Below are 144179 nucleotides of genomic sequence, written 5' to 3' on the forward strand. Positions count from 1 at the left end.
TTCCTCAAAGCCAAAAAAGGTCATATGATTAAAAAAGAATCCAAGGATCGATTTTCAGAGGTGCATCTCTCATTTATCCAAGTGACCACTAATGAGATTGTGAAGATCTTAAGGAAGCATAAGGTTCCTTCAACCTTTACACCTCTAAATACCATCCACAGTTCCCTAAGATTTGTGAAAGACTCAGTGGGCCCTAAAAATATGAAAGGTGTTTACGTTATCCCTTGCTCCTGTGGGACTCCCTACGTAGGTGAGACCGGTCGCTCAATTAATCAAAGGATTCATGAGCATGCCGTTGACATCAAGCATGGCAGGACCCACTCCTCTGCTTTGGTTGAACATGCAGAAAAATCTAAGCATCACATCTGCATTGAGGAGGCCCAAGCCATTGCCAGGATAAGTCATTTCCATCATCGAAATTTCAGGGAAGCCCTAGAAATCAAAAGAAGACCCAATAATCTAAATAGAGATGATGGTTGGAAAATCAGCAGAAGTTGGGTCCCTATCCTATCTTCTTCATTTAATTTTATTAGATTTATATTCCTTTTAGTTTCCTTTTTTTTCTCTTATTGCATTATTTTGAGATATATATTATAGTTTATCCTATTTTATTTTTTTATTTTAGTAGTAGTATTTTTATCTACTTTATATCTTTTGTTTTTTACTAGTTTTTCAAAGATTTTTACTAATAAATTTTTAATAATAATTTTTTTACTAGTTTTTCATAAAAAATAAATATTATTTTCATTATTCTTGGCTCCTTTAATTAGTTGTAGGGTCTTGCTCCTTGTTATGTTTGACTTGGATTTTTTTATTGATTTTTCTTGGAGTTGTAGGGTCTTGCTCCTTGTTATGTTTGACTCAGATTTTTTTTATTGATTTTTCTTGGCTCCTTTATTTATTTATAGGACCTTAGCTCTTTGTTTTATGTTTGACCTTGCATTTTTAAGTTTTTTTGTTTCTTTTAGTTTTGATTTTATTTACATTATTGGAAGATTTTATTTATGTTATTGTTTTTTTAATAATATTATTAATTGTTTCTAGGATCTTTACTCCATTACTTATTGTTAAGACTTTGCTCCTTGTTTATGTTTGATTTTGAATTTTTTAATTATTTTTAGTCTAATTATTCAACTAAGTATTGAATCGTAACTTATTATTAGATTTTATTTAATATAATTTGATTTTAATAAATGATGTTACATATTAAAATATTATTTTTCAAAAACTAGCCGTTAGACTAAGTGTCTCTACATTGCTCTCTATTTAAGCCGGTGGCATGATCTATCTCTTAATCTTGTCCTGACAATGAACCACACTGGATGGTTCAAAACGAGTAGACAAAACTTTTTCCTATGTGATTACTACTAACAAAATTAAGTAATATTGTTTTTTGTAAGGTTGGTAAGGCTACATCTTCATCATGTCCAATATATCACCTTGATCAGTGTAGGGAATTGAACCAATGACTTCACACCAAGAAGTGTCTTAAAAGAACACCCTATCACCACGATTTATCCAAAACTCTCTAGACCAAAATTAAATTTAGTAATATTAAAACATATTGACAAGCTATTAAAAAAAAAAATTAACAACTTTTGTAAATAACTTTGATATTAGTATTTGTCAATATTTTTATATTACTTAATCATTTATGTGTTTTTATGATTTTAATTTTCAAGATTTACCACTGATTTTGAAGTCACAAATTTATTCTGATTTATTCTACACAGCCCCGCCATGTGTATGAGAAATCAAAATACATTTGTAACACAAATTATTAATATAAAAAATCATTCACAAATACTTAAAAATATATATATTGAAATTTATTGAAAAACATTATTAAAAAAATGGAAGTTTTTTATTTGAAAGCCACCACCATCTTTATTCATTAAAAGTTGAAAATATTAAAAAAATATATATATATCTATATATATATATTAAAAATTATTTATTAATCAATTTAAAACTACTAATAAAATCATATTAATCCAAAAATCATGGAAAAGACTTATCAAAATTAGGGAAAAAATTATCTCATCGTTCAGTCTGTGAATGATGGGGGCGTGAGATTCGATTGGGCCTTGCCTCTTTCCTCACTGAATCACTTCTGGGTATGAGTCAGATTAAGACTTAAATCATTAATCAAGCTTGCTTGCTCAGTATACTTATTGGCTAAGCTTAAGTCATCATCCTAGTCACAAAAGTGACAACTTGTAAGCATGCACATAGTCACTTGTAAGCATGCACATAATTTTAAACATAAATGACAATTTGTTTATACTTCACAATATCATAATTTAAATTTGATTTATTTTCGAAAGTATACTAAATGATAATGATGGACCATTCATTCAATTCTTATTAACAAAAAGGTATACAAAATGATAAGAATTAAAAAATCATGCAACAAATAACTCCAATAAAAGGTAACCTTGGTTTGATTTGTACATCTACATTGTGTTGATACAATTCCAAACTTCAATCATCTGCTTGTTTCATCTCCTTGTACGATCTGAGATGAAGTATCTCATGTAGAAGTGACTCTGATTCTAACTACTAATTACATCTACATTGTGTTGGTACAGTTCCAAAACTTCAATCATTTGCTCGGTTCATCTCCTTGTAGGGTCTAAGATGAAGCATCTCATGTAGAAGTGACGCTCTTATGTTAAATAAATTATATAAAAGTCATGAGTATAGATAAACTCACTCTCACTATGCAGATAATCAAAATCATCTATTTTGTAAGTAATAAATATATTCAAATTATTACTTGAAAATTTATTTATGTGGCAAAAGTTCCATAGTGTGTATTAAACACATACAATGGGGCAAGTGTCGTTGACTACGTGATGTGTTCACAAAGCTCAATAAAAAAGACAGATAAAGTTGGTATTGGGGAGCATATTTGGGACTTAAAATCAGACCATAACCCAATTTTTATAAAGTTATCATGGTTAGAAGAAAGGCAGCATAGGAAGAAAACCCAATGCTCTCGACAATCACTATCAAGGGGCAAAATTCTTCTAACACAAGAAAATGGTACTATCTTCAAGACAATGTTAGAGAGATTAATTTAGAAGGAGAAAACTGGTTTCAAACGCTTCAGCAGCCATGAGTTAACAAATATAATCCAAAGTGCACTTGAGAAGTGCAAAAGAGCAAAAAATAGGAAATCGAAATCAAATTGTTTTCCTATAAATGCTTGGTTTGATGAGGAATGCAAAATGGCAAGGAGAACCTTGAAAAAGGTAGGAAAAGAGAAGATTAATGTAAAGTTATATAAGCAGATACTAAAAAGGAAAAAGGATGAGTTCATGCAAACAAGGAGAGAAGAGTTAATATATTTAAGCAAAAATAATCCAAAGCTTTTCTGGCAAGAACTGCAACCAAGGAAAAAGCAAATTGAAATTAATATTACAAACAATCAATGGTTTGAATATGCAAGGCAACTCTATGAGAAAGAATCTAAGGCAGAGTCCCCCCTTAGGATCAACACAAATTCAGAGCTCTTAACATTACAGGAGGTGGAGAATGGAATTAAGAAGCTGAAAACAGGAAAGGCAAAGGACTTTGTTGAACTTCAAGCAGAGTATCTAAAATGGGAAATGAACGCTCTTGCACCGCACATCATGAAAATATTCAACAAAATCATTCAGCGAGGATTCCCAACAAACTAGACAACTAGCCTAGCAATACCCCTTTTTAAAAGTGGAGACATTAATAATCCATCCAACTATAGAACAATTATGATCAATCCTTTGTTTGCAAAGCTTTTCGGCAAATGGTAGAAGACAGAATTAGCAAGTGGGCAGAAGTAAAAGAAAAGAAGGCAAGAGGACAAGCGGGTTTTAGGCCGAAACATTCTACGGTGGATCCTGGCATCACATTGAGACACATTGTTGAAAAGGTTTGGGAGGACATAGAAAAAGTATTTTGCTGTTTTGTTGACTTCAAAAAAGCATTTGACACAGTCCCTAGGGATAAGTTGTGGCGTAGAATGGAAGAACTTGAAATTCCCGTGCATTATAGAGCCGTTGTCCATAGACTTTATGAAGAAGTGAAAGTCAAAATTAGAACCTCAACAAATATTTCAGAAAGCTTTAGAAGTGACATTGGAGTCAACCAAGGTTGCCCTCTATCCCCCACTCTTTTTGGTCTATATATTGATAAATTGGAAGAGTGGCTAAATCTGAAAGGTGGAGATGGTGTTTGGTTGGGGGAGTTTGTGATATAGCTTCTTTTATATGTTGATGATATTGTATTGATTTCTAAATTGGCCCATGGATTGCAAATGCACTTATATGCCCTTCAGCATTTTTGTAAAGCAATGGAGATGCAAGTCAATACTAGCAAGACCAAAATAATGATTTTTTCTAATAAAAGGAAGCAGAGCCAGCATACTTTCTTCTTTGAAGACAACATTCTTGAAGAAGTAAATGAGTACAAGTACCTTGGAATTGATTTCAACAACAAACTCAATTGGGAGGACTGCAGAAAGAAGAGAATTTTAGGAGGGTGGAAAGCATTATATGCTCTTCAAAACAAATGTAGAAAGGCAGAGTTATGGGATTGGAAAACGATTAAAGTGCTTTTTGGACTCCTAGTTTGTCCAGTGATGCTATATGTGTGTGAATTGTGGACTAGTAGCATTCCCGTCCCAAAATGGAAACAAATTGAGAAAATCCAAAAACACTTGATCATGAGCACCTTATGAGATAATGTTGAGTGAAACAAGAGCAACTTCCATTGAAGCAATTGCTATGGTGCGGCTCATAAGATACCTAAAAAGAATTGAACAAATGAGAGTAGGTAGATGGCCTAATGTTATCTTCAATGAAGGCATCAGTGAAAGAAAGAAAACATGGATGAAACAAAACTACACATGGATGCAAAAATGGAATATCTACCTCAATGTTTGTCCCACAAATAGCAAGAGCTAAATGATTTTGTTACGGAGAAGTTTCGTAAAAAGGTATGGGGAAGAGAGTTGGGTAGAAAGAAAAAATATTATATTGAGGAATTCAACCCTATGTGTGATTCACAACAAAAAGAGTTCATTGAAGCTAGCATTTCATGGAGGGCAAAGGTTCTTATTGCTCAATTAAGGACCAACTCACATCAACTTCGGTGTGAAACGGGACGGTGAAAAAGGCCTAAAGAAGCTTGGGAAGAACGGGTGTGTACATTTTGCACGTTTGGAGCTGTGGAATCAGAAAAACATTTCATTTTGGAATAATAATAGAAATTAAGCATAATAGAGCATTGGAATAGAGAAAAAAAGTTAAGCATAAGGAAAAAACATCACAGTAAATAATTACATGAAAATATAATATCTGCAATAATTTCAAAAACGATATTGATTAGTCATCACATATTATATATCATAGTGCAAAAAAAATGGTATAAAAATATAATACAAATATTTAATAATTTCAAAACAATATTGACCAGAAATTACACTGCAGTGATGGTATAAAAATATAATATAAATATTTAATCATTTCAAAACAATATTTATCAGAAATTACATACTGCAGTGCAAAATATTTGGCCAAATAGTTGGCCCAAAAAAATTATGATTTACTCAATTTGCATGAATTGTAAATATGAATTTCTCCCCCAAAAAATTAGTTATCATTCTCCTATTCTACCGGTAATATTCATTGATTTTACTTCCTCAGAAGCTGAAATAAAGAAAATATCAGATTAGCTTTGTCTTCACAAAGCGGTATTTTCATGCTAGAATTGCATATCAACCATCAGCAAAGCGATTCTTAAAAGTTGTAACATCCATGCTACTGACAATCAATGTCAATATACCAACGTCTTCACAGATAAAGTGGGGAAGACCTCAAAAACCTTTCTGGAAAAAGTAGAACACTAGCCATTTCAAAGATGTCCCATATTTATCCAATAGGTCAGTACTCTAAATTTTTGCTGGTTCTGGATTTCTGTCGTTACTTTATGGGTTACTGCCACACCATGACTATCCGGTAATCAATTGCCACCTTTTGCCAGGTACCAATTCCCTGATGGCCACCATGTGAAAAAAAAAAGAAAATTTGAACGCAACAAAAGTGTTTGTGTGAATGCATCCATGTTTAAGATGACTGATCATTCTCAAGAACAAAATTCTTAAATTTCAGTAGCAACTGCAAAGCCTGCTGGAATTGATCATCATCAAGCGCCATTGCAAAGCGACAATAACCTGGTATCCCTGTCCATGAACTACTGTTGATGCATAGCCCAGTTGTTCTCATAATAGCTTCCCTAATGTTTCTTTCATCCAACTTGACCTCATGTGTAGCATTGCTGAGTGGCTGCCTTAAATGGATTGTTTTACCCTCATAAGCTGTTGGGCGTGCCACCATTGAAACTCCTCCAGCACAATCAATTACGTCCCACCCACAGTCCAAAAGAGTCTTGATATGCAGCGAAAAAGCAAATGGAAGAGGAATGTGAATATAAAGAAACTACATAAACAAAATGCAAAGTAAATATAGAGGAATATAGCATACCTTCTTCATCTGCTCAAATCTTTTCTTCAAAATTTGTTGATGTTGGCAAATGGCTTCTGATAAAACATTGGATTTTTTACCATGCATAGCTAACAGTTTTTTAATAGTGTACTTTATAGTTCCATGTGGTCGGCTCAGGCTGGGAAATTCTTTGAATGCTTCAATCAGTGGCACGTGATTTAAGATAAGGAAACCAAATTCAAGACCAGCAGTCAGCATCTCAAATGATGAACCTCCAAGAATAGAGAGGGAAAATGATGGGCTTGATGATTTGGTAAATGCTGATTCCAAACTCCACATTGTAGATTGTTCTGATGTAAATTCGAGACCACAGAAAGAAGTATCGAGAATTACTCGTGCGCCATATTTCTCACACACAGCAAGAATGGAGCATATTTCTTCATTAGTGTAAATCAAACCTGTTGGATTGATCGTAGGACCAGAAATATAAAGCCATGGTCTTTTTACAGACCTGAAGTGCTGTTCAACTATCTGATCTGTCAGTTTGAATTTAGCGTTAAAACTTGTTGGAATACTAACAATATTTGCTTTCAGGAATTCAGCCGCATTAACATAATTTCCATTGCAACCAGTAGGAAAGCATAATGTTCCACCCTCTTGAATACAGACTAGTACTAACTTGGTGAACAAAGCCAGGGGGCTATCACCAAGGAAAATTTCCTTACATTGCTCTGGTGGAAATCCATATTTGGTTTTAACTAAATCCTTAATACCTAGTCCAAGATCAGTCTCAGCATCTGTAATATTCTGTCTTGAAAAACTTTCAAATACTGCTTCTTTCACAGAAGAGGGAATTGTAAGAGCACTTTGATCTAGGTCCATATGAATTACATCCACGTCCTTCAGGTCGGGGTTTGAAAGTTCTGCTTTATTGAGAACCCTAATAGCAGAATCTGCTACCCCAATCATGTTAGCTGACTTTTCCTCTGTACATAACCTCTGGCAGAAAACAAGACAACAAACTAATGAAATTCAAGTACTCAGAAACACACCAAGGGGAAAGAAGCAAACAGCACTACAGAGGATAAAGTGGGTAAAACCTTTGCAGTTTGATGGCGATCTGGAAGCTGAAAAGTTAGAAGCTCATGGAAAAGACAACCATAATAATACTGGCTAAATAGAGCAGTTCGACTCTGTAACAACTCCATAGTCTTTGCTAAGGCAGTAAGGACCTCTTCACTTTCAGAGATTATGAAGGCAACCTCTAGATCTGAGTAGACCTGAAAAAGATATTGACTTCAACAATTCAGTTATTGAATAAAGAAGCATTGATAGCCCAGTAAAATCCAAGAAATTAAGCGATAAATTTTGTTATAAGCATTTCACATTAACCTGATTCTTGACGAGCCCACAAAAGATTGCTGCATGTGAGGGTAGTCTATTTGTTGCCAGATATTTCAGTATCCCATTTTTACCAGGTAAACTAGACAATTCAAGATGATTGGACATATCCAGGAAAAGGCGACAACCGATTTGTCGGGTTTCATCAAGAATTTGTTCAAAAGATGTGGAAGTTTTTGCCTCAAAATCTGCCATACCTGTTACTACAATCTGTGGCTTCAGCTTCCTTATCAATTCAATCATCAGATCAGATCGATGCGGTGCTTCTATTACAGTCACCACTTCAGAAGAACACTCTGCATTTGCTTGTTTCTGATAGAAGAAGATCCAAGAACAAAGGAATGTTTTTATAAAGATTTATTGTAAATACCTACATCAAGGACTATGACAACGGTGAAATATGCAAAAAATCTCAACACATACCTCAATTGCCAAAGAAGTAAGCCACCTCTTGGGCAAGTTTCTTGTAAGATTTTCATCGACCAATGCAAGTTTTGGTGAAAACAGTCGCAAAGCATTTTCAATTGCCACAGACCTCGATGGAAATATGACGATGTTCTTTGGGAAAAAATACAGGAAGAAAATTACCATTAGAAAATTGTCATACAATGTTAATAAGTGACACCAAATTCCAGTATGATAACCATCTACAAATAATTTTCCTTGAATATCGACTCCCTAATTAAAACTTCTAAAATCAAATTGATTTCCATTATTATTTGAAGTTGAAACACACTAATTCTCTAGGATAAAAGCTAAAACCTGACACCTAGAATAAATTCCTGGATTTTTTTCTGTGAACCACATGTAGATAGAGTCAATTTTAGGAGGTAACGAATTTCCCTGGAAATAGCTATGTTGCACTGGTTTTTGGGATGGGGAGAATGGCAGGGTCAGGGTATACATCCCAGGGATGGCTAGAGCACACCCCAAAATCTTTCAGGGGACAGCGGGTTGGAAACAGTAATAAAATATATGTATATATCAGAAAATATTAAAAATCGAGAATTTACCATAAGCTTTTGTAGTTGCTTGTAAGCATAATAGGCTATATACTATATCATATTATGCACAGCCTTTACTTTTGCCAATTCTCAAAAATCTTGGGCTATTTACAATTTACAATGAGGTCCATGAGACAAAGAACTGTCCCTAAAGCAGTGTTTCTTCCTCATATTTCTTGTTAATGATGATTATATTAAACTTAAAAGACATTCCCTTCTCCAGAGGTCTTGCAAATTTTTACAACTGTGTTGGAAATCACTACAAAACACTTTGGTTCTATAAAGAGATTAGGTTAATATTTTAGATGGAGGAGGAGATTGAATAGGAATTTATTCAAACATTTAGTACCCAATCTAAGTCACTACTATCTGATTGTTTTCACAATGCTTGAGGTTGGGATGGTGGAAGAACTGGACTTAAGTCTCCTAAAAACATATTTACATTATGTAAAAGCTAAGATAACCCCAAGGGCCAAAATTTGAGAAGATCAAGAGCAATAACCATAAGGATCAGCCCCTTGAAATGTTGCATTCCTGGTTTTTTGACATGGAGGCTTTGCTTGCTGTAATGTTGTTGCTGAAAAGACAAAAATCAAATCACCAGAAACCCGAACCGAAACTGATCATACAAAAACCCATGTTTTAATCTGAAACTTGTACAGTAGATTTAGATTCAGAATAAACAAAAAATATGGATGGAAAGAATTATCATATCGTCCAATCATCAATCTCCATTTGAAGCATGAAAACTCAGAAATGTCAAAACTAAAGATGCACATCCAGAATATCCTCAAAATCTGCCAAGAGCATCCCTGAAATATGCCCCAGAACATCCCCAAAATCTGTCTGGAACATCCTTGAAACTTGATCAGAACATCTTCTGGACAGCCAGCAAGTCCCCGAGTCCCTGATGAAGTTCCCAGCAGATTGGGGACATTTGCTAAGATTCCTTGAGTCCCTTAAACACTAAAGCGCTGGGTACAGGGGTACAGAATTCGGGAATGGCAAGGTCATGGAAACATGTCACCCCCTCTCCCCCGCAAGAAACAGGTACACTGGGGATAAGAGGTGTATATATACATATACGCACAAAAGAAGAGAGAGAGAGAGAGAGAGAGAGAGATTTTAAATAACACATTATCTTGAAAGACAATACGATTGATACGCACAAATGGCATTTTTAAAGGAAACTCATGTCTATATCCACTCCCACAGATGATTACATTATGCAGAAAGTAGAAGCCGCCATAGATGAGGACTATACAACAAAAACCAGCCTTCATATATATGAGGCTGTATGTGCCAAAATATAACATGACCTAGATCGTGAATTGGAAGAAGAGGTTCCACTTTCACCGTCATCACCATCAATGTGAAGAGGAAACCCTTGTTGTGAAGACAGCGTGATGAATGAGTGAAAGGAGGAGGTTGCTTATAGAAAAAGAAACGATGTTAGAGTTTCCAGAGATTTTCTTCTTTTTTTTCAAATGAAAGTAAAAATAAAATAACTAGCTTTAGAATTAATTAGAGAATAATTGTCTTTTATTTTTCCATATATTATCGGTTTCTAGGCTTTCCATGGGTCCCACAATCCTCATGGGCACTTGGGTGGGCCCAGAAAACTTCATTAACGTGCCAAAATGCAAGGTCTCAAACTGAAACACTCAACTTGTTTCGGGATACGTTTCCAAATCATGAAAGGTGCCCAGAATGTTTCAGGCACATTTCCAACCCATTTCATAGTTTCTGACTGTTTTGGTATGAATGGGGTCTGTTCCTTGTAAGAAAGATAGGTACTTTAAAAAAAAAAAAATCTATACAGCAACAATGCAAGCAATTCTTTATTTTTATTACGTGGTAAAGGTATCCATTTCAAGGAAGTCATCCAAACTAATTTAAGAGAGGCTTGCGAAAGAAAAAAATAATAATAATTATACAGAAGTAAGATCTTTAAGACTTTCCAAAATTAAATACAAAAGTCTCTCATCCAACAACAATGTTGTATTCTCATTCTGAAGAAAGGTCGTATCTTCAGACAAGTAGTGATCTTGAGGAATTATCCAAGCCCAAGCTATATAAAGCTAAATTCGCATGGAGCTTCAAGAGACCATGTCTTGCAGTGTATGGATGCATTCTTCTTAAGAATGAAGAGGTAAGGGCCTTCTGTTTATTTTTGGCTTTGTAGACTAGTGTAGAAGAGGCAGATTTGGATTGTGATAAAGGTCTTAAAGGACTAGAAGTAGAGGGAGGCTCAAAAATAATTATCTCCCTATTAAAAAAGCAATTTGGAGAAACAACATCTACTTATATATAAAAGCCAAACTTAAATGAATCAAACATATTTCAATTTTTTTGACAGCTTTATTCATCAAGTGAATCATGGTTGCAATAAAAGTGGCAGAAAATATCCCTTAATGAAGCTATTGATAGCTATGTTATCAAAAACCTGACCAGGAGACCAATTTGTTGCTCTGATCTTGTGCCCACTCTCATTCTCATTCCAATCTTCACATTACATTAATATATTACTAATCAATTTTATATGCATAATATATGCAGGGAGGGAGGGTGACTTCACATATTTTAGCCCTCAAAACCCTCTAGGCCCATTTCTCATCTCCTTCCCATTTGGCATTCAGTTTCACATTTTCATATTTTGGTAACATAGATTATAGCAATGTTGTGAACATCGGCATCGGGATCAAATCGGCAAGGGTTCGGAAAATAAAATAAAAAATCGGGAAAATCGGGAAAATATCGGTTAAAAATTGGCAAACATCTGGAAAATTAAGATACCATAAAAATATCTTTAAAAATCGGCAAACATCGGATAGGCCTAAAAGTTGTGATTTCAAGATAAAATCGGGATGTTATAGAGATGTTCGTAACACTGGATTATAGAATCCTACCAGTCTATAACAGTGAGTTGGCAGGTACACACATCAATAACGACAATATTAGACCTTTGTTCAATATCTTGTAAATGAAAATCTAAGTATGGCTAGCCACACCCTAATTGTTTTCCCCTGATCATGACTAAGTATGGGTTGTTTCATGTAGAATACGAGTTCTGCTTGAATGAGCAATCTCTTCCAATGTTGCAAGAAACGAGAAGTGGGAGCATCAAGAGCAATCTTCACAAAATATCCTAGAAGCAAAGAATTCCACCTAGGAGCAAAGAACTCCACACACACACACACACGCACACACATATATAGAGAGAGAGAGAGAGAGATTCCAAAAAACATGTGCAGAATGCCAAATTAGTTGCAGAAAATATGAAAAGAGAGATTTGAGTCCCACTTGTAGACAAATAGCACATCATTAAGAAGCAGGAAATGTTATACATGGTAGATTAGAAAAGTAACGATTTGGTACACAGAAAACACTGTATGGGAACTAAACAAACTTCTAATGGAAGTGATCTTTTAATATGGTCTCCCTGTTTGGCCCATAGGTAGCTTGTGTCAAACATCCTCATGAGTTCCAAGTGATGGAGCTAGTTAACAGTTAAAAACATTTATTAATATTCCAGTTAGACCATTTGATTAATAAGCAAAGTGACTGGATCCTAGATCAAAGGTGTTGAAAAATGTAGCTTCGGTCGGTACTCTCATTGGAAATTATAAAAGACAAATTAATTTTTATCCTGCACAGATCGGCTCACTAATAGGCAGGTTGGCTCCACTTGAAGAGGTGGCTTTTCAAAGTTCATAAGCCCACCCTTTGAAGTTTGACCACTATATATTGGCCACATTGGAGCTCATTTTGGAAACATACACTCATCAATTCAACCTATGAACTACAGAAGACAATTGGCACATGCTAAGGAGACAGAACTAAAGTTTGACCAGCGTTGATTCATCTATCTGACTTTTGACTAGCATTGACTGCAGCTTTTCTGCTCTGTTTGACTGCTTTGACTGGAAGCACAAATATTTTGTGATTCTGTGGAATCTCAGCCTGCTGACCTTTTCGGACCTGTTGACCAGTCTGTGATCTTTGGACCTGTTGACTTCTGCATTGACCATAATTTGACTCCTGCGTTGACCAAGCTGCTGAAGTACAGAAAGTTGATTGTTGACCAGAATTTTGATTGGGTACATTCTTGAAGATAGTTTTTCTCTGCTGACTTATATTGACTTGGATTATTTGTTGGTCAAAGGGTTGACTTTGACTGGTTTCATATTGGACAAATTTGGATTCTCTCTCATAAGGAAAGGTCGCTGGGTTTTTCCCGTTTTCCCAGGATAAATACTGTTGTTCATTGTCTTGTTTCTCTATTGTGATCTCTACTGATCTCTATTTGATGATTATCTGCTCTAATTGTTAAATTTGAATGCTCTAAAGTTTAATACATCATTAGAAGTAGTTACCAAAGTTGAAAATTTTACCTAGGCCTAATTGACCTAGAAAATTCAACAAAAGGTGCATCTAAAAATTAAAATGCATATCCCCAATGTCACGCAGAAATCACCTATCAGTGGAGTCAAAAGGTATTGGTTTCTACAATGAATTTAGAATGAAATTGGTTTGTAGCCCATCAGTGGTTAGGTTTGAACTTTATATCTTTGCTCTTTTATGGCCACATATCTGTGAAAAACCCTACTTCAAATCTATCCTCTATTCCTAAAAACTAAAATAACTGCTTCAGTAAAATCCAACTCACCTCACATTTCTTCCTCAACTAATGTTTCCTGTAACCTTGATAAAATGTTCCGAGAAGGGAAGCTTAACCCCTTCTTTACATTTATACAAGTCATATTTCACAAACTATATACTTAGCCCCCACCACTATGCAATGTTGAATGTATGAGAGCAGGACGATCATCACTATAGTGTTAGGTTAGTTAAATATACCTAGTGACAAGGCTTGTGGTCGAGTGAAAATGGTTCCAGATCTTTCATTTAGGCTCATAGAACCAATGTTGCATTAATCGTTATCGGGATAATATCGGCGCGAGGAAAAAATCAGAAAAAATCGTAATTATTGGGAAATAATCGTTCGGTACAAAAATATTCATTTTTTTTCATTTTTCAGTTTTTTTAATATCTAAATCATCCACAACATAAAATAAATACATTGACACATAAATATGATAAAATAACTAATATATAAGATGTTTAAGATCATTTCTAGTGCTAAAATCACACATAACATTGAATCATGTCCTGAATAGTAAGCCCAGACTCCTGAGTCCCAACTCAACCTCAAAATATCAACAAAAAATATAATAATGTATCTCATCATGTCATAATGTCATATACAATAAAATGAAGAAAATAACTAAAGTCTAATCCTATTGATTTCCTCTGCCCCTCTTGTAAGAAAATGCCACAGCTTTCCCTTTCCCTCTAGATGTAGATGCTGGTGCCCGTGCTGGTGGAGATGGCAGTGGAATCTAATGTGCTCTAGAAGCTGAAGAACTAGAAGTAGGAGCTATAGGAGGTATTCCACGTCCTCTACTAGTGGCAGGGGTAGCCTGGGCAGGTGGTGTCACCTCCTCCTCCTGTTCCTCCTGCTCCTGCTCCTCCTCCCCCTCCACTACATCCTACACTAACCAATCATCAGCAAACTCCATGATCGGCCTCTCAACCTCAACCCTCCATGCAGCAGTGGTGTCATCCAATGAGATGGCATCCACATCAGGTGTCATCTCAAGTTGTCTCACCCACAATCGAAGATTGTAATAAACGTAGACCATGTCATTGAGTCGTTGGGACTCCAACCTATACAAAGATCATGAAATAATAATTAATAATTATAAAAAAATATCGTTTAATGAATTCAAAAATTTATTTGGAAATTTGCAATATTTTAAATGTTTAAGTGTTAACCTGTTGCGCTTCTTGTTGTGTATTTTTTCAAATACACTCCAGTTGTGCTCACATCATGAGGAGCTACATGTTTGGCTGAGGATGCGAATGGCAAGCTTTTGCAAAAGGGGTACCCTACCACCATGCATCTACAACAAAATTACAAATAAAATTTTAAATAAACATAAGAAAAAAATGGAATTTGAAGAGACAATGAAATTTGAAACAAAGTTACAAACTAAAAAATACCTGGCATTTTAATCGTCCTATCATTGGCAGCCATCTCAAAGCCAAATGTGCCACTTACCATCCTATATGTCTCAATTTGTTTAGAGATCTCTATACGTTGTTCTGGAGATCGCACCATCTTCTGGACACAGGATAAGAATCCATCCATGATCTCAGCATCAAAATCAAACCCACATGCGTAAGAAAATGCAGGGTTCAGGAAAAGCCCAGCAGCATGAATGGGATGATGGAGTGTGTTGTTCCATCGCTCATCAATCACTCCCCATAGGAGGAGTTGTCTCTGAAACCCATCATCTCCCTTACCATCATAGTAGGCCCGAATAGCTTCTTTGGCCCTGTCCATGGCCTCATACAAATAGCCCATTGCGGGCTTCTCACCATCAACCAACCGAAGAACCTTTACCAAAGATTCAGTAACGGCGTACACCTCATGCACTCCCGCCCAGAAGTCTTCCTGGTATGAAACTAGTTTGCATACGGCCTCTCCCTCTGGTTTGTGGATCATTAGCAAAGCACACCACTCCTCTGAAAGAAACATTCTCTTCACATCCCACATAGAATTCAAGAGGGATTGAAGAGATATGAAACTGGTGGCAAACCGTGTAATGGCGGGGCACACCAACTCTTTGTTGTCGGTGAATCTTCTCATCAAGCTAAGCACAGATGTATGGTTATATATAAATTTTGTAATGCTTTTGGTTGAATCAACAATATCTTTGACAAAGGGAATTTTCCGTATGTCCTCCAACATCAAATCAATACAGTGTGTAGCACAAGGTGTCCAAAATAAAGTAGGATGCCTGTCCATAAGCATCCTGCCAGCAGCAACATAATTTGCAGCATTGTCCGTTATGACTTGGATAACATTTTCTGCACCCACCTCCAAAATAAACACATCTAGAAAATCATACAAAGTTCTTGCATCTTTGATTTGTGCAGATGCATCAACAAATTTGATAAACATAGTCCCCTTGCGACAACTAATCAAGAAGTTTATAAGGGTTCTCCCCTTTTGGTCAGTCCAACCATCTGACATAACAGTGCATCCTGTTTGTGCCCATGATGCCCTAAAATCCTCCAATCTTTGGTGTAGTCACACTTTTCATTTTGAAGAATCCGGCCTCTGAAATCATGATAAGAAGGGATTTTGTACCCTCAACTACAATCTTCGATTGTGGGTGAGGCAACTTGAGAGGACACCTGATGTGGATGCCATTTCATTGGATGGGATTGACATCACTGTTGCATGGAGGGTTGAGGCCGAGAGGCCTCTCATGGAGTCTGCTGATGATTGGTTAGTGCAGGATGTAGTGGAGGGGGAGCAGGAGGAGAAGCAGGAGGAACAAGAGGAGGAGGTGACACCACCTGCCCAAGCTACCCTTGCCACCAGTAGAGGACGTGGTCTACCTACTATAGCTCCTACTTCTAGTTCTTCAGCTTCTAGAGCACATCAAACTCCACTGCCATCTCCACCAGCACGGGCACCAGCATCTACATCTAGAGGGAAAAGGAAAGTTGTGGCATTTTCTCGCAAGAGGGGCAGAGGAAATCAATAGGATTAGACTTTAGTTATTTTCTTCATTTAATTGTATATGACATTATTACATGATGAGATACATTATTATATTTTTTGTTGATATTTTGAGGCTGAGTTGGGACTCAGGAGTCAGGACTTACTATTCAAGACATGATTCAATGTTATTTGTGATTTTAGCACTAGAAATGATCTTAAACATCTTATATATTAGTTCTTTTATCATATTTATGTGTCAATGTATTTATTTTATGTTGTAGATGGTTTAGATATTAAAAAATTTGAAAAAAATGAAAAAAAAATGAATATTTTTGTACCGAACGATTATTTCCCGATAATTACGATTTTTCCGATTTTTTCCTCGCGCCGATATTATCCCGATAACAATTAATGCAACATTGCTAGAAACAAAATATTAGTAACCAATGGCCTCTGCAATGGAGATTACAATGTAGTCAAATAAAATTTTATGCATAAAGAATGATGGACGAACATTTTCATTTAGTACAAACTTCAAAGCAGCCAAAACACAACGAGAAGCAAACAAAAAGTGATTGGATAGGGTCCAAGGAATCGGAAACTATTTTTAGTGGCAAGTTATTTACAATTTATTGGAAAAACTCTGTTGTGGCGCAATTATTTCCTTATTAAACCTGATTTTGGCACTCATTTTGCATACTTAATCTTGCTTATTGTGCTTCTGGCATTGAAATTCTTTCCAGTGTGCTATTAGAGGGAAAACTTGGTGTTTATCCCATGTTAATGAATTGTTTGTGAATTGGGCAATAAAGACACAGGCACACCACATTCTCACATATGCCATCTCATATTACATATGTATGGCAACTTTAGGAAGTTATGGCAGTTTAACAACGTGGCACTTGTCACTAACTAGTGTTCCTTATTGGTCACATATGATAACAACTAACATTATATGACACAACCACTAAAATGGTTACATAATGCCAATGCTAGCATGTTTGGTCCAACAAATATTTGGCTAGTAAATTGACTGAATTTCTTATGGTCAGATCTAGGTTAGTCTGGTGTGAAACATCCATGTATTGGGCACATATACCTTGATCATGTAGACAATAGCATATTAAGCTTTTGAAATGAGACCTAAAGCATCCCATTTCTTCACTAATAACCGCCATCATCATGTGATTCAACATTCTGTTTTTGTTCCTATATATTTTACCTTTTGTGTATATTAAGGTGACCTATATTACATATGGACCTATATTACAAATTCATTGTTTTTAACCCGCAAAAGTCATATTCTTGGGATTCGAATCCCACAATCGGGATTTGATGTGCCCGTACGGGATTCGTATGGGATTCGTACGAATCCTGTACGGACACGTCGAATCCTGTTCTGGGATTTGAATTCCTGTTGAATCGTATTCGATTCTCAGATTCGGATTCGACAGGGGGTTTGGACGAATCCGGTTACATAGGTTACAACAATCCCTATGGTAGGTTGCAAGGCTTGCCTAACTAAAATATGGATAGTGTGGAGGCTTCTTGGGCTGAAAATTACCCAGAACAGTGACACAAATGGAGGAGACCCTCCCTTAACAAGGCCACAGTTTTTGAGGGATGTTTTAGGTGACTGTTTGAGAGTTGTTATAGCACATGGGTGCCCTAACCAGTCACAGTAAGGAACAATAGCAAACACAGTCTTCTACACCTCCTATCTGTTGTAAGAAAGAGACATTGTTGTGTTTTAGGTGCACCTCTTGTCCATTGTCCTAAAGACCAGTCAAATTAAAGAGAGAGGTCTCTTAAGATGAGGAGATCCTATGTGTTGTCACAAAAGGTTCTTATCAGCAATCTAGATAAAGGAACTACTACCCATACCTAGCTCCTATAACACACAGATAAGCATTGTGTGTTTCTTAGGACTGTGGAGCACAGATAAGCATTGTGTGTTTCCTAGGACTGTGGAGCTATCAGGGTGTGCAGCACAAGTGTATCAAGGTGCAGCATGGTGTATCAAGATGCAGCACAAGGGGATGCAGCATGATGGGCACATTAAGGTATAGTTTTAAGATGCAGCACAAGGAGGTGCAGCATGATGATACGATGCAGCAGCATGATGATGAAGAGCAGCAAGATGGGTACAACATGATGAGGTACAGCTCAGCAATGACGCAGCATGGTGCCGCTCTATGATGATGGACATGGTATGATGGTGCAGCATGGTGCAACACTCTAATAAGGTGATGGAATCACATGAGTCCATACCAGTTAAATCACGAGACATCTTCTTAGAGAAGATCTATGTTCTTATCCTGTCGAGTCAAAGTGTTGACTTTTGTTGTAAATGTACTATCTCTCTCTCTCTGTTGAACTATTGAAGAACATAATAGAATAATTGATCAAGGGTTTCCCCACATTGGGGTTTGTCCCTGGCTAGCGCCACATCTTGTGTCCTCTTGTCTTGGCTTGTCTTTTGCGATTTATGTTTATGATCTATCTGCAGTTTACTTAATGTTGATGTGATTGCTAATCTAGAAAATATATTGAGCTAACTGTGAAAATTGAAATAAATTGCTCTAAGCATAGAATATACCTAAACTTAACAAGGTATCGAGCTGAGGTGAAGACAAAGCCCAAGCAAGAGTGAAAGAACAATCACCAAAGACAACTGGGAAAGGACAAAAGGATCAATGGATTCCTCATCCCTCTTCTAATTCACCAAGGATGAAGTCTAAGCAGTGAATATTATCAAAATGGCATAGCGGAAGTTTCTAATGGCCTACCTGAAGATCACTTCTATGGGAAGTCTGGATCTAAGGGAAGGGACACATCACTTGATGATGATAACAATCATTCCAAGGACATCTACAATGATCAGAGGAATGACAATGCAAGTCATCAAGGAAATGGCCGACTCTTCAAAGAAAGCAAGGAACCCCAGGTATGAAGAATCAAATGTTGTTTTTGATAAGATAAAGAAGTGTTATCTTGTATTCGCCCTCTCCTTCAGATTCTTTGGGAATCTGGCTTATTGATTGTAGTGCTTCAAGGCACTCCATCGGATAGAAGGGTGCTCTCTCTCTAATTTGTTAGTGATGGAAACATTCATGGGATCATACTTGGAGCCGATGCCACCTATCTCAGAAAGGGTGTTACCCCTCGATTGAATGAGGGTAACTCGATTCATTTACATAATCTCTTTTATGTACCTGATCACAAGAAGAACCTGGTGTCCATTTCGGCAATGGAAGTCAATGGTTTCAGGGTGGGCATTCATCGATGGAAAGGTACGTGTTTGAAAATGAAATTTTCAAAGATGCTTTTACTCATGGGTTCAGGGTTGGCAATTTGTGTCAAATTGCAGGAAGTCCATTGGGGACCATGTCAATTGACACACAGCACCGGAGGTCTATGAGTCAGTTGATGACAGAGATGCCTGAATTCAAAAGGAGCATGAACGTACATGTCTGAGATGTACCGAAGGAAAATCTTACAAGGGAACCATTCCTCTCATATCGCAGGTCCACAGGTTTGGAATAACCCGAGGAGGTTTGAGATTCATGATCGGGAATCTCATATGTGCAGGTGAAAGAAAGCACTCTATGGCTTGAAGCAAATCACCCCGGGTTTGATATGAGAGGATTTATAGCTCTCAGATGAAGCTGAGATTCACTAAGAGTGAAGCTGATCCAAGCCATTGTTTGAAGGTTGTGGATGATAAACCTCTCATACCGGCACCTTCTGAGAACGAACTATTTCTGACAAGTGTAGGACCTCTCACTTGCAGAAGTAAGAGGGAGTTGGATTCTGAATATGGAATGGTAAACTACAAGCTCGAGACTATCTTGAGGATCTTAACTTTCAGAAGTTATATGATGGTGATGCCAGACCAAATTTGGGAAATGCCTCTGAGTTTCATAAACTCATTTGCATTCATGTTCTTGGTGAACTTCCATCCGGATATATGTTTTGCAGCTAGCATGGTGAGCTCATATTTGGTTGAGCCTCACTGAATTGGTGCCAAGAATCTTCTGAGATATCTTCGGGGCACAATCTGTCATGAATTAAGATACACTCTCGGAAATATAAAGGTGCATGATTATTCGAACTTTGACTGGGTTGACAGTATCGACAATCACTAGAGCACTCCTTAGTGTTGGTTCTTTTGGGTTCTGCTTTGATATCATGGATGAGCAGGAAGCAAAAATTGGTTGCTAGAAGCATCGCCGAGACCGAATACATAGCCACGAGTATGACCTCGTATGAAGTTGCCTGGTTGTGGAAGCTTTTCAGTGAGTTGTTTGTACACATGATGAATACCACCGTGATCCTTTATGACAACCGAGGAATTCGATTGTTGAGGAATCCCGTATTCAATGATTGCTCCAGCAGATAGACATCAGATACTACCTTATCTGGGATATGGTACGTCGATGAGCAAGGAGGCTCCATCGCATTAAGACTGATGTACAGGTCGCAGGCATTTTGTCAAAGCCCCGGGGAAAGGTCAAATCTGTGACTTTCCTAAACGACTTGGAGTCGTTGAGAGACCTTCATATAAGGGTCCTGCATGTTGCATGCATTGAGCTCGGGGAGCTCTAGGGGGCTTGGGGTACTTACTGGACCGACATACGACCACAGGGCGACTCACCCTCCCCTGGTGGTGCAATATGTACAGGGTGACAGGTTCAACCTTTCCCTGTGATACATCGTGGTGACTATGGAACAGGATGATTAGTTCTCCTGTGGGTTGGGATGATTAGTTCTCCCGTGGCAACTGTGGAACAGGATGATTAGTTCTCCTGTGGACCGGGATGATTAGTTCTCCTGTGGCCATTATGGGACAGGATGATTCGTTCTCCTGTGGACAGGATGATTAGTTCTCTTGTCGAGGCATCCTACCCATGCAGTCTGGGACTCATGGGAAGAACATCCTACCCATGCAGTCTAGGACTGATGGGAAGTACCTCTCATCTGATCAATGAGCAGGGAAATGGGGTTAGGTACCATAGTAGTACTATTGATGGACGCATCGTTGTATCTACCGTACTCCCTATGCTAGGATGACCTCCATTGATCTAGGATCAATGAAACTGATCTTGGATCAGTATGAGTGGTTTGAGACACTCTCTTGTGATATTGATCTGAGATCAATGTAACTGACTTCGGGTTAGTAAGAGTGGTATGACACACTCTCCTCATATAAAACTGACTTCGAGTCAGTAGAGAATGGTATGAGACATTCTCGACCAATTATTTTTCTTCATGGTTCAACAGAGCAAAGCAGTGCAGGGCACTAATGGCAAAGATAGTACAGTCGAACAGATGGATCAGCGGATGGAGTTCTCCCTAGTTGAGAGGGAGTGTTAAAATTGGAAACTAGCGCCAAACTCCATGTGGGTCATCTTATTTATGGCAGCTGATATTTTTCTTGGATCCCTCTCATTGAGAGGTGTAGGATTGATCTAAGATCATCTGATTCCGATAAGTATTCATGGAGTTATGAATTTATTTGTGTTATAGGAAAATTTGTCAAGGTCGGCCAGCAACCAATTAAACCCCACATGTGCTCAATGTTTTAGTATAAAAAGAGGTGACTTGATTGTCATTTGTACACACTTCACTCTTGATTTCTCTCCACTTCTTTTGGGTTTTAGTGCAAGAGAAGTCTAAGAGGAGGAAGCCCTAAACGCAGGTCTAGAAGGAGACCCTATTCGTTGTAAAAGAAGGATGCCCTAGCCGCAGGTCTTGTGAAGGTTTGGCCGCAGTTCAAAGGGAGATCTAGCACGGTTAAGGAGGCCTAACAGCTGACCCTAAACGCAGTCTTATCATACCTTAGATGCCCTAATGTATACATTGTTTGAGACAGCCCTTAGATGCTAGAAAAGAGGTAGTAAACTCGCTGCCCTGACCAGCAAAGAAGGTAGGGACAGTGTGGGTGGTTTAGGGTTGTTAGAACCTCTTGGTGACTGCATGGAGGGATGTTCCATGCCACAAAGAGGCCGAGTTAGGTAAGGAGAATTGTGGACTGTTTGTGGGCAGCTTTAAGGTAAGGGTGACACTATTTGGTTGGCTAATAGGTGACAGCAATCCCTGTGGTAGGTTGCAGGGCTTGCCTAACTAAAATAGGGATAGCGTGGAGGCTTCTTGGGCTGAAAAGTACCCAAAACAGTGACACAAATGGAGGAGACCCTCCCTTGACAAGGCCGCAGTTTTTGAGGGATGTTTTAGGTGACTGTTTGAGGGTTGTTGTAGCACATGGGTGCCCTAACCAGTCACAGTAAGGAACAACAGCAAACACAGTCTTCTACACCTCCTATCTGTTGTAAGAAATAGACATTGTTGTGTTTTAGGTGCACATCTTGTCTGTTGTCCTAAATACCAATCAAATTAAAGAGAGAGGTCTCTTCAGATGATGAGATCCTATGTGTTGTCACAAAAGGTTCTTATCAGCAGTCTAGATAAAGGAACTGGTACATATACCTAGCTCCTATAACACACAGATAAGCATTGTGTGTTTCCTAGGATTGTGGGATCATAGTCTATCTAGCTACTAAGACAGTGTGGCAGCTGCTAAGGCTGTGTGGCAGCATGACTAAGGCAGTATGGAAGCATGACAGAAGTTATGGTGCAACATATGTGTATCAAGGTGTGCAGCACAAGTGTATCAAGGTGCAGCATGGTGTATCAAGGTGCAGCATAAGTGTATCAAGATGTAGCACAAGGGGATGCAACATGATGGGCACAGTAAGGTACAATTTGAAGATGCAGCACATGGAGGTGCAGCATGATGATACGGTGCAGCAGCATGATGTGTGCAGAATGATGATGAAGAGCAACAAGATGGGTAGAACATGATGAGGTACAGCTCAGCAGTGATCTAGCATGGTGCAGCTCTGTGATGATGGACATGGTATGATGGTGCAGCTTGGTGCAGCACTCTGATAGGGTGATGGAATCACATGAGTCCATATCAAATACCTCACGAGACATCTTTTTAGAGAAGATCTATGTTCTTATCTTGTCAAGTCAAAGTGTTGACTTCTGTTGTAAATGTACTATCTCTCTCTCTCTCTCTGCTAAATTATTGAAGAAAATACAAGAAGAATTGATCAAGGGTTTCCCCACATTAGGGTTTGTCCCTGGCTAGTGCCACATCTTGTGTCCTCTTGTCTTGGCTTGTCTTTTGCGATTTATGTTTATGTTCTATCTGCAGTTTACTTTAATGCTGAAGTGATTGCTAAACTAGAAAAGATATTGAGCTAACTGTGAAAATTGAAATAAATTGCTCTAAGCATAGAACATTCCTAAACTTAACATCCTTCTACAGTACATCAACTTGGAGTTCATTCCAGAACGCAGTCATCCATGGATGGATCAGCCTCGGCATGTATACACTATCTCAGTGATGAACTTTGTCTCGGCAATAAGTTCTGTTTCGATAATAATAGTAACTACTACAATCTCGGTGAATGAAGAGATACATTCTAGACATACAATCTTGATCTGTCTCCTTGTGATCTCGATGATTTCTCAACAGCGTTGCTATAGTCTTGCCATACTGAAGAAGATCCAAACGATTTCTCTGTAGTGATCTCGATATAATAAGGAGACCCAATGAACGTAACAAGAGTTACAACACAGTGAGATGAAGTGAAAAGAATTATTGTCTCAACATAATAAGAAAAGAGTGACAAGGATCATCACAGTTTTGAAATACACTCTTGACATGATCACAATCAGTGTGATGATGAGCTCAACTAGAGTACAGTAATGGAGCTATGATGAATCAGTCATCATGGTGATTGTCACAGTAAAGACCTCAACAGACCTCGTTGACATAATGAAGAAGCAATAGTAAAGATCTTGCTTCAAGAAAGTCATACCACCTGAATGAAATCATGATCTCGGTCTCAACATTGATTATGAGAAGATCTTGGTACCGCTGTAATAAATATATATATATATATATAGATATAGATATATATATATCGAGATCTCAATGTTATAGTTATGGTTTCAGCAAAAGCGCAGAGATTAACTCAGTAAAAGAATAGTAAAGTTCTCAGTGAAGATGTGACAATAGAATAGCAGTCATGATCTTATTCTGTTATGAAGACAAGGTCATGGGCATGATCTTGGCTATGATGAAGGCAAGGTCTTGATCCCTATCTTGGTGTAGCTATCATAAAGACCTCGTTGTTATGATGATCTCGGTGAAGAAGCAACAAGGATGATTGCAATCATGGTGCAACAATGACCTAATTGAAATACTAGAAGACGTACTCTCTAAAATGCAGTAAGGAAGGTCATCTTCATGAGATCTCAATTGGGAGATCTGAAAGAAAAAAATAATGATAAGAAGACAATCATCTATTTTCTTAATAAACAAGACGTCAAGTGTCCTTGGGACAAGGAAGCTTCCTCATCTAACAACTTATGGTACTTGTGCAAAATGGAAAAAGGATAAGTTGTGGACAAAAGTGCTGAAGGTTAAAAGACTAAAGCATGAGAAGGGAAGTTTGGTCCTCAAACAAGACAATTTAGTATAGCTAAGATTCAGTGCTATGGGAAGATTATGAAGAAGAATTCATATCATCTGAAGGATAGAGGAAGCTAAAGGAAAGAGGGAGTAATAAATCTCTAGTATGAATGAGATGGTATCCCTCTCAATAGGATCCTATCAGAAGTCCTTGCAGATATGATCATGGTAAGAAGATGCATCATAGCATCATGGAAACAAGAGCTCGTATGGGAATCATGAAGAACATAGCTCTTGGGAATCTCATTGAATATCAAAGAAAAGGAAGAAGTAATCTAGGTCAAAGGGAACACTTGCCAAATAGGGATATACTAGATCCTGAAGAGTCTCTGATAGAAACCTCAACGAAGGATCCCCTAGTCTGGGAAGGCAGCAAGAGTTTCATCAAAAATTCCAACTTATGGAAATCATGAGATGAAGGATTGATGACATGATTAAGTAGATCAAGGGACTGAGGATCCGTTCAATTAAAAAAGCTACTGAAAGAAACCTGAAGGAATAATGAGGTATGTATGCTTGTATTTGTTTAATATTATGTCATATGGTTGCAGGTAACATGGATCAAGCATGATCAAAAGGGAAAAGATCTCATCCTCTCTAAGGATGCTAGAAGACTTAAGTCACACTAGATGAAATCAACATAATATGTCCTCATATAAAGTATGAGGTAGTTGATTACAATTGAAGAACTCTGATTGAAAGCTCCTGGGAATGAAAGATGTGAGGATGGAAGAGATCGTGAATTATGCAACCATAATGAAGGCAATCAACATCCAGAGGATCAAGAAGACTTGACCAGGAAATCTCCCGGAATGATGTGAAGACTCTGATGGAAGTCTGAAAAGATGAAGACCCTTGACAACAGATATCGTTGGGAGATGTGTCAACATGTATGCAGGATGTTGATACCTACAAGGAGATGTCACTGGAAAAAGGCCATCACCAAAAGGTAACATGTGATTTGTTTTTGGTGTCTGGCCTCTTGGAAAATTTTGGGTATGTGTGCAGGGCCAAGGTAAGGAGAGTTGTGAAGGATGTCACAACTATGTACCTTGTGAATCACCGTTGAAGAAAAAGGTGAATATAGATGGCTCTATGAAGGAAGTCCCAGACGTAAAACCAAGGAGGATACTTTCCGGGATAACATGACAGAGGAAAGCAATGGATGGTTGAACCCTACATGTGGAAAAAATTGATGGAATCAAAGTCTTGGATCATCAGTGAACTAGAAGACCCTATAAAGCATTGATGATAGAGTCCCTGGGTAAGAGGGAGCGTTGGAAGGTTCCTATGAGTAAAGGAACACAAGCAAGTTTCTGAGTGAAGAGAAACTTGGAACTCGTCCCTGATGAAGAGGGAGAGTTAGACACGACATTCTTGTCTTCAGTGTGGAAGAAAGAATGGAGGATTGTGTAATCATCTGGCATTCGACACTCTTAAAGGATGTGGTAGGGCATCCAAGACAAGAGTGGGCAAGAGGACCGATACTCTTGAGGGCTGGGAACCCAAGATAAGAATAGTCCTAGTAGGGCATACTCGGAGAACACCTGGGTGTGTATGACCGTAAGAGAGACAATGACAAGTGTGACAATGACAATGACGAGGGTGTCTCGCCAACATTCTGCTCTGATCTATTTGAGAGATCGAGCGGTTAATCAAGGCCTTGCTATATGGAAACAATGTTGGTTGAAATGATGCTAGAACAGATGGATAACTAATCCGACTCTTTGCTTATGAGAACTCTTGTATTGAGAATGTCCATGTACCATGTATGAATACCTCTCTAGTTAAGAGGGAGTATTGAAAATAGTGTAACTAGGTTCAGTCTTCATCATGTAAAATATTGTAACGATGTAATTTTGTATCAAGAAAATTCTTTTATATTTTTTATTTAGTTGTGGCTCCAATTGAAGAGCCTTAGGATGAGTCATGTAAAAGAAATACAAACATGTATTGTTACACGTGTAAATGGAATTATTGCATGTCAAAAATCCTTCTAGATCATCAATGAAATACTCAAACATGTACCCAAGGAATTGATGCAAAGAAACCGCTTGAAGAAATTCTGGAAGCCTCTTGTTATCACGTCGGCCCAATCAAGGAACACGTCAGCCTAATTGAAGGATCTCGTCGGCTTAGAGATGAGGAGGCAAACCTATTTAAAGGCTGCCTTGACACCTCCTCAAGACACACATTCATCATCATTCGTTCTTAAAGAAAAGCGATGTGAAAGGGTTAACGAAAGAAGGTAGCCACAGATGTTGAGGAGGTCCGTTCCCTCATGCGAAGTCATCATCATGTCTGTGGCAATCTGATCTGGTCTAGGGCTTCATGTTTTATGAGTATATCACTGGGTTGAAGGTCCATTCTAGACGCAGTTGGAAGGTAGAAGCCATTGCCAAAGAGATCAAGGAAACAAAGAGATAGAAGAGCCCTAACATGTGCCTACATTCTGAAACAGAAGACTCTGTTCTCACTGCACTAGAACAGTCACACCTTTGGCACTACGAAATCTCAGATCCAGCTCTAATCAACAGTTTGTCAGAGGTATGAAACGTCTACATGAAGTGCAAGGTTAAGAGAAGGCTAGATGAGCCTGTCCTAGACCATATTCGCTGACTGTCATATTTATGTTCCAGACCTAGCATACTGTCCAGAACTGCAAAAAGAGACAAACTGTTTGGGTGCATGTTTGAGGTATTGTCATTTGATGTTGAAGACATTTCTGAGTCAATGTTTGGGTCATGTAATTTCTCAATAAAGATTCTATAAGAAAGAGTTCAAAGGGTTTTCCCTCTCAAGTTTAGGAGAATTTTTTGCCCTGGCTTGGTGCCAATATATTCTGATCTTCTTGTTTAGGTAGCTGGTGGATGATAATAATTCGTGTAATCAATAAGAAGCAGAATCTAAAGAAACAATATCACAAGCAGTTATCACAGTTAAGAGAAATCGAATATTTAAATTGCCATTAATTTCTCCCATATACTTTGGAAAACCTAGACATTGCTTGAGTGCATGTGTCGTGGGGATGCAGCATAGAAAACCTTAGAGCCAAAGAACTTCTTGATTTAATTCACGAAGATATATGTGGATCAATGAAGATGGTATCATTTTCTGAAGGTAATTTTTGCTATTTGTAAATGACTTTTCAAGACAAATGTGGTTGTATTTCCTAAGTAAAAGATTATATGCCGCAGTCGTTGAGGAAGTCTGTTCCCTCATGCGAAGTCATCATCATGTCTGTGGCAATCTGATCTGGTCTAGGGCTTCATGTTCGGCTTAGAGATGAGGAGGCAAACCTATTTAAAGGCTGCCTTGACACCTCCTCAAGACACACATTCATCATCATTCGTTCTTAAAGAAAAGTGAAGTGAAAGGGTTAACGAAAGAAGGTAGCCGCAGTCGTTGAGGAGGTCTGTTCCCTCATGCGAGTCATCATCATGTCTGTGGCAATCTGATCTGGTCTAGGGCTTCATGTTTTATGAGTATATCGCTGGGTTGAAGGTCCATTCTAGCCGCAGTTGGAAGGTAGAAGCCATTGCCAAAGAGATCGAAGGAAACAAAGGGATAGAAGAGCCCTAACATGTGCCTACATTCTGAAACAGAAGACTATGTTCTTGCTGCACTAGAACAGTCACACCTTTGGCATTACGAAATCTCAGATCCAGCTCTAATCAACAGTTTGTCAGATGTATGAAGGGTCTACATGAAGTGCGAGGATAAGAGAAGGCTAGATGAGCCTGTCCTAGACCATATTTGTTGACTGTCATATTTATGTTCCAGACCTAGCATACTGTCCAGAACTGCAGAAAGAGACAAACTGTTTGGGTACATGTTTGAGGTATTGTCATTTGATGTTGAAGGCATTTCTGAGTCAATGTTTGGGTCATGTAATTTCTCAATAAAGATTCTATAAGAAAGAGTTCAAAGGGTTTTTCCTCTCAAGTTTAGGAGAGGTTTTTGCCCTGGCTTGGTGCCAATATCTTGTGTACTTGTGCATTTTGATCTTCTTGTTTTGGTAGCTGGTTGATGATAATAATTTGTGTAATCAATAAGAAGCAGAATCTAAAGAAATAATATCACAAGTAGTTATCACAGTTAAGAGAAATCGAATATTTAAATTGCCCTTAATTTCTCAATAACAAGTGCTATGTTGGTAATAAACTTAACAAGAATTTAGTTTGTAAGGGTGCTATATATATTAAGGCAACTATATAAACACTCACCAAGTGAAATATCCCATGCTCTTCAACAGTGGATAAGACATGTTTAATTTCACATTAGAGGCATGGCCATCTCAATTTCCATTATCTTCTTTTCTTTTTCTTTTTTACTAATAAGAAATGGCGGATGGTCTCCCATATACTTTGGATTCTGGAAAACCTAGACATTGTTTGAGTGCATGTGTCGTGTGGATGCAGCATAGAAAACCTTAGAGCCAAAGAACTTGAATTAATTCACGAAGATATATGTGGATCAATGAAGATGGTATCATTTTCTGAAGGTAATTTTTGCTATTTGTAAATGACTTTTCAAGACAAATGTGGTTGTATTTCCTAAGTAAAAGATTATATGCCATTTCCAACCTCCAAGAATTTAAAGCTATGGTTGAGAAGTAATAAAGGAAAAACATTAGATTTTTCACACAAGTAATGGTGCTAAGTTCTGTCCTCATAACTTCAACAACTTTTGTAGTTGAGAAGGAATACAAAGACAACATATCACACCCTATACTCCACAGAAAAATGGAGTTGTAGAGAGAAGGAATCAAACTATTATGGAGATCACCAGGGATACGTTAGAAAAAAAACGCATTCCTCACAAATATTGGGTAGAGGCATCTCACAACACTATACCACACCCTATACTCCACAGCAAAATGGAGTTGTAGAGAGAAGGAATCAAACTATTATGGAGATGGCCAGGGCTATGTTAGAAAACAAATGTAGAAAATTGTGTAAGCCAAACCCAGTTTCATGTTTGAGTAAAATCACATTAAAGTTTAATGCCCAACCCAACCTGTTTTATGCTGCTGTCATAAACATGAATATTTTACAAAACAAGAAAGACAAGAACCACCTCTGCCCTTCCACTTTTGCTGAGAATAACACAAGAAGTCATTTCCTCGATTTCTGTGCTGCAAAAGCAGCTCTGACAGACAGCATTAAATGCCTGTCATACCCCTTGAAAACTGTGCCTGACACCCTCAAAATGCATGCTGTTTCTGACAGCAATAGATGATTGTCACTGCCTTGAATTTTGGCACAGACAGCTCCTCGATTTTTGGCCCAGGCAGCCTCAAAAATCACACTGGTGCTCAGGCAAACTACTAGGAAGATGCCTAGAAATTCATGCCTCCTCTCCTTGGAATTTGTGCTGAGTTCCTTGTAGATGTACTTTCTGTACTCTCCTTGCTCCTGCCATACTTTTGCATTGGCTTTCTACTCTTCTCTAAACATCATGAAGAAATGAAAGCTAATGGTGCCTTTTCCCCTTTCTTTTTCCTTTTTGTTCTCTCATTATGAGGAGAGACCTAACCCTAAGACCTAATGGCTGAGATTAGATCTTAGCCATTTAGAACAAAGGTGGAAATTTAATTCCTCATTGACCCATGAGTCACTTTATGCCCTACGTCCCCTTTCATTAATTAACTCAAAAAGTACTTTATGACTTGGTGTCTTATCACCTTATGACTTTATCTCTCCTAAAGTCACATTATGACTTTATGTCTTAATATACAGTTGCCTTAATATACAGTTGCCTATGTATTACTCAGACTCAAAAGCGTGAAGCTTCTTCCAATTGGTAATCATACGCGTGGACATGGGCTTGTAGTCCTCCATATGAAATCTCATCAAAATGTTTGTCGCATACTTACCTTGTCCCAGAAAGATATGACTCTCCTCCTACTACACCTTTAATCCCAAGAAATAATGCATCAGCCCAATGCATGTCATCTCAAACTCTGAAGCAAGGTCTTACTTGCAGTAGTCTATGAGTCTCTCTACCCATGTAATAAACAAATCATCCTCATATAGTACAAGAAACCTATTTGTTGCAACTTGCAAGTAAGTGTCTATCTGAGAGTACGAAGCTCTCAAAGATTGCTTCAGGGCATATAATGCCTTCTTTAACCTGCAAACATGGGACTCCCTCCCATGCACCTCAAATGCATATGGCAAATATCACACAGTTCACGTTCTAGTTCGAGTTCAACAATGATTAAGTTCGATTCAAATTCACATTTTCCAATAAGGTTCAATTGAGGTTCGTGATTAAGTTTTAATATATATATATATATATATATATAAAATTTATGGGTAATGTTATTTCATATAACTAGTGACTCATCTGCCAAATATTTGTCATAACATTGGTGGAATATGTATAAACATTTTATCATTTCATATTAAAAATAACAAAAAATTAAAATATAATTAGTTATATTATTAAACCTAAACCATCTCAGCAGGCTTCATCTTGCTTGTGTCGACTTTTGAGGAATGCATAACCATCACAGTGGGCTTCAAGTTGCTTGTGTCAACTCCTGAGGAACGCATAACCCTGCCAACAGACTATTGATTTCTGGTAGCATCGGATGTGCTCTAAGCCTCAAAATCTGCAGGGAGGTTGGACACATGCATTACACAATACCCAGAAATCGTTTTGGGAAATTCCACCCAGAGACAATTTTACTAAAATAATTAATTATTTTTAATGGGTGCCTAAGTCTAAACTTAGGAAATTAAAATAATTAAAGGGTATTAATCTAACTGTGGGTGAAACTTCTAGAAGACGAGGATCAAGCCAAAATGATAAGAGCCATTGATTAGGATCTAATCTGGGTCGTTAGTTCTCAACAGAAGGATTATAAGAAGAGGCTTGATGGGCATTTGGAAGACACATCGAGTGGAGATCAGAAGATCGAATTTCTGAAGCACAACAGTTGTCGGGAAGAGAATTCGAAGTGATCTTTAGCAATGAGGGGCAGGGATAGTTCTGGTTGGAGATTTCTCTTGACCCGGAATACTCAGTAGAGGAGGCAGAGAGAGATCCAGGAGAGGTAAAGCAGAGACTAAGATGGCCAGCATAGGCTGACACAGAGGCAACGCAGAGCCTTGAGGAGGTCTGTATTTTTGTTGGAGGAATCAATTTCTAAAGCTGGAAGCTGGGCTGTGAGACCGGGAGGTGGAAATCGAAGTTCCTGGGAGGAAAATCGATCAGCAAAAGGAGTGGCGTTGTCCCTAGATGCTATGACGTTGGGCTGACGCAGTCACTGCATAGAGACAGTGCAGAGGCAGCAAGGGGCAAGCCATTCTGTGGCTGGATCAGTTGGGATCGCCTATGATAGTGTGAGGTACTTCTCACTATTCTTCTATCAGTGATATTGAAGCGAACAAAGTTCCTTCTACAAATTAATTACTCCAAAAGACTTGGAATATGAAATTATCCATTGAGGATATAAATATTATATTAAATATATGAATAAGAATGAATGATGATGATTTACAATGAGAACAAGAGGCTTGCTTATATACTAAGCAAGTGTCTCTTCATAAAGAGTCATGTCCTATTAGACATGCCTCTTCAGCCTAATTACTAGCTTAACTAATTATTATTTACGATTATTATCATTTACATTATATTTATATTATTTATATATTTTATTCGTAACATTGCCTCCTTCCTCAAAAATCTTTGTCCTCCAAGCTTGTCGATGAAAAAGGCTTGATCTCTTTTTCGGCTTCGAACGTCTTTCTCTCTCGGAATAATCATCCTCGTCGTACAAATTGATATGATCTTCTAAGTAACAAACAAAATTGTCGCACTTAGAAGGGATCAGACCACCCTAAATTAATCTTCTGTGGAATATTCTGATCACTGCAATTTTGTAACGACTTGTCATCATAGGACTAGATTGAGGTTACATGACTCTTCTCTGGAACATCAGTTTGTTGTTTCTGTTCTAAACAATACCGATACGTAGCATGGTTGAGTTGTCTAATCTCGTGATTCAGATGTCGATAGGGAATTTTTTTGGTTCGATTTTCCCATATTGGGCATGCGGCAATTTTTATATTTTCTTCTGGCGAAGATGTTGTAGAGTTGGTTATGAAACATTCACTGGGGATGTTCATTATCTGAACTACAACATCTAAGTGTGTCGTTTCTTCAACTGACTTATTTTCTTGAGTTGTCATATTCACTAGATCGGTATTTGTTCCCTTATTTTCAACTTGAACTGTTACGACTGGAGATTTCAATACTTCTACTTGAGTGAATTGTTTCAACTTATCTTTTAATGTTTTTTTATCATCCTTAAGTTTCTTAATTTGAGTGAGTAGACTTTTATTATGGTTTCTAAGACGTAAAAGTTCTTTGGTTTCTAATTCATCAATATTAGTTTCAGTGTTTTGGATTTTAAGTTTTTCATCTCTTAGATCTTTGATTTTTTCTAATAAACTTTTATTAAGGTTCTTTAAACGCAAAGTTTCCTCTTCTTGTTCTAATAAGTGCTTCTTGAGTTATTTCTTTGTGACCTTAGTCTTCTTCACTTGCATAAGTCATTTTTCGACATGGTCCTTGAAACGAGAATTTTCTTCGTCCTTTTCCATTATTTCTTTGTGATGCATATCCACAAATTCAGCATATTGTCGCTTAAGTATTGTTATTTCTTGTTTTGCCTCTCTTTGGAATTGTTTTTGTTCATTACTTAGAAATTCCATTTTTTTCACTTTTTTATTTTCCTTTTTTTTTATTTTATATTTTTTTATGATGTCACCACACTTAATATAAAGACTATTATGATGTCACCACACTTAATAAATATAAAGGTCACGTCTTTTCATATGACAAGGTCACGATGTTCACCAAACTTTTAAAGTAAAAAGTAAAACTTACCTTTCACGTAAAGAGATTTTGTATCCCTTTTGTTTTTTCTTTTACTTTTAAAATACCATGGGCAATTACCATGGTTTGTTTCTAAAACCACAGGCTTTTCCACGTAAAAAGTTTTAAATATCACGTGGTATGAGATTTTTTATCCCTTTTGTTTAACCTTTTACTTTTAAAATACCATGGACAATTACCATGGGTTGTTTCTAAAACCACGGGCTTCTACCAGGGGATTTTAAATCTTTTCTTTTCTTTTCTTTTCTTTTTTTTTATTTTTTTTATAATTTGATTTTTTTATCTTCTTTTATTTTTTTACTTTTTCTTCTTCTTCTTATTTTAATTTATTTACTTATATTTTTTTAGGTTAATTTTAATTTTTTTATGGCCAAAGGTCAACTAGCAAATTGGAGACCCTCCAACTAGCGAATTTTCTTTTAATTTTAATTTTAATGCCCAAAGGCCTAGAAAAACGGAGAAAAGGAGAAACTCCCAAATTCTGAGCAAAATGCTTCAATTGTACGGCAACAAGGTTGACGAATTTCGATAGTCAAGGACCTGGATTGGAGAACGAGCTATGTGCACCGGTTAAGCAATCTAGATGACCGAACTGCTCTGATACCAAATGAAGCGAACAAAGTTCCTTCTACAAATTAATTACTACAGAAGACTTGGAATATGAAATTATCGATTGAGGATATAAATATTATATTAAATATATGAATAAGAATGAATAATGATGATTTACAATGAGAACAAGCGCTTGCTTATATACTAAGGAAGTGTCTCTTCATGAAAAGTCATGTCCTATTAGACATGCCTCTTCAGCCTAATTACTAGCTTAACTAATTATTATTTATGATTATTATCATTTACATTATATTTATATTATTTATATATTTTATTCGTAACGGATATTCTCTTACTGGATAGCCAGCAAGGCATCAAGAGACTGTATTCAGAAAACTAGTGCTCAATAATAAAACCCTCAGCTGCTGCACCAGTTTTCCCACACTGGGTTTTTCCGAGGACATTTGTCCAAAAATAACTGTGTAGATGTGCGATGTTTATTTCTTTCCTGTGTTGTATTTAGTTTCTGCAATTTTCATTTGAGTAGGTTGCAGGGTATGTATTTCAATATTTGTCGTAGAACACTGCAAGTAACTTGTTCAAATAATTTAACAAGTAGGAGAAATATCATAAGTTTGTTGCAGTAGGAATTGAGTAACTGAATTTTCACATCGTATCAGAGCACAGATCGTGAGCAGAAGAGATAAAAAGCAGAAAGAAAGAGGATTTGAAATTTACTGCAGAGGCAACAATTCGAAACCCCAAAGGTAGCACAGATTGTTGGCCAAGGAGGTCGAAGTTTTGAGGAGAATTTGATTTCTCTGAGTGAGTCGACAGAGAAATTCGATCTCCAGATCAAAGCTTTCCAGAGGCCGAAGTGAGCAGCGTACTTTTCCTTGCAGAGCAAATCTTCAGCTGGGATGCAAATATTTTGCAACAGTTGCTGGCAAAATAGTGTCAGTGGGAGAGAGGGAGATACACTAGAGGGAATTCTTCCTCATAGGACTTCCAGCCAAGAAGTCATATTTCTCATTAGCTAACCAGTAGCAGGTAGAGATAGATCTAACAAATCCAGCAAGGAGTGTGTAGGCCAGCCCAGTGTTGCGCAGAGGAGAGAGAAGGTAATTGGATTTTTTCATCAGCAGATACGGCAGCTAGTGGATTGCAAGATCAAGATCGGTTAGATGGTGCATCCAACTATGTGATCTAGAAGGCAAGGATGTCATGCCTTCTCGATGAACATTTTTTCAAGATCTACATCAACAGTGTGGTAGTTGAGCCCACGGATTCAGATCCGCTCAAAAAGTACAAGGGAGAGATGGTGAAGGCCAAGCAGATGTTTCTCGATGGAGTAAAGGATCATGTAGTATGTCACATCTCAAGCAAAGGGACTCCTAAGGAGATGTGGGATGCCTTGTCCACGCTATATCATGGATCTTCCAGGCAACAGAAGATGTACTTGGAACAGAAGATGAGCTCCACGCAAATGCAGAAGGGGGAACGCATTGATCTGTTCCTTGCAAATAGGGTTACAAGGGAGTGCCCCTGCACCCCCTCACGATCTCGCTCTGTAACGAATAAAATATATAAATAATATAAATACAATGTAAAAGATAATAATCATAAATAATAGTTAAGTTAAGCTAATAATTAGGTTGAAGAGGCATGTCTAATAGGACATGACTCTTCATGAAGAGACGCTTGCGTGATATATAAGCAAGCCTCTTGTTCTCATTGTAAATCATTATCATTATCATTCTTATTCATATTTAATATATAATATTTGTATCCTCATGGATATCTTTATATTCCTAGTTTTCTGGAATAATTAAATTATAGAAGGAACTTTGTTCGCTTCATTTGGTATCAGAGCCACGTTTGGCTGATCACCAGGCCTTTGGCTATCAATCTATCATCAACCTTGTTGCTGTCATAATTGAAGCGTTTCGCCACACACTTGGAGATTCTCCATTTTTTAGGTCTTTGGCCATTTACTACTATTTAAAAGAAATAATAATAATAATAAAGAATAAAGAAGAAGGGTATATAAAAAAAAGAGGAAAGGAAATAATATATTATGAACAAACGAAAAAAAAAAGTGAAAAAAAAATATATATATATATAGGTTTTACATTATTGATAAAAAGTGCATAATAAAGATAGGCAGGAATCTTTTCAAGTATATTTAAGACTTTTTACGTGGAGAAGCCCGTGGTTTTAGAAAGTCTTTGGCCATTTACTACTATTTAAAAGAAATAATAATAATAATAATAAAGAATAAAGAAGAAGGGTATATAAAAAAAAAGAGGAAAGGAAATAATATATTCTGAACAAACGAACCCAAAAAAAAAAAAAAAAAAAAAAAAAAAAAAAAAATATATATATATATATATAGGTTTTACATTATTGATAAAAAGTGACTTTTTACGTGGAGAAGCCCGTGGTTTTAGAAACCAATGGTAATTTCCTGTGGTTTTAGAAACCAGTGGTAAGTTTTACATTTTACGTGGAGAACATTAACCGAGGTTTTAGAAACAACCCATGGTAATTGCCCATGGTATTTTAGAAACCAATGGTAATTGCCCGTGGTTTTAGAAACCACTGGTAAGTTTTACATTTTACGTGGAGAACATTAACCGAGGTTTTAGAAACAACCCATGGTAATTGCCCATGGTATTTTAAAAGTAAAAGATATTTTGATAACATTGGAGAAAAAAGGTGTGATCTAAATAATTTTAATCGTTCAAATCTAAAGATTGTGACGGTACCAAGAGTCACGTCTCATCCAAATTTTCTGAGAAAAAGAAATATTATTATAATTATAAAAAGGGATACTATATAAGCCTTATATAGTTACATATGAAAGGAAAAGCGGGTCTCAAAAAAGAATATATAAATTTTATATAATTATAATTTTATAATATATATAAATTATTATTATATAAATTTTTTATTAAAAGAGCGAACCAAAAAAAGAAGAAGAGGAGAATATTTGAAAAATATATATAGGAGAAATAAGTGATATTTTATAATAAAAATAGCTCCAGTTGACATATTGTTTACGTAAAAACATCAAGGAAAAAATGGAGACTAGTAATGAAAGGTTTCCTGAAACCCGTAGTACATGTGTTCGCACACTATTTAACATCAAAGGATCACTCGCAGGAAGAGACATCATAATCTCTATCAGTCCTACTGAAAGAAGTAATTATGTTAGTCCTAAATGTGCTAATCAATTGGTGATTCCTGAATCAAATATAGTTGAAACAATTTTTTTTGGCAAACAATACGATATAAGCAATTTACACCTAAATATTGGAGATTATACTTTTACCTCACAATTCACCGTGCAAACCCTATCTTTTAACGATAGTGACATTGTTTTGGGATCACCATGGATGAAAACTCTAGGTTCCTTTATTCTAAATACTAAGAAAAAGTTTTTAACATTTTCTTACAAGAAGAAGAAAATAACGCTCCAAGATGTTACACTGAAACCTAATTCAGTAACGCCAGAAGATATATCGGATATTTCAAAAGTAATTTCTCAAGAAGGTAAAAAAGTATTACAAAATATGCAAAATGAAATTGACAAAATCACTATTGACAAAAATGAAGAAGTTTCTCGACTTAAAAACCATAGTGAAAAATTGCTGATGCAAATTAAGATACTAAAGAAGGAAAAGAAGTCATTAGAAAACCAAGTACAACAACTTATCAAGAAGGAAGCATCAAATGTAGGAATTCAAGTTGATGACAAAACAACACATACCGATTCAGTGAATGTCACAACTCAGGAAGAAGACAAGCAAGTTGAAGAAAAGACGCACGTGGATGTTGCAATTCAAACGATGAACATCCCCAATGAATGTTTCATAACAAACTCAACATCTTCGCCAGAAGAAAATATAAAAATTGTCGCATGCCCAGTAAGGAAAAATCAAACAAAAAAGGTTCCATATCGGCATCCGAATCATGAGAACAGACGAATCAACCATGCTACATATTTGAACAAGTCAGAACCGAAACAACAAACTGATGTTCCGGATAATAGTGATGTAATCTCAATCCAGTCTTATGCTAACAAGTCGTCACAAAATTCCAGTGATCAGAATGCTATACAGAAGATTAATCTGGGATGGTCTGATCCCTTCTCGGTGCGACAATTTTGTTTGTCACTAAGAAGATCATATCAACTTGTATCGACGAGGATGACTATTCCAAAACAGAAAGACTTTCAAAGCCGAAAAAGAGATCAAGCTTTTTTCATCGACAAGCTTTGAGGACAAAGCTTTTTGAGGAAGGAGGCAATGTAACGAATAAAATATATAAATAATATAAATATAATGTAAAAGATAATAATCATAAATAATAGTTAAGTTAAGCTAATAATTAGGTTGAAGAGGCATGTCTAATAGGACATGACTCTTCATGAAGAGACGCTTGCGTGATATATAAGCAAGCCTCTTGTTCTCATTGTAAATCATTATCATTATCATTCTTATTCATATTTAATATATAATATTTGTATCCTCATGGATATCTTTATATTCCTAGTTTTCTGGAATAATTAGATTATAGAAGGAACTTTGTTCGCTTCACGCTCCCAATTCACGCTCCAGTCGAGAGCGACTAGGGAACAAGTCGGGAGCGCACTCCAAAAAAAATAAAACAAACAAACAAACAAACAAAAATTGCTCCCTAGTTTTTTCGAGAGCGAATTTTCCAATCGGGGGGCAATCGCTCCTGACCCGACTGCTCCCCGATTGGAAAATTCGCTCCCGACCGGCAGAAAGTGACGCCCGCGTGCCCGAGAGGGAGGCGACGGCAGCTTAGAGATAGGGAGAAAGGGAGGGAAAAGGGGAGAGAGCGGGGGGGGGGGATAAATAGACACTCTCCCTTCCCATTATTCACTTCATCCTGTTGAGAGAGCAAAAGAGTTTGGAGAGTTTGAAACAAGGAGAGGAGCTTGGTGAGAGAGGAGCTTGTAGGAGTTTGAGGAGCTTGCAAGGGGAGATTGGAGCTTGGGATTGGAGGTCAAAGAAGTAGGATCTACAATTTAATCTAGCATTTTTTTATGTTCATTGCTACGTAAATAAATAAATAGAATTCTCTATTTCCCATTCCCATTCCCTTATTTCGCGGATTCAAAACTTCAAATTTCAAACATCATGGTTATATGGCTTGGCATTTTCTTCTTTTTGGTTCCTTTTTTGGTTATTATGGTGTTGGAGAGCAGAAAAAAGAGGGATGAACATGAAGAAGAGGATGAAGAAGTGGGTTATAGAGGATTTGATGAAAACCCTGAAAAGGAGTACCTTGGTGAGGAGGAGAGCGAACATGTGAAAACTAAACAAGACCAAACCCCATTGTGGAAATATAAATCGCTCTCCTAGTTTTTTTGAGAGCGAATTTTCCAATCGGGGGGCAATCGCTCCTGACCCGACTGCTCCCGATTGGAAAATTCGCTCCCAACCGGCAGAAAGTGACGCCCGCGTGCCCGAGAGGGAGGCGACGGCAGCTTAGAGATAGGGAGAAAGGGAGGGAAAAGGGGAGAGAGTGGGGGGGGATAAATAGACACTCTCCCCTCCCATTATTCACTTCATCCTGTTGAGAGAGCAAAAGAGTTTGGAGAGTTTGAAGCAAGGAGAGGAGCTTGGTGAGAGAGGAGCTTGTAGGAGTTTGAGGAGCTTGCAAGGGGAGATTGGAGCTTGGGATTGGAGGTCAAAGAAGTAGGATCTACAATTTAATCTAGCATTTTTTTATGTTCATTGCTACGTAAATAAATAAATAGAATTCTCTATTTCCCATTCCCATTCCCTAATTTCGCGGATTCAAAACTTCAAATTTCAAACATCATGGTTATATGGCTTGGCATTTTCTTCTTTTTGGTTCCTTTTTTGGTTATTATGGTGTTGGAGAGCAGAAAAAAGAGGGATGAACATGAAGAAGAGGATGAAGAAGTGGGTTATAGAGGATTTGATGAAAACCCTGAAAAGGAGTACCTTGGTGAGGAGGAGAGCGAACATGTGAAAACTAAACAAGACCAAACCCCATTGTGGAAATATGTTACTAGGCCTGAAGCAGGGAAAGGGAGTGGAACCACTAAATTTCACTGCCCCCATTGCAACAATGATTACACAGGTTCATACAACCATGCCAGAAGCCAGCTCTGTGGGAAAAGGCCATGGGATGGAGATAAACAAATAGGAATCAAAACTTGTGCAAGTGTGTCAGCAGCAGATAGACCCAAATAAATAAGGGAAGAGGAGGAAGCCCAATACAAATCTAAAAAATCAAAGGGTTTCCTTGAACCAAGCTCACAATCACATGCACAAAGAACTCCTTCAGCATCCTCCCATGGCAGTGGATATGGAGGCACAGGGTCACCAAACATCTCTTTAAGGCGTAGAACCATATCAAATTTCCTTGATGAAGGGTGTAGGAATGATGTGGATTCAAAATTTTACCAGTTTCTCTATGCATGTGGGATACCATTCAATGTTCTCCGCTCACCTTATTGGCATGAAATGGTTTCTGCCATAAACGATGCCCCTAAAGGCTACAAGAGCCCTGGACATGACAAGGCTAGAACCATTGGACTTGATCATGAAAAAGCAAAAATATCACATTCTTTGAGTAGAATGACAAATTCTTGGATTGGCCATGGGGTGTCCATTGTATATGATGGATGGACAAATGTAAAAGGAAAGCCATTAAGAAGTGTTCTTGTTGTGTCTGTTAGTGGTGCCATCTTTCTTTCAACATATGATTACTCATACAAGTTCAAGACTGGCATCAACATTGCAAAACCATTACTTGAAACAATTGAACGTATTGGGCCATACAATGTCATCCAAGTCATCACTGATAATGTTGCTAATTGTAAGGTAGCGGGAGCAATTATTGGGGATAAATACCCAACATATTTTGGTCTAGGTGTTTGGTTCACACAATGAACCTTTTGATGCATGATATTATTAAGAACAAAAACCAACAATACAAATGGATTGGTGATTTGTACAAGAGAGGCAAACAAATGATAAAATTTATTACAAATCATAGCAATACCCATGGGCTTTTCCGCAGTCACTCAAGATTGGAGTTGTTGAAGATTGTGAAGACTAGATTTGCTAGCTATTACCTCACCTTCAGGCGCCTTTTGAAGGTAAGAGATTCATTGGCTAGCATGGTATCATGTCCACACTGGAAAGTATTAAAGGAAAGGGCAACAAATCCAGCTGACAAGCAAGGCTTTAAACAAGTGGAGGAGACCGCTCTTGATGGTCAGTTTTGGGCACATGTTAGGCAAGTATTGGAATTCATCAAGCCCATTTATCACATGATTCGTTTTGTTGATACAGATAAACCAGTAATTGGGGAGGTGTATGAGCAAATGGATACCATGTTGGGGCAAATAAAAAATATTGTTCAGAAAGATGATCCCAACTTGTATACATTGATTCACAATTGTGTGTGTACACAGTGGAATAAACTTAATGTTCCACTACATGCCTTGGCGTATATCCTTGTGCCAAAATAATACTCTCTAACTTGGTTGGCCTAACCTGCACCTACAGGTGGGGTTAGGGTCAAACCCCAAACAGATCCAGAGGTATCTACAAGATATATGGAAGCATTAGACAAGTTGGTACCTGACAAGGAGGAGTGTGCTAATCTGCATCTTGAATTAGGCAGATACTTCATTTGCATTGGTTTGTTTGGTTGTTTGCATGCAATGGAAGATAGAGACAGATTTGATGCTCTCACATGGTGGGAAGCATACGGCATGGGTCTTTTGCCAAAATTGGCAAAAAAAAGTTCTCTCACGGGTTGTAAATACTTCTTCTGCAAAGAGGTGTTGGAGCACCTACAGCTTCATACATAATGTGAGAATAAACAGACTCAATCAAAAAGGGGCAGAAAGCTTGGTTTATGTACACTACAACTTGAGGTTGTTGAGTCATCCCTGTGATCGAGTTTATGAGGATCCAACATATAAAATTTGGAACAACCACCCAAAGGACGATAATTTGGAGGATGGAATTATACATCTTGAAGAACTGGAAGCAGAATTTATGAGAGATGAAGATGAAGCAACAACCATGCCACCCCCACCATCCAGTAGCATGGTTGTTCCAAGTCTTGTTCTTGAGTGCTCGAGTTCCAAGTCTTGTTCCTTTGTTGTTGTCGCCTCCATGTACATCCACACGTGGAGGGCATGTGCCTTTTGGTTTTGGTCATGGGACTGTGCGAGAGGAGACTCCTAGAAGACCACCACGACGTACTCAGAAATTAGAGATTATTTGTGGTGGCAAGAGGAAGATGTAGATGATAGATTTACTTGTCTTTTCTAGTTTCTAGTAGTTTTTATAATTGTTTACTCTTTCATATTTATTATGATATTTTTTGTAAACAATATATGACAAATTAAGTTTGAAGTTTGAAGTTGGCAATTATAACTCATTGGTAATGAATTATGAATATGATGCTTCATGAAAGTTGAAAGTTGTTTCATTTCATTTCATTTTATAGCATTTCGTTTCATGTTAGATATTATTTGTTGTAATGGTTACACTTAGCTTACAAGTACAACTTTTGTGATCAATGATGATAAATGTTATATATTGAATTTTGAAAGCTTAAAACTTTAAGATTGATGAATCATGATTCATGAGACTGAATATGTTGTATGTTACTAACTTGTGGACGTGGGTGATGAAGATTATAACTTCTAGATGATTGTTGTTATATGGTTCAATCTATGTTTTTTATGTTTTTTTACATCTAATTCATCATTCTACATGTTTTTGTAGACATATATGCATCAAAATATAAAAATATATATATTATATAAAAAACACACCCAGATTCGCTCCCAAACCAGGAGCTTCTGAAAATGTCGCTCCCGCTCCCACTCCCAAGTAATCTTGATTGCAATGCTTCAGGAGACCCGTGACAAGTTGGTAGTTGTAGGGTCAACACCTCAGCGTACTGAGATGATGAGGTTGGCTCTAAATTCAGTCTTAGAAGAATGGCAAGTGTTTGTCCAAAGCATCCTGGGCAAGGAGTAATTGCCAGATTGGGAAGGAATGGGCCGCTTTCAGCAAGAAGAGAAGAGGAGAGACTTAGTCAAGTGCAAACTTGACACTAGCAGCAACAGCAGTGGGACGAAGCCCAAGCAGGAGGATGAGAATGCAGCCCTCGTATCTAAGGGACAACAAGAGCAGTGGAAGAAGAAGAAATATGTCTCGAAGATCAAGTGCTTTCGGTGTGGTGAACTTGGTCACTACGCTACACAGTGTCCTCTCAAGAAGAAGGACAAGGACGAGAAGCATGCTCTGAAAACTACATCCATACAGATCGAGGATGAGGAGTTTGCCATGATCACCCAAAGGTGGGGTGATATAGAACTGTAGTTCAAAAGAACTACAGACGGGCAAGATCCTTGAGGAGTCCACCTCTTGGATCAATACCTTGCTACGGGAGCCTAGATCATAAGTGGCAAGATGGACCAGTGTCAGTTGGTGCAAAGAAGTGTCGAAGTGACAGTTGCAGTGGCTAGGAGCGCCAGAGACTGAGCAGCATAGAGCTAGAGTTGGCAGCAGTGCAGTTGGCACAGAGCAGAGACAGCAGCAATGCAAAGGCTTCAGAGGGTCAGCGCACAAACTAGCAGCAGTCAGAACTCTAGCAACAGATGCATCATACTGAACACATGTTCAATAATTTTGGATGTTTTTCCGTTACTAATGCAGTAATAGCAGTAAATGGAGAGGTTTGCAGTGCAAATGCAATGTTGGCAGTGGCAGGGCTAGCAACAGCACAGATGCAGCGTTTACAAGGGTTGTAGCACAAATGCAGTGTTTGCAGTGGCAGGGTCAGCAGTAGTACAAATGCAGATTTGCGCAGTAGTTGGTGGTCAGTGATGTCAGGCATCAATAGCGCAGAGGGAGATGTTACAAAGAAGGGTAGTGCTTGAGAAGGTTGCATTACTAGAGCGCATTCCTTGCTAAGAGGGATTGTTGATTTCAAGTAGCATCGAATGTGCTCTAAGCCTCAAAATCTGCAGGAGGCTTGGACACATGCATTCCACAATACCTAGAAATCGTTTTGGGAAATTCCACCCAGAGACAGTTTTATTAAAATAATTAATTATTTTTAATGGGTGTCTAAGTCTAAACTTAGGCAATTAAAATAATCAAAGTGTATTAATCTAACTGTGGGTGAAACTTCTAGAAGAAGACGAGGATCAAGCCAAAATGATTTGAGCCATTGATTAGGATCTAATCTGAGTCGTTGGTTCTCAACAAAAGGATCATAAGAAGAGGCTTGATGAGCATTTGGAAGACACATCGAGTGGAGATCAAAAGATCGAATTTCTAAAGCATAGCAGTTGTCAAAAGAGAATTCGAAGTGATCTTTTGCAGTGAGGGGCAGGGATAGTTCTGGTTGGAGATTTCTCCTGATCTGGGAATACTTAGCAGAGGAGGCAGAGAGAGATCTAGGAGAGGCAGCGCAGAGGCTAAGCTGGCCAGCGTAGGCTGACACAGAGGCAGCACAAAGCCTTGAGGAGGTTCGTATTTTTGCTGGAGGAATCGATTTCTAAAGCCAGAAGTCGGGGTGTGAGACCAGGAGGTGGAAATCGAAGTTCCTGGGAGGCAAATCAATCAGCAGAAGGAGTGATGTTGTCCCTAGACGCTATGACGTTGGGCTGACGCAGTGACTGCGCAGAGGCAGTGCAGAGACAGCAAGGGGCAGCCATTATGTGGTTGGATCAGTCGAGATCGCCTGTGATAGTGTGAGGTACCTCTCACTATTCTTTTGTCGGTGATATTCTTTGTACTAGATAGCTAGCAAGGCATCCAAAGATTGTATTCAGAAAACTACTAGTTAATAATAAGACCCTCAGCTACTGCACCGGTTTACCCACACTGGGTTTTTCCAAGGACAATTGTCCAAAAATAATTGTGTAGATGTATGATGTTTATTTCTCTCCTGTGTTGTATTTAGTTTCCGCAGTTTTTTTTTGTAGGTTGCAATGTATGTATTTCAATATTTGTCATAGAACACTGCAAGTAACTTGTTCACATAATTTAACAAGTAGGAGAAATATCATCAGTTTGTTGCAGTAGGAATCGGGTAACCGATTTTTCACACAGACTTCACTGGTTATTGTTGATATGGAGGAAAAAATGCTACATAGCCTTCTAACCCTCCTTTCTAATTTTTCAACTCACGCAAATCTGTGGGACACACATTTAACAATTGTATGGAGGTTCAAGGGCACATGTCTAAACATTTCTTTCTACTATGCACTTGATGGCAGTATGGAGGTCCGAAGATCTAATAGTAAAACTAAACAACGTGCTATTGAATCAAAACAACCGAACTTGTCAAGACTCTAACCTTAGCCAAATTTCAAAATTTGTTTTTAGGTACATCAAACTTCGAACCCCAATGTTCAAGTTCGATGAACCTTGTGCTTAACCTGTGGCTACTCAATGCACACCTCCTCCTAGATAATGCCATTCAAAAATGTGGTTTTCACATCCATCTGATGGATCTTCCACCATCTTTGTTGCTATAGAGACCACTAATCTAATGGAAATTTATCGAGCTACTAGGGTGAAAGTCTCCTCTTAGTCAACTTCCTCTACCTGTGAGAACCCTCGAACTACAAATCGAGCTTTGAACTTCTCAATGTTGCTATCCGCAGCATGCTTAATCTTGTAGAGCCACTTAGAAGTCACCACTGACTTCTCCTCAGGTCTCAACACTATCTCCCACACATAAATCTTCATGATGGAAGCATACTCTTCCACGATGGCATCCCTCCAAACCTTTGACCTGCAGCCTCCTCATTGCTAAAAGGCTCAGTCTCAACACTGCTACTCAGCATAGCCAAATAGTCGCCAAAATGCTCTGGTGATCTACTCTCCCTAATTGACCACTTGGGCTTTCCCATTGACTCTTGTGCTTCCTTGAAGGTATCATGAAGCCATTTTGGCTTCCTTTTCCCCCAAGTAAGCTCTTGTACAAGGGTGCAAATATCCTCCTCTAAAGTCGGTACCCCTGACAATGATGCCCTTATGGTTTATGGTAAACTTGTGCCGTGATCCTATAACCTGTGGACCTGTCACACTAAAGCCTATGATCCTCCAGACCCTTATGAACCTATTCCTAGTGGTCCAATAACTTATGGTGGACTCCCCTACTGATGAGTCTACTGCTCTACCTGATCCATGTCTCGTGACCTTTTCAAGGGTCTCTCCTCCTCAAATCCCGCATCCCGCCTCAATACAACCTTCCTCTTAGTAGGAATGTATATGTGATAGGTCTTGGAGGTCTCGTCGTGCCCCATAAAAATAACCTTCTCGGCTATGAATTCTAGATTTTCCAACTTCTCCTTAGGAACATGTGTATATGTAAGGTACCTAAAAACCATGAAGTGGCCAACCTCAAGCTTCTTTCCAAAAAAAGAGTCCTTATGAGTCTTGCTCCCTAAAACTCTGTGTGGACTCATGTTCTGCAGATACACTGTAGTATTACATGCCTCAGTCAAAAGAAAGAAAGGTAGCCTCTAATCATGAACCATGGCTCGCGTTGCCCCAAATATGGCCCTGCTCTTCCTCTTTGCAACCACATTATATTGCGGGTTGTTAGGAACTATCATCTCCCTCTTGATGCTTGCTCTAGCACAAAAATCCTTCATCGCATGGGGAGGTATACTTGCCCCCATTGTTGGACCTCAACACCTTGATCTTCTTCCCTGTCTAGTTCTCCACAAGAGCTTTACACTCTTGGAACCTCTTGGAGACCTCATCCTTGATCTTCATAAAGAAAATCCAAGTCCTCCCAAAGTAGTCATCAATAAAAGTGACATAGTACTCATATTTGCTCAATGATATCGAAGACACAAGACCACACACATCCGAATGAACCAAATCAAGTATTCCTACTACACTGCTATCATTGCTTACAAAAGCAGTCTTGGTGTAATTTCCCAAAGCACACCCCCTGCGCACATCCTATTGCTCAATACTTAACTTTGGTAACCCTATGACGATCTCCCTCAATAGGCTAGAGCCCCATGGTGCAAGTGGGCCATCTTCCTGTGCCACAACTCGCATAGATCACTGTTGTTAGTGGTCAAAACCAACGCTCTAGTAGGCTGAAACATAAACCAATATAACTTCCCATGGTGAACTTCAATCACTCTGATCAAAGTGATATTGGATCCCTTAGGATACATAAGAACTTGTCCATCTCAAAACACCACCTCACATCCATTGTCTTCAATAGTGGACACTGATATCAGGTTCTTCTTCAACCCTGGAACATATAAGACCTTCGTCACTTTCAAGGGAGGTTATGACTCCCTCTGAAAAGACATGGTCCATGTTACCGCTCAAACTAGTGAGGGTCCTAGGAGGGGATCCTCTAGAGCAACTACTAAGTCAACTGGCAACAATGGAGCAATAGCCCACTGTTACCTCAGCTAAGGCTCCCTGCTCTTTACGGACTTTCAATGGTGGGAGGAGTCTTTGTATGAAAGGAATCACTAGGACAGATGGATCAATGATAGGATGTAGAGTGATTCCTAAAGCATATTCACAAGAGAGGCTCAGGTAATGGGCTTACTTGCTATAGAAGCAAGATGGATGGCTCTCTTAGAAGGGCTAAGAGGATACCTAGACCTAGGGTTTCAGGAATATTACTTGAAAAGATGTGTCCAAGATCATGGAATCCTAGAAAAATAGGGTTCCTAAGTGGTCTTTGTGAAATTGACGTTATAACTTAGTGGGACCACATAGAAGCCCAAGTGGGTCCAGACAAGGTCAAGGGTTTGGATTCGAGCAACAAATTGATGATCCTAACCAAGTTAGGGAGGAGAATAGAATCAAAGGAATTGAATTTCTCTTAGAATTTGAGTACAATAATTCTAATGAAACCACCAACCAGAGGGAACCTAAGGATGAGAACTATCTTCAAGCTAGGGCTTGAAATATCTTGAGATTCCATTGTGGGATCGACCTCAATTTTGGAGGACCTCCCAAGAAGACCACAGTGCAGTAGTTGACCAGTTTTCAGTGATTTTCAATGGCTAGAAATGATTTTAGATGATGCCCTAGAAGGCCTACTAGGTTAAGGCCTGGAGAGAAGGAGGGGAGGTGAAAAAGAGTTTTCTTTTGTGATCACCCTTGGACTAGACCAGTGCCTAGCCTTTTGGGAGAATGGAGTCTAATGGAAACAATGTTTAGAGATGCTTAATTTCAATCAAGGAGTTCCCCAGCAACTTCATATGGCATTAGCAACAACTAGGTTACAAGGGAATTTTATACTTCTAATTATTTGCAAATGATGACTTATCAAGATAAAGCATGAGCAATCATGGATCCCTGGGACAATAACCCACCATACATTTCAATAATCAATATGAAAATCCCTCACAAAGACAAGATAAGCAACTTCGCATAAGCCCAAGAGCAGCGACACTAGCTTCATGTACGAAAATATTCCATATATCATTTCATGAGACAAAATTGCAAGATAAGCATGAAAAGAATACTCATAATGTATAGCGAAATTATTCCAATCATCAAGTGCAAGAAAAGCGAAGCTCCAAGACAAAAATCAAGGTCTTCCAAACATCGAAATGCATTAATTCTCCAACTCATCCATCAAAAGGTCTAGCGAAAATCTCAAGAGATACAAATGATCCAAATCTAAGTGATGATGTGATTCAAATGAGCTCTCATCAATTTATATACTTCATAAAGAGTTTGATTTGCCTAATTAGGCCTAATTAAGCCCCAAATAATAAAATAATGTACAACAATAACATGACTTAGTGACAAGCCCACCAAGATAGCTCCATAATACAAAGATAAGCCACTCAAGAGGGAAAAATAGTTAATACAATGAGTTGTTGAGCCCTTGAAGAGGCCTAGTGGAGTCCAAATTGTGCCAAGGTGAGGGAATAGCCTCCAAACATAAGTTGCATGAAGCGCCGAAACGTTTCTGAGTTTCTGAAACGAGTACATCTAGAAACGTTACCTCCCAAAAATGGAAATGTCGGTTAAAACGTCCAGTTTCAAATAGAAGTAGCCCTTTCTTTTGAAAGATAGATTGATGTTTTATGGGCTATGCCATATACCATATAGCAACACTTAGTCCAGCCAGATCTCATTCTTAAGAAAAAGAGAGACCCTAATCCACGAAGTGGCCTTTACCATTCATTCCTTTAGCAACATTTAAGCCATATCTAATTCTTTTTGTTGTTCCCGACCTCCATAAACTCATGGTCCTTGCCCGATGCAGACAAGCAATCCTTCCTTGCCTTACTTACGAAACAACTCTACTCTCTCTTTGGTCGAGCAAGCGGCTTCGCACCTTGAAGTGGCCCTTATATAAGGGGGCCCACAAATGCCCTTATTTTGCCTTCAGAAATAGTAGTGTAGGGGTTCCCCCATCAGGCAAAAGATGGGTCCAGCACAAGATCCACTAGTGCGGATTCTTATTTTCCCTCTATGGTAGAGCATAAGTTGATGGGGCCCCCGCATCTTTCCAAAAGATCTCATATTCCTTTCTAAAAATCTAATGATTACCTTGCCTATTGGATTGAACCTATTGACCTTCAACCCAACATTATGAGTGAGTGAGGGAACTTGCCATTATCTATGAGTTAGTGGTTGGACTTTGTGAAAGGAGCTAGTTTCCTAGCTAGACATGACATGAACACACTATATATATAGGTGGGTTTAGGAGACACTAGATATAGTCAATGATCTTTTCCGAGTCTAAGGTACATGGTTTGTTCCTATCTCTATTCTCTATTTGATAAAGGGCTTATCATCGAGCTCAATTCTGAAGGGAAGGGTGTCTTATGGCCGAAGTGAGTTTTGGGATCTAAGTCCCTGTTTTGTAAGATGCTTTGCCGAAGCTTCTTGACTAGCCAAACAAAGGACCGGTATTGGGACCAGAATTTCGAGATGCTTTCCAAGGGTGATATGTTGGCTATGGGTTTAGATCTCGAAAGTTAGAACCTGGATCACCAAAAGGTGGCTATGGGTAAGGATCTCGAGGACTGGTTTAATGACTGGATCAATCGGATCAAATGTGAGATATGACCATCCTAGTGAAGTTTGGTGATGGGGGCTATTTTCATGAAAAAGATCTATATTCAAGGGCCTCCCTCATCTATAAGGCCAAGTGTTGCTGGTGCGAATATCTGAAGAAGATGGGGATAGAGTTCTTGGACTCCTTGAAGAGGCAAGGGGATATTTATCTCGAACCTTGTAATAGACGGGGCACCTAAAGATGAAATGCTCCTTCATCTCAGTCTATTGTAAATGGAAACGTAAGAAATATTGTTTGTTGTGGAATATGGTGATTTACTTTCACCCGAAGTCGATGTGAACCAACCTAGAATTGGTTGAAAGGGTTCCTTAGTGCGTGCATCCAGTTGTGAAGCTTGTAGGCTTGTCTAACAATGAGATAGTCTCTCAACGCTATGGAACTCTCTACATAAAGGCCATCTTGGGTTTGATTATGTTAGTGGATCAACCCAAGTTCATTGAATATATTGGATCAACAAGTATCTTCAATGATGATCTTGTTCAACACTTGCTTGTTTAGTAGTAGATGGCCCGATGCATTTCAATAGTATTTGAATGGGGGAAGTTTGTCCATCGAGATGCCCACATACTATATTAGCATGTAACCTCGACATACCTACAATGGGCCTCCTTTGAGGGATATTTTAAGGCAATGACTTCCCAGGAGTGGTATACTAGGCAAGGGTGTAAATCTCTATTGATGATCGATTCAACAAAGCTCTAGATCCAATGGAGAAATTCAAGTAGTCCAAGCATGGCCTTGATTCAGAAAGGTTGTGTTGTACTTACCTTCCTTCCTTCCTGACCTTGTAGCTCGCTCTTTGAGGGGAAGAAAGAAAAGCGTAATTACATATATAATGAATGATTGGATTCGATGGCAAGATATATAATGTTGTGTCCTCGTCGTCTCCCTCGCTCAATGTCAGGTCATTCATTTCGGACTCCCCTGCCTACGCTATCTATCTATTATCGAGGGATAGGACATTTCTTCATGTATGCGCTCAACCGATAGGTTAGGTCGAGGGGGATAGAGCATTTCTGCATTCAGCTCTGTCCCCATGTCTACTTCCCTTTCATTAGTGGTGTCGGTGGTCATAATGTCGGCAAACCAGGTTGTTCTTTAGCATTTGCTCATGTAATACCCTATCTAGTCTTGTTACCTGAGTAAGGAAGCTGGCTGGTAAGAAGGCCATTCTATATCTCTCTCTTTCTAGGGAGGTTTTTATAGCATGCATATATATATATATGACATTTTAGCCGACGTTTCCATTTTTGGAAGGTGACGTTTCTAAACGTACTCGTTTCAAAAACTCTAAAACGTTTCGATGCTTCGTGCAACTTAGGTTTGGAGGCTATTCTCTCACCTTGGCACAATTTGGACTCCACTAAGCCTCTTCAAGGGCTCAACAACTCATTGTATTTATCATTTTACCCTCATGTATGTATATACATATAAAGAAATTTATAAATAAGTGAATAACACATTATCATGCAAGAAAAAAGGGAATAAGACCCATAGATGACAATTTAGAAGGAAACCAAGTCTATATCAACTCTCATGGATGTGTACTTCTAACCTTTCTTGAATGAATCCTATTTGTTGGGATTAGAATTGTGTCTACTTCATCATATTCACCCATTAACAAACCAGATGACCATCATGGGACATGCTTTCGAATTTCTCTAATTTAGAGAGGTTTATTTAATGGTATTTCCCTATAAAGGGTAAGAAAATCTTTCATTTACATGATGGACGAGTTTCGATCAAGTTTCGACCGAGTTTCAGAGTTTCGGGTACATGTACTGCCCGAAACGTTGAGTTCCTAGAAGTTTCGTCCAACATAGCTCCAAACATAGTGACTAAGAGGGTGGCCCCTTGATATCCAAGCAAATCATATGTGTTGTTTCCAAGTGGGCGTGGGGGCACAATGACATCCTCATGGGTCTCCAAGTGGATCTATAATGTTTGTATACCATTTCTAGATTGTAAGGGCTAGAATGATGACATAAGCCCTCCCTCTGTCTTCCATGGTGAGACACATCCTCATCTAGGCCTTGGAACATCTACCAAGTGTGTGGTGCAAGTGTGAAGCTGGTTGGGCATGGTGGTCCAGGTGCATCATCCTCATCCAAAAGGTGGAAAACGAGTAATCAATTAATGGTGTTGAGGGATCCATGAAGTGGAAATATGCTCTCTGCTATGCTAGAGGCCCATGGCTCTCAACACTCACCCTACAAGTGCCAATATGACCCTCTGGGGGGCTTGGACCCCATATAGGGAGACCCCAAATGGAGACCCACCTGCAATGCTATATAAGATCCAATACGTTCCCTCGCCTTCCAGTACAACAAATCATTAGAGTAATCGAGTAAAAGATCTTAAAAATCATGGAATCATGTGGACACTTCATAGTGGCATGCCTTCCATAGTGGGTTTTAGTATGTACTAGTGTCTCTGAGCTTAATAAGGGGGTTAAACAAGGTCCCTATTAGGTGGTTTCAAACTCTAAAGGGGGTGACATGTCTATGGTACATCCATCAAGTGGTAGGTTGTGTTGCACACATTTTGTCAAAGTTCCAAGGAAGCAAAAGTGCCATATTTTTTCAAAAATCAGGTCATCTATCAGCAGTTTACATGTCATTGTAAACCCACTCTGCAAGTTATGTAACGTAAATAATCCTAGTAATACTTTGAATATATGTAACAACCTAAGTAAGCCTATAGTTTTGGTGATGAATTTCATCCTAGGAGGTTTATTAACCTCACTGATTACCTGTGTTACTAGACACGGCTAATCAAAAGAGTTTTTTTCCCTCCAGCTTAAACCCCAAAGCTAAGGTGAAATGTATTGTCAGAATATTAGGTGAGTCCTAGTGTTTTTAATTGAATCTGATGTAAAAGTGATTTGGGAATAATTTAAGCTAGTTGGCTTAATTATTTTATTACAAATCACTTGGTCTACTAGATCATATTGTGTCGCAAATAGGTTGTGTCTTGGGGGTCTAAGCCAAATGTGTTTTCCCCCTTTTGAGGGTTGTAAATGTAAAATCTTGTGTATTAGAGGGCGGAAAAATAATTAAATCCCCTCGTGTCAATTAATTAATTTTTCTGGCAAAACAAAATTAAATCATAAGCCAATAAATTAATTAATAGAGTCAAAATTAAATTGTCTTAGGAAAAATATTTCTCCAGGTGAAAAAAATGGTGGGTCCTAAAGGAATCAATTTTTAAAGGTCCTCCACCAAGGGAATATTGGATATTTCAAGAAAATTTGGACCCTTGGATCTTGCTGGTTAAGTCAAAGTCAATTTTTTGAAGAAATTAACTCAAAATAATTAATTTTGAGCTAACAAAAATGGAATTAAGTGATAAACTCAAAAATAAAAAATCAATGGCCAAGATTAAAAGATCTTGGAGTGTTTATCAACGGCCAAGATTATTTTGACAAAGATCAAATAAACTAGCCATTATTTTTCCACTTGGAGGATAAATCTATAAATTAGAGTCATTTGAGTCTCTAGCATCTTGATCTTTGGCTAGAAAATTGCTGCTGAAGCAACTTTGTAACTATTGTCCCACTGGGAACTATATCTACAATCATAAGTGCAATTCAAGGTGTTCTTGCTTGTTGATTTGTGGTACGTGCTACTACGGGCATCTCTATGTTGTGTTTAATATTGGTAAGATTTGTTTTTCCATTAGATGGAGATAAAACCATATTATTGATAGTTTTGGGCTAATCTTAGGTGGTTTGATTCCCCTTGTGATCTAACAAATTATTTTTTAGATAAATTCATAGTGTTTGCAAGTACTCCAGTCCTTGGCCTCCAAGTTCACAAACTTGGGCAAGAATCACTATTGCTTGCATTCCAAATATTTATATGGTGGATAAAATCTTCGCTAAGGCTATAGTATACATTCGGGTTTAAATCTCCATTAAAAAATTCTCAAAAATTCAAAAATTTTAAAACCCTTATATATTTGTCGATATTGTGAATAATTTTATAAATCTAAATTGTAAAATATTTTTTCTAACTTGGGTTTTGGGGATTTTTAGTATTTTGTGTATATTTGGAGTTTTGGGGTTTTATTTTCACTTTTGCCAGTTGGATCAAGGGATCAAGTGGAAGAAGAGCTAAATCTAGGCCCTTGAGCGTAAGATCTAGTCTCTAGATAATTTTGCAGGGCTATTCACTGAAGATTTTGCGGCAAAATTTAGATCCGAAGAAGGAAAAAAAATGGACACAATGGTTTCAATTTTTGGCCTCTCCGAGACTAGATCCGGCTCCTCTAAGCCCAACAGTAGCCTTCTCTTGCCCAACGTCACCCCTAGAGCCCCCAACGTCATATTTTTAGGCCCTTTTAGGGCTGGTCGTAACCTTTAGGGGCCTCGGCCTTCCCTAGCATTGACCTTTTATGGCCTTCTCTTCCCATTTCAACCCCCAATCTGCATTCTTAGCCTCTTCATCCCCCAACGTTGGCCTTCCTTGGCCTAGCATTGTACTTCCTTAGTCATTTTCTGCCCTAAACCCACATCTGAATTTTTTAAGACAGATTCCTTAGTGATTTTGCAAGTTTAAGGTCTCCAAAATTCTGCTTTTCAAGTGGCACATTCATCCAAAAATTTTGGGCCACTTGAGCAAATGCTTCTACAAGGGTTGAGGCATAGGGTTTGACCTCTAAACCCTAGTTTCACTCTGTTTTATTACAACAATTAAATCAACAATAATTAAGCTCTAAAATCACATGCTACATGGTCAAAATTGTTTAAAATTGCAAAATATTGATTTCCCTAAATTTTGGCCACTTGGGCACCCTAGATCTAGCCTAGATCTAACTTTTATGCTTGTTGGAATTCACTGCATAACTGAAAATTTCAGATCTGAAAATTTCTGAAGCATACACCTAAATTGGATCAAAAACTAAAAAAATCAGTTTCAGTAAATTCTTGTTATTTTTGGGCATTTTGGGCACTGATAATAGTCAATTATTCACTGTTGTAGTAAATAGATCAGATCTGAAATTTTCTGAATCACACCCTCTAGAAACCCTAAAAATTGAATCTTTCAAGTTGAGTGAATTTTACTATTTTTTCGGTATATTGGGCATTGGTTCTGACATCACTAGCTTGCTGATTTGTGGTTCAATTTAGTGTTATAATAACTTATTGTAGACTTGAAATATTATTGAATACATCATAAAGTAAGCTAGACACAAATTTACTTTTGTTGGTCATTGGAAAGTTTTGTACTTCTTTCAGAAAGAAAATCATTATATTATATTGAGGGTATATATACAAAATATTCAGATAGATCTGCATATAGAAATACTCCTGGAGATGGCCGATAGAGTATAAAGCATATCATGAAACAGATAGCCAAAGGATTTATAAGAGATCGCCATCGGACCGTCAAGTATCAAAATGAACAAAATGGAAACATAGAAAGACAAGCATACAGCACCATTCAGCATATTGGTAGATAGAGTGCAGAAAAAGAAGAGAGAACATATTTGGAGGAGATAGTAGAATCCTCGAAAATTTTGAGGTTCCTCCACTTCCAAAGGCACCATATAGTGATAGGAAGGATCGGACGTAGAACAACCTCTTGTCGTCCCCACCAGGCAAAAGCTGCATCAACAGAGATGAAGTTAAGATGCGGAAAGGAAAGAAACAGAGCAAGTTCATACCAGATTTGTTGAGAGACCGAGCATTTGAAGAATAAGTGGAAGTTTGATTCCTCCTCCATTTTGCAGAGGACACATCTGCTTGGCCCATGCCAAGATCGCTTCCTTAAAGAATCCCAAGACAAATTTTTGTTGAAGAATACCAGCCAAGAGAATAAGGTCACTTTGAGGGGGCAACCAAGCTTCCACCAGTAGACTGGAAAACGCTGACCATTCATTTTGTTTGATTTTGATATGAGATCCAAATATATATCCTTAACAATTGCATGAGAGGAAGAGAAGGATAAAGACCAGACCAGATGATCTTCATTTGAAGAGCAATTAACCCACCCAGATGGAGAGAGGATATGAGATTGTTCCATAGAGGGAGCAGGTCCTGTGGGAGGCCGATGTCGCGAGCATCCCTTAGCGTGGGAGAGAGTCCATGCCATTCCTTAATGATGCGATCCCATGTGAAAAAGCCAGATCTGCGGAGAAAAAAAAGGAGCGGAGGAGGAACCTGTAGATTGCCCTTGAGGCCAGCGAGAGAGTCTAGACCAATGAAAATCTTTCTGCCTGTGTAAATTTTCCATTTGAGATTGTTGAGAAAAAATCGTTGGATCCTTCTAAAACTGAGCCATATGGCGGAACCCTGTTGAATGCCAATGGAATCAAACCTGGACCAGTATTCAATGCCTCTACCTTTTTGATATTTCTGGCGGATAATTTCACTCCAGGGATTTGTGCCAAAAATGCCCCTCCATAGGGATTTACAGACAAGAGCATTCCCAAAGAGCTTAATGTCCAGAAGGCCGCATCCACCAAAATTTTTTGGCAAGGTGAGGAGGTCCAGTTTGGCAAGATGGATTTTCCCCCGATCGGAAATTTTTATAATTTCGAATAATTTTTCTAGTGTTGTCATAACATTAATAAGCGCTGACATTTTTTGAAGTACTACTACTTATTTGACTGTTGAGATCTAACACTTGTGTGGTTTACTTCAAATTTGTAAAATTTCCGAAATTTGGCGCCTAAAAGCACTCCTACATTTAAGCTCTAGATCTGATCTTATGATATTTGGAATCTAATATGTTTATGTTACCAAATACAAAGATGCCAATTAGATTGAAGTTGACTAAAGTTGACCGATTTGTTGAGGGTCAAATCTGCCTTGTTGACCAGGGTTGACTTTTCTAGTTAGGGCTCTTTGTGTTGTTGTTATAGATTATTAGATTTGTAAATTGTACTATCTCTCTCTGTTGAACTATTGAAGACTAAAAGAAGATATGATCAAGGGTTTCCCCACATTAGGGTTTGTCCCTGGCTGGTGCCACATCTTGTGTCCTCTTGTCTTGGCTTGTCTTCTATTGTTTATGTTTATGTTCTATCTGCATTTTACTATCATGTTGTTGTGATTGCTAATCTGAATATTGATACCGAGCTAATAAAGAAATTGAAGTAAAATTGCTCTAAAGCATAGAACATACCATTGTTGCCTAAAATTAACATGGCATCAAAGTCGAGGTGAAGACAAAGCCCAAGCAAGAGTGAAAGAGAAACCACCAAAGACAATTGGACAAGGACAAATGGTTCAATGGGTTCAATAGGTTCCTCATCCTACTTCCCAGTTGAAGACAAGCTCCATGATAAATTTGACTATCATGGATGGAAGATATCTCTTGATTTGACCTTGGAAGAAAAAGAAGTGATGGACTATGTGCAAGGTAAAATCCGTGAACCTCCTTCAAATGCACCGGCTACTGTGAAGACCAAGTATAATAGGGCTGAAGTCAAAGAAAAGAAGGTTATCAAGGATTCCATTGGCAAGCATATGGTGGCCTACATCTCTGAATTGAAGACTTCCAAGGAGATCTACCACAGGTTGGTCAGCATGTTCAAGGTTAGTAATGCTAATCAAATTCTATTTCTCAAGAATAAGTTCAAGGATATTAAGAAGGGCAAGGACGAGGATATTCAATCCTATTTCTTGAGGATTACTGAGATCAAGAATGATCTACTCTCGATTAGAGAAGTCATTCCTAACAAGGAACTTACTCTCACCACCCTTGGAGGACTCCCACCTGAGTGGTATGTATTTAGAACCACCATCCTCAATAATGATCAAATTCCAAGGTTTGAAGAATTGATGTCGAGATGCATTCAAAAGAAACAATAATGGTGGAGCAAGAAATGCCTTCTAATAGAAGCAACCTCATTGCATTCTCCGCTCATGCCAAAAGGAGAAACAATGCAAGGCCTAAAGGTCATTTCCATGGAAAGCTTGGATCTAAGGGAGGAAGGAAGGGCAGGTGCTTTGTTTGTAATACGTTTGGCCACTATGCAAGGGAGTGTCCAAACAGAAGGGACACATCGCATGATGATGATCACAATCATTCCAGGGGCAACTTCAGCAACAATGATCAAAGGAATGGCAGGTCCAATGGCAAAGGAAAATGGAATGCGGGACATCAAGGAAATGGTCGACCCTCCAAGAAATCAAGGAACTCTGGGTATGAAGAATCAAATGTTGTTAACAATAAGCAAAAAGGGTATTATCTTATATCGGCCCTCTCCACTGCCTCTCATCCGGACACTTTAGGAAATTGGCTAATTGATAGTGGTGCCTCAAGGCACTTCACCGGATACAAGGAAGGCCTCTCTAATCTAATAGAAAAGGAGACGAACTTGGAGATCATCCTTGGAGACGATGCCACCTATCCCATGAAGGGAGTAGGGAATGTTACCCTTCAATTGAATCAAGGTAACACTATTCATTTGCAAGAAGTACTATATGTACCTAATCTCAAGAAGAAACTAGTGTCCATTTTAGCTATGGAGGACAAAGGATTCAAGGTAGCATTCATCGATGGAAAGGTATGTGTTTGGAAAAGAAATTTTAAAGATGCTTTTACTCTTGGGTTCAGGGTTGACACTTTGCATCAAGTTGGAGGAAGTCCATTGGGAGCCATGTCTTGTGACGCATCTCTACAATCTGAACTATGGCACCGGAGGTTTGCCCATCTTCATTATAAAGCCCTACCCGATGTGAGACAAATGGTGACAGGTATGCTGGAGTTCAAAGTAGAGCATGAAGGTGTATGTTTGGGATGTGCCGAAGGAAAACTTACAAGGGGACCATTCCCCTCAAGTAATAGCAAGATCACAGATATATTGCAATTGATCCACTCTGACATATCTAGTATGATATTGGTAAACTCTTTTGGAGGATACTTATATTATCTCACCTTTATGGATGATTATTCCTGCAAGACCTGGATCTACTTCTTGAAGAAAAATGATGAAGTGTTCACCTGGTTCCGACACTTCAAAGCCTTTATCGAAAACCAATCCGAGAAGAAAATCAAGATATTGAGGACTGATAATGGGACCGAGTATGAATCCAATGAATTCCAAGATTATTGCAGAGAAGTTGGCATTAAGAGGGAGACTACAACGCCATACACTCCTGAGCAAAATGGTGTGGGTAAAAGGAAGAATCGCTCTATTGTAGAAGCAGTTTGTGCTATGCTTCATGATCAAGGCCTTCTGAAGTCCCTGTGGGCTGAAGTTGTAAATACCGTCGTGTATGTTCAAAATCGATGCCCTCATCAAGCATTGGACTCAAAGACTCCCGAAGAAATGTACACTGGTAAGATACCCGATGTCTCTCATTTTAGAATTTTTGGAAGTCCCATATATTTTGATGTGCCGAAAGAAAAAATAAGCAAATTGGATGCATCTGGGAAGAAAGGAATCTTTGTGGGCTATAGTGAAAATTCTAAGGGATATAGAATTTATGTGGTTGGTCAAAAGGAAGTTGAGATAAGTCATGATGTCACCTTTGACGAAGATATGGCCCTCAGAAAGATCAACAACCTTCCTATCATAAGGAAGGACAAAGAAGCTGACACCAGAAATCAAGGTGCAAAAGAAGACAAAACGATCCATGATGTTGATGAACCTATGGATCCTACTGGTCCTCCTCCTCATGAGCCCTCCTCCTCCAAAAGGAGATCGTCATGGCTTAGGGAGACTCTCGAAGATGTCAAGAGACACATTGCACCAAGGGGGACTTTCCGTGAAAGCAAGAAGCCAAACAGGTATCAAGGATATTTGACCGTCGTGAGCACTATCATTCAAAATGAGCCTTCATCATTCGAAGAAGTCGTGAAGCATCAAGTATGGAACAATGCTATGAATGAAGAATACGAGTCAATTATGAAGAATGATGTCTGGGATGTGGTCCCTAGACCCCGGGAAAAATCGGTTGTCACCTCTAAGTGGCTCTACAAAATCAAGCATGGAGCAGATGGAAGTGCAGAAATGTTCAAAGCTCGCTTTGTTGCTCGAGGCTTCTCTCAAAAGGAAGGTGTAGATTACAATGAGATATTTACACCAGTTTCCCAATACACCAACATCTGCTTGATCATAGCCCTTGTTGCCTCACAAGGATGGAACCTACATCAGATGGATGACAAGACCGCTTTCTTGCATGGTTCAATCAAAGAGGAAGTCTATGTGGAACAACCCAAGGGGTTTGAGGTTCATGAACGGGAATCTCATGTATGCAGGTTGAAGAAAACTCTCTATGGATTGAAGCAAGCACCTCAAGCTTGGTATGACAAGATCAATAGCTATCTGATGAAGCTGGGATTCACTAGAAGTGAAGTCGATCTGAACCTTTACTTTAAGGTTGAAAATGATAAACCTCTCATTCTGGTACTTTATGTGGACGACCTCTTTCTAACAGGTGCATACCCTCTCATTCACAAATGTAATCGGGAGTTGGCTTCTGAATTTGAGATGAAGGACCGAGGACCGATGCACTATTTCCTAGGGTTGGAGGTCTGCAAAAGCCAGGTGAAATTTTCCTCTCAAGGAAAATATGTTGTGAAGATATCGGAAAGATTTGGGATGGTGGATTTCAAGCCTGTGACTACTCCGATGGAACTTAACTTGAAGAAGTTATGTGGTAGTGTTACTGGACCTCAATTGGGAAATGCTTCTGAGTATCGTCAACTCATAGGAGCACTAATGTGCTTGGTGAACTCCCATCCGGACATATGTTTTGCACTTAACACATTGAGCCAATATATGGTTGAGCCTCATCATATGCATTGGATTGCTGCCAAGAATCTTCTGAGATATCTTCGGGGCACAATCATTCATGGACTAAGATACACTGTCGAAGATGTGAGGCTGCATGGTTATTCTGATGTTGATTGGGCTGGCAGTGTGGTGGATCGCAAAAGCACTTCTGGATGTTATTTTCTTTGGATTCTGCTTCAATATCCTAGATGATCAAGAAGCAGAAATCGGTTGCCTTGACCACCATCGAGGCCGAATACATAGTTTCTCGTATGGCCTCCTGTGTGTTGATTTTGGGTAGCATCGAATGTGCTCTAGCCATGAAATTTGGTGGAGAGGCTAAGGCACATGAGATCTCCAAGACCCAGAAATTGTTTTGAGAAATTCCACCCAGATGAAGAGATATTAAAATAATTAATATTTTTAATGGGTTCGTAAAGCTAAACTTAGGAAAATAAAATTATTAATGTGTATTAATATAGAATTGGTGAGAAAGTTCTAAGTGACAAGGATCAAGCCAACTCTAATCTCGGTCGTTGAATCGTCAACAGGAAAAGTATAAGAGGAGGCTTGAGGGTCAGTTGGAGACACACCAAGAGAGATCAAGAATTCGATTTTTTGGGGTTGGGTTTGCTGAGGAAATCGAGTTAGAGATTAGTTGCAATGAGGGACAATTCAGCAAGGGATTTCGATCCAAAGCTGAATAATACATAGCAGAGAGGCAGTGAAGTGTCAAAAGAGACAGCACAAGCCTAGGAGGGCTGACACAGAGGCCGAAGGAGCCAGCGCAGAGGACACATAGGGTCATAGAAGTTGACGCAGAAGTCGTAGAGGCTGACACAGAGGATGCAGAGGCTGACGTGGACGCTGCAGAGGCTCACGCAGAAGCTGTAGAGGCTCACCCAGAAGTCGTAGAGGGCTTTAGAGGCAGTGTTGGGAGATTCTGTGGGGCAGACTGGGAACAGATCAGCTGACGCAAAGCCGAGAGACGGTGACGTTGTTCCTAAAGGGTGCTTGGAGCAGCTTTCGCTGTCCAGCACAAGGAACAGTCGGAGTCACTATGGGATTGATCATCCGGTTACTAATTTGTCGGAATATCTGTCTCCGGATGGAGGTACTACTGCCGAAGGACATTCTCTGAAGGGTGAGCCATTTCTGGCACCCTAGTTGTATTCAGAAATCTGCTTAATAATAAAACCCTCATATATGTTGCACCAGTTTTCCCTCATTGGGTTTTTCCAGGGACAATTGTCCAAAAATAATGGTGTCCCTAGTGTTATTGTTTCTATTTACTTCAGTGCATGAACTGTATATCTATGAAGGCTGCATTTGTGTTTACTTCAATGTTTATACAATTAAATAACTTGTTTATGTAAAGAACAAGTAGGAGATATTAAACCAGAAATTGCAGTAGGGGCTTCTAATGTGTTAGATTCAGGAATTTTCACATTGTGAAGCTGTCTGGTTGAGGAAGCTCTTCAGCGAGCTATTTGGACATGTGTTGGATACCACTGTGATCCTCCGCGACAACCAAAGTGGGATCCGATTATCAGAGAATCCCATGTTTCATGATCGCTCAAGCATATAGATATCAAGTACCACTTTATCCGAGATATGGTACAACAAGAAGCAATAAGGCTCCATCACATTGGGACTGATGAGTAGGTCACCGATATTCTGACAAAGCCCCTAGGGAAGCTCAAGTTCTTGGCCTTCCAAGAACGATTTGGAGTCATGGAGAGACCCTCTTATGAGGGTCCTGAATGAGATGGGCATTGAGCTCTAGGAGCTCCGAGGGACTTCAGGTACTTCTTGAAGCGATGAAAAACCATAGGGTGAGTGGTTCAGCCTTCCCCTAGTGGTTTGTTGTGTACAAGGTGAGTGGTTTAGCGTTCCCCTCATATACCCCTTGGCGACATGTAGGCAAGTTGAATGGTTCATCCTTCTCCTGCTGAGACATCCTACCCATGCAGTCTAGGACTCATGGGAAGTACCTCTCATCTGGCCAATGAGTAGGGAAATGAGGATAGGAACCATAGTACTACCGATGGACGCATTGTGTACTACCATACTCCCTATGCTAGTATGACTGATATTGATCTGGGATCAATTGGAACTGACTTCGGGCCAGTAAGAGTGGTATGAGACACTCTCTTTTGATTGGAACTAACTTCGGGTCAGTAAGAGTGGTATGACACACTCTCCTTTGATTGGGACTGACTTCAGGTCAGTAAAGAACGATATGATACATTCTCGATCAGTTCTTCTTCTTCTCAATGTTTTAAAATTCTGATTCTGACTCCGACTCGGCCAAGGGTCGATTCCGACTCCAACTTTGACTCGGTATCGACTCGGCCGGCTCAATTTCAGTGACTCGGTCGTTGTAAAAAATACATTAAATATTTATTTTTTATAAAAACACATAATTTTAAAGATTTTCATTCATGTTTCCAAACACACAACATTAGAATATAGATAGAAGACAACATATGATCAAAGTAGGCTCATGAATATATCCATTATATCAAAATGGCACCCAGTGCACTGTCCAATACATACACAAAGATGATATAGAGATCAAAACAAAAACACATAACCAAGGAGGCTATAAATGGCCTCTACAACAAAAGTCTGTGACCAATACTACTGGCTACTGCTAAAGTTTCCAACATCATCTGGCTCAATGTTACTTGGGAGCGGGAGCGCAAGTGGGGAGCGAGAGCGAAAACAGGAACAGGAGCGACATTTTCAGAAGCCCCGGTTTGGGATCGAATCCCAGAGGAGTTTGACAACCAATGTCACTAACATCAAGGTACATAGAGGGATTGGTGCTCTTGATTAAATACAAGTTCCATACCCTAATACATGACAAAATTCAATGGAAACATTGCAATCCCCCAATCCTGAAATCCTGAAAAACTGATAAGTCTGCTGGATTTTGAATGAAATCTAAAATTCTACTTTCTCCATATGAAATCCAATGAGGCCGAAATCACTCTCAAACATCCTAAGTCATTTCATGGTAATGTTAAAAATTTAAGTAAAAGGATGAAAATGAAGATTAAGGAGAATGTCACTTTTACTTTAAGAATTTAACATTACCATGAAATTTGAATAGCATATCAATACTAGGAGAGGGGAATGGACCCCAAAGACCAAAAACCAATTAATAAAACCATTTAGAGTCCCCCACACTCAGAAAAACATAAAAAAAAATTGTGTTTTTGGGGTTTACTGGCTGCATGAAGTGACCCGGCCAAGTTGATATGGACTCGGCCGACCGAACCGGTTGGACAGCCGAGTCGCAAATTTTTTTGCCAGCTCAGACCAACTCGGCCGAGTCGGTTCCGAGTCGGCCGGCTTTTAAAACACTGCTTCTTCTTAATAGTTCAGCAGACAAGAGCAGTGCATTGATGGCAGAGATAGTACACATTCGCAAATGGATTAGCAAATGGAGTTCTCCCTAGTTGAGAGGGAGTGTTAAAATTAGCAATTAGGGCCAAACTCCAAATGGGTCATCTTATTTATGATAGCTGATATTTTTCTTGGATTTCCCTCTCCGAGAGGTGTAGGATTGATCTAAAGATCATCCAATTCTGACATGTACAAATGAAGTTATGAATTTATTTTGATTATGGTCAAATTGTCCAGGTCAGCTAGCAAACTTATGTAGGCTCAGAAGCCCAACAGTCACATCTATTCATCCTCAACGTTGCATATAAATAGATGGTGACTTAGCCTCATTTAGACACACTCATCTTCACACCTCTCTCTCTCTCATTGATTGGGTACGGATTTCAGGAGGTCGAAATTTGAGGAGAGCGAATTTCTGTTATGTTGACCAGCGTTGACTGCATCTAGGGCTGACCACAGGTGGGTTGTTTGACAAGGCTTTGACTGGGCTGAATTTCATTGTTTTGAGGGTTGTTTTATCTTGTTGTTTAGAGGCTGAAGTTGACCGATTTGCTGAGGGTCAAATCTGCCATGTTGACCAGCGTTGACTTTTCTGGTTAGGGCTCTTTTGCTGCTGTTATAAATCGTCAGATTTGTAAATTGTACTATCTCTCTCTATTGAACTATTGAAGACTAAAAGAAGATTTGATCAAGGGTTCCCCACATTGGGGTTTGTCCCTAGCTGGTGTCACATCTTGTGTCCTCTTGTCTTGGCCTATCTTCTACTGTTTATGTTTATGTTCTATCTGCATTTTACTATCATGTTGATGTGATTGCTAATCTGAATATTGATACTGGGCTAATAAAGAAATTGAAGTAAAATTGCTCTAAAGCATAGAACATACCATTGTTGCCTAAAATTAACATCATTCCCTAGGGACTAGCCCCCATAGTCTATTGTTGGGAGACAACTAGAACAGAGTGGGCGAGGATCAAAGTGACAGCCCCCACCCTGAGCAATTGTCGCGATGCCTATACAATCCAGGCGACAACATTTTTGGTGTTGTTGCCGAGGACCATTTTATTGGACCTTGGCGTTGACAACATTCTTGTTAATCTTCATAATCCTCTAATCCACTTTCATCTTCTTGATCTTTCAAACACCACATTTGTTGTTGGTGCTTTGATATCTCACTAATCTTCTTATAGCCTTGTTCACTTCTCTATTTGCACTTTAGCACCTGGACATTTGGGTTAGTTTCCTGTTTGGGTGGCGACTCCACTGATTCATCCATTCATAAAAGCTTACTGGTAGCTTGGTTAACCCCACTCTCTGGGCTCAGTTAAACAAATTACATTCTAGTAAGTATTCAATTTTCTCAGACAGGAAGCCTTCCTTGATATCCACCTACTTCTCCTCGACTAACTTTTCGGTTTTTTCCCTTTGGATTTTGGAGATAGATTCATGTTTAAGTGGCGACTCCACTTCTTTCATTTCTTACAAGAATTCCTACTAGAGGCTCACTTCTTGTGGATTTCTTGATTGTCTTGAGCAAGGATATCTCTCTAACATCCATTAGCTTCCCTTTCCCCTTAAGCAAGTCATCATGGATTACTTATCCACCCCTTGTCGTTTTACGAACACTCAAGCTTATCCTCATGACTTTCCAGAAGAGGAATATCGGGTTAAAGAATTAATAGAAATCATTAAAAGTGCATATAATGAGCAAAGAAATCAATTCAATGATATGCAGAACTACATAAAGAAGTTGCTAGAGAATGAGTTACAGCATTACAGTGATCAAGAAGCACCATATTGTAGATCTTGTGACCAGTTTCATGATGATTCCACTTGTGCAATTGCAAGAAGAATCAGCGATAGTGGAAAGGCAGGGACCAATAACCAGGTTAATCATTTGGACAATGAAAAGGAAAATTATAAGTGACTTGATAAGGAATCAACTCAGATGATCAATGACATGCAGTCTAGCCAAACAAAATTAATAGCAGATCACGCCAAAGAAATGAGTTCCATGAAGAACAAGTTGTGGGAAATGGAAGTTACTCAATATAACCCAAAGATCAACTTTCAGAGCATGATGGATAACATAGAAGAAGAACATGTTGAGGAGCTAAGTTCCATAAAAACCAATCTTGAGAAAGAAATAATTTACTTCAAGAAAATCATAATAGAATGATAAAAGACATAGAGACTAATCATTCTAATCAAATGATCACCATGGAGAAAAATCATGCCAGGGAAATCAGTGCTATTAAGGATGAACATTCCAACCAAATGAATGTCATTGAGGATAGGCTGCAGAGCTTGATTAAGAACATAGAGGTTGATTACATACAACAAATGAAAATTATGGAATTGATACATGCTGACGAAATGAATGCCATAAGAATGGAACGGACCACTCTTCAAAGTAAGCTACAAAAGATGGAAAATTCAAAGGTTCAAGAACTCCAGCCAAGACCGAAGGATCCAGTACAGGAACCTCCCAGCTCGCCAAAGCAACCTCCATCTTACTATGACGAAGCCACCGATTCCATTGAGAAATGGTTGAACAAATATGATCTAAGCAGGGCGAAAACTGAAGGGAATCAGATCGATGTTTGTAACACTGATCCATTGGTTTCGACAAAGCATGGTCATGAAAATAAGAAAGAGCATGTTATAAAAATCATGGACATTCCAAATCTTCCAGACAAGCATTGTCCAAATGAGGTAGAAAGTTGCACACCGATTGCATCAACATCAACATCGCATCCTGCCAAAAGCAAGTGTAAAAAGCAAAAGAAAAGAAGAAAGAAGTTTGATGCACCTTATGGCAGAAAGGCACATCTCTTTGCAAAGTAAATTTAAAATTAAACTTAAGTTTCTTTCTTCTAATTTAATATTTAAATTTTCTTTCTTTCTAGCTTGTGTAGCTGGGGAATACCTCCCGCAGATACCCAAAAAATCAACAAATGCTTGACTATTTCTGCCCTTAGTTTGGTTGTGAAGCTCTTATTATGAGGTCCTCCCATTCTCATCTTGTTGTCCCTTGCCTGTTGATCCGTGATAGAATACCATCTTAGATTGCATCTATGACTCCATGGCCCAAGCGAGAAGGCGCTATATCCCCTTCATCCATCAGGCCCACCTTTCTTAAACTTTTCATTTCCATGTTCTTGTTGTTAGTTTCCTTTTATTCCCACTTATACAACACAAAGTGAACCTAGCAACCATAGGGAAGCCCCCCTTGACTTAGGTACACTTTTGTTTAAAGGGCAAAGGGAGGGTTGGTGAGTTGATAGTGACCAACCTCCTAGCTTCACATATCTCCATCTAGGTGTTAGGACTTCACCTTTGGGTACGAGATTGTGTGGTAACATGCCCCACACCCCTCATGGGCACTTGGGTGTTTCCAAGGACATTTCCATGAGTTTCCAATACTAGTGTGTGGGCAGTTTAGGCATTTCATTCAACAAAGGTGAGAATACCCTCGGACATGAAACATGCCCAACTAAAGGGTTTTAGGACCTCAAAAGTAATAGGGGAAATAATATGCATTAAACTAGAAGAAAATTGCTTGGCATAGGTTTTTAAAGACCTGGAGTCTAGAAGCAAGAAGGCTATCATCAAGTGGTTATAAATTCTAGAACCACAAGAGGCCTCACCATTACAAGAATGGTTATACTCCTTTGCCAATCATCATCGGATGAAAAAAACATAGCAAACAAGCACGACACAGGTGTGCTATAATAATCAGCCTTGTAATATGTATCATTCTTTGCAAAATAACTCTGTACTAGCACTCGTAATAAGTAGAATGAAGAAACATAATTTTTCTGTTTCCTGCATTTTAAGTGTGTCAAAAGGAAGGTTCCATCAAGTAGTTACTACTAACAGTTATTTCAAGTGGTAATCATTTCCCAACAAAATAATTTTCCTTCAGCAAAAAGAAACATAACACATAAATGCCATAAGTGTGTCCTATAGAAGTCAGCCTAAGGATGTCTTATACATCAATTTGGTATCCAGCTAAGCTGTGAACTCGAATTAGATTATTATTATTAGTATTAGTATTATTAGCATTAGCATTTTCAGCAAAATAACTTTGTACTAGCATTAATAAATAGTAGAATAAAGAAAGATAGCTTGCACATCAATTTTTGTTTCCTGCAATTTTAGTGCATCACAGATAAGGTTGCATCAACTAATTGATAATCCTGGTCATTCCAAGTAGTAATCATTCTTCAACAAAATCAATCACTCTTTTTTGTTGTCAATTCAAGCTGCATTAGAATTTTTTCTTGTGATAATGCTACAGATAGCAAGAAGGTTCTTGTGATTCGTGTATGGTTCAAACACAATCTCTACCATATAAAAGCGATCAAATTTTCAGAGTAGATAATATAGACAGTTAACAGTACAATACTAGAGGATATGGAGTTTTTACATGGCATTCAAAACAAGGAGATTGAAAAATACACGAAGATTATATAGTATGTTGCAGATCATACTGAATCTTAAAACTTGTTGTCTTTTGACATTATTCTTAGATGTCAATTTTGGGTTTACCTGCATAGAGCAAGTGATTAATCTATGACCCATATCCATGAGTATTAGTTGCAACTGGTAATTTTCTCATGATTTTGATTAGTCCACTTAGCACTCATTGCATTGGGTAATGCTCACAGGGATGAAGTGGAATTGAAACCAGCAAAATGAATCGCATAGCATCAACCATTACCTCTGGGGCTTCCACCCAGTGACCAAGACTTTCCAGGTGGTCACTGATCCCAAGAATCCTTTGGCTCAAGCATGCTTAACTATGGAGTTTTCCCCACAATCAAGCCCATTTAGCTTGCTACTCCATTTGCAAAACCTTAGAAAGTATTTTACCTTATGAACTATTCAGTTACAGCTCCCTTCACTCTTTTTATTTAAGCATCGAGGGGTTTCTGGAATCTGCAGTGCAATATATTAGATATCATTTTGGAGACCAAAGAGCCATAGAATACCTATATTCTAACTTGAGACCAAAGAGGATACTTGATGCCATAAAATACCAATCAAAGAATCTCTTGAATCCTGGCTATCAAGTCTTAGATGTCCATGGAGCAACAGACGAAATTTTTCTTGGAGATTACCAACTTTCCTTCTCCAAGTATTGTTTCTGAAATTCTGGCATTGTACAACTTACAAATATGAGAAGATTCAAATGCATACGACAATAACTGGACTTATAGAGTTTCTCCATTACATTTGAAGCAAGGATATTGAAAAAGGTGGAAAACAGCATTGTAGGTCAAACTTGAATGTCTAGACTCCATAATGTGCTTCAAAATTCAGTAGCAAACTTGAAAATCTTGTTCGTTTTGACATTACTAACACAATGATGATACTGAAGACCAGTGAATATACTTTTGATGCCACAAGAAACTATAGAAGATTTACTTCTCGATGCTGATTTGGGATTTCCTAAAACGCTAATGGACCAACTAAAGGGATTCTTATTATTCTTATTCTTATTCTTACTATTATTAGGGAGGTATACATATTTACTCCCTATAGATTATTTTTTCCAACACTTTGCAATTTTCCAACCCACAAGTATTAAGATTCAAAAGTTTTCATAAGATATGATAATTATAATAAACTGATTTCTAAATGACTAAGACAACTAACTATTATAATATTAACCATGTCTAAAAATTTTGGAATATACAAGGATTTAAAGCAGGTCAGCATTGATGCTCAATCAAGATACAAGGAGAAAGAATCTCTTAAATCATATCAAAGAGAGAAAATGGCTTACATCAGAAGTTAAAGGAATATGATGGTAGATTCGCATGAAACGTGCAATTAGACTCCGAAAGCTTGTGCTACCCGCAGGTGGTTCAAAGGGAAAAAAGGAATGCTCTTTCAGAATTCTAGCAAGATAAGCTAGAAATGGAATCTTCTCATCAGCTACTGAATCATCTTTGAACGACAGATCCAAAGCACTGCTGGCATCTTCGAAACCATTTTTTAAAAAGTCGAAGATTACCTTAACCTATCATTTCCAATTATAAATAATCAGTCTCTGGAAACACGTCAGATATATTTTCCACAACAATCAGTTTCAGGATTTGAGATGGACATACATTATTTGGTTGGCGCAGCTCACAACTGTAAACTGACAAAGCATGTGAAATTTGCCCTCCAGATTTTGCATAAGCCCAAGCAGTCCGAGCACAGATAGGCTCATCACTAACCAGGCCCATGAAGAACTCAAATCGATGACGACTATTTTTCTCAATTTCAACAAGGGCAGAAATATCAGTATCAGCAGCCTGACAAAAGAAGCCAAGAGTCCTAATCAGCTATCAAATGAATGGTCTGAATTCAACAAGTTATCAATTCAGATGTAATGTTTAAGAAAACGTTTTGATCCATAAGTTACCAAATCCCCAATTTTATGTTCACGGATGCAGTAGCAACATTAGACGAGACTACAAATTTAAAAATATAGCATGTGACAGATTTATCTATGCAAATAGATGTAATTTTTAAGAAAACGTTTTGATCCATAAGCTACCAAATACCAAATTTTATGGTCATGGATGCAGTAGCAACAATTGATGACACTACAAATTTACAAATATATCATGTGATGGATTATTTATGTAACAGAAGTAATTTTTTAGAAGACGTTTTGATCCATAGGCTACCAAATACCCAATTTATGCTCACAGATGCACTAGCAACATTAGATGAGACTACAAATTTAAAATATAGCATGTGACAGATTATCTATGTAAAACCTTATCTCACTTTTTAGTGATCGTTTCCTTTCAACTAGGCAGGCACTCGAAAGTTTATAATTAAATATTGAGATAGACACTAGTAAAATTTGTTTCTGGACTTTATTTCCCTATTTAATTTAGAACCCCATTGGGCACTAACCCCACTGTGCGATTCGAAGATGATTCTATCTTGTATATTGTTTTAATTATTTGTTGTATATTTTATCAGTTATTTATAAAGGCTGCTATGTAATAACACTACAAAACATGATATCAATTATTTCATATTTTAAAGGCTCGCACTCAATTTACTAGGTACATAGTTTGTGTTTGACTCAAACAAAAAAGTTAAAACGAAAAATCAGATTACTCATCATGTCAATTATATGTCCCACAAACAATGCTATAAAACATGATATGAAGTATACATCCATACTACATAGTAAAATGCCTAGAAATAAGAGCATATACATAAAGCAGTACTAAGGCATAAAGTATTCAAGATGCTGAAAACACTATCATAGCAAACAACTACGCCACAGGTCATCCAACCTGAATAACTCTCGTCTGCCAAAGTTTTGTTATTTGAAATCCTCTTCTTTCAAACAAACGTTCACAAACACCTTGCCCTGGGCGACCTCCAATGTTGAATATCATTCGACCCATGGGCTTTATCGAAGCAATTCCTTCCTCGACAGCTCTAGCAATAAGACCAAGGCCAAACTGGTCTTCAACAAAACCCTGAAAGAGGTGATCAAAACTGATTATCAAAATTGATTGTTAAAACTTAAAAGTGAAAAATTCAAAGTAAAAATATAAAAATTTAACATTGTGCCAAAACCACCTGCAAAGAAATAAACCTTTAGCTTTAATGAAGACAAATAAATAATAGTGCATGAAAAGCTAAAATTGCAAATGACAATGTGGCTAACAAAACGAAACTCTCAAGCATCTTATAGCCTTCAAGTACAGATGGAATTGCTTCTTCCCTCAGTCCAGCAAATGTGCTTTTTTATTTCCCAATTTGTGCTTCATCAACTTTTATACACGTCTGCTTAAGCAGTAGCTGACAAAACTTGAAATTCGAACTGTACAATCAGCTCAGTGTTCACCACATTTGCATGGATCCAATATAAATTATTTTCTATATATTCGCTATTATAATTTTCCACCTGAACAATAACATTGCTACCCTTTCATGTTCACTAGCTGATCATTTGTTTGCATGCTAGGCAACATTGAACTATTTTTCACATTTATGGGTTGTTTTGTTTCTCAATCATTTCATGAGCATTTTTGCTTGTCCATGACAAAATTTGGAGAGACCTTGGCATTTTTGTAGGTTTTAACCTAAATTACGGCATCTGATATGTATATGTATAAAACAAATTTTAAAGAGTTTGGATCTGGTGTAGTGAGGATACAACACTTGTTATAACAAAAGAACATCATATACATGTTATTTAATTAAATATATTCTCATTTATGTTTTATATATTATATTTTTTTTGGTATTTTACCTACTAAAGATTAAATTTAATATGACATTTATTAAATATGCTCTCTCTCTCTCTCTCTCTCTCTCTCTATATATATATATATATATATGTATCATACTACATGTCTCTACCTATAAGTAGCATGGCATATCTTGGTCATACAGCATAGCTCTCGCTACCTCTGAAAGAACGATTCTTCCTTTCAGCAACCCCATTCTGCTGCAGGTTGTAGGGAATCGTCCACTCTCTCTTGATTCCTACTCTGGTACAAAACTCCTGGAATTCCTTTCCTCTGTAGTCACCACCATTTTCTGATCGAAGAACCATGATCTTCCTACTTGTTGCATTCTCAACTAGAGCTTTGAACTCCTGAAAGCAACTAAAGACCTCATCCTTGGTCTTCAAGAAGTATATCTAGGTCTTCTTGGAGAAATCATCAATAAAAGTAGCAAAGTACTCGTATCACCTGAGAGACTTCATAAACATCAACCCACATATATATGAATGCACTAAGTTAAGAATATTGTTTGATCTGGTGTCACTCCTTGGAAAAGTTGCTTTCGCAAACTTCCCAACACACATCCTCTGCAAACATCGTCATGCTTTATGCTCACATCTAGAACACCTATCACTGTTTCACACAATAATCTAAGTGCTCCATGATGTATATGGCCCATCCACCTGTGCCATATTTCCCCCTAATCCCTTAGATTATTGTTGCTAAATAGTGCCTTAGGACTCGGGAGTGTCCATCTATAACATATACAACCGGCCACTTCTAACTCCAATCGCTATAGGTGATTTCCAGTCCTTGTGCCTAATCAACACCAACGCCCCTCTAAAATGTACATTGTAGCCTTATCCCGAAGGATGGATAAGGAAATCAAGTTCATACCCAAGCGTGGCACATGCAACACATCATGAATCGAAATTGGCTTGCCATTCTCCCTTTAAAATAGAATAGTCCATATTGCAATTGGATTGCACTTGGACTTGTTCCCCATCTAGATCTGAAATCAAATGTCCTCCTTCTTGTAGCTAGAGAAGCACTCTCAAACTCCTATCATATGAAATGATGCCCTATTATCTATATACCAAACTCCTTGTGAGGTTGAGTTAGATAGGCAATCTATTACTGTGAATCCCTGATCCATCCTGTTAGAGAGCTCATCTACACTCGTTGAAGTTGCTATCTGCTTCTTTCCCTTCTTCTCAATCTTCTTTCTCTATGGAAAATTACTAACATAGTGGCCGAACTCGTGACAGTGATAACATTTGACCTTGTAAAGGTCCTTCTTCTCACCTTTTGAGTTTGGCCCCGTGCTGGACCCCTTCTTCACTTTTCCCTTCCCGGCTAGGGCGACATCCTCCTGTTTCTCCTCACTCTTCTAAGTCCTACTACTACTGCCACTGACAAGACTTAGCCTCAGCGCCTCCTGGTTGAAATCACTCCATAATCGATCCCAACCCGATAATGTGTCTCATCTATGGATCACTTGGATAAATACATCCCACTGCTTCATAAATCCATTCAAGGCTACACGCACCATCTTGTCACCATTTGGTTTGTCTCCCATGCAAGTAACTCGTCCTTTACCAATCCCAGTCTGGTGAAGTAAATGGTAACGTCTTCTCCCTTATGCATATTTGTATTCCTCAGCTTTTCTCTGAGAAGTAGCTTCCTGTTGGTAGCATCATGGAACAGTTTCAAAATAGTATCCCACATTTTCTTTGTTGTATCCAACTCAACAATATGCAGAACTATATGGTCCTTTACTCCATCAAGAATTATTCACCTAGCTTTGGCATCTTCCTTCTTGTATGTTGAAAGTTTTGTTGGATGTGTTAGAACGGCTATCAAACTGGTTGCATACTCCTTGAGACCATTTTCTTCTAGCAACAAGGAAACTATGGCTTTCTAGACGCCAATATTTCAGGCTCCATCTAATCTGTCCTGATCTCTCAAACCTGCTAGATCCATTTTACAAACCCTCATAAATAAGTGAAACCCAAATAAACTGAAGACTATGAATTGGGTTTTAAACCCTCGGCTTTTTCTCTTCCTGTGCATGTGCAAAACCTTCTTCTGCCCTCAGATTCACTCTGATACCATGTGAAATTTTATTCTGTTGAGTTATTGGGTTGGCTTGTAACCCATTTACTTTATGTCTATTCAAAATTAAACTTGTTTAAGGGCTTTCAATTAGATTAATGGGGGGGATAGATCTCCTATAAAAAGAGAATCACTCCATTCATTTGTTCATCGTCATCTTTATGGATTTCGACCTCCTTAAAGAGAGCTTGACTTAGCCTTTGTATCTGCTTCTTATGGAGATGTGATATTTTGTGGAGCTATTATTATTGGCAACTAGTTTGTGTATTGAAGACATCTTTTCAAGATTGAAAGAAGGCATTTTCTTGGAAAATTTATGAGTATTTATTGCATATCTTTTATGCTTTTAAATGTCTTGAAATATTGTTAGGGTGTCCTATTCTTCCTAGTCTAAGTGTAATTTTTCACTGGAAAGTCATTGTGAATTATTGCATGTTAAATCTATTTCCCTTGAAATCCATAAAGTATCTCCTAGAGAGCTATTCTTCTAGTTTATTTCTCTCATCATAAAGAAATAAATTGGGTTTGCAAGTGAAAACTAGGGTTTTCTCCCTTACTCCATGCATGAATTTGATATCTCTAAAGTCTATCACTTAAGACTCCATCACCCAAGTAGCGAAAGGCACTAAGATCCTTCTGAAGGTCAAAAATCATTAAAAAATTTACCTTCTTCTCCTTTTTAGCTTCTTCAGACATTTAAGGCAAGCTGCTAGGACTAGGGCAAGGTCGAATTTAACTAGGGCTTGAGGAATCACAACACTGGAGTTGATTTGGCTTGTTTTCACTTTGATTAACATCACACACTCAAAATCTAGCTTGTTTTATGGTGAAAATTGCCTCATTAGGGATGATGTCATTAACCCTAGGTAATTATTACCCTAATAAACCCTAATCCTATACAAGGCTTTAGCCTAGGGCTTATTTGAAGGTTTGTCATCTCTTATTATTGATCATATCTTTAAGTAAACTTTTGCTAGTGCTTGCATGCCTAGATGCACCTTTGTTGAACTATATCTTGAAACCCTAGGTATCAAGCACTCTTTTCTAGGTTTAACATATGGTATGTTGCTCCTTCTACATAGAGAATTGTGCCCTAATCCATAGAAGTACCTTGCTTAGCCGTTCACATATATCACCTTGATCCAATTGACTTAAAATATCCTTTAGGTGATAAACTGGGAAGCCTCTTGTGTGGTGAAATTCCACTAAAGAGAAAGAGGTGGAGTGCTAAGGTGACAGTGGCAACCACCTCATTGTTGCGCCTTGGTCTGGCTCTTGCCTTGTGAGGACTCTCGCAAGGCCTACTATAATTTGAGGCAACAGTAAGCATACTTCCTATATAGTCAGAGCTACTACAAAGAAAATGGAGTGTCAACTTCAAACCATCTCATGAGTCTCAAATAAACAATTGTTTCCTAGAGGTCATACAAACAATCAATTCCAATAGATTACACAACAAAAGCAAAATTTGTGTCAATTACAGAAGCAACAAAGGAGATTGTGTGGCTCAGGAAAAAACTTGAAGATATATAGGAGAAACAAGTGAATTCTACTCTTGTTCTAGTTGAAAGTGCTTCTACAATCAAATTGACCAAGAATCACAAGTTCCATGACTGAACCAAACACATAACACAAAGTATCAATTGATTTGATATCATGTAGAGGCCAAGACCATTCATTTAAGCCATTGTTTCACTAATGAGAAAATTGCAAACATCTTCACCAAAGCACTTGAAAGAGAAAAGCTTGAAAAATTCAAAATGATGCTTGGGTTCACAAACACCCCTTGGCTTAAGGGGGGGAATGTTGGACATAATCTTTTGGGATCTTTGTCCTAAAATAAAATTGTAGATAAATAAAATTAGGAAGATGAAATGACACTTGGATCATGAAATGAAGTGACATTTCTTTGTATAAATTTGATCGCTCATTAACAAAATGTATCACTTGGGAGTTACCCATCCTGACTTGATAGACTCTTATTTTAAACATATTAGAGGGAAGGAGAATAAGGTTGTTGAAGCACTCAACAGAAGACTGCATGCAATGCATGTTATCGTGATTATTATGTGCAAATCTGAATTGAGGAATAGAATTCTTGTGGTTTTTACCTCATATGAGCATTATCTATATAGAAGAAAACTTAAAAGAAGAGAATGTACAATAGAAGTATAAGGGTTACAAGTTAAAAGAAAATGGCATTCTTATGCATAAAACAAAGTTATGTTGCTAGTTCTTATGAATTAAGGGAGCCTGTATTAAAAAAATGCATAATGTTTCATATGTTGTACAACCTGATGAACAAAAGGCAATTGCAACAATAAGTAAATATTTACGGCCATGAATGAAGAAGAATGTTGTTGATTATATAGCAAAGTGTATGGAATGTCAAAAAGTAAAAGTTGAGCACAAGCATCCAACAGGTTTGCTATAGCCATTAGCAATTCCATAGTGGAAATGGGAAGCAATAACTATTGATTTTTTAATTAAGTTGCCAAAACTAGCAAAGCAGCATGATTCAAAAATGGAAATGGTGGACAAATTAACCAAATTTGCCCAATTTATTCCATTTAAGTTGGCTCATAAGGCAACTAATATAGCAGAGATTTACTTGAAAGCGATTGTTAGGTTGCATTGGATATCTAAAGCAATTATTTAAGACATATCCAAAGTTTATCTCAAATTTTTAGAAAGGATTATTCAAGGGTTTTGGTACAAATTTTCTATAAGCTATCATCCACAAACAAATGGGAAAATAAAGAGTCAACCAAAAGACTAAAGAAATGCTAAGTATGTGTTAGATAAGCCTATTAAATTTTCAAATTGTTCTATGTTGTATCAATTACTTTAGCCCAAATCAATACTTCAATTAGCAATCTTTCCAATTACAATTAGTCTTTCCATTCATCAACAGTAATTGAAGATAGAACAACAAAATGCAATGACAAAAGAGACAATCAACATATCAACTAGAGACATCGCATTTGGTCAAAGACCAGGGTAAAACCCCACAAGGGGGAAAACTCTTTGAAATTCTTCTTCTATTAGATTGTCATAAAATGTTCAGCAGAGAGTACAATGAGCCCAATATAATATCATCAACAAAACAACCCAATAACATTCAGAAATAAGTTTCCAACATCAGAATATATCAGAGACAACTTTTCCCGTCTGCGGTCAACTTCGGTCTTCAGCCAAATCTGAGTCAAACTCCTCAGTCGCATGCAGAAGGAGTTGTGCGAGCGCCTGAAGGCTTTCGATCACTCCCTTGATGCTTCCAAGCCAGCGACTATGATCAAATTTTCCCTATGACGTGCCTGCGATTGTAACCCAAAAACCCTAAAACAGATACGAGCCTCGAACCCTGTAATTCAGACTTTTGCGAACTTTTGTTGTTGTCCCTGCCTCAGACTTGTGCGAGCCAATAAATGAAGAAGATGCTTGGTGGTGTCCAAATGAGCTTGAGGTAACTTGTATTTATAGGCTTCCATGGGTGTCCAATTTGCCTTACCACCGACCTTGTCCAAATGTGCATATGTGGGCTTTTTTTCATAAGTACACTTTCCCTTGTCCAAATTTGATGATCTTTAGGTCAATTTTGGTCCTCTCAAAAAGAGGAATTCAATGCAATCATCATCTCCATCAAATAAGTTTTCCAAATTGGAATTTGACCGTAGTTTCATAATTTAACAAAGCCATCCATGTAGGAGAATTACTTGAATTTAGAAGAATTTGCCTACATTAATGGATATCAAGCTTCACTAAAGATGAGTCTTTTTGAGGTATTATATGGCAAAAAGTGTAATACTCAAGTAAGATGGGACAATCTAGTGGATAGAGTAGAACTTGGGCCAAAGCTGCTGAAAGAAATGGAAGAGCAATTCGTCAAGATCAAGTAGAATTTAAAAGTAATGCAAGACAATGAAAAGTGTTATGCAAATAAAGGAAAAACACTAAGGAAATCTAAAATCGGTTAGTATTTCAAAAAGTGAAACCAAAGACGAGTTCCTTGAAGTCAGGGAGCTACACTAACGTAATAGCCACTTATTGTGGTGGAAGCAGAAGCAAGCTTGTGTTGAAAAATCTAGGGCATAGATAGTTGACAAATTTCTCTGCTTGATAATTGCTTGTGATATACTTTTACTTCTTAGCTTATAGTCTTTTCTTCATTATGTAATTATTGCGTTCTTTTTCATCAAGGCAATTACTAATATGCACAATAAAAGACAAGTTACACAGTATGTAGTCTTGTCAGCCAGGGCCAAAACCTCTCACCTTTTGAAAGGAAAACCCGATCAAAATTCTTCTTCTAGATCTTCAATTGATGAGTACCAAGACCATGACAAAGACCCTTGACTCTAATATCCTCCCAAAAACCTTGTCACCAACCCTGATGCTCTTCCTCTTCCCTTTCTCAACTTCCTTCTTGATCTAGAACTGCTCTCCTCGGCTCCTTCTAGAGAAACTCAGTCTCTATCCTTCACAATGCTTCTTCTAGACTTACTTTAGAGAAACTCTGTCTCTATGATCTCACTAGCTTCCTCTAGGGAATCTCGATCTCTATGATCTCACTAGCATCCTCTAGAGAATCTCAGTCTCTAGATCTCTATCTCGGTTACCTAAAACAAGTATCCCAGAAGAAGCCTCCTTCATTGCCCCAGAAGAAACTTCCTCTTCGCTGCCCCATAATAAACTTCCACTTCACACCCTAGAAGAAACCCCCTTCTTCACTGCCGCAGAAGAAACTCTTTAGTTATGCCCAGAAGAAACTTTCTTTTGCTGCCCCAGAAGAAACTTTCTTTCGCTGCCCCAAAAGAAACTTTCTTTCGCTGCCCCAGAAGAAACTTCTCTTCGTTGCCCCAGAAGAAACCACCTTCTTCGCTTGCCCAGAGAAAACATCTTTCTCACTTTTTCGCACTTCTCTTTGTAGCCTTCTTCGCACTTCTTCTTCGATGAATGCTTGTCGAGTTACTTTCCAATATGTGAAGTCGAGTGTGGCTACATATACACTTCTTCTCATGTCCTTTAGCCGACCTGATCTCGAGATTTAGGCCGATTTCTTCTAGCATGTTCTCCCATCGTTGTAGGCCGACTTGAAGAGGATAGGTGACAAGGTCTTGGAGGATACTTTACATAGACAAGTTTGACTCTAGTTTTGACTCAAAAATAAAATCTCTTGCTTTTAAACCCATGAAGCAAATCAATACAATAATTTTATTTTTCTTCTTTACATCTCATTACATAAAATCATAATCACATGTCATTATGAAGACCGAACCTAGTTACACTTTTCAACACTCCCTCTTAACTAGGGAGGTATTCATAATGGTACTTGGACTTTTTCAATCTAAAGAGTTTCTCATAAGAAGAATTCGAATTGGTAACTCATTTGTATAGCATCATATCAACTAGCTTTGTTACATAGCAAGGCCTTGACTAACAGCTCCTTATATCCACAAGATCGGAGCTCAATGCTGGCGAGACCAATGATTTATAGACACTTTCATCATTGTCTCTCTCGGAACATCCCCTACCCGGGTACTCAGGGTGTGTTCCATGAGGATTATCCTTATCTTGGACTCCCCAGCCCTCAAAGAATATCGGTCCTCCACAACTACTCTTCTATTGGATGCCCTATGTTATCCTCAAAGATATCGGATGCCAAATGATTACCCAATCCTCCATTTTGTCTGCCGAGGTGAAGACCAGAATGACATGTCTATCTCTCCCTCTCAAATAGGGAGGACATATTCCAATAAAGGAATGTACTCATTCCTACCAAAAAGGAATGTACCTAAGCTCCCTCTTGGCTTAGGAATTTCCAAGTCTCTTCCAAGTAAGAGACTTCTTTTCAGGCTCCTTTTTAACTAGGGACCTACAGGAGCTCTGCATATGGAACAACCAGCTACTTGAAGAACTCATTTCTTCCTTGATGTCATAAATTTCTTTTGTCATGGAGTCTTCATCTTTTGGGTCTCCTTCATAGGGCACAGACCATCCATCACTTTCATCCATGAGTTAGTCATGTCTTCATTTCATCAAAAAGTGATCCATCAGTTTTCCATCTGGCTTTGCTTCATGTCATTCTGCTTTCATGCCATATTTTCCGGAAGGATCTTACATCCTTCAATATGGTCCTCTTGGAAGTCATCCACAGATCTTCCCTTTGGCAGTCCTACATAAGCCCATCCAGATATTAGTTCAAAAATAAGAAATGAACACTTAAATCAAAATTACCTTTGTGATGGTCTTTCATCATGACATCTTCCTGTAGGTATCAACATCCTGCATGTAGATTGACACATCTCCTAAGGATATTTCTTGTCAAGGATCTCCATCTTTTTCCAACTCCTGTTAGAGTCTTCATATCTTTCTGGGAGGTATTCTAGTCAACTCTTCTTGGTCTCGGATGTTGAATGCCTTCCACCTTTGTTGCATATTTTACGATCTATTCCTTTTTCTTTTCACACTTCATTCCCAAGAGCTTCCAATCAAAGTTCCTCAATTGTAGTTAGCTTCCTCATGATTCATATGAGAACATATTATGTTGATTTCATCTAGTGTGACTTATGCCTTACTGTAATCTTACAAAGGAGGAGATCCTTTCTTCTTTTATTCATATTTCCCAAGATGGAAATATTGATCCAGATTATCTACATGACTTTCATAATATCCTATGTAAGCATACATACCTCATCTTTTCTTTCCATCATCCAAACTTCCTGTAGCAGCTTCATTTGAACTAAAGAAATTTATCTTTTAGACCTGCTTCTTTGTTTTGTTATCATACCATAATCCCTTGAATCCCACGAGTTGGAATTCTTGATGAAACTTTTGCTTTCTTTTAGATCAGTGAATCCTTCGATGAGGATTCCATCAGAGAAACTTTCGTATCCTCACTCGGTAGATGTTTCCTTATTGACTATGGTATGATGATCCCAGTCGATGATGACCTCTACTTCTTGAAATTTCAATGAGGTTTCCAAGAGCTTATTATTCTTTGTAAACAATAGAATTTATTCCAAACATTCTTTCTGCTTCTCATGTCACGAGCTCTTACTTCTAATGCTTCTATCAGAATGTTATTTTCTAATATGATGCATCCTATCTTATTTACACTACTTCCTATCTACAAGTTGCAAGTGAAAAGTACCTTCTAGCGCAGAAGATCATCTCAGTCATAGCATAGATCTTTTACCTCTTAAGCTTCTTTGCCTCAAGTTCTTTCACTTCCTCAACAATATGGACTTCTTTCATGTCCCTCTTATGTTTAGGACAATCTCTTCTATAGTGCCCAAGTTTCTGACAACCATAGCATCTTTCCTTAGCCATGTTCTTCTTTTTCTTTGGAGGACCAAACTTTCCAAATTTCCCTTTTCTTCTTGTCACTAATTGATCCCTTCTATCTGATCTTTTGTTACTTTCTTTCTTCAACATGTCTTCTTTTGCCTTGCAAAGAGACCATAATTTGATGAATGGGATAGCTTCCTCTTCCTTAGTAGATATGAGGTTACCTTGTTCATCAGTCAATGCATTTAGAATAACGAAGATCATTTCGTTATCAGATACCATCTCTCCTAGATCATGCAATTGACCTTTCATTTAAGATGCTTTTGAAAGGCATGACGATATCCCTTCATCCTTTGACACCTTCAATTTATATAGATCAAATCTAAGTGATATGATCTTCCTATCATGCTTTCAAAGAAATGTTCTACCAGCTTATCATATATTTCTTTAGATGTCTCCAGCTTGGCTATATGGGAAATGAGAGGATCTTTAATGGATTACTTAAGAATCTTTTGAGCCTTGAGATCCCTTTCCATGTATTCAAATAATGCTTGTTCTTCGGATGGCTTGGAGACCTTTCCATGGACATGATCAATGACTTCATTTACTTCAAGGATTATGTCTATCCTTCTTTTCCATGCAAGGAAGTTTGATATCCCAACCAGCTTATGGTTCTCCTTGAAACATGAAGTCATTTTTACTAGATTAGATTATGAAAAAGGTACTTACTTGTGAAGATAGAATCTTCAACTTGATGACGAACTTGTTGCTTTAGATGATCCTTTTAAGAAGGTTCTTACTTCGGTGAGGGAAGACTGCCTTCTTTAGGATGATCTTTTTCCAAATGAGATCCTTGCTTCAATAGGGAGAGGATTGGCTTTCGATCTAGCCTTCCTTGGATTTGAAGAGCTTCCACTTCTTTGGTGATGTATGAGTGATGATCTCTGCAGTGCTTCTATGGTTTCGGTCTTTCTTCCTGCTTCCTTGTTGAAGATAATTTTAAGACTCTTGCTAGAGTATATTTCTTCGATCTAGGGTTTTTGTAGATCTTGATTTCTTGCTTGGTGTTCTTTGACTTGCTTTGATCCTTCTTTGATTCTTGCGTGTCTACTTGCTTTGAATGCTCCCTCTTGATTTCAGCACCTTAGCTCTGATACCATGTTGAAAAATATAGGGCATAGATAGTTGACAGATTTCTCTGCTTGATAATTGCTTGTGATATACTTTTACTTCTTAGCTTATAGTCTTTTCTTCGTTATGTAATTATTGTGTTCTTTTTATCAAGGCAATTACTAATATGCACAATAAAAGACAAATGACACAGTACGTAGTCTTGTCAGCCAAGGTCAAAACCTCTCACCTTTTGAGAGGAAAACCTGATCAAAATTCTTCTTCTAGATCTTCAATTGATGAGTACCAATACCATGACAAAGACCCTTGACTCTGATATCCTCCCAAGAAGCTTGTCACCAACCTTGATGCCCTTCCTCTTCCCTTTGTCAACTTCCTTCTTGATCTCATTCTGCTCTCCTCGGCTCCTACAGAAATCGGTCTCTATCCTTCACACTACTTCTTCTCGACTTACTTTAGAGAAACTCAGTCTCTATGATCTCACTGGCTTCCTATAGAGAATCTCGGTCTCTAGATCTCTATCTTGGTTACCTAGAACAAGTATCCTAGAAGAAACCTCCTTCGCTTCCCCAGAAGAAACTTCCTCTTCGCTGCCCTAGAAGAAACCTCCTTCTTCACTGCCCCAAAAGAAACTCTTTCGCGATGCCCAGAAGAAACTTTCTTTCGCTGCCCCAGAGAAACTTCTCTTTGTTGCCCCAAAAGAAACCTCCTTCGCCTGCCCAAAAGAAACCTCTTTCTCACTTCTTCGCAGTTGTCTGTGTAGACTTCTTCTTCGCACTTCTTTTCAACAAATGCTTGTCGAGTTACTTTCCTATAAGTGAGGCTGATTGTGGCTATATACACTTCTTCTCATGTCCTTTAGGCCGACATGATCTCAAGATCTAGGCCAACTTCTTCTAGCATGTTCTCCCATCGTTGTAGGCCGACTTGAAGAGGATATGTGACAAGGTCTTGGAGGATACTTTACATAGACAAGTTTGACTCTATACAAAGTGTAACATGACTTCATTACATGACATTGACTCTATCATTTTATGACTAGATGACAAATAATTCCTAAAGACTCAATGGGAGTCTTGACTCAAAAATAAAATTTCTTGCTCATGAAACCCATGAAGCAAGTCAATACAATAATTTTATTTTTCTTCTTTACATCTCATTACATAAAATCATAATTACATGTCATATGAAGACGGAACCTAGTTACACTTTTCAACAACTTCTAGGTACAACCAATGTGTATATTGGACAGGAACATCAATGTAATTGAGAACAAATCCACGGGGCAAGTAAAGGACCAATGGACCAACTACAGCCCCAAAGAATCAATGTGGGAGCTAGAGGACACTATGCCGAAGGTATATTTGGATTTATTTCAAAAAAAAATGAAAAAATTATTGTCACTGTATATAAGATGATGTGCATTGAGAATGGTGCAAAATCTATGGGGAGGGAAATATTATTTTAATGTTATCCTAGCTTCTTAACCTTGTTTAATTAGAGCTCATGGACTATTTTATCCCTAAGTTACACGAAAATTCTAGAAGTTTCCGAAACGGGTACGGCTAGAAATGTGGCCCCTGGAAAATGGAAACGTTGTATACATGTATATGTAGATGTATACATATATGTAAATGAATACATATATGTAGATGTATGTACGCATTTATTTTTACAAATAAGTAAATAGCACATTATCTTTCAAGAAAAAAAAAGAATGAGACACATGAATGACATTTTAGAAGGAAAACTCAGTCTATATTAACTCTCATGGATGATTACATGATTCAAAATCCAAAATTATCCTTCATGGATGAGGCTGTACATCCAAGATTCAAAAATCAGCCTTTATACATGAAGCTTTACATCCAAAATCAGTTTTCATGCGGGGGTATATGGAGCTGAAAATGAAATAAAACATGAGCTAATGACAAGTACAGTTACATATCTTATAATACTCATCCTGATCTTCATTAACGAAAATAGAACAAGGTGTTTTTTTACCACAACTAGAGCAAGGATTGATTAGACAAAAATTAGTTTGTGGAGTGATTAGAGATCAAATTTAGTGGTATGTTAAATCTTTTTTGGCCATAGAAGGACCCCACTCCCTTCTTGGGTGCTTGAGTGAGCCCGCAGAAGCAAAAAAGTCACAGAAACGAGGCAGATTTGGGAGGCAACAGGGCAGATTTGAGCTGAAATGTTTCAGTGGCTTTTTGGTAGCATTTCCAAATCAGGAAACACCACCCAAGCATTTCAATCATGTTTCGGCAGCACTTCGGCGTTTCGGGGCATTTCAGCCTTCAGGTATGGGTATGCCAGCTTTGGGGCCATTCCCTGCAACATTGTTTTATCCTAAGGAATTCATTGCATGAAGGAGGTGTGTGGGTGCTCCATAGAGATACATGGCTCCTTCATGCCCTACAATTTTACCCTTTGCCTTTTTCGGCCATGTTGGGGAAGAGAAAGTTCAAATGTTTTTGGGAAAGGGTTACCAGATAGTTTGAATTACTACCAAAGTTGGAGTGGCCATTTCATTCGAACTACCATTGGAGCTGAAATCACCAGTCTATTCGAATTAGACTAAGGTTGGTGAATTCAAATTATCAATTGTTGAGGGAATTAGAAATGCCATTCAATTGGGAAATTATGAGACAAATTATGATTATGTTGTGGAAATTTGGGAGAGTTATCTCCGAGCATGAGCAGCCATAGAACTGTGGTAGAAAATATGTTGAAATATGAAGGAAATGAAGAGTGTATATAGTGGTATTTGCTGTTATTGAGGAATCGAACTGCAATTGAGAATCTCTAGATTCCCAGCAGTGAGATTTCTTGGCCAGCCTGTGCCGAAGCCATGAAGGGAAGTGAAATGCCATTCATTTGGGAAATTTAGGAGACAAATTATCATTATGTTGTGGAAATTCAGGAGAGTTATCTCCGAGCATGAGCAGCCATAGAACTGTGGTAGAAAATATGTTGAACTATGAAGGAAATGAAGAGTGTATATAGTGGTATTTGCTATTATTGAGAATCAGACTGCAATTGAGAATCTCTTGACTCCCAGCAGTGAGATTTCTTGACCAGCCTATGCTAAAGCCATGAAGGAAAGTGAAATAGCGTGAGGGAATGATGGGCAGGGAAGAGGGCAGTCAAGTCAAATGACAGTAGCTTGATTTCTAATGTTATCCAAACTCCCTTAGGTTTTGAGGGAGTGGGATTCGGGAATTTCCAGGTGATAACACTCCCCATCTTGTATCAATATTGTACTTTGAATTTAGATTTTTAAAGCTTAGCTATCAACAAAAAATTTATAATTTCCCCTCAAAAAATATTATTCCTCACTTCAATAAACAAAAGAAATAATTAAGAAACTTGAATTTCATAGAAATCAACATATCAGTTGAAGAATTCTCCTTACCTGAAGTGCACAGTAATTACTGAGTGAATACAGAAACTCCTCGCTTTCATTTTCTGTGATTATTTTTGACATGGCTTCAGGGTTTGGATTGAGTATCTGATTGAAAAGAGAGGAGATGTAAACAAAACCATCAAAAATGAGTACAGTCATTAGTAAGAGACATCAAATTCATTTGACGAGTTCCAAAACTGATAATAATCAAACCTTTTCTCCACAAAGGTTCAATTTTTCACCTTTAAATTAGTCAAAACATTACAGTCAAATTCATTGTGAAAAGGTTGACCAGATACCTGAGGAATACAAGCTATGATACGATCTAGTATGATATTATGTTCTCTGCAGTAATGTAGCAAATCTGACTCATGGAACTCTACTCTGTCAAGCAAAGTCTTCCCCTCATCATCATAAATTGGAAATCCATTCCCATCCAAGGAATTAAGATATAAGTTTATCTTAGCAATCTTGACAGCTCTAGGATTTATATCAAGACCATATACCTGTAGCAAAGCAAATGAGAAACCAGATAATAAATACAACCCATGTAAAATTCTGTTGAGATTTGGATAACCATCAACCTATATTGAAACAGCGGATGCATATATGATAACCATTTTTTATGTTAACAAAATCATGGCATTAAATTGTAAAGAAACAAAGGCATTATGTAAGCTACAAGTTTTCATATTTTCACAAAAATCATCTCTTTGACTAGTTTCAAGCCTAAAAAATGATGAGATGCAAATTAACTCAAAAATACCATTAGAATGATTGAAATTTTTGCAGTGTAGAAAGCAATGTATATCTCCAATTCTAGGAAACTCAAAAAATGATGAGACAAAAATATTAGCTCAACAAACCCATTAGAATGTCTGAAAGTGTGCATAGTATAAAAAGCAAGGTATATATCCAACACCAGGGAACTCAAATTAGCAGCATAATAAATCATTATTAGACACTTGCCTTGAGGGGAGACCACTTTTCAGCTAAAGCAATGGATATCCATCCATTACCACACCCTAGCTCAGCCACTGTCCTGTCCCTAAACATAGAGTCAGGATACCTATTTATGCCTTCGAAAAAAGTGAAAGACCAATCCTCTGGAAGAAAAATACTTGGGATTTCCATCATTGTCAGCTTCTTCCTACTTTGTTGAAAACCTAAAAATTCACAAATGAACAAAAAGGAGTTAAAAATTTTGCTTTAATATAAGCCACCAAATCATGAAAAAGGGAATAAAGGAAGGAAAAGTCGTGATTTGTTTATTAACATCTATTTAGAAGCATAAGCACCCACTAGCCACATTGACAAAAACACATCCAAACATATGCAAAATACTAAAAGAAAATGTAGTCTTATTAACCTCAATACAGGTAACTGTATAATGATTAATATAATAGTCACTGATTAAACAGGGAGGCTATGTAAATAATGATTGTTAGGGCCCAGAGTATCATGCACAAAAAAGAAATTAATTAATCCACAGGCAGTTAGTGTTGTATTAAGGACGAAAAATGAGCTATGATAGGTTCAAAAGGCATCCTCTTTTCAAGAGTTACATTAAGTGGAGTCCTCTCTTAAAAAGTCATAATAAATTAAAATGGTATCCGCTTTTAGACAGTGGACACTAGCCTCAGTATAGCCTGGGAATCTGTAACCCATAGAACCTATGTTACCAGAAATGGTAAACAAGAGATAGTGTGGGAAATGGGAAATGGAACAGGAAATAGTAGTGAAACAAGAAACAGGGCTACAGGAATTTGGTGGGGAATAAATGCTAACAGCCCTCCCTCCCAGAGTTTATTATACATATAAATTTGAATAGTAATGTCCTAATGACGTGTCAAGATGAGAATGAAAAGAGAGCAAAAATGGAAAAGGGAATGGGAAAATAGAGAAGGGCGGTGATGCCACAGCTCTATTTCACCATAGCCCCATACTGGGGATGGGGATGGAAGTTTAGTTAGATGTATGTCGGTTGGTTGGATGTTCAAAGTGTTGCTTCTTCTGTTGCTCCAAGCTCGTTCTCCATCAATGATCAGTTTCTGTAATTTCCTAATTTTAGGCACTTTGTACCTTTATTGGTTCTATTTATAAACTAGACTCCACTGGTTAACTAGTGATTAGTCATTGGTGAATTATTTATATTTAAATAATGAGTTAAGTGCTTGGTGTGTCTTAGCATGTGTCCACACATTCTTAGCACATGTGGGACGTATTACTTGAGTTAAATAAAGTGTACTTGGCATGTGTAGGCATGTGTCTACTTATTCTCTAAGTTGCATTGAAACAGATACAGGGACAGATATGGAAATGGGGTTTGAAATGGATACGGCAAATTTTCAAAAAATAAGGATATGATACGGCAAGGAAACAGCATATATATATAACAAAATAAGAATTTCATCTTACCATTCATCTTTTAGAATCTAGATTCTATATTTAAAAATACATAATCATCATCATGAATTCAACATAAACAAATCATCATCATCAATTCAGCATAAAGTTTAAACATTGTCATCATCATTAATGATTATTATAACATTCAACATATCATCAAGTTTCTGTTTCCAATTTCAATCATCAACATCATCACCAAAATTAATAATGTTAAATGCACACTACATAGTACAAATTACAAAATGAACTATGACTGGCAGTCTACTATCATATGACATATTATGGTATTCAATGTTCATTGTTCAAAAGTTTAAAACATCATCATAAATTACATTTACATATCATCAAATATGTCTTCATCCATGTAATTAAGATCCACATCAACATTTGGATCCTCTCCATGAGTGGGAGCATTGCTGCCATGTCCACTTGAAGATGCAATTATTGGTGCCTCCTCATCAAACAAAGTCATATGAGACATGGCATTCAATGTCATATCCAAGTCAGGGAACTCTGGAAATAGATCCAAAACCCTTAAAAATGCCTGAAACTTTTCAGAATAGAATCCTGTGTTTCCAAAAATACTGAAACGTTTCAGAAATAAGATCCTGTGTTTCCAAAAAAAAAAAACTGAAACGTTCCAGTGTCATTTCATACTCAGTTTCGTTTCTGAAACGCTGAACGGTGTTTCTGGGGTTTTGGAGGGACATTTCCGGTAACTTAGCTTATTCTTGGCATGTGTAGGGCACATTAAGTGGGGAGTTACAATTTTCTATTCTTGGACATTTTTGTATGTGCAGACTCCTCTCTTATTCTGTAAAAAAGAGATGGAGGGCTCATTAACAAACAAAAAATCATTGTAGTTTTCTTTTCAGTGTGTTAGCCTGGATATCTATCCCTGGACAACACAAACGAATTTATCAAATGATAGTCTGCAATTAGAACTGACACCCTTGATAGTAATCTCTCGAGTTTTCAGTACTTGCTACCAGTCTATGTTTTTGGGTTTTCCTGTTTGTCTTTTTATTGGTTTTACATATTGTGAAAATGGAATGAAATTGCAGAAATAAAGTGAAGTAGAATTGCGGAAGTAAATTGAAGTAGAAACATAAAAAAAATGTTAAGCTTTGCAAATAAAATGCAGCAAAAGGCACCTTTTAAATGAATAGCATCAGCACAAGCAGCTAAAACCTAAACATGCAAAAGTAGCCACAGCAAAAACATTAACAAATGAACGAATGGCATCACAAATTATCAAAAGTAGATACGGCAAGACCATTAACAAATGCTATTCATTACATCTTATGCAGTGAAAGTAAAGCAACATAAGTTAGTATTGAAAGTTGTAGAAGCATGAGTTCCTAACCATAACTCGCCACTCATCATTCAAAATAAGCACTTGAAAGGAGAAGGATCATATCAATATGCAATCAATCAAACTCAAACGTAGATTCCAAAAATCTGCTTCAACTTTATTTGCTTCAAATCTGGGACATTTCCGGTAACTTAGCTTATTCTTGGCATGTGTAGGGCACATTAAGTGGGGAGTTACAATTTTCTATTCTTGGACATTTTTGTATGTGCAGACTCCTCTCTTATTCTGTAAAAAAGAGATGGAGGGCTCATTAACAAACAAAAAATCATTGTAGTTTTCTTTTCAGTGTGTTAGCCTGGATATCTATCCCTGGACAACACAAACGAATTTATCAAATGATAGTCTGCAATTAGAACTGACACCCTTGATAGTAATCTCTCGAGTTTTCAATACTTGCTACCAGTCTATGTTTTTGGGTTTTCCTGTTTGTCTTTTTATTGGTTTTACATATTGTGAAAATGGAACGAAATTGCAGAAATAAAGTGAAGTAGAATTGCGGAAGTAAATTGAAGTAGAAACATAAAAAAAATGTTAAGCTTTGCAAATAAAATGCAGCAAAAGGCACCTTTTAAATGAATAGCATCAGCACAAGCAGCTAAAACCTAAACATGCAAAAGTAGCCACAGCAAAAACATTAACAAATGAACCAATGGCATCACAAATTATCAAAAGTAGATATGGCAAGACCATTAACAAATGCTATTCATTACATCTTATGCAGTGAAAGTAAAGCAACATAAGTTAGTATTGAAAGTTGTAGAAGCATGAGTTCCTAACCATAACTCGCCACTCATCATTCAAAATAAGCACTTGAAAGGAGAAGGATCATATGCAATCAATCAAACTCAAACGTAGATTCCAAAAATCTGCTTCAACTTTATTTGCTTCAAAAGAGTAAACGCCAAAAATGTTTCTTCAGCATGCTTTTGAAAAAATGAACCTATAAAACTTCCGCTGTTTATAATCAATAGGTTCAAGAGGCCTCCAATCTTTGAGCATAACTGCTCAAAGTGTAACCATTTCGTGAAATTGTATTTGTTTTGGGAATATTACACTTTCTGTTTTAGGATTATTATTTCCAAATCTTAATGCAAAGCCATTTTCTTTTCTTGCAATTGAAAAATCATGCCTTGCAGCAATCCTTTGTGCTCAATGGAGCGAAGGGAGAAGGAGCATATGCAATCAATCAAACTCAAATGTAGATTCCAAAAATCTGCTTAAATTTTATTTGTTTCAAAAGAGTAAACACAAAAAATGTTTCTCCAACATGCTTTTGAAAAAAAAACTATAAAATTTCTACAGTTCTACAATAAATAGGTTCAAGGGGCCTCTAATCTTTGAACATAACAGCTCAAAAGTGTAACCATTTCATGATATTGTTTTTGTTTTGGGAATATTATACTTTCTATTTTAGGACTATTACTTGTAAATCTTTCTGCAAACCCAATGCCTTGCAACAATCCTTTATGCTCAATGGAGCTGACCATGTGATCTTGAAAGACAGCTACATCAGACAGCTTGGGCAACTGTCATTTTTCATTTGATCTCATCACAGTTTCTCAAGGAACTCCTCAACCAAAATGGTATCATGGGCACAGACGGGATGCACTATGATGTCAGATGGTTGAACTGATCAAAAGGGTAGAAGCCTTATTAACTTTTTGGTTAATTGTCCCAAGGGGAAATTGCTTATGAAATCTGTTGATGCATCTGCACATATCAAAGATGCACAATTATTATGTGATTTATTGGACGTGTTCTTTCAAAAACTAGGTCCACAACATGTTGTCCAGGTCAGAACGGGCAATGCTGCAAATTATGTTGCTGCTGGCAGAATGCTTATGGAGAGGCATCCTAACTTATTTTGGACGCCTTGTGCTGCACATTGCATTTACTTGATGTTGGAGGATGTAGGAAATAATTCTTTTATCAAGGATATAGTTAAATCATCAAAAAGCAAGCAAAATTTATATATAATCATACATTTATGTTTCATTTGATGAGAAGATTTAGCAACAAGGAGTTGGTGCGCCCTGCTATTACACAGTTTGCCACTAGCTTCATACCTCTTCAATCTCTCTTGAATTCTATGTGGGATGTGAAGAGAATCTCTCCTTCTGACTTCTTGAGATGCCAACTAATCATATACTGCCACATTATCTACTGCTAGGAATTTTGACCACTAGGATGGGGCTTCAAATTCGAATAAGCATTTCTCTCAAACTGTGAGGACCCACAAAGCGCTCCACATATCAACAGAATTGTCATGACAAGGAAAATCCAATGATGATGGTATCCAAAGCGAGTTCATTGATCTACTTCTTCAAAATCTACAACAATTGTGGGGTGTGATCATCTTCCAAAGGATCCAAACCCTAGAGCTAGGGTTCCATCAATGCACCATCTCATCCATTCATACTAGCATAATGAGGACATCAATGACGGTGTCCTGCACCCGCTTTGACATCAATGACAACATACTCAACACATTGCTTCACTTTTGGTTAGCCTCTTATCTATGTATCTTTTGCTTGGTTATAATTGTTTCTTCCATGACCTCCTAATGAGGGTTGCAAGTACATTGTGAAGGCTACCAAGGCTCTTGCAAGCAAATGGAAGCATCAGGAAGAACAAAGCAAAGTTTGTGGCAAGAGGGCTCTCCCAAGATCGAGCATAAACTCAGCTAGAGTAATTTGTGCTCAAGAGGGAGAAATGTACTAACATCTAGAACCATGCTAGATGACCGAAAGAGCTCCTAGTTCAGAGGGAGCAAGCAAGCCAACAAGTTTGAAGGATGCCATGGTGGAGGAGATTATACCGACACCTAAGGAGAAGTCAAGTAGTGAATTCCAAGAGGATTTACAAGATCAAGCAGTTGATTTTTGATAGCTTGGGAGTTACTCAAAGCCCTAGGGTTCGGGGTTTGGAGGTTGGAGCACCACAATAGGTCATTGTGAACTTGGAACCCAAGGATGGGGTTTTGTACCCAAAGGAGTTGGGCCAAAACTATGAGGTCTACTTGACATGTGATGGATGGAGATGATAGAGGATGGCGAGGAGAATCCAACGCATCGAGAATCATCAAATTCCGAGATGTCTAAGTGGAGATATGAATTTTTGAAGTCAATGATGGGTTTTTTGACATACAAGTCATGTAGACTTGAGGTAGATAAGTCCAAAAGGCATGTCTATTAGAGAATTCGTGGAACCCGCACATTTGTATATAAATAGAGGTGAGGTGAAGGTCATTTTACACATCCAAGAGCAAACAAGTCAATGATCAAGAACAGTGAGGTAGAAAGGAACTATTTGGGTGAGTTTAGAGTTGTTTTACCTCTGTAGTGAAGGTTGAGTTCACTTGGGAGAGGGTCGAGTGAGTTGGGAGGAGATTTGGGCAATGTGGGTGCATTTTGGAGTTGCGTATTGTTACAGGTATGGGCCGCAGGCTTTCCTGAAGAGACAGCAGGTGACAACCCTTGTTTGAGGAGGTCCAGAGGTGGAGCACCTTCATTTGGCTAGGCCACAATCAAGGGAAGGTACAGGGAAGGGTTTAGAGCCAGACTTCGAGCATTACTCGGGAAGTTGCAATAGTGTTTGGGGTTGTGGTAAAGTCGTAACCAATACTGTCATCTCAAAGTTAAAGTGCACATAACCCAAGGTCAAGAAGGGGTATGATTAGTCCCTTCTTGTTGGCATTGTTTGCTAAGTGGATGAAATGTTTTTGCAGCCTGTAGAAGCCAAGTGTTAGGGTTGACTTGGGTGGTTAGAAACCCTAACTAGGAGTAGATTCTATAGTGAATTATTGCAATTGTGTTTGCGCACTTAGTGGTTGGTGGAGGGCAACAAGAAAGTGTCCAAAGTAGCCCTAGAATAGGTGGACAAGAAGGACATTGACAGTTGTGTGTTGGGTGAAGTATTGAGCCTAATATGCAGCGCTTTGATGGACAGAAGACATTGCTAAGAAGGCAAATTGATAGCTTAGATATTGGCCAACATAGAGGAGCAGATTGGATCATCCCATGTTCATTGTAGCAGAAGTGACTTGCATCAATGATAAGTGGCATCCCTCCTAGAGTCTCTATGTGTTGTTCTTTGATGGACTAAGGGGCAGTTAGAGAGCATATCAGAAGCAAAGGACCGGCAGGCCAAGATACAACATAGATGTTGTGATTGTAGTGAGATTGTCATTGTATCTTGCTTTCTTGTACTTGTGGATATTTGAGGGCCATTATCCATTGTATGGGAGCCCTAGACTATTGTATTATATGTTAGTAATATAACGAAGTTGGGTTACATATAATGTTGTTGTTGTTCTTATTGTGCACATGATTGATTTACTGCATTATATTGTTCCATTGTGCAAAATAGCTTTGTCGAAATTCTTGGTTTGATAGCGTCAGAGATTTAAGATTCTATGCTAGACATCAGGGTTGTGGAAATTCAACATGGTATCAAAGCGTGTCTGATCTACGTTGAGAGACGGTGAATCAAAAGAGTGCACAACGAAGTACAGCTTAAGAGGGAGTTGGTCACATTGTAGGGCTCACTACAATGTTGAAGTTGCAGGTTGGTCTCTAGTATGAGGACAAGTTGGAAGGGTTGTCCAACTATAGCCCTTGGAAGGAAAGGATCAGGTTGGTATTGCAGGTCAATAGGATCTAGGACTTCGCTGAGAAAGAGATCAAAAAGCCAACCGACCTTAAGGAGCTGGAAGTGTACGAGGAATTGGATACAAGGGTGAGATTGATCATCCTTGATGGTGTGAAGGATCCCCTAATACCTCATTTGTCTAGGAAGAACACTGCACATGAGATGTGGATGGCTCTTCAAAATTTGTTCCAGAATAAGAACAAGAACCGAGTATTGGTATTGGAGGATAAGTTGAAGTCCACCAAGATGATACAGGGTGAAGGAGTGACTTCGTATTTGACGAGATTGTCTCAGGTCAAAGATGAGCTTGCTATCGTCGGTGTGACTATTTCAGATTCTGATATGGTGAGGATTGCTTTGAAAGGGTTCACCGAGGAATGGAAGCCCTTCATCAAGGGGATCATTGCCAAAGAGAAGTTGCTAGACTGGAATAAGTTGTGGGACGACTTCATTCAAGAAGAGTTCTGAGAGGAGGATCTTCATCTGAAGAAGAGGGCTTCAAATGATGATGTGGCACTTGCAGCATGAATGGAGGGTAAGCAAAAGAAGGACTTGAGTAAAACCAAGTGTTTCAATTGTGGCGAGATGGGTTATTTTTCGTCAAGATGTCCGATGAAGAAGAAGACGAGAGATGACGAGAAGAAGAAAGGACAGCAGGTCGTCAGTGTTGCCACTTCCGCTGAGATAGAGGCTCTCACCAGAAGGTTGGAGGAGGAGGACTTTGCTATGATCTCTCATTTCTCGCAGTGTACCATCAATGAGGATGGATAGTACGTGGACAGAGGTGTGTCGAAACATATGACAGGGTCAGAGGAGGTTTTCGAGACTCTAACTGAGAGGGACTCGAAGTTGCACATGTTGTTGGGCGACAAGAGTCAAAAGGAGATCCGAGGATCGGGAGTTATGCCATTCAGGATGGAGTCAGGATGAGTGATGTGGGTCCAGGATGTACTATTTGTACCAGGACTCAAATATAGCGTGATATAGGTCTCAGTGATCGAGAAGAAGGGGTTTGAGGTCTTATTCCAGGAAGGGAAAGCAAGACTCAGGCCCAGAGGCTCCAGCTTTGCAAGTATTGTGCTTGGAGTTAGAGAGCATGGTCTATAGTATATACAAGCTGACAAACAAGCCTATAGATCATGGGAGGAAGAAGCAGGAGGACCGGGTACAAGTTCCAGATGTAATGTTCCTAACTAGGAAATTCAGTGATATACGAAGCAAATAAACAAACAAACATTCAGCAATGAGACACAATCAGTAAACACCCATGAAAGCACTGCAAATTAAGATCATCTGAGCCATTTTATTAATTCTTTCTAGAGCAAGTACAATAGTGATGGAATGGTGCACTTGGGCTTGTCTCAAGGGACAAGCGTGACAAAACCCAGGTGAGCAAATGATGGCCCTAGTGTTGCACAATTGCTGCTCCAAAGATGATCTGCGCTGCCCAGAAACTGTGTTGCCTGCTGGAAAGGATGTGCTGGAAACTCCACCTCCCATGCTCAGAAAATGTTGCAACTTCAGCTCCCGGTTCCTCAAAAAAAACGCACCAAAACCCATGAAGGGTTTGGCCTAGTTCAGACCCCCGAAAATTGACCCCCAAGGACCACGTCCTCCTCCTCACGCTGGGAATCACGGCTTCTCTGGAAATGGCTGGAAAGGCTCTCCAAATCACCCCCAAATGCTGAGATGTTGTCCCCTATGGCTTTCCTCTCTTCTCCCACCTGACTCCAACTCTATAGCTCTTTCCCCAGCTCCCACGTGAGCCCAATGATGGCCCTCTGCGCAGTTCTCAGTGACTGTCAATCGCGCTGCCCAAATGCAACAATCTCCTGGTCCAAAACTCCTCCAAAAGGCTGATCCTTTGTTGTGACTCCAACTCCCAAACTTTCTTGGCAAGTGCTGCCCAGATGAACCTCAAAATCACCTCTACATGCTCCAGGAATACGCATTGTTGAATTGCAGGTTGAATGGTATGGCTGCAAATCTCCTCTGGTTTTCCTCCAAGGTAGTATGAAATGCCTTCCTAGGGTGGCACTAGAAGGCCCCTAAAGAAAGGTTGAGTCTCCCGCTAGGAAAACTCAATACTAAACATGTTGGCAACTTGGCTAAGCAGCTCGAGCAACACAAATGAGTTCAATGTGAAAATGATACCTTGAGTTGGGGAGCTCCTCCTTATATCTTCGTGAGCCTTCCTTTCCCCATGTGGGCCCCCCTCCAAGCCATTTGATTCCCACGTGGGTGGCCCCCACCTTCCACTAGCAATCTAATTCAGCCTCTTTTCTCCTAAGTCCCTAAGTCAAAAATGCATGGGTTCCTTCATTCACCAAAATTTATGCAAAATTGTGGGGAGACCAAAACTTGTTACAAATATATTTGGGAGGGGACATGAGACTAGAGAAGCAGTTGTAGGTGCGGGCTTTAGAGGTGTAGGTGTGGGTTTCAGAGGCTTAGAGGGATTCGAGTTCTAGAGGGAGCTTGCAGGTTTAGAGGGAACTTCACAGCCCAAGAAGAGAGCGTGGTCAGTGGGGAGCAAGGGTGCTCCTACAACTACCAAGAAGGAATCATGAAGAGAGTGGAAGACATTTCTGGAGAAGAAGAAGCACGATGCTTCTAGCGACAACAACACGTCCGCGAGAGGCATAGTTCATGCTACAGGGATTGTCGCAGTTGTGAACGCCAAGAGTTGGGCGAGTGTTACGAGTAGTGATGATGATGATGAGCTACTTCCTAGTCTTGGAAGTACCTCCCTCACTAACAGGGAGTGTTGATTTTTTATAGCTTGGGAGGAACCCCAAGCCCTAGGGTTCGGGGTTTGGACATTGGAGCACCATAATAGGTCATTGTGAACTTGGAAACCAAGGTTGGGGTTTTGTACGCAGAGGAGTTGGTCCAAAACCATGAGGTCTACTTGACACGTGATGGATGAAGATGATAGAGGATGGCGAGGAGAACCCAACACATCGAGAATCATCAAATTCCGAGATCTCTAAGTGGAGATATGAATTTTTGAAGTTAAAGATGGAGCTTGCAGGTTCAGAGGGAAACTTCGCAGTGCATGGTCAGTGGGGAGCAAGGGTGCTCCTACAACTGCTAAAAAGGAATCATAAAGAGAGTGGAAGACATTTCAAGAGAAGAAGAAGCAAGATGCTTCCAGTGACGGTGACACTTCCGAGAGGTGCAGTTCATGCTACAAGGATTGTTGCAGTTGTGAGCGCCTGGAGTTGGACGAGTGTTGCAAGTAGTGATGATGATGATGAGCTACTTTGTAGTCTTGGAAGTACCTCCCTCGCTAAGAGGGAGTGTTGATTTTTGATAGCTTGGGAGGAACCCCAAGCCCTAGGGTTCGGGGTTTGAAGGTTGGAGCACCATAATAGGTCATTGTGAACTTGGAACCCAGGGATGGGGTTTTGTTGGAGTTGGACCAAAACCATGAGGTCTACTTGACATGTGATGGATGGGGATGATAGAGGATGGCGAGGAGAACCCACTGCATCGAGAATCATCGAATTCTGAGATGTCTAAGTGGAGATATGAATTTTTGAAGTTAAAGATGGGTTTCTTGACATACAAGTCATGTAGGCTTGAGGTAGATAAGTCTAAAAGGCATGTCAATTAGAGAATTCTTGGAACCCGCACATTTGGATATAAATAGAGGTGAGGTGAAGGTCATTTTACACATCCAAGAGCAAACAAGTCAAGGGATCTTCTCTGAAATAGGCCATAGGTCAATGAGTAAGAACAGTGAGGTAGAAAGGAACCGTTTGGCTGAGCTTAGTGTTGTTTTACCTCTGCAGTGAAGGTCAAATCACTTGGGAGAGGGTCGAGTGAGTTAGGAGGAGATCTAGGCAATGTGGGTGCATTTTGGAGTTGTGTATTGTTACAGATATGGGCCACAGGCTTTCCTGAAGAGACAACAAGTGACAGGTCTTGTTTGAGGAGGACAAGAGGTGGAGCACCTTCATTTGGCTAGGCCGCAATCAAGGGAAGGTACAACAAAGTGTTTAGGGCTAGACTTGGAGAATTACACAGGAGGTTGCAACAGTTTTTGGGGTTGTGGTAAAGCCCTAACTAGGACTATCATGTTAGAGTTAAAGTGCACAAAACCCGTGGTCAAGAAGGGTATGATTAGTTCCTTCTTGTTAGTGTTTGCTAAGTGGATTAAATGTTTTTGCATCCTGTAGAAGCCAAGTGTTAGGGTTGACTTGGGTGGTTACAAACCCTAACTAGGAGCGGGTTCTACAATAAATTATTGACAGTTGTGTTCGGACACTTAGTGGTTGATGGAGGGCAACAAGAAAGTGTCCAAAGTAGACCTAGAACAGGTGGACAAGAAGGACGTTAACAGTTGTGTGTTGGGTGAAGTATTGAGCCTAATGTGCAACTCTTTGATGGACAAACGACGCTGCTAAGAAGGCAGATTGATAGCTCAGGTATTGGCCAACCTAGAGGAGCAGACTAGATCAGCCCGTGTTCATTATAGCAGAAGTGACTTGCATCAATGATAGGTGGCAACCCTCCTAGAGTCTCTATGTGCTTTTCTTTGATGGACTAAGGGGCAGTTAGAGAGAAGATCGGAAGCAAAGGACTGGCAGGACTAGATACGACATAGATGTTGTGAATGTAGCGAGATTGTCATTGTATCTTGTATTCTTGTACTTGTGGATATTTGAGGGCCATTATCCCTTGTACGGGAGCCCTAGACTGTTGTATTATATGTTGATAATATAACGAAGTTGGGTTACATATATTGTTGTTGTTGTTCTTATTGTGCACGTGATTGATTTACTGCATTATATTGTTCTGTTGTGCAAAGTAGCTTTGTTGAGATTCTTGGTTTGGTAGCGTCAGAGATTTAAGATTCTATCCTAGACACCAGGGTCGTGGAAATTCAACACAAGCATGGAGCAGATGGCAGCATAGAGAAGTACAAGGCAAGATTCATGAGGGTTCTCCCAGAAAAAGGGAGAGGACTATGAGGAGACATTTGCTCCAGTTGTCAAGTACACTTCTATTAGAACTATTATTTCTATTGCTTCTATTGGAGATTACATCAGATGATGTAAATACCACTTTCCTCGATAGAATGATTGAGGAAGAAGTGTACATAGAGCTACCTCAGGGCTTTGAGGTACATGAGAAGGAATCTCACGTCTGCAGACTAAAGAAAGCTTTGTACGGACCTCAGACATGATTGATGAATATCTAATGAGTCTGGGTTGATTTGTTATTATATGACTTGTTTCTGATGGGAGAAGAAGGACTTGCATAATAGAGGGCGCAGTCAAGCCATGCTTCAATGATAGAGGGAATTGACCTCTGAGTTTGAGATCAATAATCTAGATATGATACATTACTTCTTGGAACTAGAAGTATGATAGAAGTCGAGTGAGATCTTCCTTGGTCAAAGGAAGTATATTTTTACGATTCTTCAGAGATTCGGGATGATGGACAACAAGCCCATGGCCATTCCCATGGTTACCAATCTAAAGAAGCTAAGTAGCAAAGGGAGTAGCCAGAGTTGCCATAGCAGGATCTGTTTTAGTGTCAAAATGAGCACCCAGCTAGGTGACCTGAAAGCAATGGTGGCGATGGATACAGTGAAGGTAGCCAGTCAGTTTATGGTTGAGCCAAGGCATGCGGCACAACATGTGTTGAGGCACCAACATGGTACAATTGGATATGGATTGAGATATGTCTCAAATGGTTAAGTATAGTTGCATGGATATACAGATTCAAATTGGGCAGAGAGTGTTGAAGATAGGAAAAGCACAACAGGATGATGATTTAGTTTTGATTTTGCTAAAAAATCCTGGATTGGCAGGAAGCATACATCTGTCGCACTCAGGATTGCAAAGGTCGAGTATATTGTAACTAGTTTGGCAAGTTATGAAGCAATGTGGTTTCAGAAGTTGCTCGCAGGATTGCTTGATCAAATGCTGGAGACAACCGTGATGACAAGTCGAAGCACATGGTACACAACAAAGCAGTGAGGCTCTTATGCATTTCTAAAGATGAGCAGGTTGTTAACATTATCACAAAGCCTTTGTCCCAGGATGAAGATTGTATACTTCAAGGACAAAATTGAAGTGGTTGAGAATGCTTCCCTTGGTTAAAGGGAGTGTTGATGTTGTAGCATCAAGGGGCGGAGATCCTCCCTAGGTCAAGGGTAGTGACCGAGAGCCATGTAATGTGGCTAGGGAGATTGGCCCAGTGAGCATCACGGCTCGAAGTGCTCCCCCAATCAAGGGTTACCTTACCATATTGCTAAGGGTTACTTGGCTAATGGGTTGAGTGAGTGCCTCATAGCATCAAGCAAGTATTTTTACCATTCAATAGCATGTGACGACATGTGGGAATGGTAAATGGGCCCAGGGTTTCACCATTTGTCATGGGATACCTGACATGGTTCCAAGTGACGACTTGGTGGGGTGGTGAAACAAAGACTACTCTTGTGTCTGGGGGAACCTGACAAGCCAATGGATAATTGGCTTGTGGGTGACTAGATCCTTTGCAAAGGAGATGTGGCTAGTGGGTAACTAGATCCCTTTGCATGATGTTGATGTGAGATGCTTTCCACATGTAGTGGATGGATACATCAACATAGCTAGCTCTTTTAATATCTTCTTTGACCCAAAGTAAAGTCCAAGATCTATTTTTCAAAACGAAATTGAAGGCAAGGTTGCTAATTAAGGATTATTCATGACACATATGTATGTGATCTTTGTTGGATAGGTCGAGATTCTACTGCAAATTATCTATTTGTTCTATAGCCCTATTCAGCCCTAATACCAAGGTTACTTGGGAGTGAGAGCGGGAGCGGGGAGCAACATTTTCAAAAGCTCTCAGGTTGGGGGCGAGTCGATGGCAATTTTTTATTTATTTTGATGCATATATGTCAACACAAGCATGTAGAATGATGAATTAGATATTAAAAAAAACATAAAAACATAGATTAAACCATATAACATCAATCATCTAGAAGTTACAATCTTCATTAACCACATCCACAAGTTACAAGTTCTCATTTATATAGCATTTAAGGCTGCACATGACCAAAATAGCATCAATTGCAACCCATAATTGAACCCAAAATACATCAACAATAATCTCTATATGGCCTCTAGCATCCAAAAAAATCATGCTACAACAAATAGCTACATATCATCAAAATCATTGCCTATCTTGGGATCTTTGTCATTAATATCACCCTCTAAGCAATTAACATAAGATAGAAAAAATGTAGCATGTCAAGTCAAGATTTTGTTTGAGTGATGGGTACATTTTTAGTAGGGTCGTGATAAAGGAGTTTGACAACCAATGTCACTAACATCAAGATACATAGAGGGCTTGGTGCTCTTGATTAAATACAAGTCCCATACCCTAGTACATGACAAAATCCAATGGAAACATTGCAATCCCCCCAATCCTGAAATCCTGAAAAACTGATAATTTTGTTGGATTTTGAGTGAGATCTAAAATTCTACTTTCTCCATATAAAATCCAATGAGGTCGGAACCACTCTCAAACATCCTGAGTCATTTCATGGTAATGTAAAAAAATTAAGTAAAAGGATGAAAATGAAAACTCAGATTGTACGTTTCATGAATTGAAGAATTTCTCCTAAGAAAAGATTGTTGGGTTTTTCTAGTTAAGGTTTTCCTAGGGTAAAAAATTGTGTCTCTTGTGTTGAGTTGTCTCTTCGTGAAACACATTAGATGGTTCGAAACGTCGACCAATCTTAATAATGTGATTAATCTGAAAGACAATCTCATTATCATTATGGATCACAAAAGTCTAAGATCTAGTACTATCAATATTGTTTTACTATTGAGATTTTCTACATGTCATTGCTTAATGACAAATGAATTGGTTAAGAATATCAATGGAAAGTAATTATCAAATTAAAATATCTTGAAAATTCAACAATAGTTTGGATGTTTTAGGAGGCCAAGGGAAACTACACTTGTTTGGGTTGCTTTTCCTACTAGCTTCAATTGTTGTTGTGTTCCCTTCAACCTATTTATAAGTTAGAGCTTTTTTGAATGCTTCATCTTTTGTCTTCATGGCTATATGCCCATGTAAGCTTTTGAGACTTAAAGTGCACTCGAACCTTGCCTAGAGGATCATGCACCTTGAGAGGCATTCCCAAAAGCAATGCAAGAGGACCGTCTTGGATCATTGGTTTGTTATGTTTGAAGTCCTCCAGTGAATAGTATCCAATGGTTACCAAAAGGAGGACGATGATTTCTTATTGCTGCTCCTTAAGGCCATAGTTGCCTCACTTATAATTGTCTATCTCTCTCAAGACCAACTTGTTCAAAACATACTTGAGTAATATGTGTCGACGCTTGATAAGCACATAAACCCAAATATAGCTTTCGTTTTCTTCCATGTACCCATCTCCTATCAAGCCAGAGGCCTCAACTAATATAAGAGGTGACCCGAGGGTATTCTCTATGAAAGATTATTTGGTATAAGGTGCCAACACATCATCATAAATTTCAATGTACTTTGTGGCATGCCCTAGGGAAATGCATAGTATTAAAAACTTGAACTAGTGACCGGAACTGGTCAAACTGGGACTGGTTAGATCTCAATGAACCAGTTTTTAAAAAACACATGAAATAATTAATTTTTAAAGAAAAAAAACTATTTTTAAGATTTAGAACCATGATTCCAAAACAATAGACACAAAATATGCAAAGTTTGCTCATATATATACCATGTAAAGGTGAATATATCAAAATGGCTTCAAGTGCAATACATATCGCAACAAAATATATAATCAATGAGGCTCTAAATGTCCTCCCGAGTCCAAAAACAAAGCCTACAAGTTATGGGGCCATTGGCCCACTACAAGTCTACATATATGATATTAGTGATCAACATTATCACTTGAAAGTTGAAACTGCTCATCATGATCAAACTCAGTTGGTTGAGTCTCGACTCCCAAACTTTGCAATTGCTAGTCACAAACTTCTCTATTGGTTCAATGACTTGAGTCTCAAACTTCCGAAGGTATTATGCCCTAAGATGCCCTGTTACTTCATTTGGTGCTCCACATGGCCTTCTATCCCAGCCAAGTGTTGCTTAAACCTGTTAATACCCCCTCCTTCAATAGATTTGTGTCAATATTTGCAGATCATTTTGCCATCAATCATATCAAAATGAGCCCATGCAGTATCCTTGGCTTTTGGAAGCATGGTGGCTACTGCTTAGCTCAAACTCTTTGTTGTTCCACTACTCCAGCAAAAGCTCAACACTCTCCAAGCTCACAAAAACTTTAAATGAGATGTGTGAGGCAAATGAGAGGGAAGACCTCCTTTTATTGGCTTGGAAGGGTTGTTTTTGGAGGGAAACAACCCTTATTTTCCCTCCAAACCACCTAACAGACCTCCAAGAATGTTGTTGGTGGGTCCGCAGCTGGGCTGGCAATGAACTGGTCGGGTTATGCCCGGTTTGTCTAAAAAAAGGGCGAATGAGGTCTATTGACCTTGTTTTTTTACTAGTTCGGTTGGTTTGGCCAATGAACCGACTGGTTTGACCGGTTTCCAGTTCAGACTGATCAATTTTTAATATTATGGGGAAATGTCAATCTTAAATGAAAGATTTTTCCCACAATTTATGATAGTCACCATGGACTAGAAGTAGGTATAGTGTCCATGGAAAAGCAAATTTGTGGCAAGTTGCAACTATGACATAACCAAACACATTGGATATGGCAAAACGAAGAATCTAGATGGCTTGCCTAGCTTAAGATGTTAGGCCCTTTAGAGGATTTCAATTAAGTTGTCAATATGATTTTTGGCCAAATTGTAGAGTATACCAAACATCAATGTGGTGAATTACCATTGATCCACACCCAAACTATTACCATCAAGCTAAATACTATCTACATCTTTATCCCTTTGGCCACCCTCTCTCTCATTCCATGAAGAAACAAATACCTCTGGAAATCTATTGTGCTTCAAGATATCATCTTCAAAAATATCCCTCTCCAAATCTTCAAGAAATGCATCATCAAATTCAGAAATTTAAGGAGGATCATGTCTTACAAAATACCAAACCCTCGTCTTTGTGGGATGAAAGCATGGAAGTTTGAGTGCTTCCTTCATTAACATGTTCTTCATGTGCATGGTGCTACATGTAGTATTGAGGTGATTCATCAAAATCTCCATTGATCTCATCATCTTGACCTTCTTCATAAGTAGGGTCCCAATTCTTGAGAAATACTTGGATCAAAGCCATAAAAAGATATTTCCTTTGGCCTCCAACAACTCTTGACCCAAGTTCTTGGATCTCCTTCCAAAGAATATACAAATAATCTTATCAAACCATCTTCATGCTTCACATTGAGTCTTAAAAACAAAATCGAAGAATGAAGTCACATGATGAATAGCAAAATGAATATCACCATCAAACTTTGGAGTGTACTCCTTCCATTTTGGAGGGAGCTCATTTGGGTACCCAAGAATTTTCTCAACATCAAAAGAAGGATACAATACATGAAAGGACCGTGGTGCCATATCTCTTAACCTCAAATAATTTGACATGAAATTTGAGCATATAAGATGACACCTCATACCAAGGATGTGGAACAACCAAGGTAAGCCTTCAATGCCTCCAAGATGGTTGAGTGTGCTCACCTAAACACAACCCTTTCAAAATTCTTCAAAGAACAAGGGCTTCATTCCTACAATGGAGACACCAACCAGCAAGAGATATTCAATGCAAGTACTGTTAATTTTAGGTATGTTCTATGCTTAGAGCAATTTATTTCAATTTTCACAATTAGCTCAATATCTTTTCCAGATTAGCAATCACATCAGCATTAAAGTAAACTGCAAATAGAACATAAACATAAATCGCAAAAGACAAGCCAAGACAAGAGGACACAAGATGTGGCACTAGCCAGGGACAAACCCCAATGTGGGGAAACCCTTGATCAATTCTTCTTATATGTTCTTCAATAGTTCAACACAGAGAGAGAGATAGTACGTTTACAACAGAATTCAACACTTTGACTTATCTAAATAAGAGCATAGATCATCTCTAAGAAGATGATACATGAAATCAGTTGAAGACATGTTGCTTCAACTGATTCTTCAAGGTGACTCCTTCAACTATCGTTGTGTTGCATTTTGTCATCATGCTGCACCTCATCGTGCTGCACCATGCTGCACCCCTCATCACTATGTTGCATCTCATTATGCTTCATTAATCATGACTGTACTCATCATTGTACTGCATCATGTGCCATTGCTGCACCATGTTGCCATACTGACCTATGTGCTGGTTGCATCTTGCTTGCTTGTTGTCCCTAGCTTGCTTGTTGTCCCTAACATGCTTGTTTTGCATGCTTGATGTTGCATGCTAACTGTAACATTGCATGTTTGGTGTATTTGCTACTAAGTACCATACAACTGTCCCAATGTTAGTTAGTTGTCCTTTGCATGTTGCTCTCCTTCGGAGACAAATGCTCAAGCTATTCTGGCAATTTCGGCAATTTCGGGTTGTTCCCAGCAATTCTGGAAATTCCAGCAATTCTAGCTATTCCCGGCAGTCCCGGCAGTTCCGACAGTTCCACTTTTTCCCGACAGTTCTGGTAGCTCCCAGCTTCTAGCCTCTGTGTCAGCTTTCCCGGCTGTTCCTGGCAATTCCGACTATTCCCGACAATTTCGGTAGTTCCTGATAGTTTTGATTGTTCCCGACAGTTCCAGCAGTTCCGAAAATTCCCAGCAGTTCCCTACAATTCCAGCAATTTCAGCACTTCCCGGATGTTCCCGACTTTTCCCAGTTGTTCCGGTTGTTCCCGGCAGTTCCAGCAGTTGCCGGTAGTTCCGACAATTCCGGCAATTCCTAACAGTTCCGGCTGTTCTGGCTATTCCGGCTGTTCCTGTTGTTCTCGCTGATCCCAGCAATTCTGGGCAGTTCCAGCTTCTGCCCTCTGGATTAGGGCAGCGTTATCCCTTAGGATCTCTCCTCCTACTAAAACCCAAAGACAAGTAGAGAGGAAGAGATCCCAAGTGTGTTGAAATGACTTGAAGGCCACCTCTATTTATACTAAAACGTTGAGCACAAGTGGGGTTTATTTGGTTGCTGGCCGACCTTGACAAATTGTCCCATAACACAAATAAATTCATATCTCCATGAATACTTATCGGAATTGAATGATCTTTAGATCAATCCTACACCTCTCGATGAGAGGGATCCAAGAAAAATATCAGCTTTTATTAATAAGATGACCCACATGGAGTTTGGAGCTAGTTGCCAATTTTAACACTCCCTCTCAACTAGGGAGAACTCCATCCGCTGATCCATATGTCCGACTGTACTATCTCTGCCATCAGTGCCCTGCACTGCTCTGCTTAGCTCTGCTCTGCTCTACTGAACCATGAAGAAGAAGAATTGATCGAGAATGTCTCATACCATTCTCTACTGACCCGAAATCAGTTTCATCTGAAGAGAGTGTATCACATCACTCTTACTGGCCCAAAGTCAGTTTTATTGATCCCAGATCAATATCACAAGAGAGTGTCTCAAACCACTCATACTGATCCCATATCAGTTTCATTGATCCCAGATCAATGGAGGTCATCCTAGCATAGGGAGTATGGTAGATACATCGATGCGTCCATCGATAGTACTAATATGGTCCGTAACCCCATTTCCCTGCTCATTGATCAGATGAGAGGTACTTCCCATGAGTCCTACACTGCATGGGTAGGATGCCTCGACAGGAGAACTAATCATCCTGTCCACAAGAGAACGAATCATCCTGCCCCACAGTCGCCATGAGAGAACTAATCATCCCGGTCCACAGGAGAACTAATCATCATGTTTCACAATTGCCACGGGAGAACTAATCATCCCGGCCCACAGGAGAACTAATCATCCTGTTTCACAGTTGCCACGGGAGAAATAATCATCCCGGCCCACAGGAGAACTAATCATCTTGTTCCACAGTCGCCACGGGGTATCACAGGGGAAGTTTGAACCTGTCATCCTGTACATAGTTATTAGCGCACCACCAGGAGAGGGTGAGTCGTCCTATGGTCGTATGTTGCTCCAGTAAGTACCCCAAGTCCCTCAGAGCCCCCAGAGCTCAATGCATGCAACATGCAAGACCCTTATAAGAAGGTCTCTCAACGACTCCAAGTCGTTCGGGAAAGTCACAGATTTGACCTTTCCCCGAGGCTTTGATAAAATGTCTGCGACCTGTACATCAGTCTTAATGCGATGGAGCCTCCTCGCTCATCGACTTACCATATCCCAGATAAGGAAGTATCTGATGTCTATCTGTTGGAGCAATCATCGAATACAGGATTCCTCAATAATCGAATCCCCCCTTTGGTTGTCACAGAGAATCATAGTGGTATTCATCATGTGTACAAATAGCTCACTTAAGAGCTTCTGCAACCATGCAGCTTCACACGAGATCATACTCGTAGCTATGTATTCGGTGTCGGCGATGCTTATAGCAACCAACTTCTGCTTCCTGCTCATCCATGATATCGAAGTAGAATCCTAAGAGAACCAGCACCGAGAAGTGCTCTAGTGATCCTCCACACTGCCTACCCAGTCAGCATTCGAATAATCATGCAGTTTCATATTTCCGGCAGTGTATCTCAATCCATGAGAGATTGTGCCTCGAAGATATCTCAGAAGATTCTTGGCACCAATCCAATGAGGCTCAACCAAATATGAGCTCACCATGCTAACTGCAAAACATATGTCCGGACGAAAGTTCACCAAGAACATCAACGCGAACGAGTTTATGAAACTCAGAGGCATTTCCCAAATCTGGTCCGACATCACTACCATATAACTTCTGAAAGTTAAGATCCTTGAGGTAGTCACAGGCTTGCAATTTATCATTCCACATCCGGAATCCAACTCCCCCTTACTTCTGCAAATGAGAGGGTCTACACCTATCCAAAATAGGTCGTCCTCATAAGGTGCTGGTATGAGAGGTCTATCATCCACAACCTTCAAACAATGGTTTGGATCGACTTCACTCTTAGTGAATCTCAGCTTCATCTGACAGCTATCAATCCTCTCATACTACACCCGAGGAGTTTTTCTTCAAGCCATAAAGGGCTTTCTTCCACCTGCATACGTGAGATTCTTGATCATCAATCTTAAACCCCTCGGGTTGTTGCAAACCTGTGGACCTGCTACATAAAGAGAATGTTCCCCTTGTAAGATTTTCCTTCAGTACATCTCAGACATGTACTTCCATGCTCTTTTTGAATTCAGGCATCCCTGTCACCATCTGACTCACAGACCTTCGGTGCTGTGTGTCAATGGACATGGTCCCCAATGGACCTTTTGCAACTTGATACAACCCTGAACTCAAAAGCATCTTTGAAAATTCTATTTTCAAACATGTACCTTTCCATCAATGAGTGCCACCTCGTAACCTTCGACTTCCATTGCTGAAATGGACACCAGGTTCTTCTTGCGATCAGATACATAAAAGAGATTCTGTAAATGAATCGAGTTACCCTCATTCAGTTGAGGGGTAACATCCCTACACCCTTTCCGGGATAGGTGGCATCGGCTCCAAGTATAATCCCACGATTGTTTCCATCTCTACCAAATTAGAGAGTGCACCCTTCTATCCGATGAAGTGCCTTGAAGCACTACAATCAATAAGCCAGATTCCCAAAGAATTTGAAGGAGAGGGCCAATACAAGATAACGCTTCTTTATCTTATCAAAAACAACATTTGATTCTTCATACCTGGGGTTCCTTTCTTTCTTTGAAGAGTCGGCCATTTCCTTGATGACTTGCATTACTTGTCATTCCTTTGATCATTGAAGATGTCCCTGGAATGATTGTTATCTTCATCAAGAGATGTGTCTCTGCCATTCGGACCCTCCTTTGCATAATGGTCGAACTTATTGCAACCAAGGCATCTGCCTTTCCTTCCACCCTTTGATCCGAACTTGCCAATGAAGTGATCTTTAGGTAGGCCATCAGAAACTTCTATTGCGCTATTCTGATAATATTCTCTGCTTCGACTTCACCCTCGGTGAATTTGAAGAGGGATGAGGAATCCACTTATCCTTTTGTCCTTTCCCAACTGTCTTCAATGATTGCTCTTTGCTCTTGCTTGGGCATTGTCTTCACCTCAGCTCCGATACCATGTTAATTTTAGGTATGTTCTATGCTTACAGCAATTTATTTCAATTTTCACAATTAGCTCAATATCTTTTCCAGATTAGCAATCACATCAACATTAAAGTAAACTGCAAATAGAACACAAACATAAATCGCAGAAGACAAGCCAAGACAAGAGGACACAAGATGTGGCACTAGCCAGGGACAAACCCCAATGTGGGGAAACCCTTGATCAATTCTTCTTATATGTTCTTCAATAGTTTAGCACAGAGAAAGAGAGAGAGAGAGAGAGATAGTACGTTTACAACGAAGTCAACACTTTGACTTATCTAGATAAGAGCATCAACTGATTCTCCAAGGTGACTCCTTCACCTATTGTTGTGTTGCATTTTGTCATCATGCTGCACCTCATCGTGCTGCACCATGCTGCACCCCTCATCACTATGTTGCATCTCATCATGCTTCATTAATCATGATTGTACTCATCATTGTACTGCATTATGTGCCATTGCTGCACCATGTTGCCATACTGACCTATGTGCTGGTTGCATCTTGCTTGCTTGTTGTCCCTAGCTTGCTTGTTGTCCCTAAAATGCTTGTTTTGCATGCTTGTTGTTGCATGCTCGCTATCCCTTGCATGCTAGATGTAACATTGCATGCTTGGTGTATTTGCTGCTAAGTACCATACAATTGTCCCAATGTTAGTTAGTTGTCCCTTGCATGCTGCTCTCCTTCAGAGACAGATGCTCAGGCTATTCTGGTAGTTTCAGTAATTTCAGTTGTTCTCGGCAGTTCCGGCAATTCTGGCTATTCCTGGCACTTCCGACTTTTCCCGGCAGTTCCTAGCTTTTGCCCTCTACGTCAGCTTTCCCGACTAGTCTGGCAATTCCAGTTGTTCCCAACAGTTCCGACTATTCCCAACAATTACGACAGTTCCGGCAATTCCAACTATTCCCGGTAGTTCCAGCTGTTCCCGACAGTTCCGGCAGTTCCAGAATTTTCCCGGCTTTTCCCAGCTTTTCCCGCAGTTCCCGATAGTTCCGACAGTTCCAGTAGTTCCAATAGTTCCCGACAATTCCCGGCAATTCCGACTATTCCCGGCAGTTTCAGCTTCTCCCGGCAGTTCTGGCTTCTGCCCTTTGGATTAGGGCAGCGTTATCCCTTAGGATCTTTCCTCCTACTAAAACTCAAAGACAAGTAGAGAGGAAGAGATCCCAAGTGTGTTGAAATGACTTGAAGGCCACCTCTATTTATACTAAAACGTTAAGCACAAGTGGGGTTTATTTGGTTGTTGGCCGACCTTGACGAATTGTCCCATAACACAAATAAATTCATATCTCCATGAATACTTATCGGAATCGAATGATCTTTAGATCAATCCTACACCTCTCGATGAGAGGGATCCAAGAAAAATATCAACTTTCATTAATAAGATGACCCACATGGAGTTTGGCCCTAGTTGCCAATTTTAACAAGTACTCATAATCTCAATGTAACAGATCTATGCAATCCAGGAAATGGTCTTTATCCCCCACAACAGCCCCAAAATGTTACAAAAAATTCTAGCACCCTTAAATGATGTAAAGTTCTAAGCATCAAGGGGCTAGTTTTGTGCACTCAAGAAGGTTACCCACTATCACCACAATAACTCCTCCCCACACTTTTTGTTGGCTCTTTTCCAACCAAAAGGAACCTTCCTTACAAAAAGGATTGCTAAGGTTACAAAGTGGAGGCTCTAAGTGATTCTGTGAAGAGTAAGCCTAAGAAAAACATGCGGTAGTAGCATACTGGAAAATGACCAATGTTAGAAAGTAGTATGAAAGTAGAAACCCTAAGAACAAGTTCCAAACCATATATGGGCTAGATGGAGTTAAGGAGGCGTGAAACCAAGTGTTTGAATATGTAAGGTTAATAAGGGTTTCTATGCATGCCACAAATCAGCCTTAGCCCAAGGATTATTTATGCAAAAAATTGACCTCGGAGAGCTAAGATTGCTACTCTAAAATAATATTATGAAAGAGATGTTATATTATCCAAGCAACAACCTAGTTTGTTAGATGTAACTTTATATAACAGTAATGAATATAAGAAAGACCAAGTCCTTACTTTATATTATCCAAATGTCACAATGTTCATTACAAGGCCTTCATATAAATTCTACAAGGGTCTTCTACAATAAATAAACAATGTATGACAAAATTTGCACACATAAAAGGCCTTGTTATCCCTCCATTTAGCGAGGGTAACAATAGTAAAAATATTTTGCGTTTGTTGAAATTTGGCAACTAAGGGAGAAATTCACTCTTTGGAGAAGCTCTACAAACCCTAAGAAGCCCCCTCTAACCCTTGGAAAAATTAAATTTGCACATGGGAAAATATTATTTTTAATATTGGGCCATGTCACATCAAAAAGTACAAGTCGGCCTAGAAGAGGAAATTTGTCCACCAAATCCATGTATAAATACAAGTTACTTGGCATCACTTGGAGGCATCACATCACACATCATTTCTTCTTTGAGTGGTTCGATCTTCTCTAAAATTGCAGGGTCCAAGTTCATAGGTTCAAAGGAGAGAGAGGCTATCGGATTTGACCAGCATTGACTTGGAGCGTTTTTTACTTCGTTTGACTTGGTTTTAATCTTGCTTGGAAGGTCAAATTCAAGAGAGAGAAGATCGAACTTGTATGGGTACTTTGACTAGCATTGACCACAAAAGTACAGCTAAGGTTTTCATAGGTTGACTTTGGCTCTGACCAAAAAATTGTGGGCAAAATTTTATGAGTATTTTGACTGAGTTTGACTAAGTGAAGGAAACCGCATTCTTTAACTAGCTGACCGAATCTTTTGTTGTTGTTCTGACTGTTGACTAAGGGCTTGTTAGGGTTTCGTTGACTATTGTTGACTTTGACAAAAAATTGCAGAATTATTGTTTGACTAGATTTGATTATATTGCTCATATTTGATTAGATATTGGACAGTTGACGTGGTTGGTTAAGGCTTTGACCCTTGACAAATTGTTGATGTATTTGGACTATGTATCTCTCTAATGAACATTTGATGAACATCTCTCTATTGAACATTTGATGAACATCTAATAGAAGAAAAATCTAGTTAGGGTTTTCGCCTTTGTGGGATTTTTCCCTAGTATTTGACCAAATCTCTGTGTCTCTATTGATCTTGGTTGTCTTCTGTTGTGCATATGGTTTATCGTTCTATCTACAATTGCTTATTGTAATTGGATGATTGAAAAGAAATTGGAAAATTGATTGCTATTGAAAGAAGAATTGCTAAAGTGATTGTTACAACAGAGAACATCGAAAAATTAACATGGGATCAGGGCTGAGGTGAAGACAAGCCCAAGGAGACAAGAGCAATCACCCTTTGAAGATATCTTATCTGTTGCTAAAGTTCATTTGACTTGATTAAAAATGGCTACCTTGTACTTCAAGACTGAAGAGAAGTTGAATGACTCATCAAACTTTGTTGTTTGGAGAGCTAGGGTTGATTTGACTTAAGAGGTGAATGATGTCTTGGAATATGTTGAAGGAAAGGTACCTGAGCCTCCGAAGAATGCTTCTGTTGTTGTCAAGTCCAACTACAAGAAAGGTGAGGTCAAAGCTAAGCAAATCATTATTGATTCTTTCAAAGATCATTTGATCACTAATGTTACGAAGTTGAAGAAGTCCAAGGAAATGTATGGTGAGCATGGTGTGGATGGAAGTATCGAGAAATACAAGGCGAGATTTGTGGCTAGAGGTTTCTCCCAGAAAGAGGGAGAGGACTATGATGACATTTTTGCATTGGTTGCCCGCTACACTACCATTCGATCTATCGTTGCTCTTGTTGCTAGCCAAGGATGGACAATGCACCAGATGGATGTGAAGACCGCGTTTCTACATGGCATTCTCAAAGAAGAAGTGTATGTTGAGCAACCACAAGGCTTTGAGGAGCATGACAAGAAGACTCATGTGTGCAAGCTGAAGAAAGCGCTCTATGGATTGAAGCAAGCCCCCAGGGCTTGGTATGCCCGCATTGATAGCTACTTGATGAAGCTTGGATTTACAAGAAGCAATGTTGATCTGAATCTCTACTTCAAATTTATCCAAGGTATGCCCCTGATTTTAGTATTGTATGTTGATGATTTATTCTTGGCAGGCGAAGAGCCTCTTATTCTCCAATGTAAGAGGGACCTGACCTCTGAGTTTGAGATGAAAGACCTTGGTTTGATGCACTACTTCCTGGGCTTAGAGGTGTGGCAAAGACCTAGTGAGATTTTCCTTTCTCAAGGGAAATATGTTGTCAATCTATTGGAAAGATTTGTTATGGTAGAATGCAAGTCTATGGCCACACCGATGGAGATAAATTTCAAGAAGTTGTGTGTTGAAGTTGCGGGACTTGCCTTGGCAAATCCTTCTGAGTACCGGCGACTGATTGTGCATTGATGTTCTTAGTGAATAGTAAATACTAAACTGGACGTATATTTTGTTGTCAACACTTTGAGTCAATTTATGACGAAGCCTCTACATGCACATTGGGTTGTTGCTAAACATATGTTGAGATACATGCATGGGACTATCAATCTTGGTTTGAGATATACTGCCATAGATGTAAGACTTCATGGATAGACTAATGTTGATTGGGCCGGAAATGTTGTTGAAAGGAAGAGCACATCAAGGTGTTGTTTTAGTTTGGAGTCTACCATGATATCTTGTATGAGCAGGAAGTAGAAGTATGTCGCCCTAAGTACGACCGAAGCTGAGTACATTGTTGCTAGCATGGCTAGCTGTGAGGTGGCATGGTTGAGGAAGCTCTTTTCTGGGTTGTTTGAGCAGGTATTGGATACCACAGTGACATATTGTGACAATGAGAATGGGATCCGACTTTAAGAATCCCGTGTTCCATGACACGGCCAAAATATTGAGATCGGATATAACTACATCCGGGATATGGTGCAAAGAAGAGTTGTAAGACTCCACCAAATTTCGACTAATGAGAAGATAGCGAACATTGTTACCAAGCCTTTATCGAAAGGGAAGTTCTTGGTCTTCAAAGAGCGGCTTGAACTGGTGGATGTACCCTTCCAAAAAAGGGTCACGGCTAATAGAGAACACTGAGCTATGCTCTTTCCCCTTGTTTGAGCTCCCGGGCTGGGAATGGAGCCTAAAGAGCTCCTAGGGTTGAGGGTGCTAGGGAGAGTTTGATCCTTGTCAGTAATGACAAGTTATATCTATCCCCTACTCTTGTTTGGAGGGATGGTTGATCCTTGCCACTTGTGGCAAGTTGTATATGGTCCCGAGGCATGGTTGATCCTTACTACTTACAATTAGTTGTATTTGGTGCCTATTGTCAAGTCTGGAACTTGACCGAGTATACCCTAGTATGCATCCCACCCATCTGGCCAATGGGTGAGGAGACTTAAGACATGGTTGATCCTTGCCATTTATGGTAAGTTGTATATGGCGTCTGGATGCAAGTGTTCTACCACTTGACTCTTGAGGGTCAAAAGTGGAAAGATCAATGGACAATAGGATGTTTGTGATCCTTAACTCACATGGTAAGTGGTATCTCACCTATTGTCATTGGATATAGGGTGGCAGATTAAACTCCCTTATGATGATTCTTCTTCTTTAGATCGAGAGTGTTCGGCAGATGAGCAAAGACGAGATATGATATGATATAGCGATGATGATGACAAGACATCCAAGATGAAATTTATGATGCAGTAAAAAATTCCTCCCTAACTGAGAGGGAGTGTTGAAATTTGGCAATTGAAGGAGAAATTCCCTCCTCAGAGAAGCCCTGCAAACCCTAAGAAGCCCTTGGGAAAATTAAATTTGCACATGGGAAAATATTGTTTTTAATGTTGATCCATAGCACATCAAAAAGTACAAGTCAACCTCAAAGATGAAAACTGTCGACCAAATCCACATATAAATACAATTTACTTAGCATCACTTGGAGGCATCACATCACACATCATTTCTTCTTTGATTGGTTCGATCTAATCTGAAATTGCAAGGTCCGAGTTCACATGTGTGAAGGAGAGAGAGGCTATCTGATTTTACCAGCGTTGACTTATATTTTGGGACTGTTTGACTAGCATTGACTTGGAGGGTTTTTTACTTTGTTTGACTTGGTTTTGGATCTACTTGGAAGGCCGAATTCAAGAGAGAGCAGATCAAACTTTTCTGGGCACTTTGACCAGAATTGACCACAGGAGTATAGCTAGGGTTTTTGCAGGTTGACTTTGACTTTGACCATAAATTTTGTGGGCAAAATTTTGTGACTGTTTTGACCAAGTTTGACTGAGGGAAGGAAGTTGCATTCTTTGACGGGTTGACCAAAGCTTTTGGAGTTGTTCTGACTGTTGACCAAGGACTAGTATGGGCTATGTTGACTGCTGTTGACTTTAACAAAAATTGCAGAATTGTTGTTTGACTAGATTTGACTATATTACTCATATTTGATTGGATATTGGACAGTTGACTTGGTTGGTCAAGGCTTTGACCCTTGACAAATTGTTGATGTACTTGGACTATGTATCTCTCTATTGGACATTTGATGAACATCTAATAGAAGAAGAATCTGGTTAGGGTTTTCGCCCTTGGGTTTTTCCTAGTCTTTGACCAAATCTGTGTCCCTATTGACCTTGGTTGTATTCTATTGTGCATATGGTTTACTGCTCTATCTACAATTGCTTACCATTATTGGATGATTGAAAAGAAATTGGAAAAGTGATTGCTATTGAAAGAAGAATTTGCTAAAGTGATTGTTACAGCATAGAACATTGGAAAATGAATAGCATTATCACCCATATTTTCAAGTCAGTGGAGCACTGGTGACATGAAGTAATCCTCCTTGGTTGCATTCTGATTTTTGAGTACTTTGATGTTTTCCAACGCAACTCATGTTGTTCTAGGGACTCTACATCTTCTGAGGCATTGGTCACACCTACTTGGGCAGTTTGGGCTTGTTTGTGGACACTTGGACCTCTCCTATGCATGCTGTGTGGAAGATTCTTGAACATTGTCCTAGTTGTCACTTTATAAGCTGATCTGTCTTATTTTGAGAGCCGATTTGAACTTGTGTGACAGCCATTGGGGTAATTTGCTGATGTGAGCAACTTGATTTGAGTGATTTGGGTGATGTGTCACCCTCTTAGTGCACCTTAGATGATGTGGATGTAGATTCTTGAAGAACAAGTGAGCTAGAGTGGAGAATGATTTCATTTTATTTGACATCACTTGGCCAGATGGGGGTTTTATGACCAAAATTTGATGTGTAGAAGCATCTTCCATTCTCCCATTGGTCTTTAGTTCACTTATGTATGTGCTCCAAACAACTCCTAGTCATGCTCGGTCTTATCCCTGTGTGTTAATCCTCGTGCATGTGCTCAAACCCAATGTGGGGTAAGCCAAGCAAAGGACAGCTCATTTGCTGCAAGTTTTCCTGGTTTGAGTTGGGGACATTACAGAGGATGTCCAATTTTAAGCATGTGGTTTATGGAAACAGGGTTCAAAAGATGCAGTGGCCTACAAAATTGTGGCATTTATCCTGCCTGAATGGACATGAAGCAGAAAAATGAAAAGATAGAAAAAAATCAAACTGTACATACCAAATATAGAAATTAGAACTCAAAATGTAACGATAGAAACAGATACTGATTTCATCAAAATCTGCTGGGGCATTTATGCAAACACCCAGCAATCCGAGATTCCAAAAATACTATGCTTTCTCCTTTCCACTATCCTCAATGTGAAATCTGCGTATTAAGATTTGCAGATATATTGCAAAAAGAAACTCTACAGACAAAGAAAAGCGTTCATAAATGCAATACATACATATATAGACAGCGTTGTCTACCAAGGTGTCAAATTTGCCCGGACGGCCAAAAATCGTCAGAATCAGGCCATTTTTTTACAAAAAAATCTCACAGCAGGACTGCTTGAATGCTATTTTGATAGTAGAAATGGATTAACGCAGAAACACGAGTGGAGTAAAATTGATGTGACATCAGGGAGTTCCTTCAGCTACGTCCATATAGCTTCGATAAGACAAAACAATCAGAGCTTATTCTAATGATTCCCATTCCTCTTAACGAAATTCAGAACACTACTTTTAACCATGCTTGAACACGCAATACTATTAGATCTCCATGATTAATAAACATAATAAAAAGCAGATCACTGGCCAGTAAAAACCAGTGAGCTAAATTCTGGAAGGCACATTGTGCTCCATACCTAAAAGTCCATCTAATAAGATACTACCAACGATCAAAATACAGAAACTGGTCCTGATTTATTCAATATAAGTAACTATAATAGCAAAATATTTATACCCAATTATTCAGCAAACGTCCACATCAAAACAAATGAGCATGCTTAATCCAAGATTTGAAACCGACCTTCATTGCTGGAGAGAGACAAATCATGGATGTCAAAGTGAAAATGTGAGAGGCAGTTCTCCTGGGGATGGGTAGAATGAATGTAGTTCTGCAATCTGGTCAGGAAAACCCTTGTTTCCACGCGAGTTTGAAAACATTCCAGTTTCTCCAGAATCCTCTTCAAGGCATTGTAGGCCGAATCCCCTGACTGCTTGCACTCCTCCAAGAATGCTTCAACCTCAATTTCTCCATTGGAAGAACCCATTGATTCCGATCTTGCCGAATCTAGCCTTCCTCTCTGCTCTTCCTTCGTCTCACACCGCACGCAGGCAAGCAGATGTTAGCTGCTGATGCAAACTCTCAACTCCCAGGGGAACGAACAGTATATAACGAGGCAAATAGCGTGGCCTGGAATGAGAGAAATAACCAGGTGGGTTCATGTGAAGAGGACAGGATTGATTAATGCACTTTAATAGGTCAATCCAGCATTACTTAGAGGACCCTTCCAATCCTGCCTATTGCGTAGGTGGCAAGGCAGGTCCCCACCCTAATAAGTCTCCTACCACTTTACCACCTCTAGTCGTAAGGCGAGTGTTGAACGTATACCTTTTAGGCTAGGGAATAATTATAGACCGTACAAACACAAAATTGTTTAGTTGCTTCTTTTAGCCAAAGGACAATGTTATCACTATTCCCAGCTTGGTTTTGGTTACTATTATGGTAGGTTTGTATTTGTTTAACGAGTTGTCGTGAATGTTAGACCAAGTGATTTGTCTTCGTGATGTTTGACAATTCTATAGTTATGTGTCTTTGTCATAATCGTTTTATAATACAAGTTGTTATAAATGTATCCGTGTTTGACTTAGTGATACTTAAATGTCTTGGTCATAAAATGGTTGTTTTTGAATATTTGATTAAATTGATGTATGAGCCCTTTTTTTCGGAAATTTAAAATATTTTAAATTTATATTAATTTATTATGAGTGGAATAATATTCCTAAATTATATATATATATGAGATGAATGATATTTATGGGGAATTGTTCAATTGGAGTGGTTATTGTTGTGTTATAAAATATTATGTAAATTATGATATTCAAGTTTCAATTTTTTATGGGTCAAGTCTACTAAAAATTGAATGGTATAATTAATTTGTTGGATAATTTTGGGATTGTTATATTATAGAAGTATTATGTAAATCATAAAATTTGAGGTTCAAATTTCCATAACTCAAGTTAATCAAAAAAAATAATAAGTGGAAAGGTATAATTAATTTGTTGAATAAATTTAAGTTGGAAATTTTTTTCATTTTGCTAATAAATTTATAAAAAAATATAATTTTATTTGATTAATACAAAATTTATAAAGAAAAACTTGTTTATTAATATATAGATATATGTGTATGTGTGTGTGCACGTATTTTAACTAATAGACAAAATGGTTTTTTTAGGGCATTATTTTTTATTAGTTTTAACCAAAATCTGGTACAGATTTTTAAAAAATTGAGTTTAAGTTGTTTAATATGTAAAATTCTTATCGATGGGGGTGAGAGAAGGACAATGGCAGGTGGTGGGATTTGCGTCATCGTAAGTTAAATTGATAGTGAATAATGAATATAGGGGGTATTGTGGCCACCCCCACACATGTAGAAGCATACATACAATGAACATAGCGTACATGATGGTGAAGTTTTTAGAAACTTGGACATGGCGATATAGTTGGTATTAGTGTATATTGGAAGTCCCCTCTTTTGTTTGGAGCGAGGTTCGGCGAAATGGGCACCAACCTGGTAATTTGCAACTTGGAGGGTGCTTAGCGAGGCCACTGCGAGACGCAGTAGAGTCAGACCTTCTTTCTATGGATATGTTGTTGTTATCTTTAGGTCAACGGTCATTGTTTCGCATCTGGTCAAGTGGAAAAATCGTTTTCAATGGTTGATTGCATAGTCCCGTTTCAAAGCTCCTCTTTGTTGGTTTGAATGTATCAGTGTTAAGATCTATGTATCTCTCTCAAGTCTGGTGGGTGGGTTCTATTCCAGTATTTTAAATGTTCATCCCCTAACCAAAGGATCTAAAAGTGTCGTCTTTGATTAGGGAAGTTATGTCAATGGTCTGAAGTGTCTGCATCTCAATTTGGCCTCACCAGGTAGGATTGTCTTGAATGTTTAGTCAAGTTTGTTTGTCGGATTTATAATTGCAAGAGAGAATTCCTTGTCTTTTGTTCATGTATATTTTGGCAATAGGGAGGCATAGCTTAACCAGGTGGGGAAGAGGGCTCTAATTCTCTATTGCTATTATTATGTCATGAATTGTGGTTCACCCCGGTACTTTTGGGAAGTTTCTAAAATTCGTACCATTGGACATATGCATACTCACAAGTTTTTGTTGCAGATTTACTCAAGGCGAGAAGAAACCTCTTATCAAAGTCATCTCTAGGTGGGGGTGTTAATTATGAGTCTCTATTCACAATTATTTAAAGTTGCTTTATGCTTCACAGTGCTCACAGGTAGCAGATTTTTTCTAGTCATGGACCCTCCCCTTGTATATACTTTCAAACGTTTACTTCTGTAAAGGTCAACAATGCTTGTGAATTGCACCAAGGCCTACCTTATTCCAGTTCCAAGGGACTATGTTGATGATCATGGTATGGCCCACGTCTCGGCATTGTTGGGGAGCTAGCTCCAGTCATGGTCATGGTCGAGGAGGTGGCTCGGGGCCAAGGGCTGAGGTCGTGACCGAACTGCCAGGCAAGGAAATGAAGTAGCTCATCGCTACAGAACCTCTACATCTGTTGCAGTCGGGGCAAGTATTCAAGATTAGGAAGCCAAGGTAGAAAATGTGGAAGAACTTACATATGTTGAACTTGTTAAGGATTTTGGCAATCTAGTGACGGACCCAGGACATACCCGAGGGAGGAGGCCATTGTACTTCCAAACTCTATTATTATATTGGCACCTCAAAACTTTGTTAGCCAGAGCCATGACCAAGACGCGGCTAGCTCATAATAGTGCATCAAAATTCTAACTTGCATAAAAAGAGACATATCGCAGATGAAATTCTACATGGTACAGCTAAATAATCGAATGGCGAGAATTGAGGAGCACATCCCTTGCATTCCACCCGCAGCTTAGCCAAGACCTAACGCAAAAGATCTGGCCCCCATGGATTCGTTAGATTGATAGTATTTTTTAATCACTCAGTAGCACTCTTGCATAGATTAGGCAGTCTTAGTTGTGTTGATTATGTAGCAGTTCTTTTTGCTATTTTGGAACTTCTTAAGACTTTTGGGTTTTGGACCGATTATGAGGCAACCTGATGGTCAACATACATGATTTCCCACTAGGCAAGTTGAGACCATCTGGGATAAATGGAAGATCTTGTAAAATTTGTCTTTTTTAATTAATGGAAGGACCCATACCAACTTACAAAAAAAAATATGTAAAATTCAAATGCCCCATGGGTTTTTCAAGGTGTTGAATCCATTTGTGCATTCAAAAAAGTATTTTAGACAACAAAAAATCACAATCTTGTTTGAAATTATATCGTCAGGTTCTGGTGAGAAAGTTCATTTTGTCTATAAGTTAGATTGTATATATATATACAAAAACTCACAATCTTGTTTGTAATTGTATCGTCAGATTCTAGTGAGAAAGGCCATTTTTCTATAAGTTAGATTGTGCATATATATATATACATATATTTCATTGTTATACCCATGGAATGTAGAGAAAAAGGTGAGAGGGTGTTCTGTTAAGGCACTCCATGGTGTAAAGGTTACCGGTTAGAAACTCCATGGGAGAAAATCCAACCACCCTGGGTGATTTTAACAACCTAGATTTCCATGGGTAACAGCTACTCAAGCCACATTATAGTCATGCTAGCTATCTTGGGACTCACATAAACTAGGAAACAAAAAATATATATTTTTCATGATTAAGATTAATATAATATATCATTAATTTATTAGTATTAATAATTATAAAGGTGGTAGGTGTCAGGATGTTGGTTCATCATGGAGGACAAGAAGAAATAACATCTTCCTAGAGCCTAGGAAAAGCCTCAAACTACCAAGTGAAGGCATATGCTATCTACCAAGGAATCAAACAAGATTCAACATTAAATATCAACAAACTTAGCATTATGGGAGACTTAGTTATTATAACTACACATCTCCCTTTTAACAGTCTCCCCTCAAATTCTAGACTCGATTCAATCTTCAAGAAGATTCATCTTGCTGTGAGCCCTATTGAGGAATTTCATGCCCTTCATGTGCTAAGAGAAAACAACAAAAGAGTTGAAAAACTAGCAAAATTATGCCATAAGAAATTATGAAGGCACCTTAAGAATAAATGTGAAGAGACTTCACTCCCCAATCCCTTGATGTTGTCACATGATAGTAGTTTCATTAAGGTATATGATGGGACTATTGCATGTGTGGACAAATGACAAACTTCAAAATTATTTGAAAGTTACTCTTAATCAACTTCACACACTCTTCCCTTGCCCTTGATACTAGGATTGGTACTCCTCATATCAAGCATACTCAAGTTCACAGTTCATTATGACATCAAGCAAACAAATCAACACAATTATGCCAAACCCACCTCACACTATTTCCTTAATGCTCATATTATTGTCGATCGACGAGGAGGAAGAGATTAGTTTCCCAATGGATTTGTTGTTGCCTCTGACTAACTTAAATCTTCTTTTATACCAAAGCCTTGTAGTCTCTTTTGTAATGTTCCCTACAAATTAATTGCCTAAGGGGGGATTAAGTAGCCTATCCAATCTCATAGTTTACAATCAATGATAAAAGGGGGAATCCATTATCCAATGCCTTTAGGGAAACATTGGGTAAATTGGGGCAATTGGGGAAAAACTCGTGAAGGAAGCCAGAACTGGGGCTAAGTAGAGGGAAACTTATAACCCATCAAAGTAAAATAAGGAGAAGAGACCTCAAATAGAGTCTATAAATAAGAGAGAGGAGAATCATTATTCTAATCATGGTTGAATTGTATATTTTTTGTTTTTGTGAGTTGAGGCTCTAAGGGTTTTAAGACTACTTTCGTTTCGATTAGTTTTGGTGACGAAACATTCCACTGTAGTCAATCCCTCTTTTTGTCTATTTGACACAATTCTTCTAAGCAATTTTTCATCTGCCATTTAGCAAGAAAAAGGGATTTATTTTTGTGGATGAATTGTCTTGAAGGGACACATTGTGACATATTTCCTTTATCTTTAGTTCTCTGAGGCTAACATCAAGGTCAATGAGGCTTCTATGGAGCAACCAAACCCTCATCAGACTTGACGAAGGCCCTCTAGGACAGTGTCTAAGGCTAGCATACCTTCCTGTAGCAACTTTAGGACAACAGTTTAGCACAAGGACTCCTTCCAAGGTAGTGGATCCCCCTTTAGGGATTAGCTGGGGTTTTTTTTGTAATTTTAATTGTATTACCTCATAAATTGAAGCAATAGCATGTACATCCATCAAGCATCGTCAACTTTATATGATTTTGGTAAGTGGTCTCAATATGCCCAAATGGGAAACCAGAAAAATTTTACCACCTACCTATAGAGTAATTAGTTGAAAATTCAAGAAGTTTCAACATCATAAGCATAACAGATATATCTAAGAGAGCATTGTACAAAAGGGAACCAAAAACAATCACAAAGTCTCAAGTATCAGAGGATGAGGTTGGAGAAGCATCTTTGTCATTTGAACTTTGAGGAGCATGAAACCTTGGTTTCTCGCTCATTGGTGGCTTCTCATTTTGCCTCATTTTTGTCTCATTCCAGTTTCATATAGAGTTTCTTTTGACATTCATACTGAGTGTTTAGAGGCCATCTTGTATCAAAGTTGATGTCTCTCTTATTGCATCCTAGATTAGTCATGAAATTGGCTACCTTATTTCCATCTCTCATGGTGTGCATGGTAATAATATAATTGAAGGATAACAAGAAAATTTTAACTCGGGAAATCATATTAATTAACCACCATAGCTTTGATATTTTGTCAATAGGAGTACCTTGGATAATTTTATATGTTGTCCTTATGACCAATTGGGAGTTTCCATGAATTTGAAGCTTAGTCACGCCAACTGAGAAAACTATCTGAAGACCTCTTTAAAGAGCCAAAACCTCTACTTCGTTGTTGTTAGTTGTGCCACAATCAGCTGCATAGATCCGGAGCACCTGGTGATTTTGACCTCTCAAAATCCCACCAAAACCTATTATCCTAGGTTTACCTTTTGAAGCTCCATCAAAACTTATTTTTCATGAAGCCCTCGGGGGCGGGGGGGGGCTAAGTATATATCAAGGGAGACAAACACTAAGGCTTAAGAGCTGTGACAGAGGTTGGCAATATCATGGATGGGGAGATGTTGAGTTGTTCCTTGATAAATATTTTTGAAGGAGGTGCTTTTCTGTCTTCCCTATATCAAGATTTAACGGGGGTGGTTTCCCGTATGTTTAGCTTTATCATTTTCCACTCTAGGGATTATTTGGGTTAATGCAATCCTTTGAAGGCCATTATGTGATAGCACACAAGCCCAAATTAGGGCAACGAATCAACCAAGCAGCACTCTAAGGAAAAACATTCTCCTCAGAATCAGACAACAATTTACATCAACAAAGGTCTTGAACAACAAGGTACTGTATATATTATTCCAACAATAAAAACAATCTGGAATAGAAAGGGTTTGTCATAAACCCTCTTTGGTAGTGCAGTGAGTTTGTGGAGGCAATAAAAGTCCAGCTAGTATTAGTAACAACCACCCTATAATTTCAGGGAGTCTAGAACAGAGAAGATCTGCAATTGTTAGAGACGCAAGTACAAGACAACGAATTATTGAGTTAAAGAGAGCAATAACAACAGGGTTGAATCTGGTTAGTTGTTGTTAGAATAGTTGGCATAAGTATGTTACTAAATTATTAAGGCTATAAAATAAACTCTATTGGTGCAATGACCCTAGGATGAATATTGTAACTTCATATATATTGTTGGAAATTGTTTACTTGCTTACATTACTGTAATTCCACTATCATCTTTGCTGAATTGGAAAGTTATTTTGATTATGGAGAAAAAAAATTCATATGTTGTTTAACCCTAAGGGAAAAAATTACCTAATGACATTACAATGGAATCAAAGTTGTGCATCCTACCAACCTATGAACATATGGATTGTGTATGCTTCCAGAAGATAGAGAAAACATTACAATCATGAGAAAAAAAATGTTACCCACAATTCATCCATGGAGAACAAGAGAGAACAAGACCCCATTAGCCTCTTGAATGAGCTAAATGGGGGACAATAATAAATAATCCAAGGGCATCAACAAATAGCCCAAGGACAATAGAAAATGGCTCGGTTCTTTGCCCAAGTCATGGGAAATCTAAACATCACAAGTAACAATGCTGCTAATGGACTTAATGTTGGTAACAAGACTTTTGCAGAAGGGAGAAACAACCATAATCCTGGCTCTTTCAATATCTTTTCACATGCCAACACAAGGGAAACTAGTAGAAGGCCTCTAAAACTCCAGTTTCTAAGTGGTCAGGGGGAAGCAACCCTAGGAGCAGCAAAACAAATTGAAAACTTTACTAAATACTTTCAAGAATATGAAACACTAGGGGAAGATGTGCAGGCATCCATGAATTTTCATGAGTTCAGTAGCATCAAGTACAAAAATAGACCTAAGACACAACAATATCATGATCTCATGCACAATATGGGAAAGTTGTCCACTCCGTCTTTCAAAGGATCATCCAAGTCTGCAATCATTGGTTTATCATATCCTACTTGTTCTTTAGATTCAACAAGTTATTTAATTATTTAAATAATGATGAAAACACTATTGCAGACTACACATACATACAAATCATGAACTGAAATAAAATGAGACAAATACACAAGGACACCGTTATTTTTGGACAAACGTCCTCAGAAAAACCCAATGTGGGAAAACCGGTGCAGCAACTCTGACGGTTTTATTATTAAGAAGTAGTTCTGAATGCACTCTGGATTCCCTCTCGGCTATCCAGTTACAGAGATAAAACTATACTGGCAAAAACCTAAGTGAGATTACCTCACTTCACCCGGTAAAAATCTCTCTGATCCGGCAACTAGACTGATCATCCCCAGCTACAATTGCTCTGCACCGACGTAGTAGCTATTTGGGCTTGCATGGAGCACACTGGGACACTACGTCAGCATTGCATTGCCTCCTGAAGCTTTGACGTCAACCTTTCTAGTTGATTCTGCTGCTTCCCAGGCTGAATTAAGATTTCTGCTGGAGGGTGGCTCTTCCCTTTCACTAGAAATGTGTGGGCCCTTCCTGGCCCAGTGTCAGCCTCAAAGGGTCTGTGTTGCCTCCTCTGGCATATTTCTGCCTCTCTCTGTTGTGTATTCAGGGTCCCGGAGAAGATCTTGTGACCTCAACTATCCCTGCCCCTCTGCTGCAACAGATCACTTGTTCGATTTTATCAGCAAACCTCACCCCAGAAAAATCAAACTCTTTGATCTCTCAAGTATATCTCCAACTGACCCTCAAACCTCCTCTTATACTTTTCCTGTTGATGAATTAACGGCCGATATTAAGTCCCTAATCAATGGCTAATATTAAAACAGACTTGATCTTCATCACTTAGAAGTTTCTCAGCCATATTCTTATTAATACCCATTAATATTTTTATTTTCCTAAGTTTAGACTTAGGAACCTATTAAAAATATTAATAATATTAACAACTCCTCATCCAGGTGGGATTTCTCCAAACTATTTATGGGTTTTGGAGATCTCATGTGTTCTAGATCATCCACAAAATTTCAGAGCTAGAGCACATCCGATGATACCCAAAATCAACACTCCCTCTTAGCGAGGAACGTGCTCTAGCAATACTTCCCCATAGAAGCATTACGCTGATCCACTGCATCGGTCCTTTGTGCTACTGATGCTTGGCCTGATGCCCTTCATCCACTACACCTCTGCTTCCTGTACTACTGCCCATGACTCTACCACTGCCACTGCTACATCTGTACTACAACTCCCTCTCAAAATTGTTGCCTCATGTTGCCCGTAGCACTGCCACTAGTAACTACAACTTAGTTACTAAGAAGTAACTGAAACCTTACCCAAAAATGACATGTTGGTCAGTCTGGATGCCTCGTGATGTTGAAGCTACCTCTACTGCTAATATGTGCTGACCCTCTATTGCTACTGCGCTGCTGCAAACTACTTTATGCCTCTCGCACTGCTACAACATCCACTGTGTTGCCTTAGACTTTGGCACTCTAGCTCTGCCACTATCGCTGCATCACACCTCACTCCAACCGACACTCGTCATTTTTCTACTTTTGTTAAGGGCTCCCATAGTTGTAGTTGATCCAAGACTTTGGGCACCTCAAGGATCTTGCCCTCTTCATGTAGTCCTCTCGATTACAACTCCATATCGCCCCACCTCTTCTCTAGAGGTGCATGAGCACTCATGGCACAATCGTCATCCTCACCTTCCTTGTCAGCTTTCGTTGGAGTAGCCTTTGAGTCAGAAGCCTCCCCCTTGCCCTTCTTTCAGGGGCACTAAGTGGCATAATGTCCCAGTTCCCCACAATTGAAGCATCTGACCTTGGTTATGTCTTTCTTCTTTCTCTTGTGCTGCCCTTGTTGTCCTGATGATGCGAGAGTTGCATCTCCTCCTCCTCATTCTTGACCTGGGCTCCTTTTTTGCTACTCCCTGTCTTGGTCAACCTCCTGAGCTCTTTTTTTTGAAGATCTACCCACATCTCCTCCCAAATGGGGAGAGTCGCTCTACCCAACATACTTTGGACAAAAGTCTTCCAGTCCTCGGTGACTGCATTCAGGGCAATCTTGACCATGAGCTCAGGATCTGGGGCAGACCCCACGGAAGTCAACTGGTCGCGAATCCCTTGCAACCTGAGAAGGAAGGGACCGATCTCTTCTCCCTTCTACATCTGGTACTATCTCAGCTGATTTTCTAATAACATCTTCCGTTGGACGGAAGAGCACTGATACAAGGTGGTCAACGCCTCCCACATCTCCCTTGTTGTTTCCTTCTCAACAATGTGTGGTACTACATTATCTTTGACCCCATCTAGGATCATGCACTTGGCCTTAGCCTAGGCCTCCTCGTACTTCTTCATTGGGTTAGCGTCGACTGACACAACAACTACCTTCAAGGCATAGTCCTTGATGCAACGTTTGTCTAGGATTGCTAGGATCATGGTCTTCCATATGACAAAATTAGATGCTCCATCCAATCTGTCTTGATCCCTCAACCAATTCATTTCCATCTCTGCTCCAAAATAGGACTAGTTCTCTTCTCCCTCTCCTGTTGTCAATCTAGCAAGACTTGGATCTGGATTTCTTTGGCGCAAGAAACCCTCTAAGGAATAAGCTCCTCGAGACTCCCTCTGAGTCTTATTTTCTTCACGGAAATCCTCCATCCAAATGTCGAATCACTCCTTTCCAATCCTCCTTTACAGTTGCAACCCGGATCTAGATTTCTTTGGCTAGAAATTTGTCAAGGCAGTGACTCCCTCTACCTTCGATCTGTCTCCATAGACACTGTCCTGCACCAACAGAAACAGTGTCCCACCAGCTCCTCAAATTGAATCTTCTCTGCTCCTCTAGCCCAGGCAATTGGCTGATTTGAACCTTTCAGGCTCTGCTTTGGCCCAGAGAGCTTACACAATCACTGTGTAGGCTCCTCTTTGGCTCTGCGTAACCCTCTGTAGGCTCAAAATGCTGATGTGGGCATTCTGTGAGCCTCTGCGTCACTCCTATAGGTACTCCTCTTCCTTTGAAACAACGTTATCACTCAGGACAACTTCTTCTCTTCAGCAAATTCTCTGGATCTCTCGATTGGTGTCTTCAGTCTCCTATGATCTACAATGGTTTGAGACCATGTGAGAATTTCTAAATCTATACATCAAAAATCCTACTGCAATCATTGGTTTATCATCTCCTACTTGATCTTTACATTCAACAAGTTATTTAATTATTTAAACAACAATGAAAACACTATTGCAGACTACACATACATACAGATCATGAATTGAAAGAAAATGAGACAAATTCACAAAGGACACCGTTATTTTTAGACAAATGTCCTCGGAAAAACCTAATGTGGGAAACCAGTGCAGCATCTCTGAGGGTTTTATTATTAAGCAGTAGTTCTGAATACACTCTGGATGCCCTCTCGGCTATCCAGTTACAGAGATAAAAATATACTGGCAGAAACCTAAGTGAGATTACCTCACTTCACCCCAAAAAAAATCTCTCTGATTCAGCAACTGGACGGATCATCCCCGGCTACAACTGCCTTGCCTTGACGTAGTAGCTGTGTGGACTTGTGTGGAGCACACTCGGACACTGTGTCAGCATTGTGCTACCTCCTCTGCCTCATGAACCTTTGATGTCAGTCTTTTTGGTTGATTCTGTTGCTCCCTAGGCTGAATTCAGATTTCTACTGGAGGGTGGCTCTTTCCTTTCACTGGAAATGTGTGGGCCCTTCCTGGCCCAACTTCAGCCTCACAGGGTCTGCGCTGACTCCTCTAGAGTCTTTTTTCCTCTCTCTGTTATGTATTCGAGGTCCTGGAGAAGATCCTCTGACCTCAACTATCCCTGCCCCTCTATTGCAACAGATCACTTGTTTGATTTTCTCAGCAAACCTTGCCCCAGAAAAATCGAACTCTTTGATCTCTCAAGTGTATCTCCAACTAACCCTCAAACCTCCTCTTATACTTTCCTATATATGAATCAACAGTCGAGATTAAGTACTTAATCAACAACTAAGATTAAAGCAGACTTGATCCTCGTCACTGAGAAGTTTCTCACCCATATTCTTATTAATACCCATTAATATTTTTATTTTCCTAAGTTTAAACTTGGGAACCCATTAAAAATATTAATTATTTTAATAACTCCTTATCCAGGTGGAATTTCTCCAAACGATTTCTAGGTTCTGGAGATCTCATGTGTTCTAGCCCCTCCACAAAATTTTGAAGCTAGAGAACATCCGATGCTACCCAAAATCAATAAGATAAGAAGCGACTTCAAAGAGATGGGACCAGGAAGGATAGGTTGGATGAGGAGACTTAGAACAAGATGAGGAGAAATAAACTATGTTTCACTTGTAAAGAACCATGGGAGCCTGGTCATAGATTTTTGAGAAAGGGGAAGATTCACTACATTGAAGTGGTGTCCAATAATGATAATGAAGATGATACAACATTGACACTAAGCAAGGAGTTGTTGTCTAGGCAATATTCTCTGCAGACAAAGGCGATCCCTCTAGCCCAATGACTTGGACTAGCAACCTACGTGACAATCTACTAGACACTTTCCTAAGTTACAATTGAAATAAAAGAACAGGAAGATGGCCTACCTCGTTCTAATGCTACAATATGGTCCTTTGTTGAAGACCCTGAATTGCTTGCGCCATGGGCTCGACCCTACTACTCACAGTTATTAAATGCTTGCACAAGAGATCAAGACACATCAAAGCATACAAGTACAAATAGCATAATTGAAAGTAACCTACTTTAAAGATCAAGGAACATTAAGATAAATGATGCATTAACATACACATTTATGGAAAATGAACCAGCAGTTGTATATATTAATAGATAAAGGAGGAAGCATACAACCAAGCCTTGATGTCAATAAGCTCTCCTTGAGTGAATTTCCAAGTCCAAGCTCAAGCTCTCCAAGCCAAATGAGTAGCATGTAGGCACAATCTCAACATAAGGGTGCAAATAGCCAAAGACCAACCATTTGGGAATGGGAGAGGATGAATATATAAGCAGGGAAAGGGAGTTAGGATCTCTCCAAAGATAGGAGAAGGCCCTCATCTCAAGGAGGTAGCTCATAGGGATAAGATCAAAAGGCCAAGTTGAGAGAACTTGACCTCATCCACACCGAACAACCTCCAGCTCATCGTTTTAGAAGCCTCTAGATCACGAAGCTTCTTGTCCTCTTTGGGAAAACTGCATTTTAGGGATCGTCGCTGGAATCCAAGCTAAAATCATGATCGCATACCATCACAATTTCCAGTGTCAAGGGGGTGATGATGCCAAAATTAGGGTTTTAGAGCCATTTCCTTCAGGGGAAGCTCAAGGCATTTTTCAATCATTGTTTAAGGGAGGATCTGAGATGCATATATGGATGAGTACACGGCGAAGTGAAGGAGGTGTGACAAAATATTGTGTAAAAGATGCCCCCAAAGCATGAAGGCAAAACAAAGAGTGATGGTTGAGATGCTTTACGAGCTTTTGTAAGGACGAGAACAAACATTGTCATGACACTTGTGAATCAAGGAAGCATATACATATACATATCTGATATCAAAACAAGAATCCACAGTATGGACGCAAACATCTGGATAATAAGGACTATGAGAAAGATCCATGGCATGGGCGCAACCATCTGAATGAGAAGGATCATTTGTAAATCTAAGATCCAAGGTATGGACGCAGCCACCCGATATAGAAGGATCATCATAAATGTAAAGTCCCATGGTATGGTCACAACCATTTGTATAGTAGAAACATGTGTACAATCATGAATAATACATAACTCCACGCAGCCTGAGTCATATCAGACAAGACTCAGGGTCTTGTGCTCCATCCCAACCTGATCAAAGTACGAATTCTAACATGCGAATGAATGTGTCGAAGTCGAACATGCTAGAAAACCACCTAATTACCGGCCAATGATGTGGACCGTTAACAGGCACGAGAGAAACCACCAGTAATGACAATGGCTCTCAAGGTACGATAGTACAATCCGTGAATGTGAAAATGAGGCTGAATTCGAACACTCATGGAATCATCTGATCAAAGGCCAATGATGAAAACATGTCGTCGAATGCAAAGAACTTGCCATTAAGATATGCAAGCTCTAAGGTACTGAAAGGGAGTCTCTAAGTTGTCTTCCTAGATAATGAGTTGAAGTCGACAGGAAGTGTCTCGTTGAAGGAGGGCCATGGTTATTCCCCCATCAATGACATGAAATGAGGAATAAAGTGGAATGAAACGAATATGATCCAAGAATGTAGCAAAGGGTCAGACAATGTATAGGTATTGAACTGCAGATAGGACTTCTCTTGAACATTTGTGACACAACTCAAGAGTGTGGCAGCATTTGACTCAACATAAGACCAGGGGTCATGATGAAATGGAATAGTCAGATGAGAGGAAAAATGGATCACCCAAACCCAGGAGGACAAGTGACTGAGTGAGGATATCCCAAACCCAACACGAGAAGCAGAAGAGTGTCATGTTCAAGAGTGACATGCTGCCTATACAAAGGATGTTTCACTTTCATTTTTCCCCACTATTTCTAGCAAGTACCCCAATTATTTTTTATCACAAGCTTGAAGGGGATAGCATATGCTTGTCATATAAGTTCATTCTTCGAATGAATCCATCCTAGTAAGTTTTACGAGTCCTAGGAAGGAGAAACTCGGTCTCATCATGGTGACGAGTCTTTCGTCGTAAAAATTTTAATGAGTTTGATGGAAGAATAAATCGATATCTTTTTCATATTTAGAGAGTTTGAAAAAGAGATGGAAAAGAAAACTCCATCATGTCCCTTTTCGTAATTTGTCCCTCGAACCCAAAAAGGTAGAAAAAATATTCGAGAGAACCTCTTGATCATGTCGACCAAGGTGTACCTTTTTTGTAAATAGTCAACCTCAGCCCAAAAACGGGGTAAACGTATACTAAGATGATGTCAATTCGTTTAATTTAATGAGTTCAAAAAGACAAGTACTCGACGATCTTTTCATGTTTCAAGAGTCAAAAAAGAGCTTAAAGATGACTCTAGAGGGGGTTCCTTTTTTGTTCTTTTTAATGAGTGCAAAAAAGAGATAAAATAAAACTTGTTGAACCAGTCAAGAATAATCACTGTATCCACCAAAAGTACCTATAACTGCACAAAGATAACCACAGTTCACTGGTATCGAGGAAAATAGTAAAATATTGGTAAAAATAAATTTAAAACTTATAAATAGACTACAAGTAAAAATATTTTTACCATTTCACTGGAGTAAGTTTGAGAGTGCATTTTTACCCCATTTTCTTTGATTTTTTAGGCGAATAGTGTGGGAGATCTAGGGCATCATTTCTCGAACCGTCAGTTTCAGGTAAGAGCCCTACCTTTTCTCTTACCTTTCATTATATTTTTGTGCATTTTCATTGAATTTTTGCTTGCCAAAAGGAAGAATTTTAAATTTTAACGGCGTGGGCGATCATTGCGGGTTTTCTCATCGGACCCACGATGGTCGCCCCTAAGCCAAAAGGCCCTCGCGATGACATCATGGGTTTAATAAAAACAGACGCGATGACCGCGAGGCAGAATTTTTAGAGAAAAATCTTCCTTTTAGGGCAAAATTTCTGAGTTTTAATCCATGGAAAAGCATTTAATTGATGTTTAATGATTGTTTTGCAGGATATTTTTGACAACATGGTCCTTGAATGGAAGGAAAGAGGCCATGAGGCAGAAGACCACCAGGCAGCCCAAGATCCAGAATGTGTGAATGCTTTGAGGAACTATGGGCTGCTGAAATTCTTCAGAACTACAGGACTCAGAGCCCAAAATGAGTTACTGCACTACTTGATCAGTTTATGGGATATTGATCGGGAAATATTCATTATTGGAGACCAGGAGTTGGAACTGGAAGAGACAGACATTTACTTCATTACTGGATTGTCTAGAAGAGGGGAAAGAGTTCAACTCTTTGGATCTCATCCTGGAGGTGAGAGAACTAGTGCCCTAATCAGGAGACATTGCCCAAGTGTCGAGATGACAATGGGTGGGAAGGTGAAGATAATGATAGTCAACAATCTTCCCTTGAGAATGATCCTATACACCATAGCTCACGTATCTGGGATGCAGGCTTTACACGAGACTTCGAAATCTCAATTCCAGTATGCAGTAGAATGCCTTACTCCAACAGTATTCAACTAGCGTGGGGGTTATTGGCCAATATGAAGAGGAAATTGACCAAAGGTAAGCAAGGAAACTTAAAACAGTTTGGCTTCGGTTCGATTCTAGTTACTTTCTTTTTGGAGCATGTGCCCCTATTTTGGTATCAGTGGATAGAGGTACTGGATCCTGCTCCACAAGATCCGAGGCTGGTAAGATGGAGTGAACTCATGCCTCGAGGAGGAGGGGCCAACAAATGCATTTCCCTCCGCAATTTTTTATTTGGTTTCATCGCCAACTGATCGTTGTGGATGACTATGCCTATGCAAGCACAGGTTTTAGATGGGATCTAGATCTACCTCTACCACTAGGTGAACAGTGGACTAATGTGGGTAAAACTTGTTTTTGGATTTTTCAAGTTTTATGATTTTTTTGTGAAAGTGTATATGAGATTTAACTTGTGATAAATGTGAAGATGTTGGACCAGAAAGGCCTCCTGGCATGTCACCAATAGCACGACGAGTAGCACCTCAGCTAGAAGATGATCCCTATGAAGAAGGAGCAAATCCCATGGTGGAGATGGAATGCAACCCGGAAGTAATCACCCATGGGATTCTAGAGTACGCGACCATAAACGATGTGTCATTGTGATACCAGAGGCATATAGTTGGAGTGTCTGCGAGACTACTTCAGTTATTAGGCCGAGTGATTGGAGCAGTCTCGTGTTATCGCAAGTATCATGCAAGCGAATAACCTTTCTAGTTGTTTTTGCACTGTTATAGGCTTTGAAAGCCATGTGTCTCGCAACACTTCATTTTTTGAGATTTTGATGGAAAAACTTTGACAGACGTGATATATATATATGTGTGTGTGTGTGTATATATATATATACATGATTTATTTTCCACTTATGTGTTCATGTGTCATGGTTATATGATTAGTTTTACAAATTACACAAATGTCTATCAAGAACATAATTTGCTAATGCGTCTGTTAATGTATTCAAGCTACGTGGAATGTGTTGATATGTGATAAAATCAAAATTTCTTTCCAGTAATCGAAGACGTAGATACATACGCAAAATTTGTGGATTTCTTACTAAATAATGATTATTCAATTGTAACACAGTGAGTTGTGAGTCTAATTTAAAGACTAAATTTCTAATGCCAACAACAACTGCTTCTGACAACAGTTCAATGATTGCATTGTATTCGACAATATTATTAGTTGTCCATCCCAGGAAAATACCCTGTAAATCGACCAACCCGCCATCAAGGGCAAAGATTGCCCAAGCCGCGGAAGACAAGTTTCATGTGCTACGACAAGCACAATAAAAAAAACTAACATAATGGTTTGACGACATCTGCAAATCACGCGGAACACAAGGTAAGCAAAAAAAACATGTCTGTAAAGCAAACAATCACACCAAAAATAAAAAAAATGCACATCAATGAATTCACACACTAATGTGCAAAAAGTAATTACACGGAACTCACGCATAATACTTTTTCAAATACAAACAGTTGTGGGGCTGTGACAATGCATTTCCTTTGTAATCAACTAGCTCATAGTCGTCCTTTTGCAAGACACATTTTACAATATATGGCCCATGCCACATAGGTTTGAACTTTCCAGCTCCCAACTTATCGTTGGCCTGATCATATAGGAGGACCAAGTCGCCTTCAGCAAAAGTGCATGGAGAAATGGTTTGATCGAAATGAGCTTTAACATGTTTCTTTTGGGCTTTGATCACCATCGCAGTAATATGACGGGTCTCATCAAGCCTCTCAAGGTAAAGTAACCACTCCTCTTCATGCGAGGTATTAGGAAGTAGTTCAATAGCTAATTTCAACAAAGGGATTTCACACTCAATTGGGAGTGTCGCCTCTAAACCATAAACCAACTGGAATGGAGTAAATCTAGTGGTTGTCTTAGCCGAAGTCCGGTAAGCCCAAAGAGTCGAGAATAACATAAGGTGCCAATCCTTTTTGTGCTTCCCAATGGTTCGTTGAAGCATAGTAATCAAAACTTTATTAATTGCTTCAACTTGGCCATTGGCCTGTGGATAGTAAGGAGTTGAGCTATCATGGCGAAGACCCAACTGAGCAGTCAACTCTACCATCATGTACTGACGAAAATGTGATCCATGGTCAGTGACAATGGCTTGAGGGACGCCAAAACGGGCTATGACATGGTTGAAGAGGAACTGAGCAGTAGTGATACCGTCAGCATTATATGTGGGCATCGCCTCGGCCCATTTAGTGAAGTAATCAACGACAACAATGATATATCCATGCCCCGCGGTCGAGCAAGGGTTACATGTCATGGAATATATGCCCCATTTAGCAAATAGACCAATGGTAACGACTGGGTGTAAGGGTGTTGGCGGGGCTCGCTACTTGCGATTAAAAATCTGACATTCATAACACTTCTGAAAGCCCAGAATACCATCCTTGAAAATGTAAGGCGAGAAATAATCGGCGCGGAGGATTTTCTGAGCAGTTATGTAGCCTAACTTGTGACCACCACATGCCCAGAGTGGCAGTCATTTAAGACTCGTTCAAGCTCTTCAAGTGTTATACATCTGTGGAGAACAAAGTCAATACTGACTCGGTATAATGTATCATCAAGAATCTGATAAGGTTGAGACTGATTCCGGATGTGGCATCGGTCAAATTGAGACAACTTAGACTAGAAAGTTTGGGTTTTAAACAATGATATCACCATACCACGGGTCGAGAGTGCTGATGAGAAACAAAGTGTCATAAGGAATATTCTTAGTAAAATCAATGGAAGTGCTTGTTGAAGGAAGGGCGCAAATCAATTCGGAAAAAACAAGTGTTTTCTTTGATTTGGTGGTAGTAAACTCCAAATCAAAATCTTGCAGGATAACAATCTTTTTAGAGTATTTTCCCCCAAGAAATTAACGAGTCAAAATGTAAGTCATGGGGTTGTAGTAAAAAATCACCGTGGTCTTCTGTAGAAGAATATAATGATGAAATCTTTGAACATCATGGCTGCCAAGGCAAATTTCTCGACATGAGCATATCGAGTTTCAATGTCAATGAGATTTTGGCTTAAATAATAAACCATGTGTTCATTACCATTGTCATCATCCTGAACTAAGACCATAGCAATGGTATTGTTGGTTGCGGCCAAGTAGAGGAAATAGTAACGGCGATAGTTAGGGGGATGCAATAAAGGAGCACTGATGAGTGTGTTCTTTAGGGCATCGAAGGACTGTTGGGAAATTTCATCCCAAATGAATGGGATCCCATTTTTAAGAAAGTGAGTAAATCCCTTGGTGAGCTCAACATAGTTAGGGACAAAGCGACGAAGAAAATTAGCCTTTCCTTGCAAACTTTGCAATTGATGCAGTGAAGTAGGAGGGGGTAAGTTTACAATAGCCTCAAATTTTAGAGGATCTATTTGGATGCCTTCGCGGGACACAACAAAACCTAAGAGCTGACCAGATTCCATGCAGAAAACACACTTATGTGGATTAAGACAAATATTATAGTGTCGATGGCGCAAAAAGATGGCCCGAAGGTGGTCTAGATGGTCATGACGCTTAGCAGAATGAGCTGGTAAGTCGTCTAGATAAGGTTGAACAATGTGTCGAATATCATGAAAATCATATGACATTGCTCTCTGAAAGGTAGCACCAACGTTTTTCAAGCCAAAAGGGAGCTTCTTATAGGAAAAAGTGCCCCATGGATAGATGAAGGTCATCTTGTGTTGATCAGTGAATGATATGTTAATCTGGTTGTAACCAGAAAAACCATCCATAAAAGAGAAAATTTCACTCCCAGCACACTCATCGATGATTTGATCAATAAACAGAGTGGGATAGTTATCTTTCGGGCATGCACAATTGATGTCGCGGTAATCAACACAAACTCAGATTGTGCCCTATTTTTTAGTAACATGTACAATGTTAGAAACCCAATCTGTCAATGGGATCAAATAGATGAAACCAGTTTTAAAAGCTTTTCAACTTCTACCTTAATAGCAGCAGCCTTCCTAGGATGCATGGGATGAAGTCGTTGACGAACAGGCTTCGCATCAGGATACGTGGGTATTTCATGCACCACAATAGCTGGATCAATACCAAGCATTTCCTCATATGACCAAGCGAAGACATCACAAAATTCTTTGAAAAGATCGATGTAAACCCTGATCTCATCAGGAGAACAGGAAACCCCAATATGAACGTTCTCAACAATCCCAGGTTTAATGGAAATGTTGAGAGGCATGGTTGTAGTAATATTTCCCATATTACCTTCAGACAAGACTTCGTGCACCAAAACAGGTGTTTGAAGTGGATGCGTCGGGTTATGAGAAACGAAAGCTTCAAGACACGATGGAATTTCACTTAGGCTTGGAAGAAACGAAGAACGATGATGAATATCGTTCCAAGGAGTTTCATCAAGAGACATAACCTCAACAATACTCTCATCGGTGGGGAATGTCTTATTCAAAGGATCTGGGGAATCCCAAGAACCAAGCCAAGGAGATTGTGCATAAGTATATAGGTTCATACTGAAAATAACATGACTTTCTGAAGCAGTGGCTGACGCCGAAATAATTTCATGGTGAGCTTGTTCCAACGAACTTGGCGGCATGGAATCACCAAATGAATCAATCTGATCCGGAGAAGGAATAATCCAGGGATCTATAGAGACAAAGATCATATTGATCAAGGAGACATTCAGAGGTGGGAGAGAAAAAGTTCCCATTAAAGTAGAATCTTTAAAAAGACTTGCCCCCATGCTCTCATATGGAATGTCGGTATTTCCCACATATGGAATGTTACCGTTCGAAGCACTGGAAGAGAAAAAAGACAATTGGTTGACGGTGACTATTTTTCCTTTATGAGGAAAACGGAGCACCCGGAACAAAGAGGAAACCACACAAAACATGACATGGGTCCAAATTCACCCAAGAAGAAGGTTGTAATTAAGATTTGCGTCTACAACTTCCACTTCTAGCTCAACAATCTTTCCTTCCAAAGTGATAGGCAAATTTGTGAGAATACCATACAAATGGGAGAATCTGCCATCAAAGGCCTCTAGGGTGTTCAGGGAATGGTTAAGGGGTGGAGAACCAATGGCTTTCCAACATGAAACAGACATGATGTAGGTGGTGTTAAGAAATTTACTGCATAACATAAATAATCACTGAGAGGAATAAATATAAAAATAACCAGCAACAACTATAAACACATAAACACAAAAGATTATCCGGGAAAACCCCAAATCCGGGGAAAAACCAAACCTAATAAGATCTCATTAGCATTGGCCAAAACCCTGTTCAATCCGACCAAGTGAGCCTTCACTGCTCACCTCCAGGTCTTGCATTACAATGAAGTCCTTCCAGCCTTTTATAAGCTCCATTACATATAATACCACGGGCAAAATACTATGGGTGCACAATACCATGTGCCCCAAAACCATCACTGTTTAACTTGGTCAACTTTGACTCTATCCTGAGTCAAGTTTACCCAACAATTCCCCCCTTAAACTTGACTTGGGGTTCCTTGACTAACTCCAGCCAAACCTGCTAAGTGAGACAATCCCGCTCACTCTAGCTCTTACCCCCTGCAGAGTTTTTACTCGGGGTATTGTTAACCCGACATCCCCCCTATCACCTAGGTATAACCCACACTTTACCGGTGATCACTGTTTAGTCAATTTAGTGTTCCTAAATTGATGTCATTAATTGTCAACCCGGGGCTCGTAAGCTGATGAAGTGAAGGTGTACTATATGTACTTAAGCAACCTCTTAGAGCTTTTTGTTGTTTGGGGTGTTGTTTGTGGTTAATTTATCTTCCTAAGATGGAGTGATGATTTTATAAACAGATGAGTGATAGTGTGTGTAAGGTGAATTCTATATGAGTGAGGGTGTGTGATTGGTGGTTTCTAACTACTTGCTGAAAAGGAAAAGCTTGAAAGAAATAAATAACTTGAAATGAACTGAAAGCAAAGAACCACTTTCTAATGGCACTAGACACCATTCATGCTGCTGCAAATAAAAGGTAAGAAAATCACTTTAAAAACCAATGATAATGTTTATCTCTTCCTAACTCTCTGCTTCCAACACATAGTACTGTGTAAAACACGATTAGGAAGTAGCTAAAGATGAGTTTAAAAAGTGATCAAGAATGAGAAAAATCTACTTTAAAGACTAGTTATAATGTTCAGCTCTTCCTAACTCTTTGCTTCTAACATATGGTACTATGTAAAGCACGATTAGAAAGTAGTTAAAGATTAGTCTAAAAAGTACTCAAAGCCAGCTGAAATTTATTAGTATTCTGATCTCTAAAAGATGAACAATTTGTGATAAAGAGACCATCAATATGTTAGCAGACAACTTTGAGAAACTAAACTAGAAATCAGCTATGAAAATAAAGTAAAGGCAGCAACTTTGAATCTGTCAATTGAAAATACCATCAGATATAAAGCAAATACATAAAGACAAAAACAATCCCGGGTTAAAAACCTGCAAAAGAACAATACTGATCAGTTTAAGTGAATGCTGCAAATGAAATGACAATGAAAGTGAATCAAGTTGTACATGTTTCAAAGAAAAGGAAATGTTGAATGGAAAATAAGGAAATAGCAAGAATATGAACATAAAATACTATACAAGGGCAGTCATGAACGGGGGCCCTCCATTCATAAAACCCAAAGAAGACTCAAGGATTTGAAAACGTCAGAACAACACTGTCTTCTATTACTCCATATGCAGAAAATTACAGTCAAGAGTGCTAGAACAGCACTATCAAAACAGAGTCTTGAAATGCACTACAATTATAACAAGTTCATAAAACACAGCAACTAAAAAGTAACATTAAGCGTACACAGACGCAAGTTTTTATAGGCATCTAAACGATTGCCTAATGCGTAAAGCTAGAAACTGAAAATTAACTAATCTGTCATGCGTAATAAAGGTTCAGCAACACGTCATAAGCCTCGTGGATGAGCTGGAGGTTCTGGTCGTTATGGGAATTGAATCCAGAGTTGGATTATGTTTCCCACAACCTGCGTAACACGGACAAATCACCAGTTGCATTGACGTGACCCAACAGCTTACGCAACACCGTTTAAGCTGCCTTTGTTGACCGTGGCTTGACCCTCGTTGACCGGAGGTGTAGATGATGTGGCTGACCGAACCAATAGCACAGGAACCTTGAGCACCTTTATTCCCACGTGCCCATGTGGCTCGTTTTGCAAGATGACACGTGGAACGTTGAGATTAACAAAAAGGCTGCGGAATCATCAGATGGCTGCGAAATCACTGAATGGCTGCGGAATTGCCAGACAGCTGCGAAATCTCTGCAAATATGTCAAAATCTAAACAAAACAGTCACACATTAGCAAAGTTCACTTAATCATGCTTAAAGACATCAAATGTAATGATCTGGGTAGGAAGATAAGGCAAAAGAGAGAGATGAGTGAGGGAAAACTGTAGGTAATGATGGATAATCAAGTGCAAGTTAGAGGCTCTACATACCCCCACTACGAGGGTGTTGCATGTCCTCATGCAACGCAAACATTGTTCAATCCACCTGCTGAGATGCCTCTGCTAATACATCTAGCCTTCTCTTCTTCCTTTGTGTGGCCACATTAACTCTTGGTCTTTTCATCAAACATCTGAATTTTAAATTGATCAAAGCTCTGTTTAACTTCCTGCATCTCTTCTTGAGATTTTTATTTTCCTTTTGCCAAAGGCCCATATGAAGCATGGTATTATCTTGGACCATCTTGTCCACATTGCTCTGTTCCTTCAGTCTTTCATTTTCTTGTTTGATGTGGCGATTTAGTACCTCTAGCTCAAATACTTCTTGCTTCAGTGATTGAACTTGCTGCTCCAAAGGTTGAACAGTGCTTGGACCAGCAGCTGCTTGTTCTAACGTCTCCAGGTAATTATAAACTTTCTGCTGATCTGGGTCAACCTCTGGTGACTTCTTTGGACTAGGCTCATACTTAAATTCGGATCCATGTTCATATTCAGGTTCATGCTCAAAAGGACTTTCCTCACGTGGAGGACTGGTCTCAACATACTCAGCGTGTGGAAGGCTTTTCTCAAAGTCAGGTCTTGTAGCAACCTTTTCAGGTGTGCTCAAGTCAATGATGAGTGACTTTTTATCCTTTGTGGCCCCCACTTTGTCTTGTATCCTTCTGCTCCTTCTCACGGTGGTGATGTTCTGCTTTTCTTTTTGTGCTTTTTGCTTTTGTTTTTCCACCTTCTTGGAAAGGGCAGTTTCATGGAGTTGGGCCAACCTTTGTGCTAAGGGCTGAGTATCTTCTTCACTGGAATTTTCAGGAGTAAGGTAAGTTTCTTGGGCTGCAACTTTGCCTTTATCTTTCTTTTGTTTCTTCCTACTCTCTTTTCTCTTTCGAGCAACTTCTTGGGCAAGTTCTGAAAGGGTTTCTGTGATGATTCTTTGGGCTGTTTGATCAATGTCCACAGCAGGCTCAGGGTCAATTTCATGTTCAGAATGATGTACATCAGTTTCTTCTTCAATCTGTTCTTGGACAGTTTCCTCTTGGACAACAGTTTCAGGGGTAACCTCTTCTCTTTTTCTTCTACTCTTTCTAGGCACAGAGGTTTCTCCTGCTTCTTCAAAATGGTTTCTCACAAGGAATCTCTCCCAGGTATCTCTTTTTGCTTTCAACTGTTTCTCAACTAGCATCTTAACAAGACCATGATGATACAGATGTGGTTCAATGTTTCTTGGGTTCCTTTGGACAATTGAACACATTTTTCTAAGACTTGAGAGTAGAAAATATGGAAGGTTAATATCATCTCCTAAGAAATGCATCATGACTTTGGCATGGTAAACATATAAAACTCCAAACCTTCCCTCACAAGTAAAGAATTTTTGCACTAATAAAAGTAAAGTTTTCCATTCTTCCTTGACATAAGTAACAGGAATCCCTTTTGTAAAAATGCTGGTATCCATACCTGGATTCTTTAAGATTTGCTTCCACTGTTGGTCTTGTACTGATCTGTTTTTAAACCATCTTTCTCTAGTTTGTGGGAGTGAAGTGGCCTGTGCTATACTGCTCTCAGTGACTGTAAACTTTAGGTACCCTATCTCCACTTGATTGTCTTTGTCTCTAAAGGAACGTGCAAAGGCCTTCGTAACCTCTTTGCGGTAACCTCTAAATTTCTGGATGCATTGGAGCCAGTTTGCTTTCTGCAAAGCCTCTTTAACTTGAGGATATCCCTCCAGAAATTTTGAACCCTCTGGTTCTGCTCTTAAGAGTTTACCCATTGGCTCTACGACTCTGTTCTAAAACTTTTGGAAAAA

The 144179-nt window shown here is 38.9% G+C and overlaps 1 protein-coding gene across 1 annotated transcript; it reads right to left on the reverse strand.

Moving 5' to 3' along the window:
* Positions 1–5474: 5474 nt before the first annotated feature.
* MMT (methionine S-methyltransferase) lies at positions 5475–119442 on the reverse strand. Its single transcript, XM_089395334.1, has 12 exons — positions 118941–119442; positions 87944–88140; positions 87274–87480; positions 86984–87079; positions 72082–72270; positions 70888–71076; positions 70560–70796; positions 8313–8447; positions 7881–8201; positions 7589–7768; positions 6528–7487; positions 5475–6431 (listed from the first exon to the last, which is right to left on the reverse strand). Exons 1-12 carry the CDS (start codon positions 119182–119184, stop codon positions 6111–6113), a joined length of 3276 nt encoding a protein of 1091 aa, XP_089251460.1. The 5' UTR covers positions 119185–119442; the 3' UTR covers positions 5475–6110.
* Positions 119443–144179: the final 24737 nt, after the last annotated feature.

The sequence above is a fragment of the Pinus tabuliformis genome, chromosome 1_2 (genome assembly GCF_031772625.1).
Source record: "Pinus tabuliformis cultivar Carrire ecotype Pingquan chromosome 1_2, CPIR1, whole genome shotgun sequence".
NCBI lineage: Eukaryota > Viridiplantae > Streptophyta > Pinopsida > Pinales > Pinaceae > Pinus > Pinus tabuliformis.

Coding starts and splice junctions, on each gene's coding strand:
- MMT (XM_089395334.1), bottom strand. CDS start 119,184: ATGGGTTCTTCCAATGGAGAAATTGAGGTTGAAGCATTCTTGGAGGAG. Junction 70,797..70,887: donor AGCTGCGCCAACCAAATAAT/GTATGTCCATCT, acceptor TGGAAATGATAG/GTTAAGGTAATCTTCGACTT. Junction 8,448..70,559: donor ATATTCCTTTAACTTCTGAT/GTAAGCCATTTT, acceptor TTTTTCCCAAAG/AACATCGTCATATTTCCATC.